Below are 144179 nucleotides of genomic sequence, written 5' to 3' on the forward strand. Positions count from 1 at the left end.
TGATAGTTAACTTCTTTTTATGTGTATAAAGTAGATGTAAAAGCCACCCTAAACTTAGGGGGGTATTTAGAGGGTCAGAGAGGACTATTACGGAACCAGAGCATCTCCAGGAGGCCAAAGGCCTATTTTTACCATTGGCCTATATAAGGGCTTTTTCTGTAATTTGGATCTCCATCGTTTATGGGGGACATTTACTAATCCACGAATGCTCCGTGCGTATTTTCTGCAACTTTTTCGTACCTTGCGCGACTTTTTCGTACTTTGCGACAAAATTTGTGCGACAAAATCGTATTGTCGCGCCAAGTACAAAAGTTTCGGATTCATTCAAGCTTCAGTATCGTGACTTTCCTTGGGCCAGGTTGGAGCTGCAGAGTGCCATTGATTCCTATGGGAGGCTTCCAAAAACATGCACAGAAGGATCAAAGTCAGAAAGGTCTTCCTGTTGTTTACAATTGTTCAGTATGAAAATTTTGGATCGCCAATACAATATTATCATGACTAATACAATTTTTTCGTAGGCATTTTCATGATATTTGCAATCTTCAGAAATTTCATATCCAATCCAAATTTTTCCCATTTGGGATTCAAACTCGTGATTTCATGAATGAAGCCCTATGTCTGCTAAAAAATAAACACATTAAAAAAACATTAAATAGAGGTACGATTATGTCATTACAGATAAAATAAAAATAATTTAAAATTCTTAATTGCCACTTTATTGCTGGCTAGCTAGCTAGGCTACTTTATTCAATGAAATCAATTCAAACAGACAAAATGTTTGCCATGAAAACAGGTGTAACGTGTAAAATGTAGGGAAACTCACTGACTTCTGTGCTGCTTTTTTCAAGTTATCACCAGATTTTACACTCTTCACTACAATTCCATAAAGCATTACACATCTTTATAATATGCACAATATTAAACTGAGTACTGTTGCGTTAGTGTTAATACAAATAACATTCTAAAACTGATTGTTTGAACAGCTTTATAAATACATCCCTGAATTTGCCATACTTCTTTCATCGTTAAGTCTCCAACCTTCCAATCAAGGTTACGTGTAATTAATTCCCTTTTCCTGCATTTGTTCTTGAATAAGCTCCGATAGCTCTGAGCTGGAAGAATATAGGTCAAACACTAGTTGGGTGCTAGTTTTATTATACAGTAATATGGATGTACTTGCTATGCAAATAGCTGTATGCATGCTAGCAGCCTACTGATATACTTGCCCTTGTTAGAGCATCAGTAAATAGTGCATTTTAAGGAACAAACAGAGATCTGGAGATTTGTTAACCATTGAAGCTGAATGCAAAGACATGAGGCAGGTGGTAATCAGAACATAACAGGTTGCTTTCTGACAGATCCAGGGAAAAAAGGAACAAGTGTCACTGTGTAGAATGGAAAGTGCAGCTGGCTAGGAAAAGACTTGCACACACCGGGTAGACAGAATGAAATGAGGTCTGTTAGGCTGAATTAAAATCAGTTTAAAAGCAATGATGCTGACTGCTAACGGCTGTTTGATATTGGTACATCTGATATCATGGGGCATGGAATTTAAACACAGTAACTAACAATCCTGCTGCCTACACAGCTCTGTCAATGGTTAAACAGACATATCAAAAGCACAAAATGGAAAAAATAGAAAGTCTTAAAGGGATAATTAGAAAGGTTTTATCCATGCCTGAAACCAGTGGGAGGAATGGAGTGCTGCCTTGCCTATGAAAAAATGTATTGAATATATTTGAATAATGTTACTGTCTTGTTTCAGAGGTGAAGCTGTTACTATCACAGATTCAAGGCATAATTAATAAAACGAGCCAAACCTCTGTTCCCTAAATATGACAGGACTGGTTGGAAAATGAAAGATCAGTCAGATGAAGATAACTTATTTGGTGCTGAGGTTGGAGGCACCTTTGCCCATAATTATGGCAATGGCATCAATGTCCAAAGCAGGCTGGAACACATGCACAGGGTATGGCTACAATGGCAACTCATGTATCCTTAAGAGCACCCAGTACAGGTATGGGACCTATAATCCAAAATGCTCAGGACCTGGGGTTTTCTGGATAAGGGTTTTTTTCATAATTTGGATCGTCTGACCTTAAGTCTACTAAAATATAATGAAAATATTAAATAAACCCAATAGGGTTGCTTTGCCTCCTATAAGGATTAATTATATCTTAGTAGGGATAAACTACAAGGTACTTTTTTATCATTAAAGAGAAAAAGGAAATCATATATAAAAATTTAAATTATTATATTAAAATGGAGTCTATGGAAGATGGCCTTCATGTAATTAGGAGCTTTCTGGTAACGGGTTTCTGGATAACCGATCCCATACCAGTAGGTGGCATACACATGTAGACTAGTAAAAAAGAACCTTTGTGGTCAATTCACTGTACACATGCAACATGGAAATTAAGGTCAGTGATCATGAAACTCAAGGCCAACATGGCTATAACTGCTTCATTTGTGCACCAAAGAAGCCAAGAGATACTGTATGTTTAGCACAGTAAGGTTCATTGGGGCACCAAATATATGTCTTGTACATACAAAGGAACCTAATTTAAATAGATTATGGATAATCAGCTCTGCAGAATGCCTGCCTGAGGATTTAGACTGACTCTCAGATTAATTTACTTGAGCAGCCAAAGAAAATATGGTCTGGATTAATAGAAAGTGTTGACCAATGAAGGATGAGTATCATGACACTATAAGGCCAATACCAAGGGAAAACTAACACTAAGCCATAAAAATCAGAACCCAGCATAATGGCCTCTTAGTATAAAAAGGTTATCGGGCTTACAGTACAGCAAATATGGATTAAATAAGGTTTTACTGATCACTTAATACTAAGCCTGAGCAAATGAGCAAACGGTATTAGATATTTTTATCCCGTTTAAAAGTAAAGGACAAGAAGGATGTCAATTCAACAAATATTAAAAGTTCAGTATAAATTATTTTCAGCTAACTGAGCTGCTGGGGGGGGGGAAGGTAATAAAACAATAAAACTATTTTTTTTCCCTTAAAGTACATTTTAGAATATCAGGGACAAAACAGCAATTGGAAAAAAAGATTCTTTTTGTTGTATGAACTGTAACAGTGCCTAGCATTTAGTGCCTTGGATACATATCATTTTTATTTCTGATTACGAATATGGAACTCATAAGAAATAAAATACTGTTGAATTATTCTGCGATGATGCAGTACCCTCTAGTGGCCAAACAGTATTTTGCAGTATGCTCAATATCAGGGACACCGAGCAGGAGTACTAATAACACTATTGTAAAATTAAAAGAACAGTAAATAAGTTATTAGGATAAAACCCACTAAAAGTATCTATGTTAGTGATATTATAATACGTATAGTAATATAAATGACTATACATTTGCTAAAACTGATTTAAACCTGAAATAAACCCAATAGGATTGTTTTGCCACCAATACAGATTCATGCAGCTTAGTTACCCTCAAGTACAAGGTACTGTTTTTTTATTACAGGGAAAAGGAAATCATTTTATGCGAGATGGTCTTCCTGTAATTTAGAGCTTTCTGGATAAGGGATCCTATACCTGTATTAGGAATATCTGCAAATACATTTATGAATAAAACTCATAAAGCAATAAAATTCAGAAATGAATTCACAAAAGTATACAGGCCCTTGATCAGTTCTTTTATTTTACTGCTCTGAAATGTTTTTCTCTGTTACATTTTACTGTAAAGCTCTATCAGGTTAGACCTTTTTTAAGGTTTAAATTAGAAAAAATGAAATGTGCAGTTGGTATTCAATCCAAACACTAATAATTTGCAGCAATAACAACAGGATCACTTAAACCCTACAAATGTAGTTTGCTGTTGCACAAATATGGCTACAGTTGTTGCACTAATGGAAGGCATTTATTAAAAGGTACTTATGTTCATAGCAGTTCTTTGCACATTTGCATTCAGTGCCAATGTGGCCCTTCAGCATGCCTACTGGCGCTGGGGAACCCTTTGGCTACCACTACCTTGAAGGAAGCAGTAGCTCCAGGTTTCCCACAGTGGCCTCTGTCAATATTGGCAGTTCCCTTGCACCTAATGAATCACACAGAGTTGTTATTTTGACACCAAAGCTGCCCGAGGTGGCTCCTTTAAAGCCACCCCCCTTGGCCCCCAATGCTTACCTTTACAACACCGGAAGGGGTCCGGGGGGCTGCATCAGTATTGTAGAGAAAAGCAATTGCGCTCTCTACACTAGCAGAGACGAATTTCCATTTTAAACACCAGGAATTCGGCAGCTTTTTGCCACCCCTGGCAACAATGGGGGCGCTGCCGCCTGAGGCAAGCTTCTGAACTTGCCTCATTGTAGCAGTGCCCCTGCACCCAGCCACAATGTGCTCTAGGGACTGGCCATCAATATCTCCTGAGATTAAGAAAGGTTAGTTATGCGCACAATGGTGGGTTGGGTGGGGGTCTGTGATTGGTCTAGCAAGTGAGCAAGGAGAGCCTAGGGCAGGGGTCGGGAACCTTTTTGGCTGAGAGAGCCATAAACACCACATATTTTAAAATGTAATTCCGTGAGAGCCATACAATGGCCGACGGGAGCTAGGCCGAAGCCAGGGCCTCGATTTGCGGCTGCCTGTGGAGGACGATGTGGCTTCAGGCCCATTCGGCCACAGATGCTGCGGGGCAAGGTAGGGGGGGTGTCGTCTTTAGCTGTTCAATATGGCTAGTTAGTGGTATACTAGAGGTCTACCTAGCACAGTTGGCTTCTCTTTGTAGCCCCATTGGCCACATTTTAATTTCAATTCAAGCGTGAACTGTCACAGGTTTCTGCTCCAATGTCCCTCTCAGTTCCCTGGGCCCTGGTTCAAGTGCAACCCGGTAAGGATGCCGGATGTGGAGGAGGGCGTGGCCCACAGGCCATGCCCCTTGTTATTGTTTTATTAAAGATTTGGCAGCGAGCCAGATGCAGCCATCAAAAGAGCCACATCTGGCTCCCGAGCCATAGGTTCCCTACCCCTGGCCTAGGGGCACACACGCATTGGAAGTCTGGCTCTGTCAGCGTAGGCTATTCAATACAGTATGTATTGTGGATAGACTACAGAAATGGCACACCTTTTATCTGGAACTGTTCTTCAAAGGAGAATGTAATGAGTGATTTTTTTCATACAGGTCAAAATATATATTTTGGTAGGTCACATGAAAAACTAGCAAGCTGCAAGAAATTCTATGGTACAGCTATAGCATTATACAGTATAAACATGAGAGGCAAGCCCCTGCTGTGAAGCCAGATTGGTGCTGCACTGAAAGCCATAACTGGAGCAGCAGTGTGGATAAGAGTACAGAAGTAGGCATGAATGCAAGAAATGCTCTAAATATATGCCTTCCCTACATTATCATTTGTGGCATTTCTATAGACATTCATAAATACAAAACACTTACAGTTTGATGTTTTCTTGGATTGAATGAGCTCTTCATTGGCAGTTACTGCAGAGTCTCTGGTCTTTTTCAGTAGATTCTCTGACCCAGCACAAAAGGTAAAATGCACTGTGCCAGATTCCACCTGTTGCACCTGGTAATATAAATAAGGGTAACACATTTGTGCATAGGTTTGAAGTCATATTTCATACAAAAAACATTTAGTTATAAAGAGACAAAATTAGCTCTTTAATAAAACCAAGACATTAGAAGGCAAAGAACACAAAATCAAAATCTGTAAAATTTCAGGACAAAAGAAAAAACTTCAAGAAAAAAGAAGGGACCTTTGCCATTGACTTCTACATGAACTTGAATCTGGCAACTTCTACATGAACATGAATCTGGCGAAATTGTCAAATTTGGATCTTTAGACTTCTTTGAAAAAAATTTGAATCAAGTTTAAAATTAGAAATCAGTAGTTAGTAAATGAACCCCTATATGTCCACCTAAGGTGGGCAATATTGGAAAAACCTGATCGTTTGGCTTGAGGGTCATACAATCGAATTACAACAATGGGAATAGGACCTGTCGGAACGAGAACTGCACCAATGTAAGGACATTACACATTGTATTTTAAAATCTAAAATATGAATAAAAATATTGAAAGAAAAAAACACACTTTATTCTATACAGATTTTTCGTAAATCCTGGCAACTGCAGCTAGCACCTTCAGAGTGGGGATAGTGCCAATTCCACCAATGCTAGTGATGCAATTTATTATGGGAACCATTCGTGTTCGGCCATAAGTATAAGTAGCATCAATTTGCACACACCTATGCATTCATTTGAGTGTGCCCAGGATTGCCCTTTATGAGCCTTTATGAGTCAAGTTTGATCACTTATTTTACTGACCCTTTCTGCAGCCAACAGTTGATTGAGAAGTGCATATCTAGAGGGTGACAAAGTGGCAATCACTACAGTAGAAAGCTGAGAAGCACACATTTAGAGATGGATAGTTCATTAGTGCTAGTATGGCATGTGTTAATACATTTTTTGAAAAAGTGTTACAATACCAGCAAAGGATAAGAGTATGGCTTCATATGGGGCTGAGGATGGTGATGCAGAAAATAGACCATAACAACAGACCATCTCTGAAATGGGAAGAGCAGTAAAAGTGAAGCAAGTGTAACAAAGAAATTACAAAGAACAACACAAGTGTGACAAGGAGAACAGAAGGAGAAGACCCTTGAGCAGCGTTGAAAATATGTGGGAGTTTTATTAATACTTCAGAATAATAAGATCAAGACCGGAGGCTAAAGGGAGTGAATGGAGAGTGAAATTACGACACAGCAAGAAGAAGAGATAAGGGTGGATATTTGGGAGGGCACAGAAGTTGCATGCATTAAGGAAAGATGCAGAACGAAGGCTAGGGATTACACATAGGAAGAGAGACAGGTGGGATTATAATGGAGGACAGTATAAAGACCACTGTGGGCACTAAGGATTATGTGAGCATGAAAAAATTATTTAGAGCTTTGTGGGAAGGGGGAAGCAAGCCCTTAGAGCTATTAAATATGAATAATCTGTGTTAAAGAAGTTTTTTGCTGCCCCTTACATCTGGAATGCCCTCCCTGATTTCCTCCGGAGAGAATCCTCCCCCAGTCTTTTTAAAACCAAACTAAAAGACTACCTTTTGGAGCACTCGCCCAGCACCTGATCTGGGAATCAGCACTTATATTGTAATGTCACCCACTGTGACCTACAGCACTTACATTTGCCTATTTGTGTATGTAAGTTACCCTCCCATATAGATTGTAAGCTCTACGGGGCAGGGACCTCCATCCTCTTGTGTCTTTGACTCTTAACTTATTGCAACTGCTACTGTATCTTGTATTTATGTGTATTTATTGTTATACTTTGTATTTATCTATTATCTTATTAACCCCCTGTTTGTATTAATGAATTCTACTGTACAGCGCTGTGTACATAAGTAGCGCTTTATAAATAAAAATATACATACATACATACATACAAAGAAGTATTACATTGTATTTCATGAGTGAAGAAAATAGCAGTCAGTCTGTGTATTGGAAATGCTACACACATGTAATAGTTTTATTTTAGAAAAACAGGAAACATATATAGCAAAGTCTCCTACCTGCCAGAGCTTTGCCTGTTCAAAGGAAATTCAAAATTCCTGCTCAGCCCCTCACCCTGGAGAGCGCATATATTAAAACAAAAATCAACTATTTATTTATATATAAGGAATCTAAAAATGCAATTAGTTTATAGATGCATACATTTTTTTTTTAACTTATCATAAAATATAATGTTTGTGCCTTGGAAAAACTAAGCACATTTGAAATATAATTTACAAAAAATCTCTGTATATATAAGTACTGTTCATCAATATATCTGTCATAGCACTGCCATACCTATAATGGTGCCTACCTCTTCTGAACAGGTCCTCCTTGAACAGGTAAGGCCACTTCTGAAGAACCCTTTTCTAGAGAAGGGGTCCAAGCCACCAACGAATCATATGCATGTAAGATGTACTTGATGCCGCTGAAGGAGTCTAAATACAGAAAATTATAAATATAAAGGTTACTTCTATGTAATACAGCCTTAAGGTTCTGGGTGACACAGGTATTTGTACTGCAGTAGCATGTTCGGTGTCCCCAATCACACTAGATTTTCAGTGTGTAAAGGCAACTTCATATATCACAATATCTCCAAATGGCGCTCACATGACTTAGCAACGTGCAGTGATTGGAAAGATTTATTTATGACCTCAGCAAACCTTTCCGGCCAACCTCCTTCTTTAACTGAAGGCAACTTTGCCCCTGTTTGGGCTTCATAGTTTGGTTATATAAGGCACCAGGGCAATCAACAACAATAATGTATACTTGTAACAAACCACCTTCATATGACATCTGCCCTAACTGTCACAATGAGTTGCATTATACAGAAAGAAACTGAAAAACTGGGTAGGCCTTTTTGGCTTCATCATGAGTACTTAAGTTATTAATAACATAGCAGATCTACAAATAATTATCCAACAGCCACTCTTGCATTACATTACAAGTACTGTCTTGTTCATTGGCAAAATCCCTTTGGGAGTTTCTCCACTTATCTGTGCCTCACATAACCTGCTGAGCATTATCTTGCAACAAAGGCTTATCATATTTCCTCCACACGTTGCTACATATTTACAACCTAATCCTTAATTCTAGGGAGACCATTATCTGATTGTAGCGTTTGCTTTTACTGTCGGAACGCCAGGCTCCGTCTACTTCTTTACACAAATACTGTGCTACATAAATTCCCTAACATGCTGCCACTTTTCAGCTCTTTGGTTCTCTGATATTTTTATATAAACTGCTTTTATTACAATAATTTTACACTATATTTTCTCTTAATAAGGGACCCATTTATGTATGTACAGTATAAGATCATATACTGTATATCAATGGGTGATAAGTTGATACCTAGTGCTTCTCTCATGTCTTAAAAGTATGAACATTACTAAAGCATAAACCATCAGATGTGGTCACACATTCCAAATGTCTATTATTTATAAAGAATAGCTTCAGCATCCCATTGGTTCCCAATGGGAAAAGGAAAAACACACAGATATCTTACTTACCAGAAATTAGCATTTCTACTGTAATGATACATACATATTTTATCTCCTCCCCTAACAGTGTATTTTATAATAATCGGTATTATTATATTATATATATAATAGAAAGGATGCCGCACACATAGGGACTTGATACAAAAGAAAAAGTGGTTTTATTGAAAAAATTCCAAAGTTTCGAGCACAATATTAACATATTATATATAAAACACAGAAAGAAATCGCCAGCGCTCGGTCTAACCCACGCTGTAGTGTTGGCCAGCTGCTAGAAACACACTATTGTGCCAGCGCTCGGTCTAACCCACAATCTGGAGTTGACCAGCTGCTATAAACGATAAAAAGCCATTAATTATACACAAAGAGAAAGAAAGTTTGCCAGCGCTTAGTTTGCCTTTAAAAATAATTTTTACAAAAAATGAGGTGTTAGTACCACACTTTGGCCAAAATATGTAAGCTCACGTGCCACGTCAAGGCCCTTCATTGTACATGAGTCCTACACTGTCTAATGACTTTGAGTCTGTGATGCAATTAAAATAAAGTCCCCCAGATATATATATTAGGTATATATATATATATATATATATATATATATATATACAAGAACAGAGAGGAGCACACCCTCTGAGCAAAAAACAACTGCCCTCGGTGCTGGTCAAACAATTCAATAAACAAGCAGAGTACCGCACACAAAGGGACTTTATGAAAACAAAAAAGGTTTATTGGAAAAATCCGACGTTTCGAGCACTAAACTGTGCTCTTCCTCAGGGACAAACCAGGTTTGTCCCTGAGGAAGAGCACAGTTTAGTGCTCGAAACGTCGGATTTTTCCAATAAACCTTTTTTGTTTTCATAAAGTCCCTTTGTGTGCGGTACTCTGCTTGTTTATATATATATATATATATACCTAATAGGTCTATACATACTTCTAATAATAAAATGGGATTAAAATCAATGAATTATCTAAAAGTAGCTAACAAATACTGCTGTATTAGTAGTCACCTGTCTCTGTTTTCTCTGTTTCACTGGTGGACCCCCACAGCTCCAAGAAACTTGTAATAGAATAAGCCTCAAGCGCATGATCCCCAAGTGCGCTGCCCTGAACTAACATCCATGGGAGAAGAAAAATGATAAAATGGTGATGCCACAAGAAAAAAGGCAAAGAAATGAAAGCAGAATTTTGGCTGCCAAACCAAAATTTCTTAAAGAGCCCCACACAACAAAGAAACCTCTAATATACCTATCACTGTAATCTGTTGCTTCAAAAAGTATGAATACATTCCATTTTAATATCCTGAAATCCATCTGTAAAACAGTTCTTCTCTTTCTGAATCATTTGAAATCCTGGCAGGGGAGGAGGGATTAAAACATTAATGTTACAAAATGTAACAACTTCTCCACAACATGCAGGAGCTACAGTATATAACCCACAATGCAGTGCACTGTGTTGTTCCTTTCCCTGTGGACATCACATGTGCCGGGTATTGTGGGATTTGGAGGAAGCAGACTCAAAGCAGTCAATTACTGTTACATTTTATTTGAGTCTCAAAGTAGTCAGCCAGATCAGCAGGAGAACAGGGGGCCAGGCTTAGGGAACTGTTCAAAACCATATTATTACATTAAAAATCATGAAAAAGGCTGCATATTTATATGAATTAATGTATATTGCAAAGTTGCTTGAATTTATGTTTGCTTTTCAAAAAATCTAAGTTGTGTTTGGGTGGGGTTCCCCTTTAAAACGACCATGCTGCAGAGGTCTTCCAGTTAATTAAAATAAGGGGTCTGCCATCTCTGCGGGATGCTTCTGCCTAAAGGTATCCCAGATGAATAGCATGCAAGTGAGCCCCCTATCCTGGTGGGCACTGGGCAATGCCCCTTTTGCCCATTTATTAAAATGGCTCTGTGTTTCTCTTATATTAATCCTTCTGGATTTTGAAAATACTTTCATTCCCCTGTTGTCTTGCCAGAGCATCATCTGCAAGACATATGGACAGGGGTGAGGGCATGCATGGTATGTTTGTTATGGATACCAGAGAAGCACAAGGGATGGGTCTATATTGTTTATGATTGTTGGTGAGACAGACCCTTTAAGGGTGATGTTTAGTCCAGGCCAAAGTTTGAAGGATTAAAATCCCCTATAATAAACCAAAGCTTATATTTCATCCCTATATTTAGCAAATTCAACCTCCAGAAGGTCTTTACATTAGAAGCATTCTGAATTCAGGGTTTGTGGTATCGCTAGCTATAAATTGATTTCTTTTCTGGCCTCCAAACCTTGTCACAGATTGCAGCAGTCTTGTTTAAAGTGACCTGCGATTGCATAGAATTGTCTGATAGGGCCTATTAGTGGATTCTCTAAGGAAAGATAGGGTTAATTTATTATTTTGGGGCAAAGTGCAAAAAATGGGCCATAAAGTGTGCCACTATGCTACAGTCATGTTGCATCTGAAAGCGCAGCCCTTTGCACAAAAAGTTTCATTGCTTTCCTCTATGCGGCCCTCTTTGGCACTGCATATACTGTATATAGAACTACAACTAGCTGAGGTGTGTGGTGCGAATAGTAAAAGATGGACGCCAGAGGATTCTTTATAGTTACGTTTATTGGACAAAGGCACAATGTAATAGTGCAGCAGGGTATATACTCACAGACACAGCAGGTTGGATGGTCACAGAGGATAACAGCAGATGTGACCCTTAAGGAACAGTATAACCCACTTGAAGGATATGCAGAGTATTAGCTGTATACCAGAAATGGATGCCCTTTACTGGAACGGATCCCCTCCAGCCGACTATGGTTCAGGGTAAGGTACTGCCTGAATCCTACGTCTTAACTGTGGTCCCTACAGCAAGGCATACAAAGCCTGGGTTAGACTAAACCCTTACAGTCTCCTTTGATGGGGCTAGTGCTGCCCTTACTAAATAAGCTGACTATGCTCACCACTCCTAGAGGGTGCTATTAATAAACTGACTGTGCTGGCTTTACCTCGTTCACGGGGCCCTGTCCCCGACTTATCACTAGGGTATGAGGTCCCCTAGGGTACAAATGGCTTCTGGGCCTATGTTCTGGTCCAGGCTCAATTGGGGCTCTGTCCAGAACACAGCATGCAGCCAAAAGAGGAAGCCACTTCCTTGTGCAAGACACTATATAGTCTGCCAAGGGGAGTGGTCAACCTGCACTAAACCTATGAGGGATAGTGTTTCAGCTGTAACCTGAGTATAGAGGGCTCTGCCCTATAACAGTACAGATATCAGAAAGTAGGGATATGAAGCCATAGGGCACTTAACCCTATGGGTCCTTACATATATAAAAGGTATGCAAGAGTTAACATCCACGGTCACATGCTCTAGCTTGCATATCATTTAGAGCTGTTGCAGGAGTACACCATACTTGTTACCTGTCAGCAACCATGGTCAATTTTCTTTGTTTTACACCTCTTATTGCCCATGTATTTGTATTTGGGACAAGAGTAAATAAGCCCTAACGCCTGTTAAATGTGTCTCTGGGGATTATCATAAATTAGGTACTGTATATTCATTTTTGCTTTGGGTGCACAATGGTCTGGGATTATTTACTATCTATTATATCTCTCACACAGTATATCATCGCTTGAAAGGGCTCTATGTTGCTGCAGTTCTCTTTCAGATTCTCTGGGCTTTCTTTTCAGATCTTTGCAGCCCCTGTGGGATGTGCAAAATATAATAACCAGAGATTCAAGGACATTAGCAGGATCAAGTGGCACAGGAAGAGTCACTAAGGGAATATGTGCTGAAGAAAAGCATTTGCCCTCAGAGAGTCCATTGTGGAGCTCTGATTTATGGAACTGGTTAGTCTAAAAGAGAACAAGCAAAAAACAGTTGATCTGAGTCTGAGTTTGAAGTACTTCACATGGAGACTGGTCTGAGGTGTTCAAGTCCTTTGAAATGAAAGACTTTTAGAAGCAGTATGGTTGCCTTTGCATGAATGCTGTAAGTATTGGGTTTGCTAATGCTGATTATAAGCAGGTACCAATGCATACTACATGTATAATCTACCCCCCTCTCCTCCCAGCCTCCTGTATCACAAATATCCATACAAAGCCCACAGTATAAATTACCTCCCAATGGCGACTGCAGATTCTGATTTCAGACAACTGCCCAACATGAGCCTCCTCCTTAATCCATAGGCTTCTATTCTCTCATTCCCCCAGGTCCTGTTATTTATACATTTACTTTATTAAAAGTTCAGATCTGAATAGTTAATGTCTTTACACAATTAGTGGTGTTCATATAAGTATGCAAAACAAAATACATGATTAAAAGGCAGCTTTTTAAAATTCAGCCAGTGTTCTGTTGTTGTGCTGGAAAATTGCACCACTGCCTGCTTATTTTTATCACACAAACACTTTAATGTAAAGAATGATGTTCCTATGCCGGAAAATAGGAAAAGATGAAAAGGGGAGATATGTGAGGCCAGAGTTTTATATGTCTGAAAATGAGCTTGTTCAGCCAAGCAAAGTAAAACTAAACATCACTGTTCAGAGTATTTATAAAATGATGGCAGAGGTTCTGCTTGATCCTTACATTTGCAAGGGATCCTAGAATGCAATTAATACAAAACAATAAATGCAGAGCCTTGCAAAAAAGCCAGACCTTGGCCATTGCTCACATCTTACTGAATAACAAATGCTACACTGAAATGTTCTCTATAATATTAGTATGTAAATGCACTGTAACTCAAATAATCTGACATTGTTTTCTATTACAAATAAAATTAAGGAAAAGCTAAAATATATGACTTTTTAAATTCACCTTATGCACCTATGTACCAGCTCTGCACACCAATAGGGAGAAATAGTGGCCCACTGTTACAGGAATATTTATTTTAGGTGGCTTAGGATAGCTGAGTGGCTATTTTGCACCTTTATTTACCACAGTTTCCAAATTCTGCCACAGCTGTTCATACAAGCCCAGATTTGAAAAGACAGTGGGCCATTTAGATCACTGTTAAACCATCTAGAATTGTTTGCCAAGTCAGGAACCATTTTGTCCAATCCTGCTGTCAGTTCTACTTATGAGCTGTGCATGGTGTCCATGGTGCACTGGCCGATGAGGTGGTGAGGGGTTGTGCTTCCTGCAATTTCCATCATTCAGGCTAACAATCTGAACAAACAGACTACTGCAATAGGAAGGTGGCCATAGATGTCCCCATACCTGGGGACACAAAAACACTTATTTTGTGTTTCTTACATAACATATTTAAGCAATGTGTGAAATGATTCTGGGAGTATTAAAATGATTGTAATAGACTTTTGGCCACTACTACTATTTAACATTGGCAGAACAAGAATATTGAAACGGTTGTCGAATGGATAAAATGCAATGGACTGCTAAAATTGTGTCAGAGATATTTTTTGAATAAGAAAGTAAAACCTGCAACAGACTTTTTTGGGTAGACACAGTATTTTTACCTAAAGGAACCATGGAACATTTTATACCCCTAAGTCAAAAGAAATAATCTCTGCTTCTGAGGCATAGTATTTTATAAACTGTAGCACTACAAATAAAGCAAACCAAAAACTTTACACTGAATTAGATAATAGGACAAAATAAAAAAGACAATTTATGAAGCCATTGTTTAAGTAGTTCTACTGAAGAAGAAATGTACATATACATAGTAAATGCATAAGGAAAGGGGAAATATGTATATATAGCTTCTCTCCATAAGTTTAAACCATAGAATTTACAGCAATAAAGGAAGGCTATCATCTGTGTCCTAACTATCCCAAGACATTGGGAAGTTTAGCAACTAATCCAGGGGCACAAGATGCTGCCACAGGGATTGAAAAAAAGGTCCTTATTTACCTTATGGTTTGACTTTAAAGTACAGGAGCTGGAATACTCTTTGTCACTGTCCTATGTAAAACCAATGGTGCATATTTAATTTGGTTAGCATATTTGCATGAAAGAACATAACATACTAGCAGTCTCCAAAAATGTCAGTGCATGGTGTAGGAAGAAAAAACAATAATGGGGCTACAGTAGATGGAAACAAGCAGCGTAAACATTGCTCTGCACAAGGTGAAAAAAAAAACAAGTTATCTACGAGCAGAAAGGCAGGACACAAAGCATAGGGAGCAACAATGGACTTAGGCTGTAACAATGCGCTGTACCTATCACTAGGGATGTAGCGAACATCGCCAAAAATGACTTTCGGCAAAACTCGCGAAAATTCGCGAACTTTGCGAACCCCATAGACTTCAATGGGAAGGCGAACTTTAAAACCTAGAAAAGCCATTTCTGGCCAGAAAACTGATTTTAAAGTTGTTTAAAGGGTGCCACGACCTGGACAGTGGCATGCAGGAGGGGGATCAAGGGCAAAAATTTCTCTGAAAAATACTTTGTAAAAAAAACGCCAAAAAATAACGCCAAAAAAAAACGCAAGCTATTCCTATGTATACGCAAAGGCGAAAAACCGAAGAGAAAAAACGCGGCGGAAAAAACCGAGGTGGAAAAAACCGAGGCAAAAAAACGCGGCGCAAAAAAAAACGCGGCGAACCCAAAATGGCGAACATCTCCAAAAGTTCGCGAATTTGCGGACTTGCGAACACCCGATGTTCGCGCGAATTAGTTCGCCGGCGAACAGTTCGCTACATCTCTACCTATCACCTTACTGCTAAAGGGCAGGGGGTACCAACAGGGCTGCACTCTGCACTCACACTGCTGCCCTGGATCTGCGTAAATGACTCCCATAACCTCTTTTTTCTTAGCACAAGGCATGTAGTGAGTGCAATCTGGCGAAATTACAATGTGCTTGCTAGAGTGCTTCATAATGCACAAAACTCTTTAACAGATCCATTAATGTCGTTCCTTTACACAGGCAAGAGCTAGATTCCTGGGTTTTGCCCTGGGTACTATCCAAGCATAAGGAGTTAATCCTCTTTTCCCTAACGGCATTAGCATATGTTACATCAGTGCTTGGGGATAAAGAAAGTTTATTTAACTTAATTCAAATTAACAGATTTTACATCAGGGAATATAATATGTGTGTGACAAAACCATATTTTGTACTGAATCTATAAAAGACCTTTGCAACACATGGAGAGTTACACTCAGTTTACAGAGTCAGTTTGGTAAAGATCAAAATTAAGCCAAAAAAACCCCATTGATTTATGTTGTTCTTTAGTTAAGATCACCATGCGCTGATTGAATAGATATTAAAATATATTTTATAGTACATTAAAGGGATTGTAACCTGTAAGTTAACATTTAGTATGTTATAGAATGGCTAATTCTAAGCAACTTTTCAATTGGTGTTCCTTTTTTTTTTATAGTTTTTTTAATAATTTCTCTTCTTCTGACTTTTTCGAGCAATAAAATGAGGGACACTGACCCCAGCAGCCAAAAAATATTTGCTCTGTGAGGCTACAATTTTACTGTTACCGTTACTTTTTATTACTAATATCTATTCAGGCCCTCTCCTATTCATATCCCAGTTACTCACTCAAATCAGTGCCTGGTTGCTAGGGTAATATTAAGCAGACAGCTGCTGAAATTTCAAACTGGAGAGCTGCTACATAAAGATCTAAATTATTCAAAAACCACAAATAATAAAAAATAAATTCTCACACTCTCTACATCACACTTAACGTTAGTTTAAAGGTTAACAACACCAATTAAAGGGACAGTAATAGAATGAAACAAAAACAACCTAAAAGCATTTGTATACAAGGGCCATTTAAGCTTCTATCATACTACCTCTACAAAACTTGCTTCAGTCAAACAAGTCCACACAGTTTAAATTTGAAAATCTAAACCTAGGGGCTGATTTACTAAGACACGATTTCGAATCCGAATTGGAAAAATTCCGATTGGAAACGAACATTTTGCGACTTTTTCGGTAATTTTGCGATTTTTTCGTATTTTTTGCGATTTTTTCGGCGTCCTTACGATTTTTGCGTAAAAACGCAAGTTTTTCGTAGCCATTACGAAATTTGCGCAAAGTCGCGATTTTTTCGTAGCGTTAACACTTGCGCGCAAAGTCGCGCCTTTTTCGTAGCGTTAAAACTTAAAAGGCGCGACGTTTCGCGCAAGTTTTAACGCTACGAAAAAATCGCGACTTTGCGCAACTTTCGTAATGGCGACGAAAAACTCGCGTTTTTACGCAAAAATCGTAAAGACGCCGAAAAAATCGCAAAAAATACGAAAAAATCGCAAAATTACCGATCATTACGAAAAAAACGCAATCGGACACATTCGGCCCGTTCGTGGGTTAGTAAATGTGCCCCCTAGAGTTCTGCCATCTCCTGGGTATCTTGTTGATGTTCTATCACATTTTAAGTTAAGGCACAGGTGGTATTTCTACTTCTCATCCAAGGGCCCAACATGCCACTTCATTTCAGTTTCATCAGCACAATCCGATCTTAGATGTCTATTAAAGTTACCTTTCCTTAAGTCTTTACTTTAATAACTGTTGATAATATTCTGATTCTCTGAAGCTGGTCCAATGAAACCATTTTTGAATGTACTTTTGTGTGTCTTGTTCAGAATATGTTCTCAGTTCTTCGAATCTATGGATTTCCTGGATTTTCTGTAGCCAATCATTAATAGGAAAAGGGTGGTATCTTTAAATTAAATTGATTAAATTAATGCATTTTTTTATATATTAATCTTAAAAGTTGCCATTTTCGGGTAGTTCATAAATACATATTATCTGTGCAGTGACCCACAGGCACCAATCATTTTTCTCTATACTAGATGCAAAACAGTAACCTAAATTACCTTTCAATAACATCCAACTAAAATTGACAGTTAACTATGATAACTGATTTCTATGGGTTTTTGCACAGGAACAAAGATGAACCATGTATGAAAAGAATTCCAACTGTTTAGCTCAGTGATACAGAATCATATTTTGAACACAGACAGGCTAGGAACAAGAGACTATGATTCTAGCATTGTTTCCTATGCAGATTTCACTGCTTTTTTCTTATTTAGTTACATAGAAAGATATTAGATTATCTATTATGCACTATGCTGCTGGATGTTGAAAAGGCTGTCCATATACTGTAGGAAAATTGATGATCCTGATGAGTTAGGGAGCTAGGATGATGATGCCCATAGAGGTGGCTAGATTAATAATACATGGAGGAGCATCCGATATGCAGTATAGTGTTAGATAAAGGTTGAAAGAACAGCACTTAATAGGGAGCTGAAAAATATTCCTTCTGAATACTGCTGCATAGGGAAAGTGGGATCTAATGGCACCAATCAAGTCTGAGAATAGCTCAATAGAGGCCTCAGCTGTAAATGTAAGTTTGCTTTCATGGGTATTAATGCTTGCATGAATTTGTGCAATGCAGATGTATTTATACAACTGTACCAGCATACATTTCACATTATGGAAAGCTGTTTGACAGCAAATATTCAATTCTTCTTCTTTAACCTTTCATGCCTCACCACTTTGCACCCGACCATTGTTCTTATTATCCTCTACTTATATGGCATTACACATTCTGTAGTGCTTTATGGTCAACTTCATCAGGGTCCAGTTAGCCAGCCTAAGGGGCTGATTTACTAAGACACGATATCAAATCCGAATTGGAAAAATTCTGATTGGAAACGAACATTTTGCGACTTTTTTGTATTTTTTGCGATTTTTTCGGCGTCTTTACGATTTTTGCGAAAAAACTCGAGTTTTTCGTAGCCATTATGAAAGTTGCGCAAAGTCGCGATTTTTTCGTAGTGTTAAAACTTGCGCGCAAAGTCGCGCCTTTTTGTAGCATTAAAACTTAAAAGGCGCGACTTTTCGCGCAAGTTTTAACGCTACTAAAAAATCGTGACTTTGCGCAACTTTCGGAATGGATACGAAAAACTCGCGTTTTTTCGCAAAAATCGTAAAGACGCCGAAAAAAATCGCAAAAAATACGAAAAAAACGCAAAATACCGATCATTACGAAAAAAACGCAATCGGACGCATTCGGCCCGTTCGTGGGTTAGTAAATGTGCCCCTAAGTGTAGAAGGAAACTGGACTACCCATAAAAAACCCACACAATATAGGGAGAACATATGTGACCATGTTTACATAGTGAGCTGATGTACTGTACCTTTCCATTGTAAGGAATGGCATTCCTCCGAAACACCACACTGTACTGGGATATATGTTACATTTAAAGCCTGCTTTATCTGTATATGTACTGCAATTTTTATTTTTTTTATACAAAATTCCGATATGGTGAGTTAAACTGAAGCATCCAGCCCACACTGTTGCACAACTTCTTTGTACTATTTTGTAGACCATGTTTTCCAATAGGAAAAAACACACACAAACATGCATTTTGGTAAGTACAAGATTTTACTAAAAATATCTATTGTGCAAAATACAGAGAAGCTGTTATTACATCTTAGCCAATACATAAGCTCAGACAATTTGTGCTTTTTTCCCAGAAACTCTAAGCTTAGGTTATTCGGCTAGACAATACAAAACTATCATTGACTGTGTCTAAAGAATTTAAATTAATTAAAAAATGTAAAAGTCAAGATTAATAGAAAGTAGAAATGCCATGAGACTGTCAGGAATAAGGTTAGTAGAAGTCATTTTCAAAGAGCATGTAAAACTGCTGCCATGAAGTATGAATGTAATGCTTGTTTAAATCTGCCAAACTGTTTTATTAAAGGGGTTGTTCATTTTTAATGTGCAAATACTATAAAACCACTAACAATGCTGTGTGTTAGAAAACCTGTTTTTCTTTTTAAAAAAAAGCAAAAGGTGCATTGTAAAAGCTAATTTCTATACCTTATAAGTCAGTCCTTTAACTGTCTCTCTGATCAGGTTTCTGAAGGGTTGGGTGTGGCCTGACCTGACCCACTGAGAATTTCCTATATACTTATATCTCCCAGGCTTTGCCCTTATTGTTTCCTATTGGACATTGATACTTTCCTACCCTGGTAATTCATTGGGTGCTTGTGCACTTTAACTAGCTGCATAAGTTCAGTGGTCATTGCTTGATTTCTACTTTTCTTTGGCTGCTGTCTTGTGGGCATTACTGTTTAACACATACTGTAGGTACATAGATTCAGAATGTCACAAATCGAATGTCTTTCTACTTTGAATCACTGCCTCCTCCCCTCTCTGTGTCAGACCTCCTTCAAGCAGACACAAGCCCTTCAACCCACACCCTCCCCTTCCCCATGTGAAAATGACAGGCTGCTCTCTCCTCACATGTCCCCCCCACATACACAGCAACACACACACAAAAAAAGTCATAAATTTGTAGGGACCCATAGGGTTAAGCTCCCTATGGTGTTATCCCTTATCTTTATCTTATCTGTGTTGTTATAGGGCAGAGCCCTCTACACTCAGATTACAGTTATTAGGCTACCCCCTATAGGTTTAGCCAGGTTGACCACTCCCCTTGGCAGACTATATAGTGTCTGGCACAAGGAAGTGTCTTCCTCTTTGGCTGCTGTTGTCCTAAGGCTTCACGTCACTGAGCCTGAGGCAATTAGGCCCCAGTAAGGAGAACCTGCCAAATTGTAAGTCGGGGACAGGGCCCCGTGAATGAGATAAAGCCAGCACAGTCATTTCATGTAATAGCACCCTCTAGGAGTGGTGAGCTCAGATAGCTTATTTAGTAAGGGCAGCACTAGCCCCATCAAAGGAGACTGTAAGGGTTTAGTATAACCCAGGCTTTGTATGCCTTGCTGTAGGGACCACAGTTAAGACGTAGGTTTCAGGCAGTTCCTCACCCTGGACCATAGTTGGCTGTAAAGGGCATCCATCCTGGGCTCACAGCTAATACTCTGCATATCCTTCAAGTGGGCTATACTGTTTCCTTAAGTGTCACATCTGCTGTATCCATTGTGACCAAGTTCTATACTGCTGTGACTGTGAGTATATACCCTGCTGCACTATTCCATATGTGCCTTTGTCCAATAAAGTATTATCCAGTTAACTGCAAGAGCTCCTGGCGTCCTATCACTTATTATATTGCACAACACCAGTGTGGGTTGTAGTTCAGCAACACCATATAGCCCCTGACATAGCTCCCATATAGCGGAGGCCCATCCTGGGAAAGGGGGTTGCTGTAACACGTGCTCTAATGTCCAACTAGCCTGGTATAATACCCCTATTAAGCCAAACAAGTGTTACAAACTCTTTCTTCCAACTCCATCAAGTCACATAGATGATAGACTTCTATTGTAAAGCATGCTGGCACGCGCAGTGCAGCAAAGCCAAAAATAAAGGCACAAAATGACCAGTAATAAACAAAACACTCATCGAGTAGAAGTGGTGGTCCAGGCGCACCCGCCCCAGACCCTCAGCATAGGGTGCATAAAGCAAAAAACAACAACCGCCATGGGCATATAGGCACTCAGGAAACTCCACAGGGGTCACAAATTTTTAAAATTAAAAAAGACTTTATTCAAAGTTACGTTAAAACATTTCCAAAGGCCCAACCACACCCAGCGCCGCCTTAGGGGTCCTGGCCTAGCCCCTAGTAACTTACCAGATGCTGCTGCCTGAGAAAAGTTTCTCAATTTGCCTCATGGCAGCACTGCCCCTGGCCACACCAGGTCCTGAAAAGCGACAGATCTTTCTCTCCTCACATGCTGGCCCACATGCCCCTTCTGAAAGCTGTGTGTATGCACAGAGGCAGATTGGCAGGTGCAGCCAATCAGAGAAAAGCTAAGGAAATTACTGCATTATGTATATCATACATGGAAGTATAGTGGTGACTGTAGTGTACAACCAAAATTTTAAAGAGTTAGAACCTTAAGCTGGCCATACACGCACCGATAATACTGTACGAAACCTTGTTTCGTACGATATTCGGTGCGTGTATGGCAAGTCGGCGAGTCGACCGATATCACAGGAGGCTGCCGATCGGCCAGGTTAAAAGATTTTGATCGGGCGCCATAGAAGGCGTCTGAGCAAAATCTGCCATCAGGGCTGAATCGGCAGAAGGAGGTAGAAATCCTATTGTTTCTACCTCCTTATCTGCTGTTTCAGCCCTGAAGGTTAGTGGCGGATTTAACAATCGGTCGTACGAAAGATCACAAATCGCCACGTGTGTGGCCACCTTTAATCTATGTTTGTTTTTTTAGCTTTGCAGAGTGTACATATTTAAATGTTACACAAACAAACTTCAGTTAATATGAACAAACCCCTGATTAGCCTATATCTATCAGTCAAAGCCATTTAAAAAAAAAAAATATTATTAACATAAGTCAAAATGAAGTAGCAAAAATGGTTAAAAACACACCATAACCCATAAAAATATCAGCAGCAGCATTGGAGGGGCCCCTCACTCTGAATTTTCATTATCATGTATATAGTTTGACGGACTCCTATATAGCAATTTCTTAACTGAAATCCAGTATATATGTATTCCAAATGCGTAGTTTACTCCATATAGATATAGTAAAATGACATCCAACACAACTTAGTGTGTCTAATCCACAAAGTTGATGTTATATAATTGTGTACACCTTATTCATCAGATGTTGTAGCAGTTGTACTGATCCTGATGCTAAGTGCAGTGTATGGAAAATTAGCAGAATTTGGGTGCAGCGTATATTGAAATTGAAAGGTTTTTTGGGGGTTGGATACCCCCCTTACCCCAGCAGAGGGTCCATGATGAAGGGAAGGTTCAGCAAAGGGATCCATTCTGAGGTGAGTACCTCATAAACTACACATATTCTGTTAACCATTTATATGGCAAAGATTTTTTTCATGTGACTTGTTACATTTCTGAATGTTTTACAAAGGTGAACACTTTAAATAACGCATTCAAAATTGTTAGGAGAAGTGAAAACTTTTGCTGAACGCTAAACAGATAAATCTTTGGCTGGAAAGGAGGAGTGCGAAAAATCAAATATAATTAAACACTACAAGTTCTTGCAGATAGAGAAAGAAATAATGGACCTTGCATGACTGAAAGATACTTCAGTGCAAAGGAAAACAGTTCAAAACAGTTCAACTTCATTTATTATTTTTGTATCTTATCTACAACATAAAAAAGATACGAAAAGCCAACAAGCTTTATAAGACAAAGAATAAAGTGCCTGATGTGGTTAAACACTTGCAGAATCAGTATAAACATCATCTGCCAGATATATACAGCAAGGCCACATTCTATAGCCAAAAATGTACTAAGGGGAAGTATTCCCGATAGTGAATCTATCTATTTCAAGGTTGATCATTCTAATTTATTTAGAAATCATGGCTACTTTTCATCTTCCATGTTCATTTTTTGGTCGTAGATAGTGACAGCTAGGGATACATGCTCTGCATGCATATTTCACCTCTCAGTTATGTGTTTTTTTATGGAGTTTATTACCTTTTTCTTACCAACAATAAATAAAAGACCACTACACACTTTGGGTTTGCCTAATGGAACTATTAAAGGGAACCACTGCTATCACACCAATTTCACAAAACTAAGGATGCATGATATTATATTTCAAAAACATTTTGCTATTTTTTGCTAATAAGTTATGAGTGTGCTTCCACAATCTAACACTTTACCCCTACTGTATACAATGCAACAATGATTTTATTATATAAAGTAGAACTGCTAAACATTATAGGATACTTCCTGCCCTCAGCATCTAACCTTTGCAAATGCAAAAAGACTTGTGTTATAGCCTTTGTCCCAAATCTTTGGAAAAAAGGAAGAACATAAAGCTAAAGGTGTTGGGCATATTAGCCTATACAGAAAAATGGCATGCAGTGAATGTATGTAAAATACTGCATACCTGAAGGCTGAATTATATTAAATTGATGTCATACAGAGGGTTACATTAAAATGATGATGACATACAGAGAAATCCTTGGAGCTCTTTAATTACTGAGGTGGATTAAACAACCCTTGGGTTGCCATTTCTGGGAATAAGCCAGGCAATAGGCCACACTCTTTTAAATACTGATCCTCTTCTCTAATCCTACCCAGTTATCTTTTCTCTGACCACTTCATTCTCATCAAAGTTCATCATTCTCTCTTTATCATTTCTTCATGAATTACATATTTACATACTGTCTTTTTATTTCAATTATTTATCAGTTTCCCAGATCTTACTCAAATTCAATTCCCATTTTTTACTCAACACTCTACTTACTTGCAGCTTCTATCCATCCATCATTTTTTTCTCTGATTTCTGTGCCTTCCATTTTTCCAATCTTCCACAGCTTATATTTAACAACCTTTGCCATATAAATGGTTAACAGAAAATGTGCAGTGTATGAGATACTCATGGACCCTCTGCTGGGGGGGGGGTAGCTATCGCCCAAAACCCCCCAAAAAACCTTCTGAGTGACTTTCAATTTCAATATACGCTGCACCAAAATTCTGCTATTTTTTCATGACTGGTTATGCACTGCACTTACTCCTTTTTCTTTTCATATTTATTTTCCACTACTCCTTACCTTAGCTATTCTCTCTATATGCATAGTATGAGTGTGACTTGCAGAATTGGGAATAGGTATTCATATTAATAACTTAATGAACTGTTAGGCACCAGTCCAAACATAATAATTACACTCAAATGCCACTGATTTATTAGACAACAAGGAAAGTTGATCCAAAGGCTGTTGAATAAATAGACCGCCTGGAGGACAATTTATTGTATTTATTTATTATATCACTTGTCTTCCCTGTGTGTAATTTTGTATTCATTGAGATTGTACAGCGCTGAGTACCCTTGTGGCGCTTTATAAATAAAGTTATACATACATACATACAACAAGTTACAAAAAATAAGTCCAGTGGAAAATGTACGGATGATGAAAATGTATGTAAATGAACAGATAACATGTTTTTATACCAATTTTACCACCCCTAAAAATCTTCATTAGCTCTATTTAGATGTAAATTTCAGTGGCTACACAACTGAGCTACCCATTACCCAGAAGGTGTAAATAAAACAGCCTCCTACCTTTGCTCATAACCTGCACAGAGACATTCCATCAAGCTGTATATGGCATATACATACCCTAAACTCAGCACAATCACAAGAATATCTAGAAAATTGTAAGTCTCATAAAATCATTTGGTAGACCTTATGGTTCACCAGACATTTGCAGATAAATATATAAGATACCATGCTCATTAAGAAAAAAACATCAATAAGGTATTAAATGCATCTCTGCAAAGTCATCGCAGTATTTGTTTGCTATTTATTTTTGTGTTGTTGTGCTATTTTTTGTTATTGTAAAGTTGTGTAACTGCTGCAGAATATTTCTTCTATTATACACTGCACATTTTGTTCTATTTCTCTTCTCTACATTACAAGATGATAAAGAAATGGCAAAGTAAACATATGGCTCAGCATTTTTTTTTAAATAACCTTATTAAAAAGATCAAAAGAATTGTTCCTCGCAATACCCGCTATAATTACACAGAAGGAGGACAGATCATTAATCTTCCATTTAAAAAAAAAAACTTCTACTGATTGACCAGATGTGTAACCGAAAGTTACTGCATCCCACAAACCCTTATATGTAGTCTCACAAAGCCCCCTGACCAACCAGCAGGTGTTGAGTATGCCAGTTCCATATTTCTGACCTTGAATGCCCATTAATGCATCATAATTGTTTATTCTATATTAACTTCAATGTATGTACTTTTGGATAATATATGAAATATCTAAATTTTATAATACTTTGCTGTGGATTTCATTGGGGATAGAAAAATCCATGCAAAAGCCACAATGATTAACCACGTGCAAAGCCATGGTAATTAACCATTTCAGGCAGGCGTATACGACTCCTCAGGACTAGTGCTTGCACTGTGGAGCTGTTGGAAAGAATATACTATGATACCCTATAAAAATTCTTCTTTCTACATGTACAATTATATAGAACAATAAAATGTGTGGTATTTATAGAATTTTAGAAAAGATTTTACTGCACTAATGCACAACCCGAAAACCAACACAGCATTTAAATATAATAAATGGAAGCTGAAAAAAGCTGATACTGTATGTGTACATGTGAACCGATAAGACTAACTTTCCAGCCTTTGTTGGCATAATATCCTCTTTTACCGAAGCTCCACACACCGAAAAGGGCAGTCCCTATGAAAGCAATTAGCTTATAATACATAATTATTAGTTTTAATCAATCACTACAGGATAAAAACTTGAACGAGAGGAAAGTAGCCATATGGCTTATGCTTAAAATAGCTATTGTAACATTTCTGTAGAATAAAATTTGCAAAGCTTGTGGCTTTGCTGTGTTCACAAGTGCAACTATTTTGGCAAAGCATTATCCCAACTTTTAGTACTTTAAAAACTAAAAAGGCAAATTGTCCCCAAGTCCATCCCTGTTATTCAAATCATGAATCATAAACACACACAGTTACTTTGCTCTCATGCAATAATGTTTTTTTTATATATTGTAATAATTATGTATCTAAAGAATGACTCTGCATGCATTTAGGTAGTGGCATCATATGTGCTGCGTATTCTTTGTAATTATTTCACAGGCTGTTGAAAAGTCACTCGGAAAACTGTGACACTAGAAGCAGTGAAAAAGGTTAGTCTGGAAGGAAATCTTTAGTGTACCCCCCCTCCTCCCCAAAAAAACACAGTTGAATTATCCCCTGCAGCTGTGCAGATTACTGCCATGTGTATAAGATACTGTACATTAGCCAACAAGCAGCTGTTACATATTGCCCAGCTAAGCTCTGTCCACTTACTCCCTAAATGTACCAAGGTTGTGTACCACTCGTATTCACTCAATCACTTGAGGAAGGACAGAAAGAATAATGGTTGCTCTTTGTGGATGGTTAAGTAAAATAAACACAAGCCTTTCCCTTGCAGTGTTCCTATTAGGACATCCTAATTATTTTGCCTGCATGATTTACCATGTCAGTTTCAGTTTTTTGCTCAGAACATTATGCTTTCTGCTGCATTCCTACCTTTGTGGTTAGTAGTGATGAGCTAATCTGTCCTGATTTCCTTCCACAAAAAATGTATGAAATGGCAAAAAATCACAAAACGGAGCGAATGGACATTTTTGGATTTAATTTTTTTTACTGTGCAACTTTTTTTTTTTTGCTGCCATTGGAGTCTATGGGCATCACTAGTAGTTAGCCCTATTCCATCTCCTCCATCGCCTGTCATACCTCCTCTGTGCATTTACAGAAACACAAACTCAAATTGTGATTGGGCCCTTATGGTGGACTACAGTGGCTTGCAAAAGTATTCGGCCCCCTTGAACTTTTCCGCATTTTGTCACATTACAGCCACAAACATGAATCAATTTTATTGGAATTCCACGTGAAAGACCAATACAAAGTGGTGTACACGTGAGAAGTGGAACGAAAATCATACATGATACATAAAGAATACTGATATACGATTCTGACAGTAGAGGAGTGATGTGCGTTCTTAAAATATACTGAAATAAAAGAGACCAAATGCGCATGTTCTAAACCGTGAAAGTCTAAAAGCTTTGCAATTTTGTATGTGCACTGGCATCATCTAACACCAGCTGTGCTATAATATGGCAAGTTATAAGTTATCCTGCATGCTTAATCCCTTAAACATGTTTTATTCAGTTAATAGCGATCACTGAAACAATTTAGAGATTATAACTCTAATTGGGTAATGAGGTAGTAAAAATAATAAGGGAAATACTTTATGTATATTTATAGTTTCATTCTGCTTGTTTGGCTCTTGCAAATGAAAATTACATTGATGCGCTGCAGCTGTGGGTGTTGGATTCGGTTTATGAATAGTCAGTGAATTTCAGTCCGTAGGATTTTACCTTAGGTAGCCAGTCACTGTTAACTAGCACTGTCAGCTCCTCCTCAAACTTCTCCAGTGAAGGATAGAGAAACAAACAGATTTGATCTAAGTAACAAACAACAGTCTTCTGCACATGAGGTTTTCTTAAAGCATCACCTGAAAATCACATTAACATAAAGGAGAAAAATAAGATGTTGATATCAGCTTTAACATCTTTAACACTTTGTATGCTACAGAAAAAGTGAATAATGTACCTGCTGTTACAAAGGAGTTCCATGAGCATATAATGGTACGAGGCTGAAGGCTGAGTGCTTTTATACAGCTCATGGAACTCTCAGATGACTTCTAATATTCTGATATTTTTCAACTCAAGGTGTATTATTTATTAATTTCTGCAAGTTTCAGTGAGTCATGTGACAAAAAAATTACATCATAAGCACCGATTAAAACTGATGACATCACCAAGCACTGTTTATAAGAATATAATCTTATTCATGACATTCATGGCCATACATGGGATGATAAGATACCAGTTCAGTCTGGAGGGGTCATAGTCACCGCTTATATCAGCTCATGTATGGCTAACTTTAGATTGGGCATTTCTAGATTCACAATGAATTGCCTATAAATGTCTGGTGTCACCTGTGCCCAGCACAAAAGGGTTACAGAGCTACTGTATTAGGTTAGTTGCCCACTGGGAGATTAGTGCCCGTACTGTCAGTGCAGACATATGGGGTTAAACCTGGACACCTCTAGAGGTAGGACAAACAATAAAACTCTGTAGCTCCTCCTTTCCAGTGTATTCACAGGGCTCCTCCTCTGATAAGTAGTAGCAAAGTCACAGGATAGGAGGAAAAAGAAAAGCACAGAACAAAAAACTATTAAAGGATAACTAGATGGAAAAGGAAGAACAAAACGAAACTTTTAAGCAACAGTAAAACCCTGGCAGCATAGCCAGGTGCCCAATAGGCCAATTACTCAAAAGAAAATATAGGGAAGAAAATGTGCTGTAGAAGTGACAGGGGAGCCAACTCTCCATGAGGTGTATGGCTGAACTTCCTGACAAGGGAATATCCCCATGCCTCTCTTGGGTCTCGCATGAACTTGCACAAGGCAGTGTTTTCTATATTATTTAACTCAAGAAGCTGACTCTAAACAGCAGAAAAAATCAAGTAGTGCCCAGGATTAGTGATGAGCGAATCTGTCCCGTTTTGCTTCGCCAAAAAATTTGTGAAACAGCAAAAATGTCACCTGTGAAAAAAAATTGTCGCCCGCAGCTATTCTTTTGTCACGCGGCTATTCTTTTGTCGCCCACGCCTATTCTTTCATCTCGCAGCTATTCTTTTGTCATCCACGACTATTCTTTTGTCGCCCGTGGCTATTCTTTTGTCGCACAGCTATTCTTTCGTCATGTGGCTATTCTTTTGACAATTTTTGGATGCGCGGCAAATTTTTTCATCTGTTTCACGAAACAATCCGCCAATGGCGAAACACTGAAATTTGAGGAGCTACAGAGTTTTATTGTTTAGCAAGGAGGTGTGGCTTCTTCTTTGGCTGTCTTCTGAATCTCAAGGAACAGCTCCATTGAGCCTGGGAACAGAATAGGCCCCAGTAAAGCCATTTCTCCTAGAGTAAGAAAAGTCGGGGACAGGGACCCCGTGAATGAGGACCAGTTAGATAGTTACACTTGTAAAAGCACTCTCTAGGTGAGTGAGATAGAGAGGGTAGGAAGCAAGAGCTGCTCGGCTCCAACGAGGAAAGTAGCTGGAAGTACCCTTCCATACAGGCAATGTTGCCTCAGCATAGGGCCACGGTTTAAGACACAGGAGACAGGCAGTATCTCAACCCTGTTCCACAGTCGGCTGTAGGACTCTCAAGCTAGGGGTTATCAACCTGAGGACTGAGGTATCTATCCTAACTGCTTCCAAAGGGGTGCCAAGCTGAGCAGGTGCATTTACCCTGCCCAGACTCCTAACAGAGGTAGGATAAACCGGTGTGCATCCTCTCTTGTTGTCCTCAGAGTTTAGATTTAACATTTACCATTTTGAGTATAAACCTGCTTATTCAATTGTCTTTGGCAATAAACTGCTATAGTTCAACTGCAAGAACCTTCTTACGTCCATCTTTGCTAATCTGCACTGCACACAGATACAGTGAGTTGTAGTTCCACTACACCATTGCTCCGCATGGTCTCTTCCATATAGCAAAGGCCCATCCTGTCTAAGAGAGTCGCATGTACCCCATGCTCTAAACTACACTAGCCTGGGTTTTAACTATTTTATAGCCAAATAGGGGTTACAACTGTTTCCTGGTGTACACATGATCTTAGGCTAATGCCAGATGTGGCGTAGGGCTGATATTTTCGGCAAGCAGAAAAACGCTTGGCGAAAATACAGCCCTACGCCTGCTACTTGTGCCTGCACCCGAATGAATGGAATACGCTCGGGTGCAGGCACATGTAGCCAATATATGCATGAAAACGCAATAGAATGCAAAGTCTCACGTTTTCATGCGTATATCAGCTACATGTGCACAAGTAGCAGGCGTAGGGCTGTATTTTCGCCAAGCATTTTTCCATCCATTTTCAATTGGAGTCAAGTCAGACGATTGACTGGGCCATTCTAGCAGCTTTATTTTCTTTCTCTGAAACCAACTGAGAGTTTCCTTGGCAGTGTGTTTGAATTAATGTCTTGCTGAAATGTCCACCCTTGTCTCATCTTCAGCATCCTGGCAGTAGATTCTTATCAAGAATGACCCAGTACATTTCTCCATTTATCCTTCCTTTAATTGTATAAAGTCTGCCAGTACCATATGCTAAAAAACAGCCCCACACCATGATGTTTCCATGATGAAGGTGTTTTTGTGGTGAAGTGCAGTGCCATTTCTCCTCCAAACATGGTGTGTGCAATGACATCCTAAGAGTTAAATTTTGGTCTCATTTGACCAGACCTCTCAGAAAATTTAATTGGCTTGTCCAAATGTTGTGCAGCAAACAAGCTTCAACATGCTTTTTCTTCAGCAGTGGAGTCTTGCGCGGTGAGCTTACATAGAGGCCATAGGGTTGATTCACTAAAGGTTGATAAGTTTTATCGCACTTTTTTTGTGTTAAAATTGACGCAAAAAAAACGCGTGATTCGCTAAAGTATTAACACATGCGTTAAGTTGGATTTCGCGTGCGTTAAATTTCGCGCTACTGCATGAGTTAATTTTAAAACATGCATTAATTTGCGCACCGAAATAATACTAACGCATGATTCACAAACACTTAGACGCGCTAAATATCGCATTTGTCTGTACGAAAATTAACACCTACTTGACGCAGGCGGTAATTATAGAAAAGTACAGTTAATGAGCTTTTGGCAACACAATATGGACTTTCCAGTGGGATTTATTCAAGTCTGTGTTGGCCCTAGAGTGATGTAGCCTCCAGTTTGCAAGGAAATGGGCATTTTAATAAAAGTAATTTTACGAAAGTAATGGTGTGTATGGCTAATATGGCGTGCGTTTTTTCGCACACGGTGACTATTTGTGCGCGATGCGTTGATTACCGCACGAAAATAGTCTTCGCGACTTAAATAACGCAAGCAGCATCGCATCAAAATTAACGTAAGTATGCTTTTAGTGAATCATGCGTTAAAACGCGAAAAAAATAGACGCAATAAAATGTTTACCGCATGCTATAAATAGCGCACGTTTTAATGCACTTTAGTGAATCAACCCTCATGTCGGTTGAGTGCATCACATCAATGCTAGTGATCCTTGGCTCTTGGACAACCCTTCTGATTATTCTTTTGACTCCTCTGTCAGAAATCTTGTGAGGAGCACTTGGTCTTGGTGGTTAAGGGTTAAAATGATGCTCTTTCCACTTCCAGATATCACTGTAACATTCAAAAGCTTAGAAATACATCTGTAACCAATGCCATCAGTTTGTTTTGTAACAATAAGGTTGAGAAGGTCTTGAGAGAGCTCAATGAGATGCTTCTTGTGTGATACCTTGGTAATGAGAAACCTTTTTATAGGCCATCAATTAGGACTAAACCAGCTGATATTAATTTACACTGATAGGGGGCTGAGTTGCTTTCTAAATACTGACAGATTTCAGCAGGTTTCTTGGCTTTCCATGCCTTTTTGCACCACCTTCATGTGTTCAACACTTAATCCCTGTGTCATTCCACTTTATTACACAAGACTTAATTTAAAGACTTATTTGTTTTGATTTCTTTGTAAGTGTGGATTACTTGGGTACTTACCCAAAAAGAAGTTCTGTGCTTGATGGAGGTCAACAGCACTGGGCGGCTTTTTTAGTGCCATCAGTATCACAGGGCTGTACGTCTTGGAGGGCAATGCACCCCCTAGGCAAAAGCAAATCCAAATCCTCTTCTGGCCTTCTGGCCTAGCTACCTGGGTAATCAAAGAGCGTTATCACCAGCCAGGAACTCCCCACTTTGCAACTGTGTTGGTAAGGACGGGGGAGTCCTACCCAGGTCCCTTGGAAGAACTAAAAAACCTAGCTACACTTTACTTAAAACTGCTAGGGAATCCTAAGAGCCCTACCTCCTGTGGCAGGACAAAATAAACTGTCTTATCAGAGGAGACCAGTGGATACGCTGGGAAGGAGGAGCCTCCAAAGATGTCCCCATACATCTGCACTGACAGGAACTGCTGCCTAGAGAAATAGACAATACTGCACTACTACTAATCTAATCTGGGCTGGTTCTTTGAGCTTAAGGGCTCTGGCACACGGGGAGATTAGTCGCCCGTGGCAAAACTCCCTGTTCGCGGGCGACTAATCTCCCCGAGTTGCCTTCCCCCTGCCATCCCACCGGCGAACATGTAAGTCAGCGGCGGGATGGCACACGCGGCGGCGCGATTTCGCGCAAATCGCCGCGTCTGCCATCCCGTCGGCGACTTACATGTTCGCCGGTGGGATGGCAGGGGGAAGGCAACTCGGGGAGATTAGTCGCCCGCGAACAGGGAGTTTTGCCGCGGGAGACTAATCTCCCCGTGTGCCAGAGCCTTAAAACCCTACAGAGTTTTATACTGGTTTTGGTATCTAATCTAGTTTAAATATTCGGTAGCAATTAATCATAGGCAAGATGATTTGGTAGGACAAATCTAAAAGGTGCTGTTAGATTATGCACTAAGGCACAAGGAAAACTGAGAAATTGATATGTAAATAAAACTATCCAACAAAAATATTAATGAAAAGAAACATGCTTACAAAATCAGTTAATTATGAATGCAATTCATATTGGGTTTTTTCACTACTACAAAAATAATAATGTTAACATATCTCACTGGTAAAAGAAATGATTTTGTATGGTACGCAGCCTTTGGAGGTTTATAAGTGAAAATATGCTGTTCTTATTGCATCTCAAAGGGGATGAAATTGTAGCTCCATTTTCAGATGAGGACTGTTCAACAGCTGCGTTCGTGTTTTGCCTTCAGAATAACAGTCCCTTATCGTTGGTTTCAACAATACAAACAGCTCAAATTGTTCATTTTTAGAAAAGAAACAAAAACACATTTACATGTATTAATTCTTATTGAAAGGCCTGTGTGTGCTTGCTTATGGAATGGCAAAAAAAGCAGATGGCACACAGAGCTGTAAACTAGGGAAAAACCCTTTCAAAGTTTTATTGCGGAGGTGCAACGTTTCGGGGCAGAATAACCCCTTTATCAAGCATGCTTTTGGAGAGCCAGGGTGTGCGGAAAAGGTCTCTGTTGTGCTTGCTTATGGAATGGACATATGGAAGCAAAGAATGCAATCTAATTTCATATACAATGACAACCTATGAGCAATATTCCTACATTGCCTCATGCATGAAACATATGTTTGTTAATGGAATATGTCCAGCTGCAAACTGCCTGCTCAATATGGTTTTTACTTCTAAATAAGAATCTAAGCAGCTGTGCCAGCCACTAAACCAATCAGCATAGTATAGAAGAAGAGCACCACACAGGTGGTCAGGTAGCAATTGCAAACTAGTCAAGGAGGCACAAAAAGTTTCAAAATATTTGCTGCATTTACAAAATAAAAGTCAACCAAACATTTCAAGTGCAAAATTATAATAAAAAATGTTATATATAAACTTCTCAGTTGGCTTCCATTCTGCTTGAAGTATGCAAGTTTCATGAGTAATCTATAAAATATAGCATTATGAATAATGAATAGTGATGTCATTGGTTATTAGTGATTAGTTATAGTCAGGTACATCACACGACAAGCTGCAACTTAATAATAATAATACACTACTTTAAACTGAGAGGCTGTTAGATATGTATAACAGCAGACTTACACACTTCCGTGGTTATGAATTTCTGATGTTTTCACATTTTATAACATTTGGCAAATTATTCCCCAAACAGCACATTGTCATATAGCATCTGCACAGACACCAACCTGCAGCATCGTCAAGGACCATAAGGTGACTTATAATATCCTTATATTTTACAATAGGAGGTACATAATGCATTATATATTTAATTATTGCTTGCTCCCTAAGAATACAGACATATGCTCAAGCAAACAAATCAGTTTCCTCTGCTTTGAAATCAAAACTGTTCAACAGTAAAGCAAATAGTTACCAACAGCTGAACATTACTTGGCAATATTCACTTTCTACTGTTATAAGCACTGGCAAGGTTCATATCCGGTGATACAAAGAATGGAGTATATGAGAGGGGAGGCACAGGCAGAGGAAGCTGCTAGATGTGCTGACTTTACTTTAGTACATAATACGTCTTGAGCCTCGTTGCTCTCTGTCAGGTTCAGTTGATAAACTGCTCAACAGCTGTATCTGTGTTCTCACATCATACAGTTCCTTTGCGCTGGTTTTTACAAAATAAACTTGTCGTTTTTAGAAATTTAAACACAACCTGAAGGGCCAATTCAGTTCATTGCTCATTAAATTCTTCATGGAATAAAAGAAAGCAGTCTGATTTGCTGGACATTACCATCCTACGAGCAACTCTGCTACAATAAAATATAGCCTTGTACATGAACCATACATGGAAATACCCTAAGCAGGTGCAATGGCTTCTAAATCATTTCACAGCTGATTTTTACAGTATTCCAAGCAGCTAAATGGTCATGGCAAAAACATCAACGTTCCCATTTATATAAAGACTTTAATATAGCAGCCCCTGAGGTACCTGGACATGCTGCCCATCTCATTCTCCTCTCAACATGCTAACATTACCTAGAGAGATTAAAAAAGCAGCTAATTCTTCTATAAGATTGACCATATTATTTAAAAAAAATATAGATTTAGGTGGATGGCAGTTGGGTGGATATCATACAGATTTATAATTAAAAGACAGACTGTAATTAGTGCAGCCCTCACAACCAGTCCCTGACTGTTCCAATTATTTGGTACCACTATACAAACAAACACAGACGGTGCAACAGAAGGTACAATCACAATAAGTTGTCTTCATTATCCAATTTAATGTCTTAGGGCTCTGGCACATGGGAAGATTAGTCGCCCGCGACAAATCTCCCTTGTCACGGGCGACTAATCTCCCTGAACTACCATCCCACTGGCAAAAATGTAAGTCGCCGGTGGGATGGCACACGCGAGGCATTTTCGGCGATTTGCCAAAATCGCCCGCGCAGCGTGTGCCATCCCACCGGCGACTTACATTTTCGCCAGTGGGATGGCAATCCGGGGAGGTTAGTCGCCCGCGAACAGGGAGATTTGTCGCGGGCGACTAATCTCCCTGTGTGCCAGAGCCGTTACCTGATTCATCAGATGATGGTATAATCCCAGGGATTGTCTCAGAGCCAGAAACAAGCACATTTTCTGGGAGCAAGTGGGCAACTGTCTGTAAAACTTTGTGTGGTCGCACTGAGTACTGAATGGAGGTATTTTCAAATAATGTAATTTGTTGATTTACTAGGCACAGAAAAAGGCTGTATGTTAGGTCAGTATATAATGTTTAAAGGAGGCATATTGTGTAAAAAGCAAGAATTTGCCAGTGCATTATACTCATATATATATAGAAGGATTGTGTTTAAAAAAAGTTGTGTTTCGGGTTGATTTATTTAAATTTTCCCCAAAACCCTACTGGCCCCTCCCACTTCCTGCTGGCTTAATTCTTCGCATGTGCAGGGAAACCAACAGCACTCAGCAGGCTGCACTATGGGATATAAACCAATCAGCAGCTAGGCATACTTCATAGGGAACTAAAGCCTGTCTTTGCTTGTGTGACTGCAGGGCTGTGCTTCTGGCAGGGACCATTAGAACAGGCCTACCCTTCATTTGAAACACAGGGACCAGAGATGATCTAAAGGGAGCTTCAATAAAGGGGCCATTTTTAAAGGTTTTGATCACTTTTAGCCCAGTGTTAAGACAGCACCACGTTATTCATGTTCACTTATGCTATATGTCTCCTGGAAATAGTGAAAGTAACATTAAATCAGTCAACTCAAAAGCAGGGAATAAGTTACCCATCCCGGCTACTTCTGTTTGCAGTGCCAGCATTCAATCAGATTTTCTTTTAAACTGATTTTATACCTGTGCTCACTACTTGCCATAGCAATGTACAACGTGGCAAAATCCAAAGTTTTTCAGAAGACATACATCAAAATATTCACAAGGGGTGCACTCTGATCAGTCCTTTCATATATGGTAGATTTAATTTTTCGCAACTAAAAAAAACACACATAAGGTGTGCCTAATGGGAATGAGCCATATGACCAGCATTAACGCATACCAAGTGCCGCTCTAGCTGTATCACATTACTCTGACGATGGGTAAATGTTGTTTTGCTCAAGAAGCCATTATTGGTTAAAACTCTGAAAAATACTGTTTGGATGAAAAAGACAAAGATTCCATTACACTGTTGCCTGCTACTTATCCCCTGCTCTCCTTACTACTTCAGTTCCTATTCCCTAAACTAACCAACCTTGGCCTCTTCCTCTGCTTTGCGACACCCCACAGTGTCCATTGATATGGAGACATACGGTGCCAAAAAGTATCAGCTGGCGGTGATCACAAACTGAAACTGCTGCTTTCTCTTATCTTATAGGAATCAATGGCTCACAGCGTGATGGGGACATTACAGGCTACAAATAACTTCAGAGGCACCCTGGTAGTTTAATGTATGCGCTTTACTCTCATGTTTGCTTTGCAAGTAACATAAATACTGACTTGACGCAGAACATAATACTTTTATACCCATTCTTTGGCACTATCCTTCTCAAATGGTAAAACAATAAAATAACAAGCATGAAAGAGTTCATGTGACAAGCAAACAATAGATTGTTTGTGATTCCACAAGGAAATGATGGATTTTAGTGCAAGTGATAAGGCACGTCATAAAGCAAACTTGCAATTACTTTTTATCAGCGGATATATAAAAGAAAATTAAGAACATTTATCTTTGATATGTTTTCTGACTTTCTTGCCAGTTTTCCTTCAGGCTGATTTACAAACTTTCCAAGACTTCATTTTATGCTAGATTATCAAGGAGTAAAAGATAAATTGAAGTGTTCTTTCTTGCATAGAAGGGTTATTTAATGCTTGCTGTGCAGTAGCAGTGCCATTATTGTATTATTCTGCAATTACCCAACAGTATAAAACAAAACAAGGGCTAAGTTCAATATCGGATTTCTGGGAGTCTATTATCTTCCCTGACGATACGTTATGTGTTAAAATCCAGACAAGAATACAATGTGACTGGGGTCATGCTATCACGTGAGGCACTGTTATAAACAGAAGAGCATGACTACATGACTAATGGTGGCCATACACTATAAGATCTGCTTGTTTGGCATGCGGATCACCAAACAAGCAGATCTTTCCACCGATATGCCCACCTAATGTGAGTGATACTGTAGTAAACTGATCGTTTGGAGCGAGGACTGCATCAATGATCTGACAGAAAACTCAAATCTGCCCAATTGATATCTGGTCAATTTTACGCCAGATATCGGCCAGTTAAGGTGGCCATACACGAGCAGATCCGCTCGCTTGGCGATGTCGCCAAGCGAGCGGATCTTCCCCCGATATCCCCACCTACGGGTGGGCGATATCGGGGAGCATTTAGTTAAAAAAAAAAATAATCCGATCGTTTGGCCCTGGGGCCAAACGATCGGATTATTTGGGCGGCAATGGGGCAGTCAGATCGGGGACCGCATCAACGAGCCGATGCGGTCCCCGATCCGACCGGATTTTCTAACCTGGCTGATCGAGATCTGGCCAATTTCAGGCCAGATATCGGTCGGCCAGGCCGCTCTGCTCTCCCCATACACGGGCCGATTAGCTACCGAATCGGTCCAAGGGACCGATATCGGCAGCTATAGTTGGCCCGTGTATGGGGACCTTTAGGCCTGTTGGGGGTACCCATACAGGGACAGATACACTTTCAAATCATTCCGAAGGACCTGCAGCTTAAATGTGCCCGTGTATGGCCACCTTTACATGTTATCACATATATATTTCATGGTAACTAGTGTCAGTCTTTAAGATGGTAATGGTATTTTATCATTTACAAATCCCCAAAGGAAGCATAGAAGCTGAAAGGGATCAACTGAAATGTCAGGAGTCCCCACCTGTGGTGCTTAGCCTGCTATGTTATGATCTATCTATAAATGCACTTTATTTGTCTGTATTATTTTATGTACACTATTTTTCTGCTGTGTGCACCTGAAAATATTTATACATCATTCATTGTACCTTTTCTTTTTTATTTTGAATACAATTGCTATTTCAGAATGTAGGTTTTTGGTGTGTACGTACTTGATATGGTATACTGCTTGCACCAAAAGGGATTTGTAGATAATTTAATCAATGTAGCTTAATGTAAATGAGGAAGCTAATCTTTGGCCTTTTGCAAATGGTCAAGTGTAACGTAAGATTCTTACCTTATCCTAGGCCAGGGGCCTGTCAGCGCATACAGGGGGTGGATTTCAGAGTGAAAAGGCATTCATATTTCCATGTCAAAGTCCACCTTGGGTAAAAGGATTGTGTTTTTTCAGCTGACATATACATGTATGGAGAAAATAAAGATACTCTGTCTTCTGTGCTGTGTGTGCACTGGCTGACAAGACATTGGACTGTCTGTGTGACAGATATTGGTGAAGAAACATGAACACATGCATTTTTGCACATGGCACATCTGCCATTTTTCAAGCAAGCAGAGAAAACCTAGAATGTGCCATTGGCCTTATGGCTAGCAATGTGTAAAATTAGGGTAATGCCCAGTATTTGTAAGGTGGGTGGGATGAAATAGGAAAACAAACATGTTGGAATTGTCAGAGCACCACAGAAAACAAAACTGTCAACACAATGTTACAATCACTATAGTGTGAGCGGTTTAGAAGGGTAATGATTGAAATAAAATGTGCTTCCATTTCTGGGTTGTATTATCTCTGCCCTCAAAGTGGATACAGCAGATGACAGTTCCACAAAGTCACATTTGTCTGTAGGCAGCCAGCAATGCATTCAGTTCGGAGAAGGCAAGCTTTATCCCACTATAACAAGGAAAGACAGCTTCTTCTTATAGTGCATAGAAGCTTGAAATAACTCACGCTCCATAGGTAACCTTTGTGAAATTCAGCTGCCGTTTCCTTGAAATGCAATGCAATTGTGTTTTTACACTCTGTAGGGCTCATTTACCAACGCATCGCAGCGCTATAATAGTCGCAGAGGCAAAACTTTTGCCCTGCGCATAAGCATATTTAACAGTATAGCGCAAAGTTTCATGCGCTAGTGTTGACGCAAACTGCTGCGCCATACAAACATGCACATATGACGACGCAAAACTTGTCATAAATTGTGTGCATAGATGGCGCAAGCTAATGCTCTAATAAGCCCATACCAACTACATGCTTCCTAACTTAAATGGAAAAAAGATATGAAAGACTCCATTAACAAGGGAAACTGCCTTTATAGATAAGAACAAAGTTAAAAAAAAAAAAAGGGTAAATGTTATTAAAACATTGTAAACAAATTAACAGTTATATTTTTCTAATAATGCTAATCAACATATCATAAATTAACATTAACATGGTTTTATTAATGACATACCTAAATTAGTTTATTGTAGCGCAAATCTGCGAATATACTAGCGCAAATGTTGAAGAACGCGCAGTCAGAAATATGCACAAATGAACAGGCGTAAAGATTTCAATGCAGCCGTGCCTGCGCAAATCTGCCCCTATATATGCGCAAATAGGACATATATAGGCGCAAAGGGCGCACCCTTGCAAAAATTGGGCACTTAAAACACGCCCCTAGCCACACCCCCAAAAAACATGTAGTTGTTTGCGACATTATTGCCCAGTATTTGCGACATGCGCATAAAATGAGCTGGCAGAAAAATAAATGAACCGACGCAATGTAACTCATATGCAATTGCGTGTGCCCACAAAATGGCGCATAATCATAATTGCGTCGGTTTGTGTGCTGCGATGCATTGATAAATGAGCCCTTGTGAGTCTGTAGATCCATTCCCTACATAGACATTGATAGGAACAATACTTTTATAATAAAGGTTATAAAATGCACTGCTGTAAAGTATGGACATTTACAGTGTTATTGTCCAAATAGATACAAAACTAAATCATGTTCACAGAACACATTTAGGTTGTCAGTAGGTATTCAAGCACAAATTACATTAGCCTCACTTACATTCATTAGGATCTTTGAACTTGGATGCAAAAGGACTTTGTTGTAAATGCTGTATTCTGCTCATACAGAAGATGCAAAGTTCCTCTCTCCCGATTCAGCTTTATTTACTGTCCAACAGAACTGTGGATTCTTTGGGAAACAGTTACAGTTATCTTGAGAAAGAGACTATTGCCATCCTGTTACAATATGTTTTCATTGAAAAGTTGACACCAACTGGCATTACTTGGGTAGAAGTATGACAATTCTGTCTTAACAGAGTTGTTCACCTTTGAGTTAACTTTTAGTATGATGTAGAGATTAATATTCTGCAATTGGTCTTGATTTTTTGTTTGTTGTTTTTTTAGTTATTTCATTAGCAGTTCAGGAGCTCTACAGCAGTGTTTCATCAGTTATTTGGTTGCTAGGGTCCAATTTATCTAAGCAACCAGGGAGTTGTTTGGATGAGAGACTGTTATATGAATAGCAGAGGGCCTGAATAGAAAATAAAGTTACAATAAGTAACAATAACAATAAAACTGTGGCCTCACAGAGCAATAGTTTTTTGGCTGCTGGGTCAGTGACCCTCATTTAAAAACTGCAAAGAGTTGCTAGAAGGAGGCAAGGAGTTCAAAAACTATAACAAATAAATAATGACCAATTGAAAGGTTGCTTAGAATAGGTAACTCTATAATATACTAAACTTAGCTTAAAGGTGAACCATACCTTTTAGGAAAAAAAAGAGGTGGTGGTGGTCCCACAATCTAGCCCCACCTTATAAACTAAACTGTAAAGCAAGGTGGGAACCTTACCTCATGTGGCACCTTACCCAGGGCAGCAACTAGTCAGCCTAATGAGTTTCTTAGCTGAAGTTTCATGTTTTTATCTGTAAATATGTATATTTTATTGTAGAAAATGCAGCATTCTCCCTATCCTAGCATTCCTACCCCTGACCAGGTCTGCAGCCTCAGCCCTGTGTCCCACAGCATGTCCCACATGTACACAGACATATTTGATTGACATCAGATGTATAATTATCTGGTTCCTAAACATGTGAAATAGCAAATAATTGGCCCTCTGCATGGAAATAATGGACAAACATGCCAATCCTAATTTGATAGCACCAGCCTATTCATCCCACAATCCTGTTCTGTATCATTTTTGTTTAATTTCTTATGCAAAAAGAATAAAGTAATATTTGAAAGACATTATGTGTTAAGCAATGCATATACTTTTCATATATACATTGTAAATTTAGCCTAATTAAACTATAAAAACATTTGTGCAAGACAAGCAACATTCACATTTTTGATAGCGGAGATTTGGCAAATTGTCAGTACCAACACAAAAGGATATGACAGAATTAAACAGAACTGCCTATTCCAATGTGATCTCTTATAATAAAAGGAAATTCTGATCTACTGCCGCACAATTAAAATTCTATGAGCAGCTGTGTGACCTCAAAAAAGGAGATTACTGTTCATGCTCTAGTGACTTAATATCTCTCTCCCAAATATTCTATTATATACCCATTTCATTATTCACAACAGTAGAACATTGCACATGCGATAGAGACGTCTCTTTAGAGAAGAGTGTTTGCGGTAATGACAGCTTTCCCAGCGAGATGACTATGTTGCAGCATATATTAAGCGGATTTTGCAGAATGGCATTCTGTGGGTGCTATACTATTACATCAATCTGAATAAGAAAACACTGGCCAAATTATATTCAGATATTGCTGTAAATATTTCCAAACATTTTTGTTACTTTTTTTTCTCATAATAAAAACTGTGAGGAATGTCTACCATCTGGAGACCCTTTGCTGCCAACATTTAATCTGTTAGTGCTGAAACAGACTGGATTCATATATATTCATATAGAACATATTAAGTGAGACAAAGTGTCATTTTGCCCAAAGCAAAGTAGAGTTTAAGATGATTTCATTTGTATTTTGAGTCTGTAGCTGTCATTATGTATTCATGTTTTTCTGGAACACAGTACTTTAGGCTTCAGTTTTAAAGAATTAACCCCACTGAGACCAACCAAACACATTCACAGCTGGAAACTGGAATGGTTGACCCAGCTGCCCACAAACACCAAATGGAAAAGTGATCCCCACAGACAGTAACATCATATTCATTTATTTCTCTGACCCTAAGGACAGGCTTCTATCTAAAATACTTCCAGGACTTTAGTTGCCTAAGGGAGCTGCTCTACTAAAACTGATCTTGGCCTTTTCTTTAAGTTCTTTCTTTTGAACTTCCTTTGTGAGCCCTGTTACACACAGAATCCCCTTGTGCCTTGCCTGTTGTCTGGACGTCATAATCAATACCTCCATTTCATTCTTCATTTCACTTCTTCTCTATATCCAAAGTTGTATTTATTCCATCTACTGTATTTTCTCTATTATAAGATATTAGCTCTAGTCCCTTGAGCTACTTTGGAGGTAGTGTATCTATGGACCTACCTGTCATTTCAAGTGAAATAAAAAGTTGAACAAGTGATTAGAGAAATACTCGCCTTTTGCTCTGAATGCTTGAATCATCTTCCAGCGGATGGCTAAACAAGCCCATTATTCCAAAGCCACGCGAGAGTCCTTCTTTGGGTAAATCTTGCTTTTTGGTAAGTGCAACAACCTCAATGACAGCCATAATGCTGGGATCACAAAGTGTTGTATAATAGAATATAGGCTGATAAATAACACAATTAAAACATACATTTTGTAAGAATAGTATTTTTATTAGTCTGTCCAAACTGGAGGAAATAAATAATATATGTTAATGTTAAAACATAATTTTTTCTAACCTAGAACTGCAGTTACCTGGTGCCTAACCCTGCAAAGTTTGGGGACCCCGGCGTTATTACTGTGAGAATGGTAGCAGGTTGGATTTCCGCCAAGTTAATAAGTAAAATCTCATTGGCTGTTCACAGCTCCGCCCACTTTTGGGCATCCAACAATAATCATATTTTCATTCAGGCTGACCCCATGACTATGTGATTCAAGTTTGGGGAGCGTAGCTTCAAAGCTGTAAGATTGGCAGCAGTTTCAATTTCCCCTTTAAAGTCAATGGTTGAAATTTGATTGGCTGTTGTTGATTGGCCCTCACACTTTGGGTCATCCAACAATGTTGCTGTTTCATTTGGGGTGACCCCATGATTATGTTATTCAAGTTTGGGGGGTGTAGCTTCAAAGCTGTAAGAGTGGCAGCAGTTTGAAAATCTTCCCTGTCAAAGTCAATGGGAAAATTGGGGGGTTCGGAGCAGCGCCACAAAAAGACGGGGGGGGGGATTGCTTAGAAAAGCACAAGCAACCTGCTCCACTATAGGGTGAAGAAGTGTGGAGAGTTTGGGTGTTGTACCCCTATAACTGTAGGAGGAGTAGCGTTTAGAAAATGGGGGGCACTAAGAAGAAGAAGAAAAAGCGGAAGAATAATCTGAAGTCGAAGAATAGTATGTTGGGTTTTTGAACCCAACATAATAAAAGCCCTGGTACTTAACACAAAGCAATAAATAAGATGACAATTGGCTAAATGACAGGGACACTCAGTGGTGTGTAGCAAACATTCCCTCTGCAGTTGTGTAAGGCGTAATCAACGAGATGCCTAGCAACCGTTTAAGGCACTGCTAGCTCATTGCATATCAGTTATGGTGGTAGAGTCCATTACAAAGAGAGAAATATGTTCACTTATGCTTTGATTACGGAACCAGAGGAACACGCAGGGATAATATTGATGGCATGCACAAGACTGTGCACTGAAAATGACAACCTTTTGTTTACTCTCCACAAGGCCAACAGGATGGGCAATTCAAGGTCTCTCTCTTCAGACATGGCGGCCGCCCCCCCAAGCACCCCCCCCCAAATTAAGTAAACTCTTAACCTTTCTGCATTCTTGACTTTTTTCACAATCCTATTCAGGATTAAAATACAACCTGCTATAGCTGCGCCACAGACACGGGACCTCCATTTTTCTTTATTCACAACTCTAGGGGCCTATATAGGAAAAAGGCACACTATTTATACACTTTATTAAACACACCAATAAATACAATTCACTAAATCAAAGCAACACTCATTGGGTGTAACATAAGGCCTGATTATTGACAACTTTCACAACTACTAGTCCTTCATGCTCAAAAATAGGATAACAACATCCACAAACTGGGGGGTTTTCCGCGCCTGTGCTGTAGGTTACAGAGAACAGCAGTAAGGTACAAGACACAATGAAAAGGTGCTGTGTTCGGGCCTGCAACCACTAAAGTTATGGAATTTAAGAGCTAAGACACACACACTTGTACCCAGTTACTTGTCGCGACTACAAAATAGACAATACAGGTAATTACTAATAATCACTGCTATGTGTTTTTTTTACTAGAGGCAATTCTCAGTATTGTCTATGGCAGGGTATTTTCTGGCATTTGGTAGCTGTGACAAGTAGCTGGCTAAAAGGGTGAAGATACACGTAGCTACTACTAGCAGCTACTTGTCATGGGTATTAAAATAGACAATGCTGATCGTTTACTAATAATTGTCTTGACGTGTTTTAGCAGAGGCAATTCTCAGTATTGTCTATGGCAGGGTATTTTCTGGAGTTCAGTAGCCGTGTCAAGTAGCTGCTACTAAGTAGCTCTGTGTCTTCACCCAAAGGGCAAGCTGGTCCTCTAACTGGTTTAGAAAGACACCAAAAGAAATGATAAATGAAGGGATAAATGCATCCATCCAAGAACCACGTGGCACTTGTTCCCACTGCAGCAACTGCCCGTGACCATTTTCTCTAGCAATATAATATGTTTTGGAATGTATGCAGCATTATGTTTACAAGCAGAACTATAGAATTAAAAAAAATATACATACATACATACAAACATATAGATATATCTGGAAATCAAGAAGGCCTTTATTTTTTCTGAGAATTCCTATTCGTGTAATATGCACACTATTCCCACCATGTTTACTTTAGTGTCGGTGACATTCAGCCTACACTTTCCTTTATCAACATTTGCCAGTTACAGTCTTTGACTGAATAAACAGGTTACTAAATCATTTAAAAATACTCAGATTTAATGCCTTCATCTTCAGCTCCACACAGACCATTTAGCACTCATGCCTTCCTTCCATTTGTCATCAGCACAACCATAATGAAAATTAGGCACGGAATGGCTTGCCTGCTGTGAGAATCTGATAGCGATTTCATTTCTCCAGTGAGGGTATAAAAAACAAAGTGCAATCTACTTTTTGCTTTGTTTTGTTTTACAATGGCACAGAATCTCTATTAAAATAGCAATATTAGTATTCATCATATTATAACAGTAGAAGCTATAAGGATTATTGCTAAAACATGCACATGAATCTATTTTCGGAGCTGCCCGAATGGATTTGTAGGTGCCCCAGTAAACAAATGCACAATTGTAGATTTATCTGTCAGAGCAAACATTTTTTAGAAAGTAGTATATTGCATACATACATACATACATATATAAATATATTTTTTTTTTTACATAACTAGAACCATTGCAGATTCTTTCTAAAACCATCAGGCAGTATTTAAGTTGAGCCCTGTATGCTCTGTACTTGTCCTTGTTTTACATGAGTTTCCATTAAAGTATTTAGTCCTCTTCCTATAAGTGACCTGGTTGCCTATATAGCCATTTAGTGAGCTCTGACATGACCCAAAGTATGTTGTCTCCTGCAAACTGATTGCTATAGTCACCCTTAGGGACTGGTCCCACCCAGGTGGATGACCAAATAGCACTGTTTTGTGAGATGATCCGACAGGTAAAGAAAAAGGATCTGAATGCAAGTAAGGAGTTATCACAGGTCACTTTCACATGTAACAAAGGCCCAGACCAACTGCTTTTGGACAGGGCTAAGGAATTTGTTTTCTTGAAACTGCTCTAAGTCCATTTTCTTGCCATATGTGTCATGACAGTCAAGTAACATGGTCAAACTCTAGACATGAATGGCACCTTTACTCAAGTGTGAGGGAAGAATGAAGTGTGAATATAAATACCCCACAGCCCTGCTGAGATGAGTGTCAAACAAAAAGTAAATCTAGTACCCGGGGCCCCATCAAGAAACTGCTAAGTTAGAGTTAGCAGATCCTATCCGCTTATTATTAACCAGTTGGCACCAAGGGCCCCAATGGGGAACCCTGGGCAGAGGGCCCAGCAAACCGGCAGAATTCCCCAATGAAATAAAATTGTCTGCACACAGACAGCCATACCACTGATCCAAATCACACTCCATTATGCTAAAACCCTGGCCACAATCCACCTAAACCCCAACCACTCCTAACCAGCTCTACTCCATGTTTTTACATCTCTTGGGGCCCCCTCTACCACGGGGCCCCTGGCTGTAGTACCCCTGGTTCCCCATTGCTACCCACCTGCCCAGCTACCAACCAGACACTCATTCATGTGCTTTGTCCTTGCAGTCCATAAAGTATACAAAGAAATTTACAGTCAGAAACACTGTCAGTCAGAGTTTTATCTAAAAGTTATTTGTGTGATTTATAGCACATTGTCTTCCATATTCTAACCAACACAATGCTTAAAGAAGAAATCTAATTACCAAAAAGGATGTAAACCATTTCCCAACCCCAAGGCAAGCAGAGGGGTTAAACACATTCTAGGCTTTTTTCAACATGAGAATAATAAACAGAACTTATGCTGAAAAAGTCTGCCTATTATTTTAACATTTTTAATCTACTTATCTACCACCCATGAACCAGGAATCTTGAAACAAGGAGCAACTTCAATGTTTCTGTTAGCCCTGCTTAGCTAAAGGAATAACAAAAAACAATTTTGTTAATTAAAACAATGGGTACAAAAAATGTTCATAACAAGCCCTATTCATTGCACTCTGTTAAACAAGGCGGTATTATGCCATTTAAGTATGTCTTTGGTGATAGATATACAACGTGTGTCAAATAAAGGTTTGGATTGAGTGAAATACCTACTTGGTTCTACACTGTCAAACCACAATAGTTGAGCAATTTTATGAGTGATAATGACATTATTTGCCAAGAAAACAGAATAGCTTTTTAGAAAGTAGAAAAGTATTTTATAGTAATTTCCCTTTTCCAATAAAATTTCATTCGTTTGATAAAACAGGAAAATGTGCTTCCGGCATTTGCTAAGAGCAGAGGGATATGAAATAGCTGTGCGATGCCTCACAGGTGCCCCCCCCCCACCTCCCTCCTTCATAGAAGCAAATTACAGAATATGAAGATCCCGTAATGATGTACCATCAGGGATGAATAGGAAAATGTCACATATTGTTCAAAGAAGTCAATGTACACTAAATTCAAGGTGTCCTTAGCATTTTTCAAATTACAGAACTAATTTGCATTCATTTACTACCAATCCAAATATGTTTAGACAAGACTGTGGGGGGGTCTGGGGAGCTACAGTTAAAAATGGCTAGGAGTTGGATGTCCTTCATAGAGAAAACTTCTTTAACCCTTTTGTGTCATAACTATAAGCATCTCATTGGTTATATTAAACAGATTTTTTTTGAAGGTGTCAGAAATTAAGGCTAAAACAGCAAATATTCTGCAATTTACTTGATTTCAGTTCCTAAAGGCAGTGGAAGAGTTCAGTTTGGGGAGCCCAATGGCCGCCCGATTCAGTCAGGAGAAAATTACAAAAGAGGAAAAACTGCTGATGTTATAAAACATAAGAGAGATCAGACATTAGATCACCTTTTCTCTGTTTTTTTATAAGCAGAATGAGTTTGTTCTTCTGAAGATTCCTCTCGACTGGTGGCACTTTTGTGTCAATTTCATCATATTAGCAGGGTGGAAATTTGGATTTACAAGTCCTTTAAGGTATAAGGAACAAGGAAAGGTTACTCTAACTCAGGGATCCCCAACCTTTTATACCTGTGAGCCACATTCAAATGGAAAAAGTGTTGGAGAGCAATACAAGCATGAAAAAGGTTCCTGAGGGTGCAAATAAGAGCTATAATTGGCTATTTGGTAGCCCCTATGTGGTTCTGTTTGGCTTTACAGTGGGTTTTATGCAATCAACACTTGCCTCCAGGCCAGAAATTCAAGAATGAGCACCTACTTTGAGGCCCCTGGGAGCAACATCCAAGGGGTTTGTGAGCAACATGTTGCTCATGAACCACTGGTTGGGGATCACTGCTCTAACTACTGGTATAATTAAGTTACTAAGAACAATACATACAGATATCTGAATCCTATAATGCAGTTATTTCTTAAGGCGAAAGCAAAAATTAACAGAGCAAATACTTGGAAGACGTACTGAACATGAAGATGCAATATGGGCCAGTGACTCCTTGTTGTAGGACATATAGTCATCCCCTTTCCTTTTAGTTTTAGAGAAATAAAAAAGACATAATATATAAAGTGGTTTTATTTTCCCTCTGTATAATTCCTGTTTGTAAAGTAGATTTCAATAGATAATGAGAAAAGAGTACAAAAACAACATAAAAGAAATACAAATACAATTAATGAATAAACATTACAGTATGAGTGCTTACAGGCACTAAAAAAGCATTTAACATCAACAACCAAAGCAAGTACAGGTCTGGGATCTGTTCTCTAAAAAAACCTGTTATCCAGAATGTTCACTCCATTTTAATCATATAATTAATATTTTATTATTTCCTTTTTCTATGTAATAATAAAATACATTTCCTTGTACTTGGTCCTAACTAAGATATAATTAATCCTTATTGGAGGCAAAGCAATTCTATTGGGTTTATTTCATTTTTAGATTATTTTTTTGTAGATTTTTCCAGAAAACCCGAGGTCCCAAGCATTCTGGATAACAGGTCTCAAACAGGATCCCTTATCTCAAAACCTATTATCCAGAAAACTCTGAATTACAGGAAGACCATGTCCTACAGACTCCATTTCAATCTATAGTTCTAATTATAATAATAAAACAGTACTTGTACTTGATGGTATCTAAGCTGCATGAATCCATATTGGTGGCAAAACAATCCTATTGGGTTTATTTTACATTTAAAGGAGCAGATTTAAGATATGGTAATTCAAATTACAGAAAGATCTCTTATCTGGAAAACCCCAGGTCCCGAGCATTCCGGATAATAGATCCTGTACATAATAGTATTTAGGCCCAAATCTGATTTGCAAAGTCTCTATCAGCGCTTGATTTGTTGCAGAAAACTGGTAAGAACTGAAAGTACAACTATAATCGATACTGGCACAGAACAACTTCAGGTAAATCTAAGTTCCTGCATTGGGTGCATCTTGATCTATTACTGTGCACCCAGGGCACCTTGATTCTTTGCTACCATTATTGTTATCTTTATAAATTCAGTCAGTGGGGAGTAAGGAACCCACAGGCCATAACAGAACAGACACAGGCCTAAAGGCTGATATATACCATCTCCCCGTGGGAAGCTTGAAGCATGAGGAGATCAGGCAAAGGATTCCCCTTAATATCACCTGCCAACTTCTGCTTGGAATTCCCTGACTAGAAAAGACTACAAAGCACATTTTGTCTTATTAGGAAATTAGCGAAGGGGAAGATTTACATACTCCAACAAACACAATAATCCAAATGAAAATGCCAGAAACACTCCTCACGCAACTACTAATAAAGCCGTGATGGGGGTTTTTTTTGTAAAAGATGAATATGGCAGTGAAGCCAGGACCACTAATTCCCACTGCTTTCCATCACCTTGGTGTGTACCTACCTGTCATTATTTGCACTAATGCCCCGGTTATAAGATCTAATAATGCTTATAAAGCTTGCACAGTACAAAACCCAGGAGAAAAATAAGCTTTTATGGATAAAGTCTTCATGAGAAGATCATAAAATTAATATGATCTATCTAATTGAAGCTTATCCACAGCTGCATTAATGAGAGTGATTAAATTTGAATATAAAATTAAATTATCCCTGTTGTCAACAAGCCATGCAGTTTCTTTAAATAGTTTGTGGAAACAGAAGTGGCTTCCCTCTGCTTGGAATGTAAAGTTCCTTTCATTTGGGGAGTACAGACAGTGCATTCGGCAGTGGAACGCATCTGCCCTCTGCTGGTCTGAACTACAACTACACGGCATTAACAGCATTCATAGTACTGTATTGCTATTGCTAGCCTTATAGATTATGAATTTAAATTCCTGCCTGTAATTAATATACACAAGTCTGACATTATTGGTCTCACATTTCATATTCTAACAATAATTTAATCTCCCATTTTTGAATGAAAAATGAATATGTGTACGACAACTTGAGAAATTTACTGTACATCAACTTCTCCTTTATAATCTTATGGAACCAGCATCATCTTTCATAATATCAGCCATGATTATTATTCCTTGAGGCAAAGAGAAAAGAAAGATATTAATTCCCTTCAGACAGCATTTAGCTCTGGGAAATACATTTTGCCAAAGGCTTTCTGGAACCACATTGTGTGAAGTTCTTCCTGCTCTCCTATATCCAGGGCAGGTCAGTGTGCACCCCTATTTTTCCCCAAAAGAGGTGGAACCCAGAAATCCGCTTTGCAAATGTGGGGCTACTACCAGGCATAGGGTTAATGGCTGTAGGAAACAATGCAGCAGCTGGTGTCCTAATACACTGTCACAAAGATTAAAGTGGTTATTCATCTTTAAATTAACTTTTATTATGTTGTAGGTTGTGTTATTCTGAAACAATTTTCAATTGGTCTTCATTTTTTATTATTTGTGGTTTTTGAATAATTTAGCTTTACATTCAGGAACTGTCCAGTTTGGAATTTTAGCAGCTATCTGGTTGCTAGGGTCCAAACTACCCTAGCAAGTAATAAAAAGTAACAATAACAATGAAATCGTAGACTAAAAATGATAGAGCAATTTTTTTTTGCCTGATCCCTTTTGAAAGCTAGAAAGAGTCAGAAGAAGAAAACAAATAATTAAAAAAAATGACAAAAAAAAAAATAAAAAATGAAGATCAGTTGAAAAGTTGCTAAGAACTGACCATTCTATAACATAATAAAAGTTAACTTTGAGGTAAACCACCCCTTTAACCTTAGTTTTAGCTTTAAAAAGTTTTAGCTTTAAAAAGGCACATATACAAGTAACCGATAACCATGCAATATCTGACTCACACTGCTGCGCTGACAGGGCTTGTTAAGAACTTTCTCAAATTAGTTATAATGGTTAAAGTTACACTTCTGGCACATAAGCCACTACATATGCACGTGTGCCACAGGCCAAGTAATATCCATATAAACATTTAAGGATGCAGGTAAGGGAGACAATTTCTATTTAATTTACATTTTTTAAAAGAAAAAGGGTCACTTTAGGTAAAAGCAGTTAGAAACGTCTATACATCCCCGGAGCTAAAGTACAAGCACATGTGGTTCTGGGCCAGAGACAAGGACACTTTGATTCCATGAGCAGGGCTGCTGGCTCAGAGAGACAAATGCACCAATGTGATTTATATACAGAAATAAACCTTATTATCCACTCTCTTGTAGTCTGTAAAACTGATATATTTATTGACAAATACCTTCTACCTTCTAAGCTGTTGGGAACTATTAAACATGTGAATCTTCCTATCAAGCCTGCTGCCAGCACAAGCTGATCTTTAAAAGTTATAAAAACAGCTCCCACTTATGCAACAGGCAGCTCCTATGAATTAGCACTGTCAAGGGAATGACAGGTAAATGCAGCACAGAAAATATGTCAGGAATTCATCAGAAGCGGAAAAAAACACAACCATTTACAGCCCTTTGCTACCTCCTAGTGGCCATAATACAAACTTCAGAATTCAAAAAATCTCGGACAGTACTAAAGTGACACCATCAGGGCTGGAAATGTCCACTATTGTCTACCCAATAGTGAACGACATATTTTCTGCCATTACACATCTGTATTCTACAGAATGATTGTATTTGATTTAAATATATAACAATCTGGAAATTTGAGGTTATGCTAAAGGTGCTTTTTCGGACTAACACAACTGTAAAACTTAAGTTACATATAGTTACATAGTTATATAGTTACATAGTTACATAGGGTTGAAAAAAGACCTGTGTCCATCAAGTTCAACCCATCCAAGTAAACCCAGCACACCTAACCCACACCTACCAATCTATACACTCACATACATAAACTATAAATACAACCACTAGTACTAACTGTAGATATTAGTATCACAATAGCCTTGGATATTCTGATTGATCAAGAACTCATCCAGGCCCCTCTTAAAGGCATTAACAGAATCTGCCATTACCACATCACTAGGAAGGGCATTCCATAACCTCACTGCCCTCACCGTGAAAAACCACCTACGCTGCTTCAAATGGAAACTCCTTTCCTCTAATCTAAAGGGGTGACCTCTGGTGCGTTGATTGTTTTTATGGGAAAAAAGAACATCCCCCAACTGCCTATAATCCCCTCTAATGTACTTGTACAGAGTAATCATGTCCCCTCGCAAGCGCCTCTTTTCCAGAGAAAACAACCCCAACCTCGACAGTCTAACCTCATAGCTTAAATCTTCCATCCCCTTAACCAGTTTAGTTGCACGTCTCTGCACTTTCTCCAGCTCATTAATATCCTTCTTAAGGACTGGAGCCCAAAACGGCACTGCATACTCAAGGTGAGGCCTTACCAGGGACCTATAAAGGGGCAAAATTATGTTCTCATCCCTTGAGTCAATGCCCTTTTTTATACAAGACAGCACTTTATTTGCTTTAGTAGCCACAGAATGACACTGCCTGGAATTAGACAACTTGTTATCAACAAAAACCCCTAGATCCTTCTCCATTAAGGATACCCCCAACACACTACCATTCAGTAGATAGTTTGCGTTTATATTATTTCTACCAAAGTGCATAACTTTGCACTTATCAACATTGAACCTCATTTTCCAGTTTGCTGCCCAGTTATCTAATTTTGTCAAATCGCTCTGCAAAGCGGCAGCATCCTGCATGGAACTTATAGTTTTGCACAATTTAGTGTCATCAGCAAAAATAGAAACAATACTGTCTATGCCCACCTCCAGGTCATTAATAAACAAGTTAAACAGCAAAGGCCCAAGGTCTGACCCCTGCGGTACTCCACTAACCACACTGGTCCAATTAGAAAATGTTCCATTTACAACCACTCTTTGTACTCTATCCTTCAGCCAGTTCTCTATCCAATTACAAATATTATGTTCTAGGCCAATATTCCTTAATTTGATCATTAACCTTCTGTGAGGTACTGTATCAAACGCTTTAGCAAAGTCCAAGTAGATGACATCAACTGCCATTCCAGCATCAAGGTTCCTACTCACCTCCTCATAAAAGGCAACTAAATTAGTCTGGCAAGATCTGTTACGCATAAAACCATGCTGGCACAAACTAATAGTATTGTGAACTGCAATGTATTCAAGTACCCTATCCCTTATTACCCCTTCCAAAAGTTTTCCTACTACTGATGTCAGACTAACAGGCCTATAGTTTTCAGGCTGAGAACGGGATCCCTTTTTAAATAACGGCACCACATTAGCAATCCGCCAGTCTCTTGGCACCATGCCAGACCTCAATGAATCCTGAAAAATTAAGTGAAGAGGTTTGGCAATCACAGCGCTCAGCTCATTTAATACCCTGGGATGAATCCCATCCGGCCCTGGACCTTTGTTTACCTTTACATGTTCAAGTCTCTTTTGAATTTCCTCCCGAGTGACCCATGCGCCAGTAGCTAAATTACTAGAACTGGGCATATTACAAGGGAAGCCTTCATTATCTGGCTCCTCAGATGTATAGACAGATGAAAAATAAGAGTTCAAAATTTCAGCTTTTTCCCCGTTTTCATCAACCAACGTACCCCCCCGTGATAATAAAGTTCCCACCCCTTCTTGCTTCATTTTTTTACTATTCACATAATTAAAAAATAATTTTGGATTCTTTTTACTCCTAGCTGCAATATCCCTTTCCATCTCTAGTTTAGCTTGCTTGATAGCTTTTTTGCATGCTTTATTTGCTTCCTTGTACCTGATGAAAGTTTCCGCTGTCCCAGCTAACTTGAATGCCCTAAAAGCACGTTTTTTCTTACCAACCTCGACAATAACACTTTTATTCAGCCATAAAGGTTTTGCTTTGCGATGCCTCTCCTTGCTTACTAGGGGGATATACTGTTGTGTATACCTACAAAGCAATGTTTTAAAGATGTTCCATTTTCCTTCTGTGTCTAACCCCATGAAAAGCCTTTCCCAGTTGACACATTGCAGAGATGCCCTTATACTGACATAACTTACAGCAACAAATAAAAAGTAACTATACAAATAAAAGTAAATTGCTGAATCCTTATTAAACAGTGCTTAGTAGTTTTGCTTCTTTGTTAGTAAATGAAGCTTTATAAGTCTGTTACATGCAATCTTTATATAAAGACATCGCTGCTGACATCCAAAGAAGACTCAGTGGAATAGGACACATACCAAAAATTGCAACCCATAACCCATATCTACAGCCATGAAAAAAGCTTGGACGTGTATTATCTTTTCCAAGGGACATGCTTTAAAGGAATAGTTCAGTGTAAAAATAAAACTGGGTAAAATGGATAGACTGTGCAAAATTAAAAGTGTTTTCAATATAAAATAGACTGCAAAATAAAAAATATTTGTAATACAGTTAGTTAGCCAAAAAATGTAATCTATAAAGCCTGGAGTGGGCAGAAGTCTAGCATAATAGCCAGAACACTACTTCCTTTTTTACAGCTCTCTAAGCTATTAGCAATCAGTAACCAATCAGTGACTTGAGGGGGGAGCATATGGGACATAACTGTTCAGATAGTTTGCTTTTGAATCTTACCTGCATGCTCACAAACTAACTGAAAAGTTATGTCCCATGTGCCCCCCCCTTAAAGTCACTGACTAACTAAAAGGTTAGTGAGCTGAAAGCAGGAAGTAGTATTCTGCTCACTCCACCTTTATACTGTAGATTACATTTTTGTCTAACTAACTATATTACAAATATTTTTAATTTTGCCCAGTTTTATTTTTACTCTGAACTGTTCCTTTGATGGTGAAACACTCACATGCAAATAATGGTGTTATAGCCAGTTAACTGTGTTTATGGGGACATTCCAGCGGTGGCACTGGCCACACTCAAATCTGTGACTACTGTGTGAATTCAGCCAGTCTGACCAGAGCAGATAGGGCTACACTGGGTAACTAGCCTCATGATAATGTCAGTAATCTCATACAAAGGCCATTGTCTGCAGCGACAGTTATACAGACTCTCTAACAAGTACATTGGCACACAGTAAGATTTGGTTAAATCTGTGCTACCATGGTTTGAATAACATTAGAATCAGCATAAATTACATTAATAATCCATGAACTACAAAAAGCTGCTAGAAACGTGATCTTGACTAGGTTCCAGATTACAATTTCAAGACTTAATTGGCACCACTGACTCCCTGACCACAATCCCAAAATGTACTTTATGTGCTCCCATGGGCCTTCTTTTCATGCAATAATACGACAATAGAGTGATTTATTAATTACATAGCATGGTTAGATGCAGTATTTGGGCACAGTCAGCCCAAATAGGGTATACAAAGAATCTGACAAGTCAAAAAATCCAGAATTTTTGCGACTTTTCTGCAACTTTTCCCACACTTTCCCGACTTTTTCAGTTCAGACTTTTTATTAAATCTAAGACATTTGTGGAACATTTATTCGAACTTTAAAATACAATAAAATACAAAATGTTAGAGTTTTAGTAAATCTGCCCCTAACTGGTTGCAAATAAGATCCTAGCATGAATCAAACCAAGGACCCTAGTGTGGGGAAAATGTAAAAAAAGAAGCTTACATGTTGATTCTTAACTTAACTTTTAGGCACTGTGCTCCAAACTACGCATATGTCTCTTTATTCAGAAAAACCCTGCAGGCTGCTGTGTTCCCACAGAGGCTTGTGCCAAAAGACAGAGAGTACTTGTGCATAAAGCACTGTGCACTGCAGGCCTGGACTGGAAATCTGTAGTGGGGCTGCTGTAAAGTGCCAGACACTCACTATTTATTGGGCTGGTGGGGGCTGTTTGGGCCTCTGTGTAGATGAAATGCCAGGGCCTATTTTAAATTTCCAGTCTAAACCTAGTGCACTGACATCATTTTGATGCTGATTGCCGGAAATAACTACATCCTGACAATAAAGTTCAGCGTAATTATGTCACACACACATCACCCTCTCATGACTGCAATTAAGGTGGCAACACTGCATTCTGGGTAAAAACATGGCAATTGCATTTGAACTTGTACTTAAATGGCTCCTAAGTTTGCACTTTCCTATCACTATATGAGAAAGGCATTTGTTGCTGTTGTGCCTTTTTTTAAAGGAAACGTATTGTGTCATACTCATTTTTTGATGAGTTATTTCCCTTACTCTAAAATGTATAGTGCATCTGTGAAAAAAAGATTCTAAAAATGTTTTACCTGCTAAAACTATAACTCTACTAGAGCTGCAGAGAGAACCTCTCTCCTCCGTGTCTGAAATGAGGGCTGGGTGTGTCCTTTCATTCTCCCTCAGGCAGGGTCGGACTGGGGGGTGCAGGGGGGCCCTGCAGGTACCCCAGCCAGCTGTGTCCCCTACCCCCCCCAGGGGCCCCCCTAACCACCCCGCAGGGCCCCCACCCGACGTCCTCCCTGAGTGCGTATAAATTGAACGAGTCAGGGGAGGAACAGTCAGTAGGGGGAGCGCCGGCAAAGGTTGGACTGGGCCGCCCGGGCCCACTAGGGCCGGGGCCCTCCGGGATTTTTCCCAGTGTCCAGGGCCCAGTCCGGCCCTGCCCTCAGGAAGTGTTCGTAAGTGTGAGTGACAATTAGAACTTTGCAGTAGCAGCCAAAGTCTCACCCCCAGTACTACTTTTACTTCACTGATAGCCAGAAAGACATATCCCTTTTTTATATTAACAAAAAATTTGAGTTGAATGGTATCTAATGGAAAAGAAGTTAGTTTAAATTACTGCTTGAGGGCCCCCATATTACATTTGCACAAATCATATCTTGTCCCACCATCTGTGGTAGAAAAACGTCAAACCATTAAGACTGTAGCTTTTCGAATGTGGTAATACATTATGCCTTCTTCCCCTATGAACCATGCCATGCTTTTCCCCTGAGAGCCGTTCCTTCGTAGCTTCTGAGAGGTGATCTGTGCTCTTTACAAGTAATGTTCAGCTCCCTGCTCCTCTACCCGAAAGAATGAAAACTGTTTTTGTTAAGCCTTTTAAAAGATGCAGTTTTTATTATTTCGGGTAGGAGCAGGGACCCAAACATTCCTTGTAATCTGCAGTGAGCAGTTGTCAGAAGTTACGAGCGGCTCTCAGAGGGAAGCAGGACACAGCATAGGGGTGGACAGGTAAGAGTGCTCAGTCCTTCTCTACAGACTTGCCTTGGCTCACAGTCCCAAACTGACGTCACTGGCTCACAGTCCCAAACGCCTCCCTCCCCTTACAGCCCCAGTCATGGTAACTGGATGAACCCTATCTAATGAAGCTGGAGCCGGCGGCCCCTTAGAGAAACTGTAAGGAGTCTAGTACCAGAACTCCAGGGAAGTGGTAGAACAAGAGCAGTTTTTGGCCTGCTTTATGAAAATTTGCCCCGAAAGGTACTAAACAAACACAGATTCCTTCTATTTTACATTACACAGCATTGATTAATACACTATGAAAACTCATGGTATATGTCCCCCTTAATAAATGAGTATCTAGATCAGTGCTGTCCAACTTCTGTTGTACCGAGGGCCGGAATTTTTCTGACCTACGTGGTGGAGGGCCGATAATGGAAGCCAGTTTTGACCACTCCCCTTTTTGAAACCGCACCCACTTGAAACCACACCCATGTTATCACATGACCATACCCATATTAATGGTTGTAGTACAGCAAAAACCTGCCATACTCTGCCTGCCCTACCCTTCCTGTGTGTGCCATACTCTGCCTTCCCTACCCTGCCTGTGTGTGCCATACTCTGCCTTCCCTACCCTGCCTGTGTGTGCCATACTCTGCCTTCCCTACCCTGCCTGTGTGTGCCATACTCTGCCTTCCCTACCCTGCCTGTGTGTGCCATACTCTGCCTTCCCTACCCTACCTGTGTGTGCCATACTTTGCCTTCCCTACCCTGCCTGTGTGTGCCATACTTTCACTGTGTTTGCCATTCTTGGCTGGTTTGTGCCATACTTGGCCTGTGTGTGCCATACTCTGATTTCCCTACCCTGCCTGTGTGTGCCATACTCTGCTTGCCCTATGATGCCTGTGTGTATGGCACACACAGGCAGCCTACAGTGACACAATGCTGGCACTGCTCCTACAGTCTGCACAATAACTATATATTAAAAAAACTTTTTAATTGCAGTACCACCTCAGTATATGTTCTTTTTGTAGTGTGCAGGGATTATTTGTGGGTTTCTACTGCTCCTGAAGTGTGAACAGGGGAACAATGTGGGTGATTACAGCCTGAGCCTGAGGTGTGAACACTGCAGGGGGTGAACAATGCAGAGATTAAAAGGTGTGAACAACACAGGGGATTACATGTTTAAACAATACAGCCTGATTACAGCCTGAATCTGAGGTGAGAACCATGCAGGGGGGCAGTTAATCACAGTACTGATACCATTTAAAGCTTACAGAAGAGTAAGCCATCAAAGCAGCCAGACAGGTGGGGGGCCACACAGAGGGGGGTCGCGGGCCGCATGCGGCCCGCGGGCCGCCAGTTGGACAGCACTGATCTAGATGATGTAAGGGCTGTAAATAAAATATGGGGTATGGCTGCCTTTTATTGTTCCTCTCGTTCTTGCCAACAGCCGAACAGCAGAAGTGAAGTAACGCGCCACATGATGACAAATAGGGTGCGATTCAATTTTCAAACCTGCCCAATTGACAAACCAACTGATACTGATTAGCTCATCAGGCCACCATACACATACCAAAAACTGTACAAAACTTTTTTTCATGCAATTTTTTTGGCGTGTCTATGACCAACTTAAAGCAGAAGGAAAGTTAATAACTAAGTAAGCTGCACCTACTTTAAGACCATTTGAAGCAAGATCCAAGGGGTTGGGGAGCAACATGTTACTCCTGAGCCACTGGTTGGGGATCTCTGGTTTAAATAATTCTGACAAAGTGCTATTTCATTACAAAAATGAAAATAAAATAACTTTGAACTAAAAGGCATTTTCTGTTCATTTTCCAACTAAGAATGTTCTGTTTATTGTAAAGTCTTTCATTGGCTATGACTGAAAATGAAAAAAGAGACTAAATTGCAAGGTACAGAACCTCTGTCACTAAGCAGGTTAATTACATGGATCAAAGCAGCTGAACAAAGGTTTTTTCCCCAGCTAATTGCTTTCCCTTTGCAGGCTCTTAAAAGTGTCACCTGCATTATTCAAACTGACACAAAGTTGTGACATCAGCAAGAAAGTAGCCACAAGGGGAAAATGTTATGGAGAACACAAAAAGTTCCTGAGTCATAACATCTGCAACTGGGACGGCAAGGCCAAAATAGGCATGAAATATGCACACAGATGCCAAGTCAGGTATAATATCTGTGTAAATGCCATAGAGCATAAGGAAAATGTCCTACTTCTAAAACTTAATAGCTGAACTAGCAACCCCAGGAGAGGATTATTATACAGCCATGTGGTTAGTGGTCAGGCAACTGCAGTGCGGCTGGTAAAAAGTCACCTTAGTCACCATAATAAACTGATGAGGTTAAACCAACTGCAGAGTGTGTGCATTTATCTTTATTATTAATAATATGTATTCATAAAACAGAAACATATTCCACATCATTGTACATTAAACATACAAAACAACCATTAACAAATACAAGAGGATACTTATTTATTCTGTAACCCTTTCTTGCTAATTTGTTTTAGGTCACTTGTTCGTTAGGGTATTATGGAAAGGCCAGCATAGCTCCCACTAGAAGACTGACAGGCTGGTACAAATTGGACTGGCACAGTCGAGAAGATGCAGCTGAAAACATTTATTTAAGTATTACATCCTTAAAGGGGTTGTTCATCTTTGTAAAACATTTAGTTCAGTTCACATAAAAATACAATATTTGCTATATAAATGGTTAACAGAAGTATCAATGTCCAAAAGGAAACAAGTAAGGGCAAAGCCTGGGAGATATAAGCATATAGGAAGTTCTCAGTGCGTCAGGTTCAAAATAGGACACTGCCATCCCCTCAGAAAACGAATCAGAGAAACAGGTAAAGGACTGACATGTAAGGTATAAAAATCAGATTTAACAATGCACCTTTTGCTTTTTTAAAAAAGAAAAACAGGTTTCCTAACACATGGAGAGCATTGTTAGTGGTTTTATAGGATTTGCACATTGAAAGTGAACAACCCCTTTAAACAAGGCAAAAACAAGCCTTATGCATTTTGTGCCACTAGGGGCATGAAACGATTACGCTTCTGGAAGTATGTTTACTAAAACCAGTGCATGTTGGTCAGTTGAAACAATTATACTGGCCAGATTTTAACCTCTATTTATTTTTATCTAGTGTCAAGGTTAAAAAGGTTGAGAAAGCTTGCTTTAATGCTTAGGAAAGATGCGTGTTTAAGCAGTGTGAAAACTAGCATGCCCCAAAACTTTTTTGGATCTTTTTTTTATCCTTAAAGGTCTCAATGAGAAGACAGAAATACATAAAATACATGTTTTAAGGCATTTAGATATAAGCTCTCATTTTTACAAGCACAAATGCAGGGCGCAAAGTGCAATTTCTGGTGCAAGTTGCCTTTTTTACTCATAGCATGTGGCATTACCTAGTTCTCCCAGTCAATCTCAGCTATGACTAACATGACTAAAAACTGGATCAGATATCTTCAGAATTTCATTTAAGCAAGTGAAAGCAGATTGCCAAGCCCGCTGTACCGCAGTCCCACCAATGTTTCATAGTAGAGCCGCAGTGTGCAGGCCTAAACATTGCCCCCACGCCTAATGATTGGGGAACCCTACAGAGACAACTGTCAGTCAATCAGAACATAAAACCGGTCTGACAATCACTTTTCTGGAAGGCAGAGCCCGCCCCCTAGCAGCCGTGATTGGCAGGCGCCTCAGCCAATCAGTTGGCGCTTTGGGAAGACGGGGGGAAAAAATGAGCGCACAGGGGTGGGCGTGGCCTCACAGTTGCTTTCCCACGAAGTCAGCAGTGAGGGGGAAAGAGGGGCTGCGACTGGCGGTAAAGATATTAGGGAGAGTGACTGTACCGGGGAGGCACCAGGCATGATACGACAGCTGCTGTGGAACTGCATCTCTCTGCCTCCGCCAGTAGCCAAAGGCTGAGCTGTAAGGGAGTAGTTGTGCGGCAGCTGCAGAGCAGCAGGTTGAAGCTCCATCGCTAGAGATGAATGTGTCTGTTCCTACACCATCCCCCTGGCTGCAGCATTGTAGGAGGGAAGTCGCAGTTGTAACGCAGAGTCTGAAAATGTATTGTGCGTTGTTATAGAGTAGATCGTTCTCAGAGACTTTTTTTCTGTATTGTTTTTTTTTATTCAGAGATCCTGAAACGCTTTCCTTCTTAACTGAGAAGTCTTGATGCAGTCTGTAATATTAATGATGTGTGTTGCTTTTGAATCTCAGACTAATAAAAACGGAAAACAAATACAGAAAGATGTGTTCTTAGTCCAGTGGTTGGTAGGGCCAGGGTAACCCAGCACTAGGTGGGCCCATCAATATGACATTTCTAAATGGCTAGTTAGGATGGTCATTATTGCAAATGCTTTTTCATACATCTCAAATTCTCTGTGGATATTTACTGTTCTGGTTTCTCATTGGACTGAACGATAGTCCTTAGAAATTATTTTATTTATGTTTAACCTTGGTATGAGGGGAAGACGACCTGACCAATGTTTGTACCTCAAAGGGGTGCTTGAACTCAAAGTCAAAACTTTTTATCTCAAATCTGCCTTTGGCCTACTTTGTTTCTTTACATTGTTCCTTTTGCTAATGTTTTCTTCCTATTGTGATCTGTCACATTATCTGTGATAAATAAGCCTATGTTTGCTAATTTCCAACAGATGTAATACACAGCTAAAGGAGAATTGTAGCTAAAATGCATAATTATATAAACATGCCTTTGCAGAGTTTAAATGCTGGATTTTAGTATCTATATTTTGACTGATTGGGAACAATTGTCTTGTACCTTGTATGGGACCTGTTATCTAGAATGCTTGGGACCGTGGGTTTTTCCAGAGAAGGTGTCATTCCTTAATTTGGATCTCCATACTTTAAGGGGTTGATTTACTAATCCACGAATCTGAACGAGAAAAATTTGGATTGGAAAACGAACATTTTGCAACTTTTTAGTATTTTTTTCGTCGCCGTTACGACTTTTTCGTAAATTGTCGCAACTTTTTCGTAACCGTTTCAACTTGCGCAAATTGTTGCGACTTTTTCATAGCCAATACAAATTTCGTGAATTGTCACGACTTTTTCATAGCCAATACAAATTTAGTGAATTGTCGCGACTTTTGCATAGCCATTATGACTTTCATGAATTGTCGCGACTTTTTCATAGCCAATAGACAATTCGCGAAAAAGTCGCAAAATACCGATCATTACGAAAAAAGCGCATTCGGACGCTTTTTGGACGTTCGTGGATTAGTAAATGTGCCCCTAAGTCTACTAAAAAAAATCACTGAAACATTAAATAGGATTGTTTTGCCTCCAATAAGGATTATTTATATCTTAGTTATCAGTTACAAGGTACTGTTTTATTGCGGAGAAAAGGGAAATCTTTTTAAAATTTGAATTATTTTATTACAATTATTTTATTAAAATGAAGTCTAAGGGGAATGGCCTTCTTGTAATTTGGAGCTTTCTAAATAACAGGTTTCTGGATAAAGGATCCCATACCTGTACTGGTAATTGAATTTATTCCAAATAAATCAATAATAGGTTTTCTATACATGCAGTAACATTTGTGTTTCCAGGCTTGTATGTATAACATGTTGCAACCATTGGTCACAGGAAAGACTGTTTCCCTCATTGACATTCAGGACTTGAATCGTTCAGATATGGAGGTAGAAACAATAGGGATTGTATGTATATAAATAGGGATTCTACCTCCACCTGCTGATTCAGCCCTAAACACAGATTTTGCTCGGGCGCCCAATTGATGAGACAACCGATATCCGCAGCCTCAGTCGTCTCATCGATCCGCCATACACGCACCGAGTATGACATGAAACAAGGTTTCGAGCGATAATATCGGTGTGTATGGTCAGTTTTAGAGAGGAATATTAGAGTTAGGTGGCTTGTAATAAAGTACAATATTTTTCAAACTGTCTGAGCATATCTGGCCTTTTTTTAAAATGACACCTGGGGCCTACTACTACTACATAGAATCTAGGTTCAACCTGGCATCACTGGGCACACACCCTCTGCAGGCCAGATACAGTACATTTGCAGGCTTTGCAAACTGCTCACATAAGTCACTTAAGTAATGAATTAATTGTAATACATTTTATTAAATATCTATAAATAGCACACCTGACACAAGCATTCTTGTACATACGGTGATAATGATATATATGTCCACAGTCACACTAACACAGATATGTGCAACACACGGTGAAATAGACAACATACAGAGTGCAACACATTGTAGCAACCACATGTACCTAAAGAGTGACAGTTCAGAGACAAACAGTGACAGCAACACAAAAGTATAAAGTGACAAACACCATGGCATACAGGCAGGCACAATGGGACATACTGTATTACAGAGAGTAAAATACACTGTGACCCATGGATGCTGTGACACACAGATGCATATTGACACACGGAAATAAGCAGACAAACTGTGAGATAAAATGAGTGACACAAGCATCCAATCACACAGCTGTCAGGCCAACTTCTATATATTAGTGGGGGCCTATACAGACCCATCGGCTGCAGACTGCATCCACAGCCCTGAGATCCTTGCTCATACATTGTTAGGAGGGGCATTCTGTTGGGCATGAAGCCTACTTGTCATAAGAAATCCAACCTATGGGTATGGTAACTTTGTGTCCTTAGGGAAGTATTGATTCAGTCATGGCATTTTAAAAAATCTTAAGGTGGCCATACACTTACCATAATAGATAGGCCTACGTACATCTATTCTTATTTTTACTTTAATGCCCATCCCATCCCGTTAAATAGATCATTACATAATGGTTATACAGCAGAACCCAATTTTACATCCCCAGATTTTACATTTTCCCAGAATTGATGCCGTTTTGTTGTGGTCATGTTTACAGAAGCTGCATTTTTTTCTTTACCAGATCTAACAGTCTCCTGGATTTTTGTGACACAGTCCCTTGGGAAATGTAAAATTGGGGTTCTACTATATATTACTTGAACCAGAAGGACCCTAATAATGAAAGTAAATAAATTGTAAACGCACAGTTATCATTCTGCATTTACTCTGCTCAGCAATAACTATGCATGCGATTGGTAAGGAGATAAGTTTAGACTCCTCAATGAGTTATTTCGGTTATGTATGTTATATGTTTATTATCTAACCTGTATGCACCTTTGCATATTATTCTTTGAGGTCTTTGTACACAACAAACAGCAAACCGAGAGAAGGTAGATACAGCACCAAAATCAGGCCTTTACCTACTTACCTGCTGTTGATCATAAATATATGCAGCACCGGCTGTCTGTAACACATGTATAAACCACCATATACCTGTGCTTTTCATATGCACTTGTTATATAGCGGTATTGGCATGTACTTAACCCTGTATCTTTGTATCTGTAACTAGTGATGGCAAAATTTTTGTCAGGTTTTTCCCCAAAAATATATGACTTCAATGCATTTAACTCAGATTGTAAGCTCTACGGGGCAGGGACCTCCTTCCTACTGTGTCTCATACCACATGGCACTTATATATATATGTATTTATTGTATTTATTTATTATATCACTTGTCCTCCCTGTGTGTAATTGTGTATATTGTAAGACTGTACAGCGCTGCGTACCCTTGTGGCGCTTTATAAATAAAGTTATACATACATACATACATTTAACAAATTTTTGCTGTTTTGCAAAATTTGATTTGAAGCGAGATGGGACAGATTCACTCGTCACTATCTGTAACATCTTCAAAATCATTTAACAATATTTTTCTGTTCAAGGAGACCTCGGAGGAAATGTTTACTTGCTTTCAATGTTGATATTGTTGAGTTTTATGTTTTATAACAGTAACATTTCTCATTGGATTTGTACCTGTGCCACAGTAGGTTGAATGAGCACTGGGTGGTGCTGTCGTACTTCTGTCATAGTCAGTACAAGCATGTGTAAGAGATCTAAGAGAGCAAATACATTAGTAAGCACAATGTGAATTTTGCAGTCTCTCTTCTTTCTTTCCCTTGTGCTTTCCAAGCGCTCGATATGGAAGCCCCAAACGGCAGCTGCAGTTTTACAGGTACCACTTTGCTATGTTTGCCTTGACTAGAAATGCAAGTTACCTTGTAACTTTTTTTTGTTAAATGTACCATTAGACTCTATACAGCACTTGCATCCACTCCTATAATGTAATATGTTTAGACTAATAGGAATATGTTGCACTTTGTGAGATATATTGCACCATTACTTTGTCTTTATAATGGTTTATTTAATGGTACATTTGTGCAATTCTATTATATAGCACATTGGGATCATATGATCACTGAGAATAGCTTGAGTAAATCATGTCTCGGTGCCGTGTTTTGTCAGGAAACACATTTTTGCTGTTATTTTTCAGATGGTTATTGGTAATATGCAAAAGTTTAATCAAAATCTATATGTTTATAATGATAAAAGATGTTACTGGAATTCACTCTATGGGAAATGGCACACTATGTTCCCAGCCTAATTGTACTAAAAAAACAATTAACAATTGTACTAAAGAAAAAACACATTATTATTATTATTATTAATTTAAAGACCTTTATATATGGCCAATTGTTGCTATTTTTTTTTTTTGCCAGTTTCGCTAGCAAAATACTCCCATAGACTCAAAAATGGCCCATTTTGGCTTCTTCTAAACAAATATTACTTGAAGTAATTAGTCTTGGTGATACTTTAATATCATTTTTTTTTTTAACATTTGTGTTTATTCATGGAGTCCTATAGTGGATGATCTTTAGCCACAATTAAATCACATTGCATCTGAGAAAATCAATCTTACTATAACAATCCAAAGTTGCCATATTTTGTTGAACTTATGGCGGCAGCCCCCTTGCTAAGCATCTAATGTACCAATTTCAGCCACGTCTTCGTTCTGGGTTTTTTAAGGCCCGTCCACAGCAAAATTATACATTTTCTTGCATAGTACAGCAAAGACCTTGCAAATAGGCTCTGGAATTAGCAATTATACTGTAACTGTAAAAACACTAGTATATAGCAATGGGAGGACAGCAGGGAGGGGAGAGCCAGGTGCATAGAAAGGTATTGTGATCTCAAACTTGTTGAGTTTGGGGAAATTGCCAAGTCATATGGCGTACGTCTGCCACCTCAGCCTGACATCTATGACAGTTGTTGTGCTTTAATATATTTCTAACATGGTTAAAATCTAAGTGGGAGAGCAGTACTGGTATGGGATCCCTTATCCGGAAACCCGTTATCCAGAAAGCTCCGAATTACGGAATGCCCATATCCCATAGACTCCATTTTAATCAAATAATTCAGAATTTTGAAGTGATTTCCTTTTTCTTTGTAGTAATAAAACAGTACCTTGTAATTGATCCCAACTAAGATATAAATAATCCTTATTGGATGCAAAACAATCCTATTGGGTTTAATTTATGTTTTATTGATTTTTTAGTAGACTTAAGGTATGGAGATCCAAATTACGGAAAGACCCCTTATCCAGAATACCCTTGGTCCCGAGCATTCTGGATAACGGGTCCTATACCTGTACTTTCAAATAGTGTGCAACAGGGTTCAGAATGGATTCCATTGATATTTATATTTTAATGACTCGCAAAAGGGCATTTGGCAATGAAACAAAACTCTGCATAACAAATGAATCCATCTAGCAATGCCATCTTTACTGGGGGATCTTGAAAATTCTAAATCTAGGTGGCTTGGGGGCAGTGAAGATTCATGCTTGATAGAGAAGAACATAGGTTGCTGGTGGAAAATAGATTTAGTTATAGCAATCGGTGCTAGTCTGCAGCAACAGCAAGGGCCTAAAGGAAATTTTCCTACATTAAAATAGTAACAGGAGGAGAGGGCAATTCTTCCCTCTTGCTAGACACTGTAAAAGGCACCATCTAGCATATGTATTGCAATTGTGGTCCTCGGTACTCAAAGGAGATGTAATTGAAATGAAGTAAATCAGTTATAAAATAAAAAAGTTAGAAATAAAAAAAAATTCAGTTGAGTTCAGAATTCTTTTTGCCTTTCTCCCAGCTATAAGTTATGTAGCATTAACTTTCGAAAAAGTTTGGTGGTGATGACCATGTGTTTCTTCTGTATCATCTGCTGTGTAACTATACTGTCCTCTGAGATGCAACATATCACAGTTCAAAATGAAACTTTTGATTAATTTATTTGAATTACTATTAAGGTACATTTGTATTTATAAAAAAAACTAAAAACATTAAAATATTTTTTCTCTTAATGCGTTTTTTGTTTTTTTTTTGCAGATCAGGCCCTCCATTAGGAAGCAATGCTTGGATTTTAATAGCCATTTTTCAACTAGCCATGGATTCCATTGTTTGTGAATCAGAATCCCCAGGCAAAGCTTACAAACATTTACAGCGACCGTCACTAGTACGTAGGGTACACAAGGTTGCTTTGTGGAGTCCAACAGAATTGCTTAAACTGAGAAACCAGAAACATTTTTGGAATCCTATAAATTATGAACATCCAGTTTTGCCAATAGAATAGAAACATTAAACATATCATGAAAATTTTTTATTCTAGAAATGAGCCATTAAAATACTCTACCATGGAAAACTCACATTATTCTTCACAACAAATTAAACACACTGTCAAAATGACAAATTTGAACAGGAGTAAGCGACAACTCCAAAGCAGAAGCTGGGATAACGTGAAACGTTTTTTGGACAGCGAAAGTCAGCCAACGACAGTCTCTGAATTTATTTTATGGGGACCAACGGGATGATGATGTGGAGTCAAGCACATTCCCTGGAATTTATGAGACCACAAGAACCTCTACTGTTCATGCCAGGACAACTTTGTTGGAAACAACAACTTCCACCACAGCTTCCACAACCACAAATGTTAAAGTTACTACATTACAAAACCCAGGGATTCATTATGGAAAGAAATCCCCTGGTAGGATTAGCAATTAGCACAACTGACCCAAATCCAGGCAATGGAAAGACTGAATTTTTATGGCTTGCAGGAACTATATAACCCACAGTGCATTGTATTGCAATGTTCCTTTTACTATCACCTGTACAGGGATTTGTGGGATTTGGAGGATGAAGTCTGAAGGCTGGCTGAGGACAGTCAACTACTATTACATGACTACAAGTAGTCAGATAAGCAGGAGAACAGGGGGCCGGGCTTAGGTAACTGCTCTAAACCATATTATTACATAAAACTCGTGAAAAGTCTGCATGTTTTTAATTGTTTTATATTGCAAAGTTGCTTCAAAATATGTTTACTTTTCAAAAAGCTTAAAGTGGACCTGTCACCCAGACATGAAAATCTGTATAATAAAAGTCCTGTTCAAATTAAACATGAAACCCAAATTCATTTTTATATTAACACATCCAAACCCATTATAAAGGCATTTAAAAATCACAGCTGTCAATCATATATTGCTTGCCCTGCCTCTATGCCTTAGGCATAGAGGCGGGGCAGACAGTAACTTTAGCTTTCCATTCAGCACTTCCTAGATGTCACTGCACATCTCACTTCTCCCCTCCCTCCTCCTTATCTAACTATGTAGCCAGTGCATGGGCCTGGGCATCAGGTCCCCCATTCTATCACATAAACAAGATTTTGGCATGATACAAAGTTTGCCTTAATAACAGTGTCCACAAAATGGTGCCTTCCTGCTTGCTTTGATTGAGTAATTCCAAGACGGAAGGAAACAAGATTTATATTATTTATATAGAGTAAGTAAAGTTTATTTTGCTCACCTAACAATATAGAAAATAATTTGGACTTATTTCTTAGGGTGACAGGTCCGCTTTAAATTATGTTTCAGTGGAGTTCCCCTTTAACTGCTTAATTGCCAGTTACCTATGACTTGTCACAAATTGCCATATCTCCCAACAAGTGCAAATCAGAGTTACTACAGGGATACTACAGGCCACATGCCAGCGTACTCTCACCATGCCCAGTAGTAACAACCTGCATCTTAACCATCTGAAACCTTGCTTGCATTTCTGTGTTCCCTCCCTTTTTAAGGTCTACAAATAAGCAACATTGGGAGCCATATCTTGTCACACGTTGCACTTCATTTTATTCACATTAGGCAATATGTCTACTATTGCCACTATTTATTGTATTACATGTCCCAGGTCATTTAGCATTCTGTAATACATTGCCTTTGCATTAACCTGCAGCTACATGGTTGTTGGATTCTCTTTATTTTTACTGCTTTTATTGGTGCATTGAGCTACTAAGAAATGCCCTCTCCTTTAAACAAAACCAGGTTTGTTTGTCCATATTTACTGTGGCCGATTATGTCAAAGTCATCCCTGGTCTGGCCAATACTAGGTTCACTGTCATCTTATTCATGAATTATTCATTGCTTTCCGAAGTTAAAACCCTCAAATGATTGTTCTTTTTTATTGCCCACCACTAGGGCAACCTGCCAGAAGTTATCCAACTTGAATATACTGCGATTTATGGGCAACCTCTTGCTGTTTTGTTAGTAGCTAATAGCATTTTTAGCAACTTCTTGCACAAAATGTCTTAATGTCCTATATAAATTGATATGGGTAAGTGCAGAAGAGTTCTAAGCAGTTACCTTAGGCTTGGGACATATCCTCCAATCAGTGGGAGCTCAACAGAACACAAAAGGAGAAGGAACCCCCAAAAATATAGCTACACTCCAACCGGGTAATATTAAGTGCAAAAAATATTTATTTATCCCTTATAAAATAGTGTATAAATAATATATATACTCGAGTATAAGCCGATCCGAATATAAGCTGAGGTACCTAATTTTACCTAAGAAAACTGGAAAAACTTATTGACTCGAGTATAAGCCTAGGGTGGGAAATGCAGCCGGTACTGCTAAGTTTTAATAATCAAAATAAATACCAATAAAATTACATTAATAGAGGCATCAGTGGGGTATATGTTTTTCAATATTTATTTCAAAGAAAAACAGTAAACTAGCTCTGTAAGTGGAGAAGAGGGTCAACAAAAACAATATGAGTACTACCCCACGCTCATTGCACATTGGCAAACTGGCAGCAGACCCAGTCCCGGAGGGATGTAAGGGGAAATAAGTATTACTAGTGGGAGCCTAGGCTAGGGCACTGGAGGCTCTGGTTGCGGTTGGCCTAATTTGCACACAAAGGAGAAAGGGTGCTAGTCTAGAGGGACCCATGGCACCCGACTCAAGTATAGGCCGAGGGTGACTTTTTTCAGCACATTTTGGGTGCTGAAAAACTAGGCTTATACTTGAGTATATACAGTATGTCAAATTTAAGGTCAAAACCACAGCTAAAAAATAGCACAGATGGTTATAGACATGTAATGAAATGAAAAATTAGTAGGGGCTTGTTTTACAAATTCAACAATATGGTAATATGTTAAATCATAAACTCTATGTACCCAGGTACAGTGAGTATGGCCATGTAAGCTAGATACAAAGATAACAATGCCCTTCCTAAGTGACTGCCCAGTGGCATTGGACAGATCCATTTATTTGCAATTATGGTGAGATTTGTTGTGGTTTTGTGTCCTGTTTGATCAGCATTCACATTATGCCTAATTACACATAGGGGCAGAATGATCAAAATGTAAGTTTAGAGCTTCATACATAAACAAACAAAAGCAATTCTGGGAATGAATTCCAAACTCTTAAAAAAATTATCCTATAGGCTACAGCTCACCCACTGGGTTTAATTTGTTTGAGCTTCATACATAAAAACTCACCCAATGAAAGTTCTGACCACAGTGAATGTTTTGTTCATTCCTATGGGAATTTTTAGATGAGTATTTATCAAATGGTGAGTTCTAACTTTTACCCATTGCAAAATAGGCTTTTGAAAATCCCATAGGAATGAATAGAACATGGGTGAGTTTTTATGTATTAAGCTGTAAGCCCCTTGATGTTGAATGGGTTCCTGTGTCAATTTTATTTTCTTGGTTTATTAATTTGTTATTTATTATGTTACATGTATGGTTTTGATAGGAACATGACCATGGCAGTGTATTCATTTTGTATCTAGCCCACACTCTTGCACTTATGTGGCCATACTTACTGCACGCAGGTACATAGAGATTTTGATTTAACATATAATCATACTATTGAATTGCTATTTGGGATACAAGCCCCTACTCATTTTGCAAGTCTATTACATAAATATATTTAAATAGTGATTAGGTAATCTATCCTTTTTTGTTTAACCAAAATGCATCTTATTAATCTTATACACTTTTGCATAGAGAATAACATTTTTTTGCACATTTATATGGTTACGGTGTAGGCACAAGGTTTGTTAATCTCTGTTTTATACACTAAAATTTAATAAATTGCATGGACTTAAGAAAGCGATATCTTAAACCAATGTCAGTTTATTTTTTTTTTATTAAAAATATTGAACAAAATAATAGTAATAATAAATACATATTTAATTTGCTGCTTTATATAAACAATTTGGTATAACATATATTGATTTAAGGTACATGCACACAAGCGCTTGGTAGCACTTTTAATATACATTAAGGTGTGCTATCTAGTATAAATAAATCCAGCGCAACATTGAAGATGTTTCACTTCTCATCCGAGCCGCTTCTTCAGTTCAACGGGATGAATGAAAATCTTCACAGTCATTAAGGTGTGCTGTGAGTTTTAGGCTCTCATATGTATGTTCCTTATTCTCAAATTGTTACTTCAGTAGCAAACAAAAAGTTCTTTTTGATGTTGTTCCATGAAGAGTGAATCTGAAAGAAAAAAATGATTACTTCATAATATACTTTAAAAATGATAAAACTACTTAAAAGCAAGTATTTGAGGCTGTTCATTAGCAGTTAGTGAAGCCTGTTCTGAGCTTCTATACTCCATTTTGAAAATAGAAGGAAAAAATGGCAGAAAAGAATGTCATCAAATGACAAATTCACAAAATTGCCTGGTCTTTCTTTTTTTTATTTGTATCCATAGTTATACATTTTATAGTTTTTTATTTTTACTATTGTTACAGTATAGTAGGCTCCAAATGTGGCAACCCTAGAAACGCAAAGAAGCATTGTCTCTTACCTCTCCCTTCAGCGACTTCTTAGCTTTAGCTCTTTCCTCGCCTTTTATCTTACAGCTGCCTCGGCATCCACAGCCAGCACAGGAGCTCTCCTCCCTCCCTCCCTAAAAAAAAGTTGCACTGTTCAATTCAGGTCTTATATATTTATATCCATATCCATAAATGTATAAATACATTTATCGTTTTTACTGTTGTTACAGTATAGTAGCTCAGAAAATGCTCAGTTCGGTCCTAGCCCCTCCATAAAATGGCTAGATGTTTAACAGACATCTATAGAATGAATGATATAGGCCTAAGGTGACAAGGATGACTGCTGTATTACACAATTTTTCACACAATGCTGAGATATGTTTTACATTTCAGCAATGGGAACAAGTAAACATCATGTTATGTAAAGGTTTAATTTCTGATTAAAAAGGAGGTATTAGGGTTCTATAAATACCCAACAAGGCACACTATTTGCAGCAGTTTCTGCAGTTGGCAGACATATTTCAGTGTGCAAATACAAACAACCTGTGATCATCTTTTAGGAATAAGAACTAGTAATATAGTTTGATGTGTAGAACACTGCTCTACTGTGTGTATACAAATAAACACAGATGTAGATAGGTACAAATCCCATCACTAAAGCTTACCTTTTTAGTTATATAAGGCTCCTGTTTTCACGAGGATCTTTTTGGATAGGTTGGTCTTGCTAAACTTTTATTTTTTGCTTTTCTTAACTTTGCCGCAAGTAATCTCTGTCTCATCAAATTCTTTAAATGCCCCTTGGATTGCCTCTGCTATTGGTTTGTTATTTTTATCATCTGTTAAGATAGGCTTGTTTGTATTAGGTTTTGCAGAAGCCTTGGGGGTAACCGGGGGCCTGAGTCGTTTATTTGTTAGAGCCTCCCAATTTATGTTCTGGAAAACAGAAGATTGACATTAGTATTCATATGTATGTAAAATATATAACAAATGTTTGTAACCAAAAGATTTTGTAAGTAAATTGTTTCTCAAAAGATATTACAAAGGTTCAGCACATACCTTAAAGAAAGGATGTGCTTTTACATCTTCAGCACCATGTCTGCTTGAGCCAAGACGTGATGGTGCAGCTTTATACAGGAGCTACAAAAATATGAATAACACAATTAGATAAATTCAGCCCAGTCTGATAGTGCAGCACAGTTTCTAACATTTTTCTGTCAGGAGATTTTTGTGAAATTGACACATTTACTAAAATTGTCAGAATATGTAACACTTCTTTGAGCAGTAAAAACAATATTCTGCTTAATGGAGTGTAGGAGTTGCATTCAGCACCTAATCTGACACCCCACCAAATCTATAATCACAGTAAAAGTTAAAAGGGGAGTTACTTATTTTGAAAATCATTCTAACTGGTCACGTGAACCAGCTTTTTAGTTTTTAGTATTATAAGCTGTTTTTGTATATAATTTACTTTAGATTTTTATTCTTTACAGATTGGCATTAAGTTTTCTGTGTAATAATGTACAGGTATAGGGCCTGTTATTCAGAATGCTTGGGACCTGGGGCTTTCTGGATAAGGGGTCTTTCTGTAATTTGGATCTCCATACCTTAAGTCTACTAAAAAATCATTTAAACATCATTTAAACCCAATAGGTTGTTTTTCATCCCATAAGGATTAATTATATCTTAGTTGGGATCAAGTACAAGGTACTGTTTTATTATTACAGAGAAAAAGGAAATCATTTTTAAAAGTCTATGGGAGATGGCCTTTCCGTAATTCAGAACTTTCTGGATAACGGGTTTCCGGATAAGGGATCCTATACCTGTACCAGTCACTGGTTGTGGCTTCAGATATTGCTAATAGAATATATCGGCATAATGATTATCTGTACTTACTGCTTCAATTATGCTGCGAGTATCTTTAGGAAGGTCTGCAGGATAATAAGGTTCTTTAAAAACAATATTCGCAGTCATTATTTTTTCGTCTCCTGAGTCAAATGGCAACTGAAACAGTAGATAGATATTTGTTTAGTAAGCCAGATCTGAGAAGACTCTAATACATACATACATACATATATAAATATATATATAGTAAAAATTATTAGAGATGCATAGAATACAGGATATGACTGATTCCCAGCATCCCTTAAGCATGATCTGGATTTGACTAATACCGGAGTGTTCTGCCAAAACAAATCCAAGCATGGAGAGCAGAATTTATCAGTTTTTGAATTCAAGTTTTTTTTTTTTTAAGTTTTTTAATGAAAATTATTGAAAATTTATAAGATAACTAGAATTAGAAAAACAGGATTGCAAATAATTGTGCAGAAAAACTTGATCTAAATGACATTTGCATTGTTTAATTTTTTTTACAATTTTAATAAATAGACCCCCTTAATACAATGTAACTTTAATGCACGAAAGATTAGACATGTTGCACACAGATCGAAATGTTTTTCTGTCTATAACAATAAACACCGTAAAGCATATTGCACTAATCGTGACAGTTCCGGTCAACATGAGGAATGATTTGTTATTTGATTTAGAGACTGGATATATTTACTTACCTCTCCAGTAGCCATTTCATAAATAATCACACCTAAGGCCCACCAGTCCACTGCTCGGGTATAGTAGGGTTGTGTGAACATTTCTGGGGCCATAAAGTTTGGTGTTCCACATCTTCCAGTGATAATATCATCATAGCCGATTCCTTAAGTAAAAACAAAATTACTAGTTAGTTTTATATGAAGTTTATTTGTGGAATGGTTGGGGGTCAAATGATCACAAGACCAATTGCCTGCTATAGTGTCAGGCAAAATCATGAATGCCCCTTAATAAAATTCCCAGTTTCTCAACCAAAGTTCTTGGGCCAGAAGAAAGATTAGGCCTTTTTGTTAAACTTCTTAAATACAAATCCTGTATGCATAATAAAGTAGATAACCCAATAAAAACCATTACCCTCCATGCTATATATGGCTATACTAAAATGTACCTTCTACTGAGAGTCCAAAATCAGCAATTTTTGCGTAACCTCTCTTATCCAGAAGGATATTCTCTGGCTTTAAATCTCTGCAATAACGAAAAAACAACATGTTAGTAAATGAAAGACAGATTGTAGAAATTGTTTAATCATCATAGTCATGTATATGTTGTAGTGCAATATGTTTATCCAGTTTTAAACAGTAATGTGGACACATTAACATTTTAGCAATACTTACCTATGAACAATTCTTTTGCTGTGTAGGTACTGCAAGCCATTAACAATGCAGGCAGCATAAAATCTGCAGAGATAAGATGAAAATAAATCAGATTAGAATCTCTCCAGCAAGAACAGGAAACAAACAAACAAATGGTGGCGGGAAATAGGCAAATGCTGCATTTATCTTGGCTATGCCACTCTGGTTGTATCACCAAGGATACAGGTGAATATGAAATTAATATACAACTGTTTCAACTACATCATTATTGGAGAGGTTTATATAATATGTTTTAAAAGGTCACACACAAACAGTGACAGTTTATTTTTCACAACCACTTAAACAGCTACTTTAAGTTGCTAAGTCCTACTCCCAAGGGCACTTACACAATGCTCTCCTGTGATATCTTTTTCTTAATGGCATCATGTAGGTCACCTCCAGCTGAATACTCTGTCACTAAGCACAGGTGGTGTTCAGTCTGGAAGGCAGCAAATAATCCAAGCAAGAAAGGATGTTGGACCACAGTGACCATTTTCAGGATTTTCTTTTCAAGCATAACACTGGAACAGAAAAATGTTAAAAGTCAAAAATGTGTCAGTACTTCTAAATTACACACATATTGGTAAAAATGTGTCAGAATTTCTAAATTACACACATATCGGTCCCCATTGATATTCTAGTGTTTTCAGTCATTGAAAATAAGTAAATAATTCACATACTGTATGTGACAAGAACCACTTGGAAAATGTAGTGCAGTGAGATACTTTTTACTTTTTCATTGAATGTTGGTGAAGGCTATATTTTAAGTTCTTATTATGTGCATTGTCCTTTTTACTTACCTTTTAGTTAAACCACAATTGTGAATATGCGTCTTGCGTAATGCTTTTATGGCAACGTTTCTTTTCGAAGGTTTGTGCAGAGCCAGGAAGACCTGCAAAAAGACATTTTTTTTAAAGTTAAACTGCATACATTGATAATAGTCATCGTTTTTACCAGTACTATACAACTTACCCTGCCAAAACTTCCTTCGCCTAGCATACGACCAAGACGGTAGTCTTGAACACTCGTCAGAGAACTTTGTTTAACACTGAAAGGGAATAATGTAGAATTTAGTACATTTTGTATGGCATAAAGTTTTGCCACACACACACACAAAATAGAACTATCATGCTATTATCATTGTAGTATTGAAACATAAAGCATCTTACCACTTCTGATTCTCTGGCTGTGTTTGGGTAATTTGAGGCTTGGCAATGGGAGAATCAACAGGTTCCACAAACTAAAGGGGTAAAGAAGAAATAGTTAATTCCTATAATAACATATTAAATAATGGTGATTCTGTATAGAGCAGTATATGTCATGTATATCATCAGTAACATATTGGATCACCAGTTGATCCAGCTGAATGCTAAACTTTATTTGAATTCCTAAGTGTATTATTATCTGAAAGCAGGTTTACAAAATAACAAGTGATATGCGCACAATAAAATATCAGTAACTTACTTGAACCTTTAAATGTTTTTTCCCTGTCTGTGATGTTTTGTTTTTATCCTGCTTCACAGACTTTTGCCTTTGAGGTGTCTGGTTTTCTATCTTATTCATAGGTGAAAGGTCTTTATCCTGTATAACTTTTTTCTGTTCTTTTGGTAACTGGACCTTTCTCTTATTTTCAGCTATTTCCTTATTTGGTAAAGTATTTGTTGTTTTCGCAGGCAAAACATCTATCCTTCGGACGATGTTCTGCACTTTCTGTACATTATCCTTTTGCTGTTTTATGGGCAAAGCGTTTTCTACCTTCTCTCTCTGGATATTGTTTACTGTCTGTTTCACAGGAGAAGGGTCGATTTTCTTTTGCACAATCACTTGCCCTTTTGCTATATTTCGAGTTGGTTCTATCAGTTTTGCAGGAACTGGGTCTATTTTCTTCTGCACAGTTTCCTGCGCTCTTGTTAAAACAGGCTTTGCCTGTTTTGCAGGTGAAGGATCTATTTTGCGCTGCTCTGGTTTCTGCCATCTTTGTACAGTCTTCTCTGGTTGTTTGACGGGCGATGGGTCTCTTTTCCTCTGCACAGTTTCCCATGCCCTTGGTACAATTTCCTTTCCCTGTTTTCCAGGTGAAGGATCTCTTTTGCGCTGTACTGGTTTCTGCCATTTTTGTAAATTCTTTTCTGGTTGTTTGGCCGGCGATGGGTCTCTTTTCTTCTGCACAGTTTCCCATGCCCTTGGTACAATTTCCTTTCCCTGTTTTGCAGGTAAAAGGTCCTTTTTCTTCTGCACAGTTTCCTGCCCCTTTGATATATTATCCTTTGTCTGTTTTGCTGGTGAAATATCTTTTTTCTGTCCTTTTTGCACATTCGTCTTTATCTCTTTGGAAGGGGGTGGGTTTTGTTTTCTCCTAACTGTTTCCCGTCCTCTTGGTGCATTATCCTTTGCCTGTTTTGCAGGCGAAAGGTCTTTTTTCTTTGGTAAAGTTCCTTGCCCTTTTGGAACATTCTCCTTAGTCTGTTTTATGGGCAATGGATCTTGTTTCTTCTGTATAGCTCCCTGCTGTTTTGCAGGTGATGGGTCTATTTTCTGTTTATCTGTTACCTTCCCCTTTGGTTTCACAAGCAATGGGTTATTTTTCTGCCCTTTTTGTACATGCTCCTTTGCTTGTTTTGAGGGTGAAGGGTCTTTTTTCTTATTAACAGTTTGCTTCTTTTCTGTTGAACGGTCTCTATTTTGCCCCCATGGATATGCCAATTTCTTCTCAGTGGATTCCTATAGATAAAACAAAGCATATTATAAATAGAATTTAAAACTCTGGTTGTATATAATCTGTAGCATATACAGTAATCTAGTTATAGCTTAATATTTCAGGGTTTTTTTTAACTACATTTAAAACATTTTCCTGACTGAGATCAGTCTAAAAAAATAGAATAACTATTAGCTCAGTAGAGCCCAGTCAATAGCTCTTTTCACAAGGTTTTGTTTTTTGTATTTCCTACTGGGAAAATTTGTCATCAATGGAAAAAGTATCTTTAGACATTTGTTTAGCCTGCACTGGGGAAAAATATGCATGGGCAACCAAATGTCACATGGCATTTGCCTTAAAACCCTAACAGAGAGCCAAATCAGTAAAAAATGAAAAAAGGGCAACAACATAAAGCAGATTTGATTTCAGGCTTACCTTGGCATTTGTATTCCGGGGTTGGACCTGAAAATAAAAGGTAAATAAAGTTGTGAATTCATTATTCTAAAATTCTTTTAAAGAGATGTGTATGTGTGTGTATATATCTGTGTCTGTGTGTGTGTGTATATATATAATATATTTATATGAAGTAATGTTATTAGAAGTTATTAGTTGCTGGGCTTATATGAAAGCCGTGTGTCTTTTAACAACTTTGTGACTTTCAATAAATGTATAAAAAATGTGGAGAATCACAAGGTTTGCTGTTCACATTATATGCAGAATACAGAATATAATTTTATTTGTCTCTGAGGGGGCTCTGCATGCATAAAATCATTTCCTTTGTAAAGTTATGGCTGTATTAGTTTAAGACCTGCACACAATTCTTACATTTTACCTTTTTCTTATTTCTTAATATGAAGCATATTAGTATAACCTGTGTATTTTATAAAATCTCCTACACACAAGGACCCAAGGAAGTCAGTTCAGTCCATGATAATATTATATTATTGGGACATTTAATAGACTTACCACATTGCTTCTTTGGAACACATTTCTAGTAGCGTTGCTTAGTCTTTTAAATATTGATCCTGTAAAAAAAAAATCTTATAGATTACATGGAAACAAAACCTACGTGATACAGTGATGTATTAATGCTATCAGTCACTTTTTTTATAGATAACATTGTTACATATACAATTTGCTCATTTAAAATCTCAATCTCCATAATACAACAACTACCGAGTAAATAAGTCAGTAATCACGTAAACACTATACCTGAAGCTTTCTTTGACAAACTAGGCCCTGGGAAATTAGTTACAGGTCTGTATGTAGCATCCGTCGTCTGTAAAGATAAGCGTGAACAAAATAAACAACAGAAATCATTTTAAAAGGTGAAATATGTACAGCAGCCTAATATTTCCATCTGCTTTCACCCTCATATTGTAGAGATCCCATCAATTAAAAAAAAAAAATTATATATATATATATATATATATATATATATATAACATTTGAACTAATGTAGAAACAATAGAAAATAGATCAATCAAAAAAATAAAAGAAAAGTTCCAGTCACTAGTGTAAAAACCAGCATTCACCATTGCTGCTTTTTATGTAATTTTTAATAGTTACTTATACCAGAGTTTTATTACCACCCATAAAAGGAAATACATCCTTATAAGTAATTTGGACAATGTAATAGATGATTTAAAATAATTTAACAAAACAGATTATTTGCACATGTGACCTACATGCCCCCCCTCCTTTACGCTAGGACAATACTAGCAGTCACTAGCTGCATGATCCTTATACAAGCCTGTTTCTTTATTCACCAAAATAAACCATTTATGAAGAACCCCAAGGTGTCTCACCTTGTCGCTTCTTCTGAAGTTATTTCTTGTGAAATAACTCAGTCTTTGAAATACTGACGGTGATTCTGTATCTGTTTGAAAAAAAATATCTATTACTTTACATGAAAACAGAAAATAAACATTTATACCCCTGAGACTATTTTACTGAGTCTCTCTATATAACATGCTGGAATACAAATGGCCCAGTAAGACATTGGTTGAATGATATAGAAGTAAAACTGCAGATCTGAATCCCCTTAATATAGCCAGGAATAAAATAATCAACTACTATACCCGATGATTTCTTTGATTTAGAAAGGCCTGGTAAATTATTCACAGTCTCTGTGTTATTTGGATCCTGTAAATATAAAAATAAACAACATAAGTTATTTTGAAAGCAGAATAGCAGAATATGAACCCCAACCCATAATTATTACTGCTGTCACACTTACACTGCATAGCAACCCCAGAAAACAAAGAGGAATAAAGGATATATATATATACATATATATATATATATATATATATATATATATATATATATATATATATAGTAAAAATGGAAAAAATATTTCCATTAAGTCCTGAGAGTGCGATATATTTTCCATTTTCACGTGATACTACTTTTCAATACTGCACCCAGGCTCTCTTTCGCAGACATACACATGAGTGCCTGATACCTACGACTGTTGTGTGTGTGTATGTGTGTGTGTATATATATATATATATATATATAAATATATACAAATTCTATAATGAAATTTTTGCAAGTACACTTTAAACATTATATTAAAACAAAAACCATACATTGAGGTTCAATTAAATAAATCTGATCGTTATAAACACACTCCCACATGCAGGGATCTAGGCTGCTCATTTAAACCCATGCTTTGTATTGTGGAAAGACATTTCATAGACTTACATTGCTTCTTTTTTTGAAGATGCCGCTAGTCAATTTATGTAGACTATTTAACATCTTTTTTCTTCCTACAAAGAAAGGACATATGTAAAGAAGTAGAACTAGAGCTAAGGAACATCACAACTTTTTTTATCTACTGTTCTCAGTTCACTTATCCTAGCAGGCAGATAAAGGCCGATGATGGGAAGATGATTAGAGAAGTATTTAAATAGACAGATGGGCAAAAATATAATAATAATAGTACAGGTATGGGATCCCTTATCTGGAAACCCATTATCCAGAAAGCTCCGAATTACGGAAAGTCCATCTCCCATAGACTCCATTTTAATCAAATAATTCAGAATTTAAATCTGATTTCCTTTTTCTCTGTAGTAATAAAACAGTACCTTGTACTTGATCCCAACTAAGGTATAATTAATCCTTATTGGAGGCAAAACAGTCTTATTGGGTTTAATTAATGTTTTATAGATTTTTTAGACTTATGGTATGGAGATCCAAATTACGGAAAGACCCCTTATCCAGAATATCCTCTGTCCCGAGCATTCTGGATAACGGGTCCTATACCTGTAGTACATTTAAAAGTGAAGACAGGAACAACCAAAAGTATGCTAAAAGTTTATGTATAATGCAAAGTTATTATAAATGTAAACTTTGGATAAAGGAGAGGGTTACAGTTAATTAAATGTATGACTTGTTCTTTTTATTATTAACATATGTCAATTTAAACCATCTACTATTCATCTTCCATAACGACTTTTAACTGCTCCCTGCCCGTTAGGATAATTAAGCTGAGAGCTGTTAAAATTGCAGGGCTAACAGCCCTAAAAAGAAAACAAAACACAAAATAATAAATTGTCATATAATACCACTGTAATCATCAATGTTACGTAGTAGTACCTCTAAAATTAACATTAACTGGAATATTAACTGCTAACAATACATTTAAATGTACTATGCTTAGTTAGTAAGCAAAACTGAAAAAATACAACGTTAATTTGTGTTCTCTTTAATGCCACCAGATTTTATTTTAATCTAAGAAGCAAGTATGGAAGAGAAACGAAAAGGCTTAGATTAGATACATCTAAAAGATACTAAAAGCTGTAAACATTTTCAAGGCCTACCTTGTTTTTGGTTTTACTAAAATTTTATATAAAATAGTGCTGCTAAAATAAATATAGCAACACTAGAGAATGATATTGCAAGAGACAGTAGTGATGGCCACTGCACTATAGCTAACCAACACTAATACTGGCACTACCTCCACTTTATTATAAATTCACATATATATATAAGTATTACAATAAGGCCTACCTTGTTAATGTTCTTCAAAAGTTGGTAAATAAAATTATAGGTGTAGAATAATATTCTATAGTACCACAAAAATGAATTTGTAGCACTACAAAATAATACAGGTGTTGCTAGAGAGAGTAGCAATAACTACTGCACTCCCACTAACCACTGCGAGTCACAGCTGTGTCAGGCAATATTATGACATCACAAGGTTCTTATCTGGCTCGTCAGTGTCAGGTTACATGTGTGTCAGGCACGTTATGACATCACAAGGTTCTTATCTGGCTCGTCAGTGTCAGGTTACATGTGTGTCAGGCACATTATGACAGTTGCCTCAGACAAAGACCTCTGCAGGAAGTGCAATGAACTGGGCTATTGTTATGCCTCTCCATATAAACCTAGCTGGTTAACAAAGAGCCCAATACACCAAATGCATCTAATAGAATTTATAAGTATTCTATACTTCTATCCATAAGCGTGTCTTGTCTCAATGATATGCCTATATTACATCAAGAAATGATAGCTGTATATTAGGCAGGATACTAATAAAGAGCGAGCTGCTCTCTGAAAAATAAAGACCATTCGCAGCATGAGACTTGACTCGCCAATCATTAAATATAATATTTTCATGTATATACAGGTGTGGGATCCGTTATCTGGAAATTATGGGAAGTTACAAACTATGGGAAAGCCAGCTCCCATATACAATTATATACAAATAATTCTAATTGTGTTGGGTTGAAAACCCCACAGACTGTTCTTCAACTTCAGCTTATTCTTCCGCTTCTTATTCTTATTCTTAGAGCCCCCCATTTTCTCCTCCTATAGTTTTTGGGGTACATACACCCAAACTCTCCACACTTCTTTACCCTATAGCGGAGCAGGTTGCTTGTGCTTTTCTAAGTGATCTCGTCCCCCCCCGTCTTTTTGTGGCGCCACTCCGAACCCCCCAATTTTCCCATTGACTTTGACAGGGAAGATTTTCAAACTGCTGCCACTCTTACAGCTTTGAAGCTACAACCCCCAAACTTGAATAACATAATCATGGGGTCACCCCGAATGAAGTAGCAACATTTGTTGGATGACCCCAAAGTGGGAGGGGCCAACAACAGCCAATCAAATTTTAATCATTTACTTTAATGGGGAAATTGAAACTGCTGCCAATCTTACAGCTTTGAAGCGACACTCCCCAAACTTGAATCACACAGTCATGGGGTCAGCCTGAATGAAAATAGGATGATTATTGGATGCCCAAAAGTGGGCGGAGCTGTGAACCGCCAATCAGATTTTACCTATTGATTTGACAGAAATCCAACCTGCTGCCATTCTCACAGTAATAACACCGGGGTCCCCAAACTTTTTACACTTGGTCACTAGGGGACTGCAGTTTTAGTTTTGAAAAGTGGGCGGAGCCACCAACAGCCAATCAAATTTCACCTATTGATTTTTATTGGTTTGATGCCAGATTTTCCAAACTTTGTACAGTCAGTCACTGGGTGACTACGCATTCAGGTTTTTTTTTAAAAAAAAACCATGCAAAGTGGGAGGGGCCAACAGCAGCCAATCATATTGTACCCATTGACTTTTATGGGGAAATTGAAACTGCTGCCAAACTTACAGCTTTGAGGCTACACTCCCCAAACTTGAATCACACCATCATGGGCTCAGCCTGAATGAAAATATGATGATTGTTGGATGCCCAAAAGTGGGCGGAGATGTGAACAGCCAATCAGATTTTACCTATTGACTAAGCAGAAATCCAACCTGCTGCCATTCTCACAGTATTAACTTTGCAGAGTTAGGCACCAGGTAACTGTGGTTCAAGGTAAGAAAAAGTGGGCGGAGCCACCAACAGCCAATCAGAGTTTACCTATTGACTTTCAATGGGGAAATCCAACCTGCTGCCATTCTCACAGTATTAACACCAGGGTCCCCAAACTTTTCACAGTTGGTCACTAGGGGACTGCAGTTTTAGTTTTGAAAAGTGGGCGGAGCCACCAACAACCAATCAGATTTCACCTATTGATTTTTATTGGTTTGTTGCCAGGCTTCCCAAACTTTGCATAGTCAGACACTGGGTGACTACACATTTAAGGTTTTTTGCGTTTTTGTAAGTGAGTGGAGCCACCAACAGCCAATCAGATTTTACCTATTGATTCTAAATGGGGAAATTCAACCTGCTGCCATTCTCACAGTATTAACCCCAGGGTCCCCAAGCTTTTCACAGTTGGTCACTAGAGGACTACAGTTTTAGTTTTGAAAAAGTGGGCAGGGCCACCAACAGCCAATCAGATTTCACCTATTGAATTTTATTGGTTTGATGCCAGAGTTCGCAAACTTTGCACAGTCAGTCACTGCGTGACTTTGTACTCAAGGTTAGAAAAAGTGGGCGGGGCCGCCAAAAGCCAATCACATTTCTTTCATTGTTTTCAGTGGGAAAATTTTAACTGTTGCCATTCTCACATGTTTAATGTCAGGGTCCCCAAACTTTGCACAGTTTGTCACTAGGTGACAATGTTCCAAGTTTAGAAAAGTGGGTGGGGCCAACAACAACCAATTAGATTTCACCTATAGACTTCATATGTTTAAATTTAAACTGCGGCCATTCTTTAAATATTAATACTAAGGTCTAGTCACCTAGCAGAGCTAGTCACCAGGTAACTGCAGTTCAGAGTTAGAAAAAGTGGGTGGAGCCAACAACAGCCAATAAGATTTTACCTATTGATTGTCAATGGGAAATTCAACCTGCTGCCATTCTCACAGTATTAACACCAGGGTCACTAGGGAACTGCATTTTTAGGTTTTCAAAAGTGGGTGGAGCCACCAACAGCCAATCAGACTTCACCTATTGAATTTTTTTGGCTTATATTTAAAATGTTGCTTTGCTCACAATATTTATGTCAGGGTTCCCAAACAAGTGGGAGGAGCCACCAACAGCCAATCCATTTTCACCCATTAGATTTCATTGGTTTATATTTAAACTGATGCCATTATTTAAGTATTAATTCCAGGGTTGTTAAAGTTTCCAGAGTTAGTCACTGGGTATTTGCCATTCAAAGTTAGAAAAAAGTGGGCGGAGCCACCAACAGCCAATAACATTTCACCTGTCAGCCTCACAATGAATGCCTGAGTCCCCAAAATTTGCAAAGTTTGTCACTGGGGGACTGCAGTTCAAAAATAGGAAAAGTAGGTTGGGCCACTAACAGCCAATCAGATTTCATCCATTGAATTTTATTGGTTTAAATTTAAAATGCTGTCATTCTCAAACTATTTATGCCAGGGTGCCCACTCAAGGTTAGAAAAAGTGGACGGAACCACCAATCACAATTCACCTATTGACTTTTATTGGTTTAAATTTTAATTGCTGCCGTTCTTTAACTATTAATCCTAGGGTCCCTAAACTTCGCAGAGTTAGTCACTGGGTAACTGCAGTTCCAGGTTAGAAAAAGGGGGTGGGGCCACCAACCGCCAATCAGATGTCGTTGACTTTCAGTGGGGAAATTTAAGTTGCTGCCATTCAGACACTATTAAAACCAGGGTCCCCAAACTTTGCACAGTGGTCTTTACTGTATAACTGTGTTCCAAGGTTAGAGAAAGTGGGCCGAGCCCATTCAGTGACTTCATGTTTTTCAACCCAACATGAAGTTTGTTCTCAAACTTCCCTTTCTAGTTAAATATAATAATTTCATGTATATACAGGTGTGGGATCCGTTATCTGGAAATTATGGGAAGTTACAAACTTTGGGAAAGCCAGCTCCCATATACAATTATATACAAATAATTCTAATTATGTTGAGTTGAAAAACCCACAGACTGTTCTTCCACTTCAGCTTATTCTTCCGCTTCTTATTCTTATTCTTAGCGCCCCCCGTTTTCTAAACGCTACTCCTAGGGGTACAACACCCAAACTCTCCACACTTCTTCGTCCTATAGTGCAGCAGGTTGCTTGTGCTTTTCTAAGTGATCCCGCCCCCCGTCTTTTTGTGGCGCCGCTCGAACACCCCAATTTTTCCATTGACTTTGACAGGGAAGATTTTCAAACTGCTGCCACACTTACAGCTTTGAAGCTACAGCCCCCAAACTTGAAAAACATAATAATGGGGTCACCCCGAATGAAACAGCATCATTTGTTGGATGACCCCCAACGTGGGAGGGGCCAACAACAGCCAATCAAATTTCACCCATTGACTTTTATTGCTGCCAATCTTACAGCTTTGAGGCTACGCTCCCCAAACTTGAATCACATAGTCATGGGGTCAGCCTGAATGATAATATGATGATTGCTGGATGCCAAAAGTGGGCGGAGCTGTGAACAGACAATCAGATTTTACCTATTGACTTGGTGGAAATCCAACCTGCTGCCATTCTCACAGTATTAACCCCAGGGTCCCCAAACTTTGCGGAGTTAGGCACCAGGTAACTGCGGTTCACAGTTAGAAAAAGTGGGCAGGGCCACCAACAGCCACTCAGATTTTACCTATTGACTTTCAATGGGGAAATTAATCCTGTATTAACACCAGGGTCCCCAAACCTTTTCACAGTTGGTCACTAGGGGACTGCAGTTTGTTTTAAAAAGTGGGCGGAACCACCAACAACCAATCAGATTTCACCTATTGATTTTTATTAGTTTGATGCCAGGGTTCCCAAACTTTGCACAGTCAGTGACTGGGTGACTACGCATTCAAGTTTTTTTTTTTTTTAAGTGGGCAGAGCCACCAACAGCCAATCAGATTTTACCTTTTTGAAGAGTGAGCAGAGCCACCAACAACCAATCAGATTTTACCTATTGAATTTTATTGGTTTGATGCCAGGGTTCCCAAACTTTGCACAGTCACTGGGTGACTACGTACTCAAGGTTTGAAAAGTGGGCGGGGCCACCAAAAGCTAATCACATTTCTGCCTCCGCCAGCAGCCAAAGGCTGAGCTGTAAGGGAGTAGTTGTGCGGCAGCAGCAGAGCAGCAGGTTGAAGCTCCATCGCTAGAGATGGATGTGTCTGTTCCTACACCATCCCCCTGGCTGCAGCATTGTAGGAGGGAAATCGCAGTTGTAACGTATTGTGCGTTGTTATAGAGTAGATCGTTCTCAGAGACTTTTTTTCTGTATTGTTTTTTTTTATTCAGAGAGCCTGAAACACTTTCCTTCTTAACTGAGAAGTCTTGATGCAGTCTGTAATATTAATGATGTGTGTTGCTTTTGAATCTCAGACTAATAAAAACGGAAAACAAATACAGAAAGATGTGTTCTTAGTCCAGTGGTTGGTAGGGCCAGGGTAACCCAGCACTAGGTGGGTCCATCCATATGACATTTCTAAATGGCTAGTTAGGATGGTCATTATCGCACAAATGCTTTTTCATACATCTCAAATTATCTGTGGATATTTACTGTTCTGGTTTCTCATTGGACTGAACGATAGTCCTTAGAAATTATTTTATTTATGTTTAACCTTGGTATGAGGGGAAGACGACCTGACCAATGTTTGTACCTCAAAGGGGTGCTTGAACTCAAAGTCAAAACTTTTTATCTCAAATCTGCCTTTGGCCTACTTTGTTTCTTTACATTGTTCCTTTTGCTAATGTTTTCTTCCTATTGTGATCTGTCACATTATCTGTGATAAATAAGCCTATGTTTGCTAATTTCCAACAGATGTAATACACAGCTAAAGGAGAATTGTAGCTAAAATGCATAATTATATAAACATGCCTTTGCAGAGTTTAAATGCTGGATTTTAGTATCTATATTTTGACTGATTGGGAACAATTGTCTTGTACCTTGTATGGGACCTGTTATCTAGAATGCTTGGGACCGTGGGTTTTTCCAGAGAAGGTGTCATTCCTTAATTTGGATCTCCATACTTTAAGGGGTTGATTTACTAATCCACGAATCTGAACGAGAAAAATTTGGATTGGAAAATGAACATTTTGCAACTTTTTAGTATTTTTTGCGATTTTTTTCGTCGCCGTTACGACTTTTTCGTAAATTGTCGCAACTTTTTCGTAACCGTTTCAACTTGCGCAAATTGTTGCGACTTTTTCATAGCCAATACAAATTTCGTGAATTGTCACAACTTTTTCATAGCCAATACAAATTTAGTGAATTGTCGCGACTTTTGCATAGCCATTATGACTTTCATGAATTGTCGCGACTTTTTCATAGCCAATAGACAATTCGCGAAAAAGTCGCAAAATACCGATCATTACGAAAAAAGCGCATTCGGACGCTTTTTGGACGTTCGTGGATTAGTAAATGTGCCCCTAAGTCTACTAAAAAAAATCACTGAAACATTAAATAGGATTGTTTTGCCTCCAATAAGGATTATTTATATCTTAGTTATCAGTTACAAGGTACTGTTTTATTGCGGAGAAAAGGGAAATCTTTTTAAAATTTGAATTATTTTATTACAATTATTTTATTAAAATGAAGTCTAAGGGGAATGGCCTTCTTGTAATTTGGAGCTTTCTAAATAACAGGTTTCTGGATAAAGGATCCCATACCTGTACTGGTAATTGAATTTATTCCAAATAAATCAATAATAGGTTTTCTATACATGCAGTAACATTTGTGTTTCCAGGCTTGTATGTATAACATGTTGCAACCATTGGTCACAGGAAAGACTGTTTCCCTCATTGACATTCAGGACTTGAATCGTCAGATATGGAGGTAGAAACAATAGGGATTGTATGTATATAAATAGGGATTCTACCTCCACCTGCTGATTCAGCCCTAAACACAGATTTTGCTCGGGCGCCCAATTGATGAGACAACCGATATCCGCAGCCTCAGTCGTCTCATCGATCCGCCATACACGCACCGAGTATGACATGAAACAAGGTTTCGAGCGATAATATCGGTGTGTATGGTCAGTTTTAGAGAGGAATATTAGAGTTAGGTGGCTTGTAATAAAGTACAATATTTTTCAAACTGTCTGAGCATATCTGGCCTTTTTTTAAAATGACACCTGGGGCCTACTACTACTACATAGAATCTAGGTTCAACCTGGCATCACTGGGCACACACCCTCTGCAGGCCAGATACAGTACATTTGCAGGCTTTGCAAACTGCTCACATAAGTCACTTAAGTAATGAATTAATTGTAATACATTTTATTAAATATCTATAAATAGCACACCTGACACAAGCATTCTTGTACATACGGTGATAATGATATATATGTCCACAGTCACACTAACACAGATATGTGCAACACACGGTGAAATAGACAACATACAGAGTGCAACACATTGTAGCAACCACATGTACCTAAAGAGTGACAGTTCAGAGACAAACAGTGACAGCAACACAAAAGTATAAAGTGACAAACACCATGGCATACAGGCAGGCACAATGGGACATACTGTATTACAGAGAGTAAAATACACTGTGACCCATGGATGCTGTGACACACAGATGCATATTGACACACGGAAATAAGCAGACAAACTGTGAGATAAAATGAGTGACACAAGCATCCAATCACACAGCTGTCAGGCCAACTTCTATATATTAGTGGGGGCCTATACAGACCCATCGGCTGCAGACTGCATCCACAGCCCTGAGATCCTTGCTCATACATTGTTAGGAGGGGCATTCTGTTGGGCATGAAGCCTACTTGTCATAAGAAATCCAACCTATGGGTATGGTAACTTTGTGTCCTTAGGGAAGTATTGATTCAGTCATGGCATTTTAAAAAATCTTAAGGTGGCCATACACTTACCATAATAGATAGGCCTACGTACATCTATTCTTATTTTTACTTTAATGCCCATCCCATCCCGTTAAATAGATCATTACATAATGGTTATACAGCAGAACCCAATTTTACATCCCCAGATTTTACATTTTCCCAGAATTGATGCCGTTTTGTTGTGGTCATGTTTACAGAAGCTGCATTTTTTTCTTTACCAGATCTAACAGTCTCCTGGATTTTTGTGACACAGTCCCTTGGGAAATGTAAAATTGGGGTTCTACTATATATTACTTGAACCAGAAGGACCCTAATAATGAAAGTAAATAAATTGTAAACGCACAGTTATCATTCTGCATTTACTCTGCTCAGCAATAACTATGCATGCGATTGGTAAGGAGATAAGTTTAAACTCCTCAATGAGTTATTTCGGTTATGTATGTTATATGTTTATTATCTAACCTGTATGCACCTTTGCATATTATTCTTTGAGGTCTTTGTACACAACAAACAGCAAACCGAGAGAAGGTAGATACAGCACCAAAATCAGGCCTTTACCTACTTACCTGCTGTTGATCATAAATATATGCAGCACCGGCTGTCTGTAACACATGTATAAACCACCATATACCTGTGCTTTTCATATGCACTTGTTATATAGCGGTATTGGCATGTACTTAACCCTGTATCTTTGTATCTGTAACTAGTGATGGCAAAATTTTTGTCAGGTTTTTCCCCAAAAATATATGACTTCAATGCATTTAACTCAGATTGTAAGCTCTACGGGGCAGGGACCTCCTTCCTACTGTGTCTCATACCACATGGCACTTGTATATATATGTATTTATTGTATTTATTTATTATATCACTTGTCCTCCCTGTGTGTAATTGTGTATATTGTAAGACTGTACAGCGCTGCGTACCCTTGTGGCGCTTTATAAATAAAGTTATACATACATACATACATTTAACAAATTTTTGCTGTTTTGCAAAATTTGATTTGAAGCGAGATGGGACAGATTCACTCGTCACTATCTGTAACATCTTCAAAATCATTTAACCCTTTAAGTGCCAGCCGAATTCGTCATTTCGGTTCCCCCCAGTGCCAGACGTTTTTTAAGCATTTTGTACTCATTCGCTTTAACAATGTTTTTTGGTAGGAAAACCTCCATGAAACTAGGGAAATTATATATCGTTTTTTTCGTCACTAATTGGGCTTCGACATACATACCAAATTTTATAACTTTTCTGGAGATATGATGTGTATTTTGGGTGAATTATGTAAAAAAAAAAAAAAATTATGAAAAATTTCTGTATATTTTGAGTTTTTTTTCCATAGAAAAGTTAATTTTACACACTTTTTTTTGTTGTTTGTAAAAGCCCTGATACTCCCAAGTCCAACGATACCAAATATGTGGTGGTACCCCACAGTTCCTGTCCAGAAGTAACCCCCAAACGAAAGAAATACTTTGTACAATATCACACCAGAACAAAGCGGAAAAGCGCTTGTAACAGTTGATGCAGCATAACTTATATGTAAACCTAAAATATCCCCTCATGTTTGGTATCTTTAGAAACTACAGACCTTCAGGTTTCTAGGTGCAATGTAGTTTTCACTCAAAAGCCAAATACCTTTTGTCAGTGCATTGTGAAATTTGGAAGTTTTTTTGACATTTTTTTTTTTTCTAAAACGTAAACTTGGACGCATGATCAAATGTGGATTTGACAAAAAAAAATCTCATAAAAATTTTCTAACAAAGGCAAATTTGAAAGACAAATTTCTACTGAATAAAATGATGCCCCATATGTATGGGTGCACATAAAGACATGGGCACCAAACACTCCAAAGCAGGGGCAATGCACAAGGGCAATTACAGCTAAAAATGTGGGTGCTGTGCTCTTTGTGCACTACCTGCAGTTTTTCAGTGTTAACCCCCCCTACTTGTGAAATAACCCCCACAAACTATATATTTCTGAAAAGTGCACACCTTCAGCTATTCAGAGACACCACTCTTCTCTTTCTACATAGAAAATTGTGGCCGCAGTCCCTTGCAGAAGTCAGCGCTTTGGTCAGAAATCGAGGAAAAAACTGATAAAAAACCTAGATTTCTCCCCAAAATCTCCATGGCAACTACCAAAAACTTACTAAACATCAATCTGCAAGTTCCCCTGAATAAAACAATACCCCATATGTATGGGTACACATAAAGACGTGGCCACCAAATGCCCCAAAACAGGGGCAATGCATAAGGGCAATTTCAGTTGAAATTTTGGGGGCTGCGCTCTATGTGCACTTCCTGCAGTTTTTCAGTGTTAACCCCCCCTACCTGTAAAATAACCCCCACAAACTATATATTTCTGAAAAGTGTACACCTTCAGCTATTCAGAGACACCACTCTCCTCTTTCTACATGGAAAATTGTGGCCGCAGTCCCTTGCAGAAGTCAGCGCATTGGTCAGAAATCAAGGAAAAACCAGATACAAACCTAGATTTCTCCCCAAAATCTCCATGGCAACTACCAAAAACTTACTAAACATCAATCTTCAAGTTCCCCTGAATAAAACGATACCCCATATGTATGGGTACACATAAAGAGGTGGCCACCAAATGCCCCAAAACAGGGGCAATGCATAAGGGCAATTTCAGTTGAAATTTTGGGGGCTGCGCTCTATGTGCACTTCCTGCAGTTTTTCAGTGTTAACCCCCCCTACCTGTAAAATAACCCCCACAAACTATATATTTCTGAAAAGTGCACACCTTCAGCTATTCAGAGACACCACTCTCCTCTTTCTACATGGAAAATTGTGGCCGCAGTCCCTTGCAGAAGTCAGCGCATTGGTCAGAAATCAAGGAAAAAACAGACACAAACCTAGATTTCTCCCCAAAATCTCCATGGCAACTACCAAAAACTTACTAAACATCAATCTGCAAGTTCCCCTGAATAAAACGATACCCCATATGTATGGGTACACATAAAGACGTGGCCACCAAATGCCCCAAAACAGGGGCAATGCATAAGGGCAATTTCAGTTGAAATTTTGGGGGCTGCGCTCTATGTGCACTTCCTGCAGTTTTTCAGTGTTAACCCCCCCTACCTGTAAAATAACCCCCACAAACTATATATTTCTGAAAAGTGCACACCTTCAGCTATTCAGAGACACCACTCTCCTCTTTCTACATGGAAAATTGTGGCCGCAGTCCCTTGCAGAAGTCAGCGCATTGGTCAGAAATCAAGGAAAAAACAGACACAAACCTAGATTTCTCCCCAAAATCTCCATGGCAACTACCAAAAACTTACTAAACATCAATCTGCAAGTTCCCCTGAATAAAACAATACCCCATATGTATGGGTACACATAAAGACGTGGCCACCAAATGCCCCAAAACAGGGGCAATGCATAAGGGCAATTTCAGTTGAAATTTTGGGGGCTGCGCTCTATGTGCACTTCCTGCAGTTTTTCAGTGTTAACCCCCCCTACCTGTAAAATAACCCCCACAAACTATATATTTCTGAAAAGTGTACACCTTCAGCTATTCAGAGACACCACTCTCCTCTTTCTACATGGAAAATTGTGGCCGCAGTCCCTTGCAGAAGTCAGCGCATTGGTCAGAAATCAAGGAAAAACCAGATACAAACCTAGATTTCTCCCCAAAATCTCCATGGCAACTACCAAAAACTTACTAAACATCAATCTGCAAGTTCCCCTGAATAAAACGATACCCCATATGTATGGGTACACATAAAGACGTGGCCACCAAATGCCCCAAAACAGGGGCAATGCATAAGGGCAATTTCAGTTGAAATTTTGGGGGCTGCGCTCTATGTGCACTTCCTGCAGTTTTTCAGTGTTAACCCCCCCTACCTGTAAAATAACCCCCGCAAACTATATATTTCCAAAAAGTGCACACCTTCAGCTATTCAGAGACACCACTCTCCTCTTTCTACATGGAAAATTGTGGCCGCAGTCCCTTGCAGAAGTAAGCGCATCGGTCAGAAATCAAGGAAAAACCAGATACAAACCTAGATTTCTCCCCAAAATCTCCATGGCAACTACCAAAAACTTACTAAACATCAATCTGCAAGTTCCCCTGAATAAAACGATACCCCATATGTATGGGTACACATAAAGACGTGGCCACCAAATGCCCCAAAACAGGGGCAATGCATAATAATGGGGCTGCAATTTATGTGCACATCTCAAAGCTTTTCAGACAAATTTTCCCCTTACCTGTGAAAAAAACCATATAAACTGTATATTGATTAAAAAAAGACAACTTCAGCTATTCAGAGACACCACTCTTCTCTTTCTACATGGAAAATTGTGGCCGCAGTCCCTTGCAGAAGTCAGTGCTTTGGTCAGAAATTAAGGAAAAACCAGATACAAACCTAGATTTTGGTCAGAAATCAAGGAAAAACCAGATAAAAAACCTAGATTTCTCCCCAAAATCTCCATGGCAACTACCAAAAACTTACTAAACCTCAATTTGCAAGTTCCCCTGAATAAAACGATACCCCATATGTATGGGTGCACATAAAGACGTGTCCACCAAATGCCCCCAAACAGGGGCAATGCATAAGGGGGGGGCTGTGCTCTATGTGCTCTACCTGCAGTTATTTAGTCTAAACACCCCCATACCTGTGAAATAACCCCCGCAAACTATATATTTATGAAAAGTGCACACCTTCAGCTATTCAGAGACACCACTCTTCTCTTTCTACATGGAAAATTGTGGCCACAGTCCCTTGCAGAAGTCAGCGCTTTGGTCAGAAATCAAGGAAAAACCAGATACAAACCTAGATTTCTCCCCAAAATCTCCATGGCAACTACCAAAAACTTACTAACCATTAATCTGCAAGTTCCCCTGAATAAAACGATACCCCATATGTATGGGTGCACATAAAGACGTGGCCACCAAATGCCCCAAAACAGGGGCAATGCATAAGGGCAATTTCAGTTGAAATTTTGGGGGCTGCGCTCTATGTGCACTACCTGCAGTTTTTCAGTGTTAACCCCCCTACCTGTGAAATAACCCCCACAATCTATATATTTCCAAAAAGTGCACACCTTCAGCTATTCAGAGACACCACTCTTCTCTTTCTACATGGAAAATTGTGGCCGCAGTCCCTTGCAGAAGTCAGTGCTTTGGTCAGAAATCAAGGAAAAACCAGATACAAACCTAGATTTTGGTCAGAAATCAAGGAAAAACCAGATAAAAAACCTAGATTTCTCCCCAAAATCTCCATGGCAACTACCAAAAACTTACTAAACCTCAATTTGCAAGTTCCCCTGAATAAAACGATACCCCATATGTATGGTTGCACATAAAGACGTGGCCACCAAATGCCCCCTAACAGGGGCAATGCATAACGGGGGGCTTTGCTCTACCTGCAGTTATTTAGTCTAAACACCCCCATACCTGTGAAATAACCCCCGCAAACTATATATTTCCAAAAAGTGCACACCTTCAGCTTTTCAGAGACACCACTCTTCTCTTTCTACATGGAAAATTGTGGCCGCAGTCCCTTGCAGAAGTCAGCGCTTTGGTCAGAAATCAAGGAAAAACCAGATACAAACCTAGATTTTGGTCAGAAATCAAGGAAAAACCAGATAAAAAAACCTAGATTTCTCCCCAAAATCTCCATGGCAACTACCAAAAACTTACTAAACCTCAATTTGCAAGTTCCCCTGAATAAAACGATACCCCATATGTATGGGTGCACATAAAGACGTGGCCACCAAATGCCCCCAAACAGGGGCAATGCATAAGGGGGGGCTTTGCTCTACCTGCAGTTTTTCAGTGTTAACCACCCCTACCTGTGAAATAACCCCCACAATCTATATATTTACGAAAAGTGCACACCTTCAGCTATTCAGAGACACCACTCTTCTCTTTCTACATGGAAAATTGTGGCCGCAGTCCCTTGCAGAAGTCAGCGCATTGGTCAGAAATCAAGGAAAAACCAGATAAAAAACCTAGATTTCTCCCCAAAATCTCCATGGCAACTACCAAAAACTTACTAAACCTCAATTTGCAAGTTCCCCTGAATAAAACGATACCCCATATGTATGGGTGCACATAAAGACGTGGCCACCAAATGCCCCAAAACTGGGGCAATGCATAAGGGCAATTTCAGTTGAAATTTTGGGGGCTGCGCTCTATGTGCACTACCTGCAGTTTTTCAGTGTTAACCCCCCCTACCTGTGAAATAACCCCCACAATCTATATATTTACGAAAAGTGCACACCTTCAGCTATTCAGAGACACCACTCTTCTCTTTCTACATGGAAAATTGTTGCCGCTGTCCCTTGCAGAAGTCAGCGCTTTGGTCAGAAATCAAGGAAAAACCAGATACAAACCTAGATTTTGGTCAGAAATCAAGGAAAAACCAGATACAAACCTAGATTTCTCCCCAAAATCTCCATGGCAACTACCAAAAACTTACTAAACCTCAATTTGCAAGTTCCCCTGAATAAAACGATACCCCATATGTATGGGTGCACATAAAAACGTGGCCACCAAATGCCCCCAAACAGGGGCAATGCATAAGGGGGGTCTGTGCTCTATGTGCTCTACCTGCAGTTATTTAGTCTAAACACCCCCCTACCTGTGAAATAACCCCCGCAAACTATATATTTATGAAAAGTGCACAGCTTCAGCTATTCAAAGACACCACTCTTCTCTTTCTACATGGAAAATTGTGGCCGCAGTCCCTTGCAGAAGTCACGCTTTGGTCAGAAATCAAGGAAAAACCAGATACAAACCTAGATTTCTCCCCAAAATCTCCATGGCAACTACCAAAAACTTACTAACCATAAATCTGCAAGTTCCCCTGAATAAAACGATACCCCATATGTATGGGTGCACATAAGTACATGGCCGCCAAACCTGAAAATGCATAATATTGGGGCTGCACTCTATGCACCCCTTTTTTTTTTGCCTGCACCCGAATGAATGGAATACGCTCGGGTGCAGGCACATGTAGCCGATATACGCATGAAAACGCGTGAGAATGCAAAGTCTCGCGTTTTCATGCGTATATCGGCTACATGTGCCTGCACCCGAGCGTATTCCATTCATTCGGGTGCAGGCACAAGTAGCAGGCGTAGGGCTGAATTTTCGGCAAGCGTTTTTCCACTTGCTGAAAAAATCAGCCCTACGCCATGTGTGGCATCAGCCTAACCCTTGGCAATAGAAACTACCAGAACAATCTTAGCACCTCTGGACCTTTCTAGAACAACTGAAATCAAATGAAGTTAAAATGGAATAAAACCACTAAAAGCAATCAAAGAACAATAATTGCAATGAAATCGGTGGTCAGAGCCCTGGATCCACCAATGTCACTGCAAAAGCAACCTTTTTGGGGCACTAAATACACAATAAAGAACAATGCAAAGATAAAACACCATAAAATCAGTAAATTCAAATAAAAACCAACAGAAGAACAATTATTGCAATGAAATCGGTGGTCAGAGCCCTGGATCCACCAATGTCACTGCAAATTCAGCACCCAATAGCAATACAAAAGTTATAGTGCAATAGAATAATTCAAAAACAGAAATCAATTATGAAAATGCAAAAAAAACACTAAAATGCAACCAAATAAATCAGATAATTATAGAGCAAGATCAGAAATAAAGTTTTAGTAAAAAAAAAAGACTGCCAGAGAAAGCAAAGAAAGAAAGAAAAGAAAAGAAAGAAAGAAAAAAAAAAAAAAAAAAAAAGTGTAAGTGTAAGTGTGTGTGTAAGTGTCTGTGTGTGCTTGGGAAAGTTGTAAATAAGTGTGTATGTGTGTAAAAGTGTAATAATGACAAAGATAGAAGAAGAAATGGAAAAAAAAAAAAAAAAAATTTTAGACAGTTGAGATAGAAATAAGCAAAATAAACAGTGGTTAGAGAGTTGTAGTTCAGCTTACACAATGCAGGCAGGCGATCAGGGCGACCAATCTGGCAGGAAGGCAGCAGGAAGGCAGCAGGGGGGCTCCAGCAGTCTCACGTGGCAGCAGAGTGAAGAGGCGACGGCGGGGGCGGCGACAATTAAAGGGACAGCAGTGGACACGTCATCAATGCGTGTCCACTGCTGTCATTGGCTGAGGACCCGGATCGGCGGCGCTGGGGGACCCGGATCGGTGAGTATGTCCTCTCTTGCTCGTTGCCTAGGGGGTTGTGCAGGCTTTACAAGCGCTGCGCTGCTTTAAAAGCGAGCGCAGCGCTTGTAAACCCATTAGTGCTGTAGGACGTAGATTCTACGTTCTATGGCACTTTGGTCCCTTGGTACCTAGGACGTAGAATCTACGTCCTATGGCACTAAAAAGGTTAACAATATTTTTCTGTTCAAGGAGACCTCGGAGGAAATGTTTACTTGCTTTCAATGTTGATATTGTTGAGTTTTATGTTTTATAACAGTAACATTTCTCATTGGATTTGTACCTGTGCCACAGTAGGTTGAATGAGCACTGGGTGGTGCTGTCGTACTTCTGTCATAGTCAGTACAAGCATGTGTAAGAGATCTAAGAGAGCAAATACATTAGTAAGCACAATGTGAATTTTGCAGTCTCTCTTCTTTCTTTCCCTTGTGCTTTCCAAGCGCTCGATATGGAAGCCCCAAACGGCAGCTGCAGTTTTACAGGTACCACTTTGCTATGTTTGCCTTGACTAGAAATGCAAGTTACCTTGTAACTTTTTTTTGTTAAATGTACCATTAGACTCTATACAGCACTTGCATCCACTCCTATAATGTAATATGTTTAGACTAATAGGAATATGTTGCACTTTGTGAGATATATTGCACCATTACTTTGTCTTTATAATGGTTTATTTAATGGTACATTTGTGCAATTCTATTATATAGCAGATTGGGATCATATGATCACTGAGAATAGCTTGAGTAAATCATGTCTCGGTGCCGTGTTTTGTCAGGAAACACATTTTTGCTGTTATTTTTCAGATGGTTATTGGTAATATGCAAAAGTTTAATCAAAATCTATATGTTTATAATGATAAAAGATGTTACTGGAATTCACTCTATGGGAAATGGCACACTATGTTCCCAGCCTAATTGTACTAAAAAAACAATTAACAATTGTACTAAAGAAAAAACACATTATTATTATTATTATTAATTTAAAGACCTTTATATATGGCCAATTGTTGCTATTTTTTTTTTTTGCCAGTTTCGCTAGCAAAATACTCCCATAGACTCAAAAATGGCCCATTTTGGCTTCTTCTAAACAAATATTACTTGAAGTAATTAGTCTTGGTGATGCTTTAATATAATTTTTTTTTTTAACATTTGTGTTTATTCATGGAGTCCTATAGTGGATGATCTTTAGCCACAATCAAATCACATTGCATCTGAGAAAATCAATCTTACTATAACAATCCAAAGTTGCCATATTTTGTTGAACTTATGGCGGCAGCCCCCTTGCTAAGCATCTAATGTACCAATTTCAGCCACGTCTTCGTTCTGGGTTTTTTAAGGCCCGTCCACAGCAAAATTATACATTTTCTTGCATAGTACAGCAAAGACCTTGCAAATAGGCTCTGGAATTAGCAATTATACTGTAACTGTAAAAACACTAGTATATAGCAATGGGAGGACAGCAGGGAGGGGAGAGCCAGGTGCATAGAAAGGTATTGTGATCTCAAACTTGTTGAGTTTGGGGAAATTGCCAAGTCATATGGCGTACGTCTGCCACCTCAGCCTGACATCTATGACAGTTGTTGTGCTTTAATATATTTCTAACATGGTTAAAATCTAAGTGCAGTACTGGTATGGGATCCCTTATCCGGAAACCCGTTATCCAGAAAGCTCCGAATTACGGAATGCCCATATCCCATAGACTCCATTTTAATCAAATAATTCAGAATTTTAATACTAATTTCCTTTTTCTCTGTAGTAATAAAACAGTACCTTGTAATTGATCCCAACTAAGATATAAATAATCCTTATTGGATGCAAAACAATCCTATTGGGTTTAATTTATGTTTTATTGATTTTTTAGTAGACTTAAGGTATGGAGATCCAAATTACGGAAAGACCCCTTATCCAGAATACCCTTGGTCCCGAGCATTCTGGATAACGGGTCCTATACCTGTACTTTCAAATAGTGTGCAACAGGGTTCAGAATGGATTCCATTGATATTTATATTTTAATGACTCGCAAAAGGGCATTTGGCAATGAAACAAAACTCTGCATAACAAATGAATCCATCTAGCAATGCCATCTTTACTGGGGGATCTTGAAAATTCTAAATCTAGGTGGCTTGGGGGCAGAGAAGATTCATGCTTGATAGAGAAGAACATAGGTTGCTGGTGGAAAATAGATTTAGTTATAGCAATCGGTGCTAGTCTGCAGCAACAGCAAGGGCCTAAAGGAAATTTTCCTACATTAAAATAGTAACAGGAGGAGAGGGCAATTCTTCCCTCTTGCTAGACACTGTAAAAGGCACCATCTAGCATATGTATTGCAATTGTGGTCCTCGGTACTCAAAGGAGATGTAATTGAAATTAAGTAAATCAGTTATAAAATAAAAAAGTTAGAAATAAAAAAAAATTCAGTTGAGTTCAGAATTCTTTTTGCCTTTCTCCCAGCTATAAGTTATGTAGCATTAACTTTCGAAAAAGTTTGGTGGTGATGACCATGTGTTTCTTCTGTATCATCTGCTGTGTAACTATACAGTCCTCTGAGATGCAACATATCACAGTTCAAAATGAAACTTTTGATTAATTTATTTGAATTACTATTAAGGTACATTTGTATTTATAAAAAAACTAAAAACATTAAAATATTTTTTCTCTTAATGCGTTTTTTGTTTTTTTTTGCAGATCAGGCCCTCCATTAGGAAGCCATGCTTGGATTTTAATAGCCATTTTTCAACTAGCCATGGATTCCATTATTTGTGAATCAGAATCCGCAGACAAAGCTTACAAACATTTACAGCGACCGTCACTAGTACGTAGGATACATAAGGTTGCTTTGTGGAGTCCAACAGAATTGCTTAAACTGAGAAACCAGAAACATTTTTGGAATCCTATAAATTATGAACATCCAGTTTTGCCAATAGAATAGAAACATTATTAAACATATCATGAAAAATTTTTATTCTAGAAATGAGCCATTAAAATACTCTACCATGGAAAACTCACATTATTCTTCACAACAAATTAAACACACTGTCAAAATGACAAATTTGAACAGGAGTAAGCGACAACTCCAAAGCAGAAGCTGGGATAACGTGAAACGTTTTTTGGACAGCGGAAGTCAGCCAACGACAGTCTCTGAATTTATTTTATGGGGACCAACAGGGGATGATGATGTGGAGTCAAGCACATTCCCTGGAATTTATGAGACCACAAGAACCTCTACTGTTCGTGCCAGGACAACTTTGTTGGAAACAACAACTTCCACCACAGCTTCCACAACCACAAATGTTAAAGTTACTACATTACAAAACCCAGGGATTCATTATGGAAAGAAATCCCCTGGTAGGATTAGCAATTAGCACAACTGACCCAAATCCAGGCAATGGAAAGACTGAATTTTTATGGCTTGCAGGAACTATATAACCCACAGTGCATTGTATTGCAATGTTCCTTTTACTATCACCTGTACAGGGATTTGTGGGATTTGGAGGATGAAGTCTGAAGGCTGGCTGAGGACAGTCAACTACTATTACATGACTACAAGTAGTCAGATAAGCAGGAGAACAGGGGGCCGGGCTTAGGTAACTGCTCTAAACCATATTATTACATAAAACTCGTGAAAAGTCTGCATGTTTTTAATTGTTTTATATTGCAAAGTTGCTTCAAAATATGTTTACTTTTCAAAAAGCTTAAAGTGGACCTGTCACCCAGACATGAAAATCTGTATAATAAAAGTCCTGTTCAAATTAAACATGAAACCCAAATTCATTTTTATATTAACACATCCAAACCCATTATAAAGGCATTTAAAAATCACAGCTGTCAATCATATATTGCTTGCCCTGCCTCTATGCCTTAGGCATAGAGGCGGAGCAGACAGTAACTTTAGCTTTCCATTCAGCACTTCCTAGATGTCACTGCACATCTCACTTCTCCCCTCCCTCCTCCTCATCTAACTGTGTAGCCAGTGCATGGGCCTGGGCATCAGGTCCCCCATTCTATCACATAAACAAGATTTTGGCATGATACAAAGCTTGTCTTAATAACAGTGTCCACAAAATGGTGCCTTCCTGCTTGCTTTGATTGAGTAATTCCAAGACGGAAGGAAACAAGATTTATATTATTTATATAGAGTAAGTAAAGTTTATTTTGCTCACCTAACAATATAGAAAATAATTTGGACTTATTTCTTAGGGTGACAGGTCCGCTTTAAATTATGTTTCAGTGGAGTTCCCCTTTAACTGCTTAATTGCCAGTTACCTATGACTTGTCACAAATTGCCATATCTCCCAACAAGTGCAAATCAGAGTTACTACAGGGATACTACAGGCCACATGCCAGCGTACTCTCACCATGCCCAGTAGTAACAACATGCATCTTAACCATCTGAAACCTTGCTTGCATTTCTGTGTTCCCTCCCTTTTTAAGGTCTACAAATAAGCAACATTGGGAGCCATATCTTGTCACACGTTGCACTTCATTTTATTCACATTAGGCAATATGTCTACTATTGCCACTATTTATTGTATTACATGTCCCAGGTCATTTAGCATTCTGTAATACATTGCCTTTGCATTAACCTGCAGCTACATGGTTGTTGGATTCTCTTTATTTTTACTGCTTTTATTGGTGCATTGAGCTACTAAGAAATGCCCTCTCCTTTAAACAAAACCAGGTTTGTTTGTCCATATTTACTGTGGCCGATTATGTCAAAGTCATCCCTGGTCTGGCCAATACTAGGTTCACTGTCATCTTATTCATGAATTATTCATTGCTTTCCGAAGTTAAAACCCTCAAATGATTGTTCTTTTTTATTGCCCACCACTAGGGCAACCTGCCAGAAGTTATCCAACTTGAATATACTGCGATTTATGGGCAACCTCTTGCTGTTTTGTTAGTAGCTAATAGCATTTTTAGCAACTTCTTGCACAAAATGTCTTAATGTCCTATATAAATTGATATGGGTAAGTGCAGAAGAGTTCTAAGCAGTTACCTTAGGCTTGGGACATATCCTCCAATCAGTGGGAGCTCAACAGAACACAAAAGGAGAAGGAACCCCCAAAAATATAGCTACACTCCAACCGGGTAATATTAAGTGCAAAAAATATTTATTTATCCCTTATAAAATAGTGTATAAATAATATATATACTCGAGTATAAGCCGATCCGAATATAAGCTGAGGTACCTAATTTTACCTAAGAAAACTGGAAAAACTTATTGACTCGAGTATAAGCCTAGGGTGGGAAATGCAGCCGGTACTGCTAAGTTTTAATAATCAAAATAAATACCAATAAAATTACATTAATAGAGGCATCAGTGGGGTATATGTTTTTCAATATTTATTTCAAAGAAAAACAGTAAACTAGCTCTGTAAGTGGAGAAGAGGGTCAACAAAAACAATATGAGTACTACCCCACGCTCATTGCACATTGGCAAACTGGCAGCAGACCCAGTCCCGGAGGGATGTAAGGGGAAATAAGTATTACTAGTGGGAGCCTAGGCTAGGGCACTGGAGGCTCTGGTTGCGGTTGGCCTAATTTGCACACAAAGGAGAAAGGGTGCTAGTCTAGAGGGACCCATGGCACCCGACTCAAGTATAGGCCGAGGGTGACTTTTTTCAGCACATTTTGGGTGCTGAAAAACTAGGCTTATACTTGAGTATATACAGTATGTCAAATTTAAGGTCAAAACCACAGCTAAAAAATAGCACAGATGGTTATAGACATGTAATGAAATCACAAAATTAGTAGGGGCTTGTTTTACAAATTCAACAATATGGTAATATGTTAAATCATAAACTCTATGTACCCAGGTACAGTGAGTATGGCCATGTAAGCTAGATACAAAGATAACAATGCCCTTCCTAAGTGACTGCCCAGTGGCATTGGACAGATCCATTTATTTGCAATTATGGTGAGATTTGTTGTGGTTTTGTGTCCTGTTTGATCAGCATTCACATTATGCCTAATTACACATAGGGGCAGAATGATCAAAATGTAAGTTTAGAGCTTCATACATAAACAAACAAAAGCAATTCTGGGAATGAATTCCAAACTCTTAAAAAAATCCCATTTACATGGGTTTATCCTATAGGCTACAGCTCACCCACTGGGTTTAATTTGTTTGAGCTTCATACATAAAAACTCACCCAATGAAAGTTCTGACCACAGTGAATGTTTTGTTCATTCCTATGGGAATTTTTAGATGAGTATTTATCAAATGGTGAGTTCTAACTTTTACCCATTGCAAAATAGGCTTTTGAAAATCCCATAGGAATGAATAGAACATGGGTGAGTTTTTATGTATTAAGCTGTAAGCCCCTTGATGTTGAATGGGTTCCTGTGTCAATTTTCTTTTCTTGGTTTATTAATTTGTTATTTATTATGTTACATGTATGGTTTTGATAGGAACATGACCATGGCAGTGTATTCATTTTGTATCTAGCCCACACTCTCGCACTTATGTGGCCATACTTACTGCACGCAGGTACATAGAGATTTTGATTTAACATATAATCATACTATTGAATTGCTATTTGGGATACAAGCCCCTACTCATTTTGCAAGTCTATTACATAAATATATTTAAATAGTGATTAGGTAATCTATCCTTTTTTGTTTAACCAAAATGCATCTTATTAATCTTATACACTTTTGCATAGAGAATAACATTTTTTTGCACATTTATATGGTTACGGTGTAGGCACAAGGTTTGTTAATCTCTGTTTTATACACTAAAATTTAATAAATTGCATGAACTTAAGAAAGCGATATCTTAAACCAATGTCAGTTTATTTTTTTTTTATTAAAAATATTGAACAAAATAATAGTAATAATAAATACATATTTAATTTGCTGCTTTATATAAACAATTTGGTATAACATATATTGATTTAAGGTACATGCACACAAGCGCTTGGTAGCACTTTTAATATACATTAAGGTGTGCTATCTAGTATAAATAAATCCAGCGCAACATTGAAGATGTTTCACTTCTCATCCGAGCCGCTTCTTCAGTTCAACGGGATGAATGAAAATCTTCACAGTCATTAAGGTGTGCTGTGAGTTTTAGGCTCTCATATGTATGTTCCTTATTCTCAAATTGTTACTTCAGTAGCAAACAAAAAGTTCTTTTTGATGTTGTTCCATGAAGAGTGAATCTGAAAGAAAAAAAATGATTACTTCATAATATACTTTAAAAATGATAAAACTACTTAAAAGCAAGTATTTGCGTTCATTAGCAGTTAGTGAAGCCTGTTCTGAGCTTCTATACTCCATTTTGAAAATAGAAGGAAAAAATGGCAGAAAAGAATGTCATTAAATGACAAATTCACAAAATTGCCTGTAAACGGTCTTTCTTTTTTTTTATTTGTATCCATATTTATACATTTTATAGTTTTTTATTTTTACTATTGTTACAGTATAGTAGGCTCCAAATGTGGCAACCCTAGAAACGCAAAGAAGCAGTGTCTCTTACCTCTCCCTTCAGCGACTTCTTAGCTTTAGCTCTTTCCTCGCCTTTTATCTTACAGCTGCCTCGGCATCCACAGCCAGCACAGGAGCTCTCCTCCCTCCCTCCCTAAAAAAAAGTTGCACTGTTCAATTCAGGTCTTATATATTTATATCCATATCCATAAATGTATAAATACATTTATCGTTTTTACTGTTGTTACAGTATAGTAGCTCAGAAAATGCTCAGTTCGGTCCTAGCCCCTCCATAAAATGGCTAGATGTTTAACAGACATCTATAGAATGAATGATATAGGCCTAAGGTGACAAGGATGACTGCTGTATTACACAATTTTTCACACAATGCTGAGATATGTTTTACATTTCAGCAATGGGAACAAGTAAACATTATGTTATGTAAAGGTTTAATTTCTGATTAAAAAGGAGGTATTAGGGTTCTATAAATACCCAACAAGGCACACTATTTGCAGCAGTTTCTGCAGTTGGCAGACATATTTCAGTGTGCAAATACAAACAACCTGTGATCATCTTTTAGGAATAAGAACTAGTAATATAGTTTGATGTGTAGAACACTGCTCTACTGTGTGTATACAAATAAACACAGATGTAGATAGGTACAAATCCCATCACTAAAGCTTACCTTTTTAGTTATATAAGGCTCCTGTTTTCACGAGGATCTTTTTGGATAGGTTGGTCTTGCTAAACTTTTATTTTTTGCTTTTCTTAACTTTGCCGCAAGTAATCTCTGTCTCATCAAATTCTTTAAATGCCCCTTGGATTGCCTCTGCTATTGGTTTGTTATTTTTATCATCTGTTAAGATAGGCTTGTTTGTATTAGGTTTTGCAGAAGCCTTGGGCGTAACCGGGGGCCTGAGTCGTTTATTTGTTAGAGCCTCCCAATTTATGTTCTGGAAAACAGAAGATTGACATTAGTATTCATATGTATGTAAAATATATAACAAATGTTTGTAACCAAAAGATTTTGTAAGTAAATTGTTTCTCAAAAGATATTACAAAGGTTCAGCACATACCTTAAAGAAAGGATGTGCTTTTACATCTTCAGCACCATGTCTGCTTGAGCCAAGACGTGATGGTGCAGCTTTATACAGGAGCTACAAAAATATGAATAACACAATTAGATAAATTCAGCCCAGTCTGATAGTGCAGCACAGTTTCTAACATTTTTCTGTCAGGAGATTTTTGTGAAATTGACACATTTACTAAAATTGTCAGAATATGTAACACTTCTTTGAGCAGTGAAAACAATATTCTGCTTAATGGAGTGTAGGAGTTGCATTCAGCACCTAATCTGACACCCCACCAAATCTATAATCACAGTAAAAGTTAAAAGGGGAGTTACTTATTTTGAAAATCATTCTAACTGGTCACGTGAACCAGCTTTTTAGTTTTTAGTATTATAAGCTGTTTTTGTATATAATTTACTTTAGATTTTTATTCTTTACAGATTGGCATTAAGTTTTCTGTGTAATAATGTACAGGTATAGGGCCTGTTATTCAGAATGCTTGGGACCTGGGGCTTTCTGGATAAGGGGTCTTTCTGTAATTTGGATCTCCATACCTTAAGTCTACTAAAAAATCATTTAAACATCATTTAAACCCAATAGGTTGTTTTTCATCCCATAAGGATTAATTATATCTTAGTTGGGATCAAGTACAAGGTACTGTTTTATTATTACAGAGAAAAAGGAAATCATTTTTAAAAGTCTATAGGAAATGGCCTTTCCGTAATTCAGAACTTTCTGGATAACGGGTTTCCGGATAAGGGATCCTATACCTGTACCAGTCACTAATTGTGGCTTCAGATATTGCTAATAGAATATATCGGCATAATGATTATCTGTACTTACTGCTTCAATTATGCTGCGAGTATCTTTAGGAAGGTCTGCAGGATAATAAGGTTCTTTAAAAACAATATTCGCAGTCATTATTTTTTCGTCTCCTGAGTCAAATGGCAACTGAAACAGTAGATAGATATTTGTTTAGTAAGCCAGATCTGAGAAGACTCTAATACATACATACATACATATATAAATATATATATAGTATAAATTATTAGAGATGCATAGAATACAGGATATGACTGATTCCCAGCATCCCTTTAGCATGATCTGGATTTGACTAATACCGGAGTGTTCTGCCAAAACAAATCCAAGCATGGAGAGCAGAATTTATCAGTTTTTGAATTCAAGTTTTTTTTTTAAGTTTTTTAATGAAAATTATTGAAAATTTATAAGATAACTAGAATTAGAAAAACAGGATTGCAAATAATTGTGCAGAAAAACTTGATCTAAATGACATTTGCATTGTTTAATTTTTTTTACAATTTTAATAAATAGACCCCCTTAATACAATGTAACTTTAATGCACGAAAGATTAGACATGTTGCACACAGATCGAAATGTTTTTCTGTCTATAACAATAAACACCGTAAAGCATATTGCACTAATCGTGACAGTTCCGGTCAACATGAGGAATGATTTGTTATTTGATTTAGAGACTGGATATATTTACTTACCTCTCCAGTAGCCATTTCATAAATAATCACACCTAAGGCCCACCAGTCCACTGCTCGGGTATAGTAGGGTTGTGTGAACATTTCTGGGGCCATAAAGTTTGGTGTTCCACATCTTCCAGTGATAATATCATCATAGCCGATTCCTTAAGTAAAAACAAAATTACTAGTTAGTTTTATATGAAGTTTATTTGTGGAATGGTTGGGGGTCAAATGATCACAAGACCAATTGCCTGCTATAGTGTCAGGCAAAATCATGAATGCCCCTTAATAAAATTCCCAGTTTCTCAACCAAAGTTCTTGGGCCAGAAGAAAGATTAGGCCTTTTTGTTAAACTTCTTAAATACAAATCCTATATGCATAATAAAGTAGATAACCCAATAAAAACCATTACCCTCCATGCTATATATGGCTATACTAAAATGTACCTTCTACTGAGAGTCCAAAATCAGCAATTTTTGCGTAACCTCTCTTATCCAGAAGGATATTCTCTGGCTTTAAATCTCTGCAATAACGAAAAAACAACATGTTAGTAAATGAAAGACAGATTGTAGAAATTGTTTAATCATCATAGTCATGTATATGTTGTAGTGCAATATGTTTATCCAGTTTTAAACAGTAATGTGGACACATTAACATTTTAGCAATACTTACCTATGAACAATTCTTTTGCTGTGTAGGTACTGCAAGCCATTAACAATGCAGGCAGCATAAAATCTGCAGAGATAAGATGAAAATAAATCAGATTAGAATCTCTCCAGCAAGAACAGGAAACAAACAAACAAATGGTGGCGGGAAATAGGCAAATGCTGCATTTATCTTGGCTATGCCACTCTGGTTGTATCACCAAGGATACAGGTGAATATGAAATTAATATACAACTGTTTCAACTACATCATTATTGGAGAGGTTTATATAATATGTTTTAAAAGGTCACACACGAACAGTGACAGTTTATTTTTCACAACCACTTAAACAGCTACTTTAAATTGCTAAGTCCTACTCCCAAGGGCACTTACACAATGCTTTCCTGTGATATCTTTTTCTTAATGGCATCATGTAGGTCACCTCCAGCTGAATACTCTGTCACTAAGCACAGGTGGTGTTCAGTCTGGAAGGCAGCAAATAATCCAAGCAAGAAAGGATGTTGGACCACAGTGACCATTTTCAGGATTTTCTTTTCAAGCATAACACTGGAACAGAAAAATGTTAAAAGTCAAAAATGTGTCAGTACTTCTAAATTACACACATATTGGTAAAAATGTGTCAGAATTTCTAAATTACACACATATCGGTCCCCATTGATATTCTAGTGTTTTCAGTCATTGAAAATAAGTAAATAATTCACATACTGTATGTGACAAGAACCACTTGGAAAATGTAGTGCAGTGAGATACTTTTTACTTTTTCATTGAATGTTGGTGAAGGCTATATTTTAAGTTCTTATTATGTGCATTGTCCTTTTTACTTACCTTTTAGTTAAACCACAATTGTGAATATGCGTCTTGCGTAATGCTTTTATGGCAACGTTTCTTTTCGAAGGTTTGTGCAGAGCCAGGAAGACCTGCAAAAAGACATTTTTTTTAAAGTTAAACTGCATACATTGATAATAGTCATCGTTTTTACCAGTACTATACAACTTACCCTGCCAAAACTTCCTTCGCCTAGCATACGACCAAGACGGTAGTCTTGAACACTCGTCAGAGAACTTTGTTTAACACTGAAAGGGAATAATGTAGAATTTAGTACATTTTGTATGGCATAAAGTTTTGCCACACACACACACAAAATAGAACTATCATGCTATTATCATTGTAGTATTGAAACATAAAGCATCTTACCACTTCTGATTCTCTGGCTGTGTTTGGGTAATTTGAGGCTTGGCAATGGGAGAATCAACAGGTTCCACAAACTAAAGGGGTAAAGAAGAAATAGTTAATTCCTATAATAACATATTAAATAATGGTGATTCTGTATAGAGCAGTATATGTCATGTATATCATCAGTAACATATTGGATCACCAGTTGATCCAGCTGAATGCTAAACTTTATTTGAATTCCTAAGTGTATTATTATCTGAAAGCAGGTTTACAAAATAACAATTGATATGCGCACAATAAAATATCAGTAACTTACTTGAACCTTTAAATGTTTTTTCCCTGTCTGTGATGTTTTGTTTTTATCCTGCTTCACAGACTTTTGCCTTTGAGGTGTCTGGTTTTCTATCTTATTCATAGGTGAAAGGTCTTTATCCTGTATAACTTTTTTCTGTTCTTTTGGTAACTGGACCTTTCTCTTATTTTCAGCTATTTCCTTATTTGGTAAAGTATTTGTTGTTTTCGCAGGCAAAACATCTATCCTTCGGACGATGTTCTGCACTTTCTGTACATTATCCTTTTGCTGTTTTATGGGCAAAGCGTTTTCTACCTTCTCTCTCTGGATATTGTTTACTGTCTGTTTCACAGGAGAAGGGTCGATTTTCTTTTGCACAATCACTTGCCCTTTTGCTATATTTCGAGTTGGTTCTATCAGTTTTGCAGGAACTGGGTCTATTTTCTTCTGCACAGTTTCCTGCGCTCTTGTTAAAACAGGCTTTGCCTGTTTTGCAGGCGAAGGATCTATTTTGCGCTGCTCTGGTTTCTGCCATCTTTGTACAGTCTTCTCTGGTTGTTTGACGGGCGATGGGTCTCTTTTCCTCTGCACAGTTTCCCATGCCCTTGGTACAATTTCCTTTCCCTGTTTTCCAGGTGAAGGATCTCTTTTGCGCTGTACTGGTTTCTGCCATTTTTGTAAATTCTTTTCTGGTTGTTTGGCCGGCGATGGGTCTCTTTTCTTCTGCACAGTTTCCCATGCCCTTGGTACAATTTCCTTTCCCTGTTTTCCAGGTGAAGGATCTCTTTTGAGCTGTACTGGTTTCTGCCATTTTTGTAAATTCTTTTCTGGTTGTTTGGCCGGCGATGGGTCTCTTTTCTTCTGCACAGTTTCCCATGCCCTTGGTACAATTTCCTTTCCCTGTTTTGCAGGTAAAAGGTCCTTTTTCTTCTGCACAGTTTCCTGCCCCTTTGATATATTATCCTTTGTCTGTTTTGCTGGTGAAATATCTTTTTTCTGTCCTTTTTGCACATTCGTCTTTATCTCTTTGGAAGGGGGTGGGTTTTGTTTTCTCCTAACTGTTTCCCGTCCTCTTGGTGCATTATCCTTTGCCTGTTTTGCAGGCGAAAGGTCTTTTTTCTTTGGTAAAGTTCCTTGCCCTTTTGGAACATTCTCCTTAGTCTGTTTTATGGGCAATGGATCTTTTTTCTTCTGTATAGCTCCCTGCTGTTTTGCAGGTGATGGGTCTATTTTCTGTTTATCTGTTACCTTCCCCTTTGGTTTCACAAGCAATGGGTTATTTTTCTGCCCTTTTTGTACATGCTCCTTTGCTTGTTTTGAGGGTGAAGGGTCTTTTTTCTTATTAACAGTTTGCTTCTTTTCTGTTGAACGGTCTCTATTTTGCCCCCATGGATATGCCAATTTCTTCTCAGTGGATTCCTATAGATAAAACAAAGCATATTATAAATAGAATTTAAAACTCTGGTTGTATATAATCTGTAGCATATACAGTAATCTAGTTATAGCTTAATATTTCAGGGTTTTTTTTAACTACATTTAAAACATTTTCCTGACTGAGATCAGTCTAAAAAAATAGAATAACTATTAGCTCAGTAGAGCCCAGTCAATAGCTCTTTTCACAAGGTTTTGTTTTTTGTATTTCCTACTGGGAAAATTTGTCATCAATGGAAAAAGTATCTTTAGACATTTGTTTAGCCTGCACTGGGGAAAAATATGCATGGGCAACCAAATGTCACATGGCATTTGCCTTAAAACCCTAACAGAGAGCCAAATCAGTAAAAAATGAAAAAAGGGCAACAACATGAAGCAGATTTGATTTCAGGCTTACCTTGGCATTTGTATTCCGGGGTTGGACCTGAAAATAAAAGGTAAATAAAGTTGTGAATTCATTATTCTAAAATTCTTTTAAAGAGATGTGTATGTGTGTGTATATATCTGTGTCTGTGTGTGTGTGTATATATATAATATATTTATATGAAGTAATGTTATTAGAAGTTATTAGTTGCTGGGCTTATATGAAAGCCGTGTGTCTTTTAACAACTTTGTGACTTTCAATAAATTTATAAAAAATGTGGAGAATCACAAGGTTTGCTGTTCACATTATATGCAGAATACAGAATATCATTTTATTTGTCTCTGAGGGGGCTCTGCATGCATAAAATCATTTCCTTTGTAAAGTTATGGTGGCTGTATTAGTTTAAGACCTGCACACAATTCTTACATTTTACCTTTTTCTTATTTCTTAATATGAAGCATATTTTATAAAATCTCCTACACACAAGGACCCAAGGAAGTCAGTTCAGTCCATGATAATATTATATTATTGGGACATTTAATAGACTTACCACATTGCTTCTTTGGAACACATTTCTAGTAGCGTTGCTTAGTCTTTTAAATATTGATCCTGTAAAAAAAATATAGTTTTATAGTTTACATGGAAACAAAACCTACGTGATACAGTGATGTATTAATGCTATCAGTCACTTTTTTTATAGATAACATATACAATTTGCTCATTTAAAATCTCAATCTCCATAATACAACAACTACCGAGTAAATAAGTCAGTAATCACGTAAACACTATACCTGAAGCTTTCTTTGACAAACTAGGCCCTGGGAAATTAGTTACAGGTCTGTATGTAGCATCCGTCGTCTGTAAAGATAAGCGTGAACAAAATAAACAACAGAAATCATTTTAAAAGGTGAAATATGTACAGCAGCCTAATATTTCCATCTGCTTTCACCCTCATATTGTAGAGATCCCATCAATTAAAAAAAAAATTATATATATATATATATATATATATATATAACATTTGAACTAATGTAGAAACAATAGAAAATAGATCAATCAAAAAAATAAAAGAAAAGTTCCAGTCACTAGTGTAAAAACCAGCATTCACCATTGCTGCTTTTTATGTAATTTTTAATAGTTACTTATACCAGAGTTTTATTACCACCCATAAAAGGAAATACATCCTTATAAGTAATTTGGACAATGTAATAGATGATTTAAAATAATTTAACAAAACAGATTATTTGCACATGTGACCTACATGCCCCCCCTCCTTTACGCTAGGACAATACTAGCAGTCACTAGCTGCATGATCCTTATACAAGCCTGTTTCTTTATTCACCAAAATAAACCATTTATGAAGAACCCCAAGGTGCTCCTTTTGTCTCACCTTGTCGCTTCTTCTGAAGTTATTTCTTGTGAAATAACTCAGTCTTTGAAATACTGACTGTGATTCTGTATCTGTTTGAAAAAAATATCTATTACTTTACATGAAAACAGAAAATAAACATTTATACCCCTGAGACTATTTTACTGAGTCTCTCTATATAACATGCTGGAATACAAATGGCCCAGTAAGACATTGGTTGAATGATATAGAAGTAAAACTGCAGATCTGAATCCCCTTAATATAACCAGGAATAAAATAATCAACTACTATACCCGATGATTTCTTTGATTTAGAAAGGCCTGGTAAATTATTCACAGTCTCTGTGTTATTTGGATCCTGTAAATATAAAAATAAACAACATAAGTTATTTTGAAAGCAGAATAGCAGAATATGAACCCCAACCCATAATTATTACTGCTGTCACACTTACACTGCATAGCAACCCCAGAAAACAAAGAGGAATAAAGGATATATATATATACATATATATATATATATATATATATATATATATATATAGTAAAAATGGAAAGTCCTGAGAGTGCGATATTTTTCCATTTTCACGTGATACTACTTTTCAATACTGCACCCAGGCTCTCTTTCGCAGACATACACATGAGTGCCTGATATCTACGACTGTTGTGTGTGTGTGTATATATATATATATATATATATATATATATATATATATAAATATATACAAATTCTATAATGAAATTTTTGCAAGTACACTTTAAACATTATATTAAAACAAAAACCATACATTGAGGTTCAATTAAATAAATCTGATCATTATAAACACACTCCCACATGCAGGGATCTAGGCTGCTCATTTAAACCCATGCTTTGTATTGTGGAAAGACATTTCATAGACTTACATTGCTTCTTTTTTTGAAGATGCCGCTAGTCAATTTATGTAGACTATTTAACATCTTTTTTCTTCCTACAAAGAAAGGACATATGTAAAGAAGTAGAACTAGAGCTAAGGAACATCACAACTTTTTTTATCTACTGTTCTAAGTTCACTTATCCTAGCAGGCAGATAAAGGCCGATGATGGGAAGATGATTAGAGAAGTATTTAAATAGACAGATGGGCAAAAATATAATAATAATAGTACAGGTATGGGATCCCTTATCTGGAAACCCATTATCCAGAAAGCTCCGAATTACGGAAAGTCCATCTCCCATAGACTCCATTTTAATCAAATAATTCAGAATTTAAATCTGATTTCCTTTTTCTCTGTAGTAATAAAACAGTACCTTGTACTTGATCCCAACTAAGGTATAATTAATCCTTATTGGAGGCAAAACAGTCTTATTGGGTTTAATTAATGTTTTATTGATTTTTTAGTTTTTAGACTTATGGTATGGAGATCCAAATTACGGAAAGACCCCTTATCCAGAATATCCTCTGTCCCGAGCATTCTGGATAACGGGTCCTATACCTGTAGTACATTTAAAAGTGAAGACAGGAACAACCAAAAGTATGCTAAAAGTTTATGTATAATGCAAAGTTATTATAAATGTAAACTTTGAATAAAGGAGAGGGTTACAGTTAATTAAATGTATGACTTGTTCTTTTTATTATTAACATATGTCAATTTAAACCATCTACTATTCATCTTCCATAACGGCTTTTAACTGCTCCCTGCCCGTTAGGATAATTAAGCTGAGAGCTGTTAAAATTGCAGGGCTAACAGCCCTAAAAAGAAAACAAAACACAAAATAATAAATTGTCATAGAATACCACTGTAATCATCAATGTTACGTAGTAGTACCTCTAAAATTAACATTAACTGGAATATTAACTGCTAACAATACATTTAAATGTACTATGCTTAGTTAGTAAGCAAAACTGAAAAAATACAACGTTAATTTGTGTTCTCTTTAATGCCACCAGATTTTATTTTAATCTAAGAAGCAAGTATGGAAGAGAAACGAAAAGGCTTAGATTAGATACATCTAAAAGATACTAAAAGCTGTAAACATTTTCAAGGCCTACCTTGTTTTTGGTTTTACTAAAATTTTATATAAAATAGTGCTGCTAAAATAAATATAGCAACACTAGAGAATGATATTGCAAGAGACAGTAGTGATGGCCACTGCACTATAGCTAACCAACACTAATCCTGGCACTACCTCCACTTTATTATAAATTCACATATATATAAGTATTACAATAAGGCCTACCTTGTTAATGTTCTTCAAAAGTTGGTAAATAAAATTATAGGTGTAGAATAATATTCTATAGTACCACAAAAATGAATTTGTAGCACTACAAAATAATACAGGTGTTGCTAGAGAGAGTAGCAATAACTACTGCACTCCCACTAACCACTGCGAGTCACAGCTGTGTCAGGCAATATTATGACATCACAAGGTTCTTATCTGGCTCGTCAGTGTCAGGTTACATGTGTGTCAGGCAATATTATGACATCACAAGGTTCTTATCTGGCTCGTCAGTGTCAGGTTACATGTGTGTCAGGCACGTTATGACATCACAAGGTTCTTATCTGGCTCGTCAGTGTCAGGTTACATGTGTGTCAGGCACATTATGACAGTTGCCTCAGACAAAGACCTCTGCAGGAAGTGCAATGAACTGGGCTATTGTTATGCCTCTCCATATAAACCTAGCTGGTTAACAAAGAGCCCAATACACCAAATGCATTTAATAGAATTTATAAGTATTCTATACTTCTATCCATAAGCGTGTATTGGCTTAATTATATGCCTATATTACATCAAGAAATGATAGCTATATATAAGGCAGGATACTAATAAAGAGCGAGCTGCTCTCTGAAAAATAAAGACCATTCGCAGCATAAGACTTGACTCGCCAATCATTAAATATAATATTTTCATGTATATACAGGTGTGGGATCCGTTATCTGGAAATTATGGGAAGTTACAAACTTTGGGAAAGCCCATATACAATTATATACAAATAATTCTAATTGTGTTGGGTTGAAAAACCCACAGACTGTTCTTCAACTTCAGCTTATTCTTCCGCTTCTTATTCTTAGAGCCCCCCATTTTCTCCTCCTATAGTTTTTGGGGTACATACACCCAAACTCCCCACACTTCTTCGCCCTATAGCGGAGCAGGTTGCTTGTGCTTTTCTAAGTGATCTCGTCCCCCCGTCTTTTTGTGGCGCCACTCCGAACCCCCCAATTTTCCCATTGACTTTGACAGGGAAGATTTTTAAACTGCTGCCAATCTTACAGCTTTGAAGCTACAACCCCCAAACTTGAATAACATAATCATGAGGTCACCCCGAATGAAGCAGCAACATTTGTTGGATGACCCCAAAGTGGGAGGGGCCAACAACAGCCAATCAAATTTTAATCATTTACTTTAATGGGGAAATTGAAACTGCTGCCAATCTTACAGCTTTGAGGCGACACTCCCCAAACTTGAATCACACAGTCATGGGGTCAGCCTGAATGAAAATAGGATGATTATTGGATGCCCAAAAGTGGGCGGAGCTGTGAACCGCCAATCAGATTTTACCTATTGATTTGACGGAAATCCAACCTGCTGCCATTCTCACAGTAATAACGTCGGGGTCCCCAAACTTTTTAAACTTGGTCACTAGGGGACTGCAGTTTTAGTTTTGAAAAGTGGGCGGAGCCACCAACAGCCAATCAAATTTCACCTATTGATTTTTATTGGTTTGATGCCAGATTTTCCAAACTTTGTACAGTCAGTCACTGGGTGACTACGCATTCAGGTTTTTTTTTTTAAAAAAACCACGCAAAGTGGGAGGGGCCAACAGCAGCCAATCATATTGTACCCATTGACTTTTATGGGGAAATTGAAACTGCTGCCAAACTTACAGCTTTGAGGCTACACTCCCCAAACTTGAATCACACCATCATGGGGTCAGCCTGAATGAAAATATGATGATTGTTGGATGCCCAAAAGTGGGCGGAGATGTGAACAGCCAATCAGATTTTACCTATTGACTAAGCAGAAATCCAACCTGCTGCCATTCTCACAGTATTAACTTTGCAGAGTTAGGCACCAGGTAACTGTGGTTCAAGGTAAGAAAAAGTGGGCGGAGCCACCAACAGAGTTGGTTTACCTATTGACTTTCAATGGGGAAATCCAACCTGCTGCCATTCTCACAGTATTAACACCAGGGTCCCCAAACTTTTCACAGTTGGTCACTAGGGGACTGCAAGTTTAGTTTTGAAAAGTGGGCGGAGCCACCAACAACCAATCAGATTTCACCTATTGATTTTTATTGGTTTGTTGCCAGGCTTCCCAAACTTTGCATAGTCAGACACTGGGTGACTACACATTTAAGGTTTTTTGCATTTTTGTAAGTGGGTGGAGCCACCAACAGCCAATCAGATTTTACCTATTGATTCTAAATGGGGAAATTCAACCTGCTGCCATTCTCACAGAATTAACACCAGGGTCCCCAAACTTTTCACAGTTGGTCACTAGAGGACTGCAGTTTTAGTTTTGAAAAAGTGGGCAGGGCCACCAACAGCCAATCAGATTTCACCTATTGAATTTTATTGGTTTGATGCCAGAGTTCGCAAACTTTGCACAGTCAGTCACTGCGTGACTTTGTACTCAAGGTTAGAAAAAGTGGGCGGGGCCGCCAAAAGCCAATCACATTTCTTTCATTGTTTTCAGTGGGAAAATTTTAACTGTTGCCATTCTCACATGTTTAATGTCAGGGTCCCCAAACTTTGCACAGTTTGTCACTAGGTGACAATGTTCCAAGTTTAGAAAAGTGGGTGGGGCCAACAACAACCAATTAGATTTCACCTATAGACTTCATATGTTTAAATTTAAACTGCGGCCATTCTTTAAATATTAATACCAAGGTCTAGTCACCTAGCAGAGCTAGTCACCAGGTAACTGCAGTTCAGAGTTAGAAAAAGTGGGTGGAGCCAACAACAGCCAATAAGATTTTACCTATTGATTGTCAATGGGAAATTCAACCTGCTGCCATTCTCACAGTATTAACACCAGGGTCACTAGGGAACTGCATTTTTAGGTTTTCAAAAGTGGGTGGAGCCACCAACAGCCAATCAGACTTCACCTATTGAATTTTTTTGGCTTATATTTAAAATGTTGCTTTGCTCACAATATTTATGTCAGGGTTCCCAAACAAGTGGGAGGAGCAACCAACAGCCAATCCATTTTCACCCATTAGATTTCATTGGTTTATATTTAAACTGATGCCATTATTTAAATATGAAATCCAGGGTTGTTAAAGTTTCCAGAGTTAGTCACTGGGTATTTGCCATTCAAAGTTAGAAAAAAGTGGGCGGAGCCACCAACAGCCAATAACATTTCACCTGTCAGCCTCACAATGAATGCCTGAGTCCCCAAAATTTGCAAAGTTTGTCACTGGGGGACTGCAGTTCAAAAATAGGAAAAGTAGGTTGGGCCACTAACAGCCAATCAGATTTCATCCATTGAATTTTATTAGTTTAAATTTAAAATGCTGTCATTCTCAAACTTTTTATGCCAGGGTGCCCACTCAAGGTTAGAAAAAGTGGGCGGAACCACCAATCACAATTCACCTATTGACTTTTATTGGTTTAAATTTTAATTGCTGCCGTTCTTTAACTATTAATCCTAGGGTCCCTAAACTTCTCAGAGTTAGTCACTGGGTAACTGCAGTTCCAGGTTAGAAAAAGGGGGTGGGGCCACCAACCGCCAATCAGATGTTGTTGATTTTCAGTGGGGAAATTTAAGTTGCTGCCATTCAGACACTATTAAAACCAGGGTCCCCAAACTTTGCACAGTGGTCTTTACTGTATAACTGTGTTCCAAGGTTAGAGAAAGTGGGCGGAGCCCATTCAGTGACTTCATGTTTTTCAACCCAACATGAAGTTTGTTCTCAAACTTCCCTTTCTAGTTAAATATAATATTTTCATGTATATACAGGTGTGGGATCCGTTATCTGGAAATTATGGGAAGTTACAAACTTTGGGAAAGCCAGCTCCCATATACAATTATATACAAATAATTCTAATTATGTTGAGTTGAAAAACCCACAGACTGTTCTTCCACTTCAGCTTATTCTTCCGCTTCTTCTTCTTATTCTTAGCGCCCCCCGTTTTCTAAACGCTACTCCTAGGGGTACAACACCCAAACTCTCCACACTTCTTCGCCCTATAGTATGTATGTATATGTATATCTTTATTTATAAAGCGCTACTTATGTACGCAGCGCTGTACAGTAGAATTCATTAATACAGACAGGGGGGTTAAAGATAATGGATAAATACAAAGTACAACAATAAATACAAATAAATACAAGGTACAGTTGCAATAAGAGTCAGAAACACAAGATGAAGGAGGTCCCTGCCCCGTAGAGCTTACAATCTATATGGGAGGGTAACTTACAGACACAAATAGGCAAATATAAGTGCTATAGGTCACAGTGGGTGACATTACAGTATAAGTGCCAGTTTCCAGATCAGGTGCTGGGCGAGTGCTCCATAAGGTAGTCTTTAAGTTTAGTTTTAAAAAGACTGAGGGAGGATTCTCTACGGAGGACATCAGGGAGGGCATTCCAAATGTAAGGGGCAGCCAGGCAGAAGGATTTAAGGCGGGAAACAGCAGTAGTAGTGGGGGGCGCAACCAAACGGTTGCTCTGCGAGGAACGAAGGAGACGGCCAGGAACGTGCGGAGACACCAGGGAAGAGATGTAGTGAGGAGCAGAGGAATGGAGGGCTTTGAAGGTTAAGAGAAGGAGTTTGTAAACTATTCTTTGTTTAACAGGAAGCCATGATAAGGCCTTTAGCAGGGGAAGGGCCTGAACTCTCCTGGATGAAAGGAGGAGAATTCTGGCAGCGGTGTTTAATATAGACTGTAGGGGGGAAAGATGGGAATTAGGGAGGCCGGTTAGCAGCAGGTTACAATAGTCAAGTTGGGATAGGATGAGGGCATGCATGAGCAGCCTAGCTGTTACAGTAGAAAGAAAGGGCCGGATTTTGGCAATATTGCGTAAGAAAAAGTGACAGGTTTTGACAGTGGTGTTAGTATGGTCAGAGAAGGAGAGACTGGAGTCAAAGATCACCCCCAAACAACGCATGGAATTGACAGGGTTGATGAGGGTGCCTTCAATAGAGATAGAAAAGGGGGGAGTAGGACCAGGTTTAGGCGGAAAGATCATTAGTTCAGTTTTTGTTAGGTTGAGTTTGAGGTGGCGTTGGTTCATCCAATTGGAGATAGCCAGGAGGCAGCTATAGTGCAGCAGTTTGCTTGTGCTTTTCTAAGTGATCCCGCCCCCCGTCTTTTTGTGGCGCCGCTCGAACCCCCCAATTTTTCCATTGACTTTGACAGGGACGATTTTCAAACTGCTGCCACACTAACAGCTTTGAAGCTACAGCCCCCAAACTTGAAAAACATAATAATGGGGTCACCCCGAATGAAACAGCATCATTTGTTGGATGACCCCCAACGTGGGAGGGGCCAACAACAGCCAATCAAATTTCACCCATTGACTTTTATTGCTGCCAATCTTACAGCTTTGAGGCTACGCTCCCCAAACTTGAATCACACAGTCATGGGCTCAGCCTGAATGAAAATATGATGATTTCTGGATGCCAAAAGTGGGCGGAGCTGTGAACAGACAATCAGATTTTACCTATTGACTTGGTGGAAATCCAACCTGCTGCCATTCTCACAGTATTAACCCCAGGGTCCCCAAACTTTGCGGAGTTAGGCACCAGGTAACTGCGGTTCACAGTTAGAAAAAGTGGGCAGGGCCACCAACAGCCACTCAGATTTTACCTATTGACTTTCAATGGGGAAATTAATCCTGTATTAACACCAGGGTCCCCAAACTTTTCACAGTTGGTCACTAGGGGACTGCAGTTTGTTTTAAAAAGTGGGCGGAACCACCAACAACCAATCAGATTTCACCAATTGATTTTTATTAGTTTGATGCCAGGGTTCCCAAACTTTGCACAGTCAGTGACTGGGTGACTACGCATTCAAGTTTTTTTTTTTTTTTTTTTTTAAGTGGGCAGAGCCACCAACAGCCAATCAGATTTTACCTTTTTGAAAAGTGAGCAGAGCCACCAACAACCAATCAGATTTTACCTATTGAATTTTATTGGTTTGATGCCAGGGTTCCCAAACTTTGCACAGTCACTGGGTGACTACGTACTCAAGGTTTGAAAAGTGGGCGGGGCCACCAAAAGCCAATCACATTTCTTTCATTGTTTTCAGTGGGGAAATTTTAATTGCAGCCATTCTCACATGTTTAATGTCAGGGTCCCCAAACTTTGCACAGTTTGTTACTGGGTGACAATGTTCCAAGTTTAGAAAAGTGGGCCGGGCCACCAACCTCCAATCAGATGTCACTCGTTGACTTTCAGTGGGGAAATTTAAGTTGCTGCCATTCAGACACTATTAAAACCATGGTCCCCAAATTTTGCACAGGGGTTTTTACTATATAACTGTGGGTCCAAGGTTAGAGAAAGTGGGCGGAGCCAAAACAGATCAGATTTCATTCAGTGACTTCACGTTTTTCAACCCAACATGAAGTTTGTCCTCAGACTTCCCTTTCTAGTTTTTAAAAATGATTTCCTTTTTCTCTGTAATAATAACATAGTACCTTGTACTTGATGACAGCTAAGTTTATTTAGGTGTGCGTTATTTTTTTTGGATGTGCTCACCAATTTTTGTTGATCTGCATCAACGGGACAGATTTGCTAATCACTATTCATAAATTCATTTGTATAGAGAAAGTTGAAAGCAGTGTACAAAAATACACATGATATTTCGGGACTCATTGTGTATTATGTGCTCTTTATACCCATAAAGCCCCTTGTCTTTTTGAAACCACAAATAAACACATTTTCATAAATGACATGTCAAAAATAAAAAAGCACAGAAAGTTGCAGAAAAAATGTTTAAACCACAACCTTTTCAGTTTCTCACAAGAAAACTGACTTTTTCTATTTGTTGCACAAAAACCAGCATAAAAAAACACCAAAAACCGATAAAACAACGGAGCAAAGAAAGATCTTCCAGTTGTCCAGTTTTAGTTGGCGTATTTCTCCAGTCAGAATTGTCGTGGTTGCATCACATAATAAATTGTGGGTTTTTTCTGTGTCAAAATCAGGTTTTGCATCAAAAAAACAGAACCAAAAAATCGAGCAATAATAAATGCCCCACTAAATGTAGTAGATTGTATATATAGTAAAACATGTATGAGAGATAATAAGTAGGCAGGGCAAAATACTTCTTAATTGCAACTTTTTCAATACAAGTGAATGTTTGCATATTTCAGGATTGCTTATGACTTTTGTTTTGTGTATATATATATATATATAATCTCCAAAGAGAGATATTTCATGTTTACAGATGATGACAAACATATACCCCAACAACAACATCATCACTACCCTGTTTCCCCGAAAATAGGACATCCTCCGAAAGTAAGGCACCCCCCCAATTTTTCACCCCCTCGGAAAATAAGCCCCCCCCCCAAAATAAGACACCCACCTAGGGCTGGGCGATAAATCTCGGCCAAATGATGGAATAAATGTGTACTGTATTCTTCTTCATGGAAAAATAAGACATCCCCTGAAAATAAGACCTAGTGCATATTTTGGAGCTTAAAAAAATATAAGACAGTGTCTTATTTTCGGGGAAACGCGGTAGTCAAGTGAAGGTTGCCATAGCGACCATATAAATGGTTTTAGAGATAGAAAAAAAATACACTGTATCAGCATGTGAGCAATATAATTAAAATAGCTATGGTACGATTATAAAAGTGCTTAAATAAAATGTACCATATAACTGTAATGCTTAATAACACTGGCAAATTAACACCATAAAACAATGATGTTTGTGGGATATTGGCATGGAGGATATGGCATTGATAATAAGATGCTAATATGGCCGCTTTATCCCTATAATGGTATTTAGGCAGCATGGACCTGGCAAAATTACTTGTGGTGAAATAATTGTGGCTTTCCTACAGTAGGTCTGTTTCTACATGCTTGCAGTCCCTCCGTATGTTGAATAATGGTGTCAAAGCTTTTTACATCCACAGTAGGCAAAATACAGTACATTCAACTGGCAAATCATTACAGTTGTTGAATTGTTGGAAGAGAAGGCTTCTGTTCCATATATAGAAATTAATTTGCTGTACAGAAGGTTGGAGAAAAAGCCTACATACTGGGTAGCAGACTGCTACATATCAGTAGTTGAGATTATGGGCTGACCAGGAGATGTTGTGACAGTTTTATCTGTCTTTGGTAATGTGTTCCATGGTAAAAACTGTATATCAGGATCTTTCTTTAGTTTTTGGTTTATAGTGGTGTTTCTGCCCTGTAGTAATTGTTATCAAGGGCAATAGATCCCCTTTATTTGCTTGCACAATAAAGAGGTTTTTTTTATATGATTGCTGTAGTGCATCCTTTGGTTAATTGTTGTAATAACCTGCAAATATGTTTTTTGAATAATTGTTTAAAGTGGAATTAAAATTTGATATATCCTGAAAAAGTAGTAGTTATGGTTTTGGTATGGTTTTAGCAAAAACATTCATGTAGTTTGAGTTGTCTATTGCACAATCCAATATTAATAAGAAGGTATAGTAGGGGTAGGGATTTGTTGGCTAAGATTGACATTACAGACGCATCCCCTATATATGAAGAATCCATTCATACAGCTAATGATTGTAATGCTGTAATTCATTTGTGACACCTAATTTGGGCCCATTAGCCTTTAGACTGGGCTCAAAATGAACTGGCATGGTGTATAAGCAGAAGAGTACTGCTCGTCTGTATTACAGCACTGCACTCTATAAGTACATGTTAATAACTAGAAAGGGAAGTTTGAGCCCTGGAGTTTGGGGACCCTGTGTTATCACTGTGTGAATGGCAGCAGGTTGGATTTCCATCACTAGGTAAAATCACAGCTTCGCCCACTTTTGGGCATCCAACAAATATGATATTTTTATTCAGGCTGACCCCATGACTATGTGATACAAGTTTGGGGAGTGTAGCCTCAAAGCTGTAAGATTGGCAGCAATTTAAATTTCCCCATTAAATTCAATTGGTGAAATTTGATTGGCTGTTGTTAGCCCCTCCCACTTTGGGTCATCCAACAAATGTCGCTGTTTCATTCGGGGAGACCCCATAATTATATTATTCAAGTTTGGGGGGTGTAGCTTAAGAACCAAACCAAAACTGCGTAACACTGTTTGTAGCAAATCGATGTAGGCACCTATAGAGTTAATAGCCCCTATGGCTTTAAACCCCTAAAGGTTCAATTCCCTTAGTTGCTGGGCAGAACACAAAGTATCTAGAAGTAAGTAATTTACATATGTATGCTATTGGTGTGAGGCGTTAGATGGTAGCAGGTGTAGCTCCCCTACCAGTAGGCAGTTAAGTTTGAGCTAGAAATGGCAGTTCTGAGCTCCAACATAGGAGTGACATATTGGACATATCTCTCCCAGGCCATATTGTCAGTAGTAGATGGAGCCCAGTGGATAGGAAATCAGGTTGGAGGAATTCCACTACGGGGTGTAAGATTCCTTGTCCTTAGGGGAGTGTCAGCCTGTATTACACTCTGCATTTGATGTTGCCTGTGCCACTTGCCTCAGAGAAGCTGTGCTGTGAGTAAACCCTGTGGATGTACAATAAATTACTTCTGTTATTTTGTTTACAAGAAGCTCCGGCACCCTCTGTATTTATCTTTCTATTTAGCAGCAAGAGAGGTGTTGATGCACAACACCCTCACCTTCCTGTTCCACTTAGCGAAGGCCCATTCTGGGTGAGATAGTCCTGTGTAACCCATGTTCTACTGGTACTAGTCTGGGAGGTTTACAATTGCAAGCAATGTTTTTCCCTGACACATACTATATGTATTGAGCTGCTATGACATGTGTATACAAGGTCCAGTGTTCTGTGTCAGAATGAAAAGATCTGATAAATTAGATTTCCTATTTTGTATGGTAAAAAAAACTAATCCTTTTAGAAATATATTGATACTTCATATTTTTTGTATATATAGCAGCCTTATGTAATATGCTTTTAACTGGCTATAGCATGTGCCCTGTTTCTTAGCAGTGAGTTTTGTGGTACTGGCTGATTTAAAGATAAGAATGTTTTTGTTAGTGGACAGCCCAGAGTTGGTTAATAACATTAAGTGATAACATGAACTTTTCTTTTCTTCTCTATATAAAGGATAGTGTTAGATAAGCATGGTCCATACTAGAGTACAGTTTGCCTGTTAGTACAGCAAGGTCAGTACAATGTCAGAAAATAATAGTAGTTATTGTATAGAATTTTAGATAAACACTGATGTCTAATAGTTGTTTACAAGTTTAGAAATCAACAGAAAAGGCAGGATTAACAGCATTATGTGTGTGTGCAAAATGGGATGCAGCAAGTCATTGGGTTCTAATTTTGCCTTTTAGAAAATATAATTATAACAGAAAAGTTATCTTTTCCTTTATCAACTTTTATTAAGAATTTGTAATATCTACAAAGCATGGCCAGGAAACTGTCAGCCTTTGGGTGCTAATGGGATGCTCAGAGCTAGAAGCCCTGTAATTGCACCCAATGCATTATAAACCCTGTGCTACAAAATGCGACCAACTACCTGCAGGGCCTATTCCTGAGTATCCCGTCTCCCTATACACTAAAGCTCTCATTTATAAATAAGTTCCACCCCAGAGGGAAGATGCAGGCCTATACCTGAGTATCCCGTCTCCCTGTACACTAAAGCTCTCATTTATAAATAAGTTCCACCCCAGAGGGAAGATGCTCCACCACAGTTTTCCTGTCCTTTTCAAAATAGCAGACAAACTATTCACTAAGGTTTTTTGGGAAATGTTCATTTTTTTTCAAGATTTACGTGTGTATTTTTTTTTTTTTAAATCAACGAACATTGGAGGTTTATAAAAATGTTATACTGACAAAAGGTACGTGAGGTTTAAGCTGCCAAGAACCATTGAGTCATATGGAGTCATATGGAGGCTTAGAGAATAGTAAGCCCCTTATATATGACATATTTTCAAGGAGAAGTTTAATGCATTATTGCTTTCGATTTCACACAGTTTAAAGGGGAAGTTAATGCCATTCATTGTTTTCTTATTTACACAGTTTCAAGGGAAAGTTAGTCACACACTTAAAAGTATTTAATCCCATCATTGTTTTCCATTTCACACATTTCAAGGGGAAGTTATTCCCATCATTGTATTCTATTTCACACATTTCCAAGGAAAAATTAATCCCATCATTGTTTTCTATTTCATGGGGAAGTTAAGGGAAAGTTAATCCCATCATTGTTTTCTATTTCAAGGGGAAGTTAATCAGGGTACATTTCATTACATGTTGTATATGACCAATAAAGTATATTAAACTTTTTTTTTTTTTTTAAACAGCCCATTAAATTCAGGTGAAAGTGCTGGTTACCAACTGCTGGAGAGTCTATAAGGATTAGTCAGTGCTTTGGAGTTAAGTACATGGATATTTTGCAGGGTTAGTAATGTAAAAGAAATAGGGTAATATCTGACTTTATACAAGGTCAGTACAACAGTGTCACATCCATGGTACATTCCTTTGTTATTCATTATAGTTTTGAAGGTCTTTCAGATTAAATATTGTTTACATTTGGAACTGATTTAGAGGCAGCTTATGTTGGCACATAATCAATTTTGATTGAATCAGGCGCACAACGGCATGCCCACATATCTGGGTGTTTTGGTGCGTGGCATGAATAAAATGAAATGTCGGTACAGCCTTATACTTCACATAGAGAATTACATTGCAAAATGTAAATCACATGCCATCTATCAGAGAACGGGCAGGATTTCCATTAGTACGCAGTATACAGATAGTGTAATTATAGTACCACATAGACTTTGCTTTATGTATTATACCTATTAGATCTACAAAGGTAATACCCATATATATGGAATCTTCACAAACTCATGATGGAGGATTCCATTATAATGTTAATCTTCAAAGAGATAATACATAGACCTGCTATTTCTGGTTTTTGCCCCAGCATTATGGTCCATTAACACCAAAAATGAAAATATATATATTTTTAAATTGATACATCCAACTATTGGTCTGTTAGCTTGCAACTTTATTATTGAAAATCGGAATTACGGTACTTTAAAGTTACCGCCCCTGCATTAAAGCCACATCTGTGTTTTGCTGAACCAACGCTATTGGCTCTACAAATGTCAGCTGTTATGACTACAGTGTCGCTTACTTAGATACAATAAAGACAAAATGTTATTAATGGAAAGTATTTTATTTTAAATAATCGGTACAAAAGTAAAACAGAGGAGGCAGAGTAAACCCAAAATAAGTTGTTGCCTCATGAAAGGAAATGTCATTTTAAGCAACTTTCCAACATTCATTTATTAGAAATTTTAGTGGATTTAAAGTTATGTGTAACTGTTATCCATCTCCTCCACTGATATTCAATGCACAGGAGGTTCTGACTGTTGAAAAACTGTAGCAGGGAAAGAACTATGAAGCCCTATGTAATGCATTGGTAGGAAGAGAGTCTTCCCTGAAGGAGAGGCGGCATCTGGTACAGAGTTAAGAACCAGGAGTGCACAATAGGCCTGACCAATACTGTTTTAAATTACAATTACGCACAACTTTAATACACTGGAAATGTTTAATGCAGGGCTGTGGAGTCGGTAGATAAATTTTCCGACTCCTCAGTTTCTGATACTTCCGACTCCTCTGTTTTTAATATGCTAATGTATTTTATACATTCATACAGTCAATGAAAAGTTCGTTTATGCACCGCGTGCATTGGGCTTTATTCTTATAGCAGAGAAGTAATTAATTATGACTGTTTGTGAATTGGGACATTTAAACTTGGTTTTTTTTTTTTATTCCCATTTAAAATTTAGTAGGAGTCGGAGTCGGTTCATTTTTTGCCGACTCCGACTCCAGGTACCCAAAATTGCCTCCGACTCCACAGCCCTGGTTTAATGTACAATGGAAAGTCACTGATACATTTACAAAAATTGTATTTTTGGGTCTCTGTCCCCTTTTATTTAAGTGCAAAATCTTAACTCTGCTACAGACAGTACAAAAATATGTATCTGCCATAAAAAACACACATTCAGTTAAAAAATAATTTAAAAAAATCAATAAATAACACAGGCAAACACTGATATCTAAAATCTAATTGGTTTAGGATTTGCACTGCACAAAGACAGTAAACATTCACTGTAACATCAGAAACATAAGGGCAATGTCACACAGGAGGATTTACTGACTTTTAACAAATGATTCGTAGAAACCAGTGGAAGAATCTCACAGCTATATCTATATATATCTCCAGAAGGAGAGGCTTCTGCACACACTCCTAGAAGACACATATTCCCCTGAGCCAGCAGCCAATACAAACAGTAGTGATAACGCACGGCACAGCTATGGACCTGCTTCATAAGGTGCTTTATCCCAAATCAATGTTTCAGCCCTCACAGGTGTCTCAGCGACGGTTTATTCAGTGAGAATACTTGTGGCTCTGAAGCTACTGTATAGCACACAGCAAGAGGCTGGCCGGCAGCACCGCTACTCTCCATATGTCATGCTGGGTAAGATGGCAACTGGGATAGGGCATGGGCCAAGTCTAATATACAGGTATGGGATCAGTTATCCAGAATCCTTGGGACCGGGGCTTTTCCAGATAAAGAATTTTTCCATAATTTGCTTTAAGTCTGATAAAAAAAAAACAACATTTTACCAATAAAACTAATTAGGACCGTTTGCCTCCAATATGGATTCATGCAGCTCTGACAGCTCAGCTGTGAGTAACCACTCAGTCACCAAGCAGGGGTAACGCTGGGCACATTTTTGAGGCAATCTGAGAGCTACTTGCTATTTTAAAAAAATAAATCACATCTAAGAGTCTCAAAAAATGTTACACTTCCCTAAAAGTGCATAAAAATGGTAATATAAAATATATTTTTCCTACACCTTATGTAACTTAGTATTTGCAATTCTGTTACAGGGTGCCTGTTGGGAGTGCATACAATGCCCCTGGATATGTTATTAGGCTAAAGGCACACAGGGCAAGAGGCACTCATAGGAGTGACAGGGAAACCGTACGCAAACACTCACTGATCACTTCAAAGCAAAGTGCATTTCCCATAGATCTATATAGGAAGCACTATATCTGGCATCTATAGCAGATAACTTGGTGGCTCAATACAAACTACTCATATCTGACTTTTACACAGAATGTCTCTTCATTTTTGTCTTCTTGGTCATTGATGAAAATCAGTATTTCTTCCAGGCCGCTGGTCTGACTTGGTGCAAAACGCAGTCCGATACTGTAGGTTTCTCCGTCACCGACCTGTACAAACAGTTAAGCACAGTCTTATTACAAGCGCCATTAACAATGCTTCCCAGAATACTTTATAAACTAAACTGCACCAACAGATCGATGTGCACTGAGCTGGGCTAATGCATTTTCACGGAAACAAACTATTAAATCTTCAAATGTTTATTTCATTTTGATAATTCAGTTAAGAATCTATAACAACTGAAAATATCAAATGTAATAAAACATGCATAAGAAAAGTGAGCTTGTAAACTTCTAAAATGACTGTAACAGATTTATACAGGCCTGCATTTCTCCCTATTGATTTGCTATGTTCTAATTGAAGTACTTTGAAAGTCATTTTCAGTGAACTTTAGGTAGTAAACACAGTTGTGTGCATTCGGGTACCTTGCAGTACAAGGGCATAGGGCTGTAGTAACAGAATGATAGTAACAGCTAGAATGATTTCCCCACTTTCTACCAATGTTTTGATGATTCTGACAACAACTAAATTTAACTTGTTAACAGCAGCACCGAGCACACTGAGCAGTGCCGTGCCACTGGCATTAAAAGAGACACAATGGAGATCTAAGCTGGTTTGCGCTTCTCATTTTCAAAAAATGCACCAGCCCAGGGTGCAGTTTGCTAAAAGCTGCACTGCCATCTTCATTCATTCTCCCAAATGTCACTGGCACAAATTCTATGGGGGTGCGTTTAAAGGACACAAATCTATTGCCCTTGCGATCAGTAGCGCCCCCTTCCACCCACCAGGCACCTGTGAATCCTTAATCATACATATAGCATTTATATGAGTGTTGCACAAACCCCAGCAGACGCATGTTTTAGAGTTAGGAGGTTATTGACTAAAGTCATGGGGCAGGAGGGAGAAAGGGGCACCTAAACAATTGGCACCTTAAGTAGTTTAAGTTTCCTTATCATTTAACGGCAATAACAAGCAGGGTGGATTCAGGACAGCTGAAGGACAGCAGAAAGCCTACCTCAAAATAATTTTCTTTGAATTGCAGAAGATCAGTTCTGTTTGTGTGAAGAGAATATGTTTTCTTAGTTGGATATGGGTTTCTGTATGAAATTCTCTTGTTACAACCTTTTTCTCCACCAACCGGAAGTAAAATTTCAAAAGCCTACAAAACATAACACACAGAATAAGTTCACTGACAAATGCTAATTGCACTTCTATTTTAATAACCAGAATAATTAGAGAGCTGGAATTTAACAACAGGATCCCACTTAATGAAAACAAATCCCTCATATTCAATGTAGGGGGAACAGTCGCACCATTAATAGCCATAATCAAATGATATAACCAAAGCCAAAATAGCCATAATAAAATGGTATAACTGAATACCTTACATGGATTCCTGGGCTATAGAGTTACTAGGGAATGTGCCCTACTAGTTGGAAACAATATAGCCACGCTTGCTCAACATTCTTGCTAAACAAGATGACTGTGCCGTACAAACCATGTTCACTCTGCGGCTAGTTAAGTTATTTCCAGCCAGACACCTAATTCAGCCGGTGCAGAGGTTTTAAAAAGAAATTACAGGAGAGCTTTAATAATTTCAGACTGTAATGTTTCAGAACATACATTACTGTAGGTTATAGGGAGCTGGAAACTAAAGTTAATTAAAAACATACATTTTAAGGTATTATGCTTTGGACATTTTTGCTATGCCTAAAGCATTTATGAGTATATATCTTATATATCTTCTCTGTACTTGAATTACAAACTGTTTCTGGCACTTTGCTAATAATTAGGGACCAGATAAGAATTTCTGGCTCCATTTGTGCTGTGGTACAGCAGCCCACAGGAACAATACAGTACTTATGCTTTACAGTACATGTAGCTCATCTCTGAATGCAGCTGCTGTATGTACACGTGTTAGACATAACAATATGTGTCTATCTATGTTTCACCATACTAAGGTTTCCAATGCATGTACAGGTATGGGACCCGTTATCCAAAATGCTCGGGACCTGGGGTTTTTCCGGATAAGGGGTCTTTCTGTATTTTGATTCTCCTACCGTAAGTCTCCTAAAGAAAATTATTTAAACAGTAATTAAACCCATTATGATTGTTTTGGCTCCAATAAGGATTAATGATACTTTATTTGGGATCAAGTACAAGGTACTGTTATATTTTTACAGAGAAAAAGGAAACCATTTTCAAAAATGTCAATTATTTGATTACAATGGCGTTTATGGAATATGGCCTTTCCGTAATTCGGAACTTTCTGGATAATGGGTTTCCGGATAAGGGGTCCAATACCTGTACTTGCAGACACATTTCAGTGTACCGGTTTCTGTAGCTGATTTATATTAAAGGGGTTGTTCACCTTAATATTAACTTTAAGTATGATGTAGGGAGTGATATTCTAAGACAAATTGTAATTGGTCTTCATTTTTTATTATTTGTGGTTTTTGACTTACAGTATTTAGCTTTCTGTTCAGCAACAAAGCAATTTGGCATTTCAGCAGTTATGAGATTGCTAGGGTTCAAATGACCCTAGCAACCAGGCAGTGGTTTAATTGAGAGATTGATATATTTATAGGAGAGGACCTGAACGGAAAAATAAGTAACAGAAAGTAAAAGTAACAATGTATTTGTAGCGTCACAGAGCAATGTTTTTTTGGCTGCTGGAGTCAATGAGCCCTATTTGAAAGTTGGAAAGAAGCAGAAGGAGACACATAATTCAAAAAGTATGAAAAATAAGACCAATTGAAAAAGTGCTTAAAATTTGCCATTCTATAACCTTAAAAGGTGGACCACCCCTTTAAAGGGGTCATCCACCTTTTGTAAAGTCCTACTTATTCATTTGCATACATTTGTAGCCAATCGAATTAGTGCTATGCAAATAAATGGAGTTCAGGTATGCTCAGAAGCACTTAGCGCTTTCTTTTGCAAAGTTATACCACTCTGGTACAACTTCAGAAGTCACTTACCTCTGAGGTGACCCTATTTATTTCTAATTATTTGTAGGGGTACAATATTCATTATTATATACATCTCATGGGGGGGGGTACTGCTGCCTGTAATGATGCCGCTAGGTGAGGCTCAGCATTGCAAGTGAGTGGGCACTGGTGGGCTCTTGGGAAAGTGGGTGGCAGCTGCAGAAGGTGGAGGTGATATCTGGGAGAGTGAGGGGTCAGTCCCTACTATAATGCAGCAGGCGAGCCAGTGGGGTTGGTAAAAAAAGGCAGGGGTAGTGGGGGATGTCACTCCAGACCCACAGATTATTGTGACTATTACAAAAATTTATAAGGATATAATTTACAGTACACAAGTTTCAGTGAGTAATGAGACAGAAATGATATTCATGGCTGTTGTATATTAAAGATATTGATCTACTTATATATCTATGTTTACTGCTTATAAACTGTCTGTTTCTACTTACTATATATTAGTGTGGTAAAGTTGCAACAATAGAAATTGGTAGAAATGGTAGAAATTATTTTTAAAGGCAAACTAAGCGCTGGCAAACTTTCTTTCTCTTTGTGTATAATTAATGGCTTTTTATCGTTTATAGCAGCTGGTCAACTCCAGATTGTGGGTTAGACCGAGCGCTGGCACAATAGTGTGTTTCTAGCAGCTTGTCAACACTACAGCGTGGGTTAGACCGAGCGCTGGCGATTTCTGTGTTTTGTGTACAAATTGTAGCCAAATTTTGCTTCTAGCTGCTATGTAGCCTTTAAACCAATGAATCACTTTCATGTGTGTGCTAATGAGCTGGGGCTTAAAAGCTCCCTGCTTTTCCACTAGAGCCTTTTTGAGCTAAAGGTAGGTGCAATAGGTCTTAATACTCAGTCACATTGTTTTCTGGGGGACTTTATTTTAATTGCATCACAGACTCAAAGTCATTAGACAGTGTAGGACTCACGTACAATGAAGGGCCTTGACGTGGCACGTGAGCTTACATATTTTGGCCAAAGTGTGGTACTAACGCCTCATTTTTTGTAAAAATTATTTTTAAAGGCAAACTAAGCGCTGGCAAACTTTCTTTCTCTTTGTGTATAATTAATGGCTTTTTATCGTTTATAGCAGCTGGTCAACTCCAGATTGTGGGTTAGACCGAGCGCTGGCACAATAGTGTGTTTCTAGCAGCTGGTCAACACTACAGCGTGGGTTAGACCGAGCGCTGGCGATTTCTTTCTGTGTTTTGAATACCCATCATTTTTCACCCCAACAAGATTTCTCGAATCATGCTGGGTCTCCCCAGTGCTATTTGCAAACAATTTCCATGGGTATAAATGTTTTTGTCGGCAGGAAAATCCATTAAGAGCCAGTTATAAGATCAATGCTCTAAGAATGCAATAGTTTTTTTGATTACTTTCACTTACCATAAAACTTGAAAATCACTAAGCTTTGTGCACAATGGCAAAACCAAACATTTTTGGTCATCACTGTGTCAATTTATTTTGTTCTACTATTCCAAACTAAGGAGTTAACTAGGGGTGGGCAAAAGGGAGAGTCTTCAGATGTTAAAAAATGCAACTCTAGAAATTCCTCTAAATTGATTTTCTGATACAATGAATAGTGCTGGATCATAGTGTAATTTCGAGATTGTGTATTATGTGATGGATGCTACCTGTATGTAAAACTCCAGATAGGTAGGGAACATAATTCATAAGCAGGAGAAGAGTAAACACGTTGCTATACAGCTTACACAGAGGAGGAGGGCGGATTTGCGAAGTTACTAAATTATTATAGCATAATAGTACTACAATGCCAAGCAGCCTTCACATTTGAGGAAAGATGTAGTTTGTGCTACAATAACAGCTAGACTTTCCTGATCTGCTGCACTTCCTATGCATTGTGTTTAGCAGCAATGGAACAGTGGTTTAGGGAATGCACAACCTATGGGGCACATCTGAAGCATCATGACACTCATAAACATGGATCTTCCTTTCATACAGTGCATATTCCGCTCAGCTGTTAATGGAGGGACAGACATACCATTAAAATGCAATGGTTGTGTTTGTATCATCTTTATGTTGTAGAAAGTAATGCACATAGCACTTCTCCAGTAAGAACACCAGTATAAAACGGTTGTCCTTAGATGGATATTGCAGTATTGCTAAGCACAGATTTGTGTATCAACTCTGAGCAAGAAACAGCAGAACTTTTAGAAACAAAAAGGGGTTTTGTTTTTTCCTAACCTGCTTCTATCATGTTATTTTTTGGTGTAATTTTGTTGGTGTAATGCAATAACCTAAATCGCACTAAAAACAATTTCAACTTTCCATGCTATTTATGTGTAATTTAAAATGTATCAGTTAACAAATCTTTTCCAGCAGAATTCTACATTTGAAATCTGTTTTTTTAAAGATATGGGTTAGAAATATGTAGTCCATCCCCAGTTTAGCTGTGCTTCAGTTGCACTATCCCTGGATTAGCAACACAGTTTTTATGTGAATCTTTAATTTATAAACATTTTTTAGGGATTGGACTAATCAAGATAAACATCATTACGACAGCCATTCCAGAATATTGTACTTCTCCCCTTTGTAGATTTCCAACTGTGTTTAGGGTCATTGTCTTGTTGGAATATCCAACCTCTTTGTGGCCGATGCTTGAACATTATCCTAAAGAATTTGCTGATATTGGACTGAATTCATCCGACCCTTTGACTTTAACAAGGGCCCCAGTCCCTAAACTAGCCCCACAGCCCCACAGCGTGATGGAACCTCCACCAAGGTAGCAGGAGAGTCAAATAGAAGCACAGCTTGCAATCGGCCACCGTAAATACCTTTTCTCATGATTGGACACACCTGCCTATGAAGTTCAAGGCTTAAGGAGCTAATCCAACCAATATGGTGTTGCCAGTAATCAGTATTGAGCAGTTACATGCATTCAAATAAGTAAAATTACAAGGGTACCCACATGTTTGCACAGCCAGTTTTTCACATTTGATTTAATTTCACACAACTAAATACTGCTTCACTAAAAATCTCTGTTCAGAAAACACCCCAGTACTTAGATGTTCCTAGGAAATGAAAGTGGAGTAAATTATTATGCAGGCTGAGAGGGGTTCCCAAACTTTTTCATATGACTGTATGACAGCTTACAAAACAATGGCTAACTATTACATGTTGACAGTTGCATTTTCAGAAGCAAATCTGACACTTCCCACTGCTGCTGCAGCTGCTACAAAGGCCAATACAAAGCCTGAAAACGCATTGAGGAAAATTTTTGCTTTTTTTAGTTTGGAAAGGCAAGACAATGCTATCTATATGCAAAGTAAACTTTATTGTTGACAATCCTGTCTAACAGATGGCTAGGAAATGGTTTACATTCCTATTCAAGAATAAAAATAAAAAATGATTGTGCAGCTTGAAACAGCAAATCTATGAATCATTTATTCACAAAAAGCCATAGGGAAAAGTACAAGGGTAGTTTGGAAAGGCCACTGCAGCTTTAATGATGCACGCAGGGCAGTTCAGTGCATCCACTGTAAGCTGTTCCTGTTAGGAAATTACTCTGGGAAAACAGACCCATTTACTTTTTAGCAGCTGGGTATATAAACCAGTAAGTAATAAAGTTATACTGAGTTTACATTTTTTTCCAAACACAATCATCATGTAAAGTTCCCTCCACTAGTTCAATATGCAAAGGCTGAGTTTAAGCTTCTTTGCCAGAACCAGTGATACTGCATCTGTGTGCCTGGAACAGCTGTTATATTCACTGTGGGGTGCAAGAGTATGGGCTATGAATGGACAAATCCAAGCCTTAATTTGATCTTAAATGCCTTACCTTGGAAATGACAGGCTTCCTGCAAGACACACAAACCAGCCAGGATGCTACGAGTTGATGCTGATCCACATCTACTAAATTGAGGTAAATAAATTTGCTGCCTGCTTTCTGAGGGCGCACACCAATGTGAAGATCTTGTATTCCATTTGGAGGAAGCACAAATACACCGTCTGGATCAACCTGGGCAAAATATAATAAACACTACTGCATATAACAGTTGGTTTTGTCCCGTAAACATCTTGATATGGAATATGCGAAATCTGTTTTTAAATCTTTTTTGCTTTTTTTTGTACAAGTAATTCTATGCCTAAGGGCTATTTCCAAGCAAATTACATTTTCCTACTCAAATGCATATATACTTCTAAGGCTTTTTATTACCCTATAAATTCTTCATCCCAACTTTGGATTATTTTCTGCAGCAAGGCTGTATTCTCCATGCTGTACTAGGTATGATGTAATACCTTAATAAGTGTAAAATCAATAGAAAACTAATTTATTTTCACAAAAAAAAAAGGCCATAAAAAAAGCTATTAAAATAGGTAATCATACCTTCCACCTCTGGATCAGAATGCCATACAGCAGCTTCCCTCCTTAATGTCAAACAAATTACCATTATTGGTATTAGGCTTTGATATTATAGTAACTCTAGTGACAACTAGCCGCAGAAAGAAATAACTGATAACCTTGAAATAAGTGGGATGGGGGTTATTACTTTCTCATTTGCTTGTACCCTTACTCCTCGTTTGCCCCCCACTCGTGTTATCCAAGTTTTCCAAGAAAACTATGAACTAAAAGCTATCTAGGGATTCAATAACCTTAAGTTAAAAAGCATTCCTGCTAGTTGGATGATAACTTTAACAGGTTCTAACAACTATGCATTAGCTTTACATTAGATGCAGTCTCTGAAAGTGTAAGCTGCTATACTACTCTGCCTTATTGTATTAAGGGTAATCTAACATATGCAGGATCCGTAATATGCAGGATTTCCAAAATCAAACATCTTTATGTACAATTTGCCAATTCTGTAAAAAAAAATGAATGAAGAGTCATCAAAACGTTAAAGTTAGAGAAAGCCGCAGGCCCAGATCGGTTCACTAATAATTACTATAAAATCTTCTCAAAACACTGCCAAAATATCATGGATACTGGCACAATGAATCAAGAATATTTACAGGCCCATATAGTTACCATTCCCAAATCTGGGAAATCAACTGATAGCTGTCCAAAATTTCAACCAATAACACTTCTGAACACAGATTTAAAAATTTACTTCAAATTATTAGCCCAAAGACTGAATAAGAATAAACCCATTTTCAAGGAATTTCAAAAAATCTCATGGTACAAAATTAACGACACCCAAAACAAGCACTCCCTATAAACATTCCCCAACACACTCTTCATCAACTCAAAGATCATTTTAAATTTGAATGGAATCCCACATCAACTATTTGGGCATAAAACTTCCCACAGGTATATTCCGGTAAAATTTCCAGCCACTACTGAAGATAGCTGAGACAGAGTGTACTAGATGAATCAATATCTTGGTTAGGCAGAATCATATCAATCAAAATGAATATTCTCCCCAAGGTTTTATACATTTTCAGAACGCTGCATATAAAACTACCTCCCCAATACCTAGCTGCCCTACAAGGCATCATGAACAATTATATATGGCAAAACAAACCTCCGAGAATTTCCCAGAATCCTGGGGGGCCTAGGGATCACAGATATTAAGGCATATTACTTCAATTCTAGAGCCTGTAATAAGACTATATTCTCCTACAGGAAACAAAAAGTGGACTATGAAACAAGCCGAGCTTCCGATGGAAACCTAAACCAACTTTTCTGGCTTCCCAAGCAATCCAGACCCAGAACACAAAACTTATTACCTACAACAAAGCTATCAATAGAAGTATGGGACAAATTAACAATTAAACATAAATTCAGCACTTTCCCATCTTCAACGGTGCTGCTTATAGCTCTGACGTACATGATCCCAAATATAGGTCTCCAAGTATGGGTCACAAGAGGAATAACCACAACAAGCCACGTATATTATATTACTGCTCTGCAAAGATACGAGGAATGGAAAAGCACAACATACCACAAACTCTAAGATACGGGTGTCCAACCGTGCGTGCGTGCGTGCGCACTCGCGGACGCGCACCCACGTCCGGCCACGGGGGTGGGGTGCGAGTCACAACAGCCAGCACACCGACCAACAGCACATACTCGAGTATAAGCCGAGGATTAATTTTTCAGCACATTTTTAGTGCTGAAAAACTCGGCTTATACTCGAGTATATACGGTAAACTGATGCCATTATTTAAATATTAATTCCAGGGTTGTTAAACTTTCCAGAGTTTGTCACTGGGTATTTGCCGTTCAAAGTTAGAAAAAAGTGGGCGGAGCCACCAACAGGCAATCACATTTCACCTATTTAATTTCAATGGTGAAGTGTAAAATGCTGTCAGTCTCACAATTTTTATGCCTGAGTAAAAATGACGATTCCTGTCCCAATGCGTCTTGCCCTTTGCAAGATGCCCCCTAAGACCTGATAGTGCCAGACATGATGGGTCTCATCAAAGGCTATTATAATGTGAAAGTTATTTGATCAAATATCCCTGGGTGGTCAGACTGATGTTAGAGGGGTTTCAGCCTTTTCCAGATCTCTATAATAACTAAAAACACGGAGACTGTTTGCCAGTGATATGAAGGTGGAGGGAACAATAAAATCTCTTTAATTGTCACCTTGTGCCGAGTTAAGATGGGCAACATATGTTCTGTTCACATGAGCAGGTGGAAAGGGGCTGCATTTTTTTTTTATTTGTCCACAACCAGCAGATGTGTTTCCTGCGACATGCAAATATTTCATTCTGCGCTTATCTGCACTCTTGCACTTTTTTTGACAACTTTTCTACCCCCTACAGATCTGGCAAATTACTTTTCTTCTAGAAGTCATTGGCCCATCTATTCATTGGCTGGTCAATGTATGTTAAATACTTATCATACCCTGGACATCTGTGTACAATATAAAATAAATGGAAGGATGCCACATATGTAAAAAAAATCACTGTTTGCCCAGTAGCAGTAACCCATAGCAACCACCAAGATGTTTGCTTTTAAATAGGTGACCAGCAAATTCTAAATGCTGATTGGTTGCTATGGGTGATTGCTCCTGGGCAAACTTAGTCACTTTTTTTTTTTTTACATAGCCCCCAGTGTTCTGTCTATTAATGCTCTAAATCAAAATCATCCTCAGCTTCTAATCCATGCTGCGTGGTGCATTTGCTCTGAAGCATCACCTTGCAAACACTACTAATCTTTGTGGCATAGCAAGTTCTTAGTTGATTTATTGTAGAGGATTAAATAAGAAAATCAGGGACTTTAGTGCAATACTGTAGTAGGTAGAACGGTAGTTTTTAAGGGAATCTGGCATGGGAAAACACACAGATTTCAATGCAGGATTCTGCAGGAGAAGCTCTATTAACTGATGCTTTTTGAAACGCATATTAAGCATGTTGAACTGGCCAGTGGGTTAGTGTGTAATCAGTTTAACACTTCTGTTGACTTTGCCAGTTGTTATTCATAAAGCATGGCCATCAAACTGGGGAGAGAAAGAGACATATTAGGATCCATATTTTCTTTTCTGAAGCCAGAACTTAGAAGCAGATTCAAAAAGCAATGCAGCCTAGTTCTTCTCTTTGTAATGGCTGCTACATTGCTATTTGATACAAGTCTCTCTAGTTAGAAAGTATTTGCTGCCCCTTACCCTGACCCTTTGTCTCCACTGTACTTGTATCAAAGGACAATGTTTCTGGCTGTTGGGTTTGACATCTAGAAACAGACATTACTTTTCATGGATTGTTACTAATGCACTTTAAAACACATTGTAGTGGGCACCTAGCAAGCTACAGTACAGGAGTATACATCTCTATTCAATAGATGCAATTAGAGACTAAGCTCCTGGGGCATCATTCATGGGTGTGGCCTAATGTCTGTCTGTGCAAAGATATAACATAAATATGTCTTGTAGATTGTAGGCTCTTTTGGGAAGGGCTCTCTTCACCTCTTGTATCGGTTATTGATTGCTTTATATGTTACTCTGTATGTCCAATGTATGAAACCCACTTATTGTACAGCGCTGCGGAATATGTTGGCGCTTTATAAATGCCAGTTTGGGGACCCTGGTTTTAATAGTGTCTGAATCGCAGCAACTTAAATTTCCCCACCGAAAATCAACAAGTGACATCTGATTGGCGGTTGGTGGCTCCACCCCCTTTTTCTAACCTGGAACTGCAGTTACCCAGTGACTAACTCTGCAAAGTTTCATGACCCTAGGATTAATAGTTAAAGAACGGCAGCAGTTAAAATTTAAACCAATAAAAATCAACAGGTGAATTGTAATTGGTGGTTGGTGGCTCCGCCCACTTTTTCTAACCTTGAGTCGAAGTCACCCACTGACAAACAGTGGGCACCCTGGCATAAATAGTGTGAGAATGGCAGCATTTTAAAATTAAACCAATAAAATTCAATGGATAAAATCTGATTGGCTGTTAGTGGCCCAACCCACTTTTCCTATTTTTGAACTGCAGTCCCCCAGTGACCAACTTTGCAAATTTTGGGGACTCAGGCATAAAAATTGTGAGACTGACAGCATTTTACACTTCACCATTGAAAGTAAATAGGTGAAATGTTATTGGCTGTTTATTGGCTCCGCCTACTTTTTTTCTAACTTGGAACGGCAAATACCCAGTGACTAACTCTGGAAACTTTAACAACCCTGGAATTAATATTTAAATAATGGCATCAGTTTAAATATAAACCAATTAAATCTAATGGGAGGAAATGGATTTGCTGTTGGTGGCTCCTCCCACGTGTTCTTACCCTGAATATGTAGTCAGCCAGTCACTGACTGTGCAAAGTTTGGGAACCCTGACATAAACAGTGTGAAAAAAGCAGAATTTTAAATTTAAACAAAAAAAAAAAATCAATAGGTGAAGTCTAATTGGCTGTTGGTGGCTCCACCCACTTTTTAAAACCTAAAATTGCAGTCCCCTAGTGACCCTGGTGTTAATACTGTGAGAATGGCAGCAGATTGAATTTCCCCATTGAAAATCAATAGTTAAAATCTGAAAAGTTTGGGGACCTTAGTTTTAATATTTAAAGAATGGCAGCAGTTTAAATTTAAACATATGAAGTCTATAGGTGAAATCTGATTAGTTGTTGTTGGTCCCAACCAAGCTTTCTAAACTTGGAACATAGTCACCCAGTGACAAACTGTGCGAAGTTTGGGGACCCTGACATTAAACATGTGAGAATGGCAACAGTTTCCCACTTTCCCCACTGAAAACAATGAAAGAAATGTGATTGGCTTTTGGCGGCCCCACCCAATTTTTCTAACCTTGAGTAGGTAGTCACCCAGTGACTGACTGTGCAAAGTTTGGGAACCCTGGCATCTAACCAATAAAATTCAATAGGTGAAATCTGATTGGCTGTTGGTGGCCCCGCCCACATTTTCAAAACTAAAACTGCAGTCCCCTAGTGATCAACTGTGAAAAGTTTGGGGACCCTGGTGTTAATTCTGTGAGAATGGCAGCAGGTTGAATTTCCCCATTGAAAGTCAATAGGTAAACTCTGATTGGCTGTTGGTGGCTCCGCCCACTTTTTCACTTTTTCTACCTGGTGCCTAACTCTGCAAAGTTTGGGGACCCCTGTGTTATTACTGTGAGACTGGCAGCAGGTTGGATTTCCACCAAGTCAATAGGTAAAATCTGATTGGCTGTTCACAGTTCCACCCACTTTTGGGCCTCCAACAATCATCATATTTTCATTCAGGCTTGAATGCGTAGTCACCCAGTGTCTGACTATGCAAAGTTTGGGAATTCTGGGCATTAAACCAATAAAAATCAATAGTTGAAATTTGATTGGCTGTTGGTGGCTCCGCCCACTTTTCAAAACTAAAACTGCAGTCCCCTAGTGACCAAGTGTAAAAAGTTTGGGGACCCTGGTGTTATTACTGTGAGAATGGCAGCAGGTTGAATTTCCTTCAAATCAATAGGTAAAATCTGATTGGCTGTTCACAGCTCCGCCCACTTTTAGGCATCTAGCAATCATCATATTTTCATTCAGGCTGAGCCCATGACTATGTGATTCAAGTTTGGGGAGTGTCGCCTCAAAGCTGTAAGATTGGCAGCAGTTTCAATTTCCCCATTAAAGTCAACAGGTGACATTTGATTGGCTGTTGTTGGCCCCTCTCACTTTGGGGTCATCCAACATATGTCGCTGTTTCGGGGTGACCCCATGATTATGTTATTCAAGTTTGGGGGGTGTAGCTTCAAAGCTGTAAGTGTGGCAGCAGTTTGAAAATCTTCCCTGTCAAAGTCAATGGGAAAATTGGGGGGTTCAGAAGGGCGCCACAAAAAGACGGGGGACGGGATCACTTAGAAAAGCACAAGCAACCTGCTCAGCTATAGGGTGAAGAAGTGTGGAGAGTTTGGGTGTTGTACCCCTAAAACTGTAGGAGGAGTAGCGTTTAGAAAATGGGGGGAGCGAAGAATAAGAAGAAGTGGAAGAAGAAGCGGAAGAATAAGCTGAAGTCGAAGAACAGAATGTTGGGGTTTTCAACCCAACATAATTACGACACAACAGTGGCAGGAAATATTAACAGCCCATAAAGGAGCAACTAACTGTACCAATCATATAGAAGTGCATACTAAAATTACGCATAGATGGTACTTAATGCCTAAATTCATAAACCAAATTAATCCACAATACCCACCGCAATGCTGGAGACAATGCGGACAGCATGGAACGTGCCTACATTTGTGTTGGCAGTGCCCCTCATTACAGCCCTTTTGGACAGAGGTTTTCAACTTAATCAGCCACAAACTTGGATGGAACTTACAACCTCAAATAGCACTATTACAACTGTATCCGCCTGGCACACCATCTGCTAATAAAAAGCACTTTCTCTTATAGCACAACTTTGGAAACAACCCCCAACCCGGAACATTCATCATTTAATTCAGCAAATCAATTTCAGAGCAACAATGGAGAAAATGACAGCCACCACTCCTGACCTCAAAACTAAATTGGCCGCAACTTGGGATCCCTAGCTCCTCGAACAAATCTCTGACAATACATGAACCCTTTTGACTTTCCAACTTTCTCTGGATATCACAGCATCCAGTTCTAAATAATTTGTGAAATAACTAAAACTTTCCATAACCCTGTATGTATAATTATACTTTTCTTCTTTTAACTATACAAAAGTTTTTCTTTATAAATGCAATAATGTTTAATTACTCAATAAACATTATGAGTTATAAAAAAAAATGTATATCTTCCTACC

The 144179-nt window shown here is 38.3% G+C and overlaps 3 protein-coding genes and 3 pseudogenes across 3 annotated transcripts; 2 read left to right on the forward strand and 4 right to left on the reverse strand.

Moving 5' to 3' along the window:
* Positions 1-3940: 3940 nt before the first annotated feature.
* LOC101730628 lies at positions 3941-43049 on the reverse strand (annotated as a pseudogene).
* A 3088-nt stretch (positions 43050-46137) lies between these two features.
* LOC101730749 lies at positions 46138-68900 on the forward strand (annotated as a pseudogene).
* Positions 68901-72075: 3175 nt separating this feature from the next.
* LOC116412446 (cAMP-dependent protein kinase catalytic subunit-like) lies at positions 72076-81436 on the reverse strand. The gene is made up of 18 exons (XM_031906683.1): positions 81344-81436; positions 80716-80779; positions 80443-80513; positions 79847-79913; positions 79601-79659; positions 79070-79096; positions 77404-78660; positions 77109-77179; positions 76912-76987; positions 76740-76831; positions 76287-76460; positions 75922-75984; positions 75696-75772; positions 75271-75413; positions 74600-74707; positions 73763-73843; positions 72739-73639; positions 72076-72425 (listed from the first exon to the last, which is right to left on the reverse strand). Exons 1-17 carry the CDS (start codon positions 81395-81397, stop codon positions 73439-73441), a joined length of 2685 nt encoding a protein of 894 aa, XP_031762543.1. The 5' UTR covers positions 81398-81436; the 3' UTR covers positions 72076-72425; positions 72739-73438.
* An 18555-nt stretch (positions 81437-99991) lies between these two features.
* On the forward strand, positions 99992-102075 carry LOC101730691 (annotated as a pseudogene).
* A 4255-nt stretch (positions 102076-106330) lies between these two features.
* Positions 106331-109381, reverse strand: LOC116412225 (serine/threonine-protein kinase N1-like). Its single transcript, XM_031905970.1, has 5 exons — positions 108889-109381; positions 108464-108606; positions 107796-107903; positions 106959-107039; positions 106331-106835 (listed from the first exon to the last, which is right to left on the reverse strand). The coding sequence occupies exons 1-5, from the start codon at positions 108986-108988 to the stop codon at positions 106635-106637; spliced, it is 633 nt and encodes a 210-aa protein (XP_031761830.1). The 5' UTR covers positions 108989-109381; the 3' UTR covers positions 106331-106634.
* A 94-nt stretch (positions 109382-109475) lies between these two features.
* LOC116412366 (serine/arginine repetitive matrix protein 1-like) lies at positions 109476-113950 on the reverse strand. The gene is made up of 10 exons (XM_031906518.1): positions 113902-113950; positions 113758-113828; positions 113159-113225; positions 112918-112976; positions 112401-112427; positions 110597-111991; positions 110302-110372; positions 110105-110180; positions 109933-110024; positions 109476-109653 (listed from the first exon to the last, which is right to left on the reverse strand). Exons 1-10 carry the CDS (start codon positions 113948-113950, stop codon positions 109476-109478), a joined length of 2085 nt encoding a protein of 694 aa, XP_031762378.1.
* Between the last annotated feature and the right edge of the window lie 30229 nt (positions 113951-144179).

Source organism: Xenopus tropicalis, chromosome 7 (genome assembly GCF_000004195.4).
Source record: "Xenopus tropicalis strain Nigerian chromosome 7, UCB_Xtro_10.0, whole genome shotgun sequence".
Classification (NCBI taxonomy): Eukaryota; Metazoa; Chordata; class Amphibia; order Anura; family Pipidae; genus Xenopus; species Xenopus tropicalis.

What these genes read in the sequence shown, in the direction of transcription:
- LOC116412366 (XM_031906518.1), bottom strand. Translation starts at nt 113,950, where the DNA reads ATGTCTTACTGGGCCATTTGTATTCCAGCATGTTATATAGAGAGACTC. An exon ending in AAAAACATTTAAAGGTTCAA is followed by an intron (nt 110,373 to 110,596) that starts GTAAGTTACTGA and finishes TTACCCCTTTAG; the next exon opens with TTTGTGGAACCTGTTGATTC. An exon ending in AATTGTGGTTTAACTAAAAG is followed by an intron (nt 109,654 to 109,932) that starts GTAAGTAAAAAG and finishes TTTCTGTTCCAG; the next exon opens with TGTTATGCTTGAAAAGAAAA.
- LOC116412225 (XM_031905970.1), bottom strand. Translation starts at nt 108,988, where the DNA reads ATGTTGTTTTTTCGTTATTGCAGAGATTTAAAGCCAGAGAATATCCTT. An exon ending in ATGAAATGGCTACTGGAGAG is followed by an intron (nt 107,904 to 108,463) that starts GTAAGTAAATAT and finishes CTACTGTTTCAG; the next exon opens with TTGCCATTTGACTCAGGAGA. An exon ending in AAGCACATCCTTTCTTTAAG is followed by an intron (nt 106,836 to 106,958) that starts GTATGTGCTGAA and finishes TCTGTTTTCCAG; the next exon opens with AACATAAATTGGGAGGCTCT.
- LOC116412446 (XM_031906683.1), bottom strand. Translation starts at nt 81,397, where the DNA reads ATGTTAAATAGTCTACATAAATTGACTAGCGGCATCTTCAAAAAAAGA. An exon ending in ATATCACAGGAGAGCATTGT is followed by an intron (nt 75,985 to 76,286) that starts GTAAGTGCCCTT and finishes TTATCTCTGCAG; the next exon opens with ATTTTATGCTGCCTGCATTG. An exon ending in AGCAAAAGAATTGTTCATAG is followed by an intron (nt 75,773 to 75,921) that starts GTAAGTATTGCT and finishes TCGTTATTGCAG; the next exon opens with AGATTTAAAGCCAGAGAATA.